This window comes from Papio anubis, chromosome 6 (genome assembly GCF_008728515.1).
Source record: "Papio anubis isolate 15944 chromosome 6, Panubis1.0, whole genome shotgun sequence".
Taxonomy (NCBI): domain Eukaryota; kingdom Metazoa; phylum Chordata; class Mammalia; order Primates; family Cercopithecidae; genus Papio; species Papio anubis.
Genome location: NC_044981.1, coordinates 125,820,353 through 125,958,505, shown reverse-complemented (window position 1 = coordinate 125,958,505; position 138,153 = coordinate 125,820,353). Strand labels below are relative to the sequence as shown.

Genomic DNA, 138,153 nt, shown 5'->3' with positions numbered 1-138,153 from the left:
GCCACTGCACTCCAGCCTGGGTGACAGAGTGAGACTCTGTCTTTAAAAAAAAAAAAGAGAGAGATTCTTATCTTCAGGGAAGAGAGAGCATCTGACTCCTTTTCTTATTTAGATGCTTTTTATTTCTTTCTCTTGCCTGATTGCTCTGGCTAGGACCTCCAGTACTATGTGGAATATTGAGAATGGGTGTCCTTGTCTTGTTCCTGTTCTTAAGGGGAATGTCTTTAGCTTTTGCCTATTCAGTATGTGTTAGCTGTGGGTTTGTCATAAATGGTTCTTATTATTTTGAGGTATGTTCCTTTGATGCCTAGTTTGTTGAGGGTTTTTATCATGAAGGGATGTTGGATTTTATCAAAAGCTTTTCCCATACCTATTGAGATATTCATCTAGTTTTTGTTTTTAAGTCTGTTTATGTGGTGAGTCACATTTATTGATTTGCATATGTTGAACCAACCTTGGATCCTAGGAATGAAGCCTATTTGATCAGGGTGAATTAACTTTTCGATGTGTGGCTAGATTCTGTTTGCTGGTATTTTGTTGAGGATTTTTGTGCATGTGTTTATCTGAACTGAATTATTGATAACATCTAGAGGACAAAAAAGATGATATACCCTACAAGTAAGATTGAACTACAGGTTAGATGGTCCATACATGGACAGCAATCCTACTTCCAGACATCTGAGTAACCCAGAAAGAAGTCTCAAACCCTAAAATTGTATTAAGGTAGTTCCCTGCATTTGAGAAACAAAATTCACTCCAGAGAAAGATGACATCATCTTGGGCCATGAATTATTTCCACAAATATAAGATCTGTAAATGTAAGCAAATATTTGAATGCATGGTAGAATGGTGGAATTGGAGCAAGACTGTGAATTGAAATTTTTGCCATCTGTTTCTGACTTTTCCCCTCTAGATTGACTCTCCATTTATATCCCCCAGAGTATCTGTCTTGGGAGACCATGAATTAAGTCAATGGGCTCCCTTCCTTTCTGTTTATCAGTTGGATTTGGTCAATGGGGAGTCCAGGCAGGGATCTGCAGGAGGAAGGAGATTGGGAGTGGGGTATTTCTCTCCTGGACTCACTCTGTATGAGTCACTACAGGCTGGCTATGTTCTTCAACAGAAGGTCATTGCTCTTCCCAAGGTGACAGCTCCTATGGGACTCACTTTCTTACAGGGTCTCATAACTGTCCCTTGCTTTGTTGTTTATTGGCGCCTAGAAATGATAAAGTTGCTAGCCCCAAGCTCATGCACAATTCCTTGAAGCCTCCTTATACCCTTCCACACCTTTGAATTAGTCTTTTTGTAAATAAACCCACTTCAAATTATCCTACCTGTTTCCTGTTGGGACTCTGATAACTACTAATGAGTGTTTAGAAATTAGAAAACTAATTTAACCTTTCTGGACCTGTTTCTTCATCCACAAAATACAATGTTGAATTAGATTCAACTGAAAATCCTTTGAAGCTCCAACGTGCTATTTTAAGTATTCAGTTAAGATTCCAGTTCTTATACTGAATTGAAATGTGTAAAGAATGAAAATACCACTGGGCAACCAAATAGTAATAAGGGAACTTTCTCTTTATAGAAATATTCCAGCTAATGCATGCAAAAGCCTGATGTCATTATAATATCACCTTTTTGTAACTCTTAATGAATTTGGATTCAGATACCAATTTTTTTTTTTTTTTTTTTTTTTGAGACAGGTTCTAGCTATATTGCCCAAGCTAGAGTGCAGTGGCTCCATCTCAGCTCACTGCAACCTCTGCCTCCTGGGCTCAAGCAATCATCCCACTTCAGCCTGGTAGCTGGGACCACAGACACGTGCTACCACACCCGGTTAATTTTTGTATTTTTGGTAGAGACAGGGTTTCACCATGTTGCCCAGGCTGGTCTAGAACTCCTGGGCTCAAGCAATCCTCCTGCCTCAGCCTCCCAAAGTGCTGGGATTACTGGCATAAGCCACTGCGCCCAGCCTACATATCAATCATTAATAGTCACTAATATCATTAAAAGAGAGATGACCAGATTATTGCGTGCCTCCTGATGAAAGAACACACTACCAACCATGAGGTAGTCATCCCAAAAACAGTGGACATGAATCTATCAAAGCCCTAGAACCCAAGGGCTGGGTTCAACAGTGAATTTCAGGAAATATTAAAGTCATAAAAACAGGGTCAAATACTCTGGAGATGCAATGAGTAAAATCTAGGCTGTGGGAAACTGTAAGACAAATGGCTCACTTTCTTGCACAAATAAATTGCAGTGGTGGAAGAGGGCAATGTTGAGATTAAAAGATTGTTAATTTGTAAAGATATAATAATGATATTGTGCTTATGTTAAAAAGGGAGGCTTCATATTTCAGAGACTACATACAGAAATACGTATAAATGAAGTAAAATGACTTCTGGGGTTGGTTTAAAAATAATATAGGCCAGGCGCTGTGGCTCACGCCTGTAATCCCAGCACTTTGGGAGGCCGAGGCGGGCAGATCACGAGGTCAGGAGATCGAGAACATCCTGGCGAACACGGTGAAATCTCGTCTTTACTAAAAATACAAAAAAATTAGCTGGGCGTGGTGGTGGGTGCCTGTAGTCCCAGCTGCTCGGGAAGCTGAGGCAGGAGAATGGCGGAGGTTGCAGTGAGCCGAGATAGCGCCACTGCACTCCAGCCTGGGCGACAGAGCGAGACTCTGTTTCAAATAATAATAATAATAATAATATGGTAGGAGGTACAGGAATGCGTGAGAATACAGATGAAAGAAGATTGACCCGAACTAATGATTTTTTATAATGGGTACATGGAGGAGGTTCATTATACTAGTCTTTCTACTCTTGTATGTGTCTGAAATATTTCATAATAAAAAATTTAAATTAAATAAAATCATGGAAACAGAAAGAATGTAAGACAACATTTTCATATGAAAAATGTTTTACCATTCTGACCACAAAAGAACATTTGTATAGTCTCATGCAAATCATCTTTTTATTTCATTTTTTATTTTTGAGATGGAGTCTCACTCTTTTGCCCAGGCTGGAGTGCAGTGGCACAATCTCAGCTCCTCAGCTCACTGCAATCTCCACGTCCCGATACAAGCAATTCTCCTGCTTCAGCCTCCTGAGTTGCTGGGATTACAGGTGTGTGCCACCACACCCGGCTAATTTTTGTGTTTTAGTAGAGACAGGATTTCACAATCTTGGTCAGGCTGATCTCAAACTCCTGACCTCAGGTGATCCACCTGCGTCGGTCTCCCAAGGTATTGGGATTACAGGTGTGAGCCACTGCACCCAGCCTAATTAATATCTATTTTAATGTGGTGAGTGTTCCTATTGAGAGCCTAAACAGTTTTTACTTTGAAAATTAAGCTATGCCTGGGCATATGTAGAAGACTCAGGGAAGAGTCCACCAGGAGAATCAGTTCATGGTTAATAGAGAAGCCTTATGAAGGTCAATAACCCCAAGGGAAGAAACAGCAATGGTAAATCATTATGAGAGTGGCCTGCAGATGGAAGTACAACAGGGTAGGAGCGACTCAGTTTGCCCTGCAGTACTGCTTGGACAAGAGAGGCCCCTCCCTTGGGCCCTATGTTTTAGAGGGCCCGGCCATGTCCCTTTCTCAGAGAATCAGAGGTATGAACCCACAGAAAAATCTCCCTCTTCTAATTTGCCCTCTGGAGACCCCAGACCCCAGGATTATCTGCTCAAGCATTATCAAGCCCATTTTCAGAGCCTGTTTGTGAGGGCTATAGATGGAGTTTGGCTGCTGAGGCTGGGATGTCTCCAAAAATGTCTATAAGATCTTGTAGAGCTAAAGATGGCAAGAAAGGTCACTCTGTCCATGCTACCGCACTTGGGTGTGGAACTCCAAGAAGTTCAATTGTAAATTCAAAATTCACCTTCCTAGCCTTTATGCAAGTATATTTGTCAAGGACAAATGTATTTATTTAATAGTATATTAGCCTGATTAATGACTTTTAGGTAGGGCATGGTGGCTTACAACTCTAATCCTCACACATTGGGAGCCTGAGGCAAGAGGATCACTTGAAGCCAGATTCGAGACCAGCCTGGAAAGCATAGCCAGACCCCATCTCTTAAGAAAAAAAAAACAAACAAAAAAAACAGCATGGCGGCACATGCCTGTAATCTGGTCTACTCAGGAGGCTGAGGTGGGGGAAGCTTGCAGTAAGCTATGATGGTGTCACTGTATTCCAGACTGGGTGATAGAGCAACACCGAGTTTCAAAGAAAAAAAAAATTTTTTTTTGTATCAAAGTCCTAGCTAGTGCAATAAGGCAAGAAAGAGTAATAAAATGAATAAATATTGGAACTAAAAGAGTAAAACTGCCTTGGAGAATGGCGTGAACCCAGGAGGCGGAGCTTGCAGTGAGTCGAGATGGCACCACTGCACTCCAGCCTGGGTGACAAAGCGAGACTCCGTCTCAAAAAAGAAAAGTAAAACTGCCTTTATTTGTAGACACGATTGTGTATGTATAACATCTTTAAAAATCACCAAAAATAAAAAATACTAGGACTAATAAGAAGTCCCAATTTAGATATCCCAAATGTGATCTAAAAGTTTAACACAATGTCAAGCAAAATTTGTGCAGGCTTATTTTTGTAGAAATTGATAAGCTACATCTAAAATATACTTTTAAAGGATCTGAATACATATATAAACATATGAAAAGCAAAGGGACTTGTGTAGCTAAACAATTTTGAAAGGAGGTCTTATACTGCTTGTTATAAAGCTCTGGTAACCTGACAACATGAAAAGAATGAGTAAGAATAGAGTCCATAAATAGGCACACAGATATGTTCAATTTGTTTTCAATAAGGATATCTTGGTAATTCAATGGGGATAGGGCAGTCTTTTCAAAAACAGTGTCTGAATAACCAAATACCCACAAAAAAAGAAAAATGAACCTCAATCCTTACTCATGCTACACACAAAAATAACTAAAAATGGATCATGGGCCTAGATTTAAAGCAAATGCTGCAAACCTAATAGAACAAAATAATGGAGAAAACTTTTGTGAACTTGGGCTAGGCAAAGGTGTCTTAGATATGACCTAAAATAATCAAAATAAATTATAAATATATAATTTATATATGAATCTTATATAAATATGTATAAATATATAAAAATGTTATACATTGGACTTAATCAAAATTAAAATATATGCAGTTCCTAGACATTGTATAAAAATGAACAGGCTTGGTTGGCCAGCTGCAGTAGCTCGCACCTGTAATCCCAGCCCTTTGGTATGGTGCCCAGCCCTTTGCTATGTTTTCCTCTAGAACTTTCCTGGTTTTAAGTTTTACATTTAGGACTATGATAATTTTGAATTAATTTTGTATAATGTGAGAGGTATGGATCAAAGTTCATATTTTTGCACATAAATAGATGATTGTTTTTGCATATGGATATCTATAGTAACCAGATATCCATATACAAACAGACTATCCTTTCTCTACTGAATTGCTTTTGAAATTTTCTTCAAAGTCAGCCATCCATATACATGTACTATATATCTATTTCTGGACTCCACTCTGTTTCATGTCTCTATTTATCTCTCAAGTAGCTGGGTATTGATGCCAATACCACACTGTGTTTATTACTACAGCTTTACAGTCTTAAAATAAGTAATGTTTGTCCTCCAACTGTATTTCTATTTTTCACAGTTGTTTCCGCTATTCTAGGTCCTTTCCATTTCAATATGAATTTTAGAATCAGATTTTTGATTGGAATTATGTCAAACATATAGTTCAAATTTAGGAGAACTGGCATCTTAACAATATTGGATATTTCCATTTATTTTCCTTCCTTCCTTCCTTCCTTTCTCCCCTTCCTTTCTTCCTTCCTTCCTTCCTTTCTTCCTTCCTTCCTTCCTTTTTTTTCTCAGTGTTGCCCTTGCAGTGGCACACTCTCAGCTCACTGAAACCTCTCCCTTCCAGGTTCAAGCAATTCTCGTTTCTCAGCCTCCCAAGTAGCTGGGAATACAGGCACGTACTACCAAACCTGGCTAAATGTTTGTACTTTTAGTAAAGATAGTGTTTCACCATGTTGACCAGGCTGGTCCTGAACTCCTGACCTCAAGTGATGTGCCTGCCTCGGCCTCCCAAAAAAAAAAAATGGCAGAAAACCTCTGCAACTTTGAATTAGGCAAAGATTTCAAAAGCATGATCCATAACAGAGCGAATTGATAAACTGGATGTCATTATAATTAAAAACTTCTGCTCTTTGGAAAACCATATTAAGAGAATGAAGAAACAAACCACAAACTGGAAGAAAATATTTGCAAATCACCTATCTGACAAAAGACTTGTAAGAATATATAATTTGCAATGCTCAACAATAAGAAAACAAAAAATCCAGTAAATGATGAGCAAAAGGTTTTAACAGATATTTAACCAGTGACAAATAAGCACAGGAAAACATGCTCAGTATCTGTAGTCATTAAGGAAACTCATACTAAAAATCACAATGAAATACCACAACTGACCATATCACGTGTTAGTGAGGATATGGAGGAACTGAAAGTCTCTTCCCCTGCTGATGGGAATGTAAAATGGTAGAACTCTTTGGAAATAGTTTGACAGTTCCTTTAAAACTCGAACACACATCTCCATTGTGACTCACCATATCATTTTGGTGTATTTAGCCAAGACAAATGAAATAATATAGTCATAAAAAGATTTGCATATTAATATTTATCAAAGCTTTGTTATAGGCAAAACCTGTAAACAACCCAAAGGTCCACCATTAGGTGACTGAATGGACAAATCGTGGTATACACGTACAACAAAAAGGAGTACACAATAAGAATGGACTGCAGATACACATAAAAACAAGCTGAAAACAAGGTGAAAGAAAGTTTGTTTTGTTTTTTTTTTTTTTTGAGTCAGGGTCTCAGTCTGTTGACCAGGCTGGAGTGCAGTGACCCCATCACAGCTCACTGTACCCTGGACCTCCTAGACTCAAGGAATCCTCCTGCCTCAGCCTTTCATTGTAGCTGGGACCATAGTCATGGGCCACCATGCCTGGTAACTAACCTTTTGATTTTTTGTAGAGACAGGGTCTCACTTTTTTTCCTCGGTTGGTCTTGAGCACCTCGAGTCAAGCAATTCTCTCACCTGGGCCTCCCAAAGCCATGGGATTACAGGTGTGAACCACTGTGATAGGCCCGTAAAATTCTTTAAAAATGCTAATTAATTTATAATGAAGCAGATTAGTAGTTACTTGGGGAAGGAGAAGGGGAGCACAGGAAGGAGATATGACAAAGGGGCATGAAGAAACTTTTGAGGATAATAGATTTGTTCATTATCTTGATTGGTGCCATATAAATATATACAATTATTATGTGTCAATTAAAAATAATAATAGGCAGGGACAGTGGCTCAGACCTGTAATCCCAGCACTTTGGGAGGCCAAGGCGGGCAGATGGCTGGAGACCAGAAGTTCAAGACCAGCCTGGGCAACATAGTGAAACTCTGTCTCTGCAAAAAATACAAAGATTAGCTGGGCATGATCGGACCTGCCTGTAGTCCCAGCTACTGGGAAGGCTGAGGTGAGAGAATTACTGAAGCCTGGGAGGCAGAGGTTGCAGTGAGCCAAGATGGCACCACTGTACTTGACAGAGCGAGGCTCCATCTCAAAAAAACAAAAAAGAAAAAAGAAAAATTGAGGTGAAGTCTTGCCATGTTGCCCAGGCTGGAGTGCAATGGCACGATCACGGCTCACTGCAGCCTTGGCCCCCAGGGCTCAAGGGATTCTTCCACCTCAGCCTCTGGAGTAGCTGAGACCACAGGCATGCGCCACTACACCCAGTTAATAGAGAAAAGCTCTTGCTATGTTGTCCAGGCTGGTCTTGAACTCCTGGGCTCAAATGGTCCTCCTGCCAGGATCTCACTAAATGCTGGGATTACAGGCCTCAGCCACCAAGCCTGGCCTATTGGGTGTTTTAGTGGTAATAATTGTATTGTGGATATATTTTTAAGGAGTCCTTATATTTTAGAGATATTTGATGAAATTTTTATAGATGAAATGATATGATGTCTGGGATATGCTTCAAAATAAAACAGGAAAGTAGTAGAATATATGGAAATACAGATGAAATAGGATTGGCCACAAATTGATCATTGTTTTACTTGATTATGAGTTTATGAGGGTTTATCATAGTAATCTCTCTACTTTTGCATACATTTTTCCACTATAAAAACAAACAAAAATTATCTGGAAATATTTGAAAGAACATTTAAATGACAGAGAGTTTTGCTATAAACATCTATGAGAAAAATGAATGCTACAATATATTATTATTATTATTTTGAGACAGAGTCTCACTCTCTTGCCCAGGCTAAAGGGCAGTAGTGCAATCTTGGCTCGCTGCAACCTCTGCCTCCCGAGTTCGTGATTCTTGTGCTCAGCCTCCTGAGTAGCTGGAATTATAGGCGTGGGCCATCACACCCAGCTAATTCTTGAATTTTCTGTAGAGAGGGGGTTTCACCATGTTGGCCAGGCTGGTCTTGAATTCCTGGCCTCAAGTGATCTGCCTGCCTCAGCCTCACAAAGTGCTGGGATTACAGGGGTGAGCCACCACACCCGGCTCCTAAAATATATTAATTCATAGCAACCTTAAGTTATAAATTCAATCCATATCAAACCCAATCAACTTAAAACTCAACACTTTTGATGAGTAGATCCTAAATGTTATATGAAACTAAATGATTGAGACTAGCCAGGATAATATTTAAAGAGTAAAGAGGGAAAGATTCGATGTAGACATAAATCAAGACATTTTACAAAGGTAAATATGGTTTTATAACATCGGAATGATACTAATGCAGAGACAGAGATATGGCCCAATGGGACAGACCCAGAAATGACCCCGTGCACATAAGGGAGCACATATGTGTATCAACATGAGTAAATATATAAAAAAAAAAAAAACTCTGAGAGAGAAAAATAGTACATTGCAAAAGGACAAGTGTCCATTTTAAAAACAAACCAAATAATACTGTGTATTATTTATGGGTAGATATATGTGCAGTAAAAGGCAGAAAAACATGGACAAAAAGGATTCATCATTATTCTAGGAAATGTATTTACTCCTAGAAATGAAAAGAATAAAATATAGGGAAGGAGGATCAAGTATGTTCTTTTTTCTGAAATGCCCTTGTATCAGAAAATCTCTTATTTTTTTGAAACAGAGTCTCACTCTGTTGCCCAGGCTGGAGTGCAGTGGCACGATCTTGGATTACAATTTGGATTACAATTCAAGATGAGATTTGGGTGGGGGCACAGAGCCAAACCTGTATCAAGAAAGGGTTTCACTATGTTGCCCAGTTCAACTTCCTGGCCTTAAGTGATCCTCCCACCTCAACCTCTCAAAGTGCTGGGATTATAAGCATGAGCCACTGTACCTGGCCCATTTGACTTTAAATAAGGAGGATTACCCTCTATAATGTAGATGGGCCTCATCTGATCAGTTGAAGGCCTTAAAGCAAAGATTGAAGTTTCCCAAATAAGACTCAAGACTGTAACATAGAAATCCTGACTGAGTTTCTAGCCTACCCTACATATTTCAGACTTGCCAACCTCCACAATCCCATGAGCCAACCTTAATATAAACCTCTTTCTCTCTGTATCCCTGACTGATATAATCACTTATATAAAAAAAAAAAGTGTCAAATGCTAAACACTGCAGTTTTACTCAGTATCAAAGTGGTCTATAGATTCAGAAAATGTTCTACTTTCCTAACTCTTGCTAAAACCAACTCACAAAATATACATGTGCCTATACACTTCCAGCACAATAAATTCCATTTGAAATCACACACATTTCTTTAAAAAAAGCATATTTACATAAATATTAAGGAAGGAGACCACTACTACTCCTGCTGCCCTCCTCCCCCCACCTTGCCTAATTCACAAGACAGGAGTAAGAGAGAAAGAAACAAAAGTAAGATAAATAGCCAGACAACCTTGGCACGATCACCTGGCCCTAGGAGTTAAACAAAGTAATAATAATAACATCAACCCCTGGCCTAAACTACTTGTGTTATCTGTAAATTCCAGACACTGTATGAAAAAAGCATTGTAAAACTTTCTGTTCTGTTAGCTGATGCATGTAGCCCCCAGTCACGTTTCCCATGCTTGCTTGATTTATCACGATCCTTTCACGTGGACCCCTTAAAGTTGTAAGCCTTTAAAAAGGCCAAGTATTTCTTTCTCCGGGAGCTCGGCTCTTAAGACGCGAGTCTGCCGACGCTCCCGGCCGAATAAAAAAACTCTTCCTTCTTTAATCCGGTGTCTGAGGAGTTTTGTCTGCGGCTCGTCCTGCTACAATATGACTATTTAATTTTAGTGCACAATTCCAAATTTGTTTATGCAGTCAAATATACTTGGCCAGGTGCAGTGGCTCATGCTTGTAATCTCAACACTTTGGGAGGCTGAGGTGGGAGGATCACTTCAGCCCAGGAGTTCGAGACCAGCCTGGGCAACATGGCAAAACCCTGTCTCTACCAATAACAATAATAATAATAATAATACAAAATGCTAGCCAGGTGTGGTGGCACATGCTTGTAGTCCCAGAGACTCAGGAGGTTGAGGTGGGAGGATCACTTGAGCCCAAGAGATGGAGTTTGCAGTGAGCTGAGATGGCACCACTGCACTCCAGCCTGGGCAACAGAGCGAGACTCTGTCTTAAAACAAATAAAAATGAAAAAACAAACAAACAAGTCATTCGATGCCTCAATTACCAGTTTTATATTCTGTAGTAACTGTACTTATCATTATTGAGAAAATCTATAATAAAACTATATTCCTTTAAAATTAAGGTAAAATTAAATCTCCCTGATTCATTGTAGAATGTTATCCCTTTAGATATTTAAAATTGTTTAATATAAAAATACCCAAATTTAGAATTTTTTTTAAAAGAAACTAATATTCATAAATCATTCTTTTACTTAGAAAAGGGTGAGGAGTAGTTGGTTCAATCCCCATCTTGGTAAAACCAGAGACTTTGCTGTTAGATATGATTTAAAACTGCCATTTTTTCCCTTTCTTTCTTTGAAGTTTCTTGCTTATTTTCTATCTTTGAAGTCCTTTTGAAGTTTTTATTCTTCTCTTGTAGCCTGTTATATTTCATTTTTTCTGAGCTTACAACTAATTTCAGGACAAAATACATTGTTTTAAAAAGTTTAATTTATACTACTTCTAGCTTTATATGAATGCATTTATAGTTACCCTTTCTGGATTAAAAATAATTTCAGGTGAACTATTCAACTTCCAGTTCCTTGTATATCGTGCATTTTACCAATCAAAGTTTCCTAATTTCAGTTTCATCATCTTTGGAATATACAAATCTCATTATTGTGCCCTGAGTTCTCTGAATGCCATTTCCAATTCAAGAGGCTTCTAATATGTTTTTGTGATTCACAGTGCTCCCAGCTCCTTTTGGAAAGAACAGAAACTTTTAGCTGTAAAACAGATTACCTTATACTCTAAACCAAAGTCTTAACATTTATGAATATTTAAAATTTAGCATCTACTTCCTGCCTTCTGATTCACTGGGATTCTTTCTTTCAAATGTAGCCAATTCCTTTACCCTTGTAGTATAGGCTTATTTTGATTTGCTATTTCTGAAATCCTATGGTTTAGACAATGAGGAGGTGGATTTTAATACATCTCAACTCTCCTGGAGAGGTGACTTTAGTCCATTTAAGACAGATGGGACAACCTCCACTGTAGTACAGCATTTTTATAAGGTACATACTCTGGTAATCCTAAAACTATCATTTTTGGAGTATTCTCTCAGGCTGGCTTCTCATCAAAGTACAAGATAATTAGGGCCAGGCGTGGTGGCTCGCACATGTAATCCTAGCACTTTGGGAGGCCAAGGCAGGTAGATCACATGAGGCCAGGAGTTTGAGACCAGCCTGGCCAATAAGGCAAAAACCCATCTCTATTAAAAATATAAAAATTAGCCGGCTGTGGTGGCATGTGCCTGTAATCCCAGCTACTCAGGAGGCTGAGTCAGGAGAATCGCTTGAACCTGGGAGGCAGAGGTTGCAGTGAGCTGCAATCGTGCCACCGCACTCCAGCCTGGGTGACAGAGAAAGACTGTGTCTCAAACAAAAGCAACAACAACAAAGTAGAAGATAATTAGAAAAGTCCCAGGGACTAACTCTGACTAATGTGGGTTGGGTCCAGTGCAGTCCTGGAACAACATGGTATCTAGATAGGGGTGTTAGGAGAGGCTCAGTCCTAAGCAGAGGCCTATGTCGTGAAGGTTAGGTGGAGCAGATGTTAGCTTCCAGAGAAGTAAGGGGTGCTGGGCAGACTGACTCAATAACCTCTGCCAAGATTTATAATCACTCCTGTGGTCTGAAAGGAAGGACCTACTGTAACCTGCTTTTGCATGAATTCCATAGCATTATTCCCATCAGCTTTTCCTGAATCCTCAGCCTTTGTGACACTAGTAATCCTTTGTAAATACTATAAGCCAAAAATAAAACTCTAAGCCCTTGCCAACAATCATCTGAATGGACCCCTCCTCTAGGCAAGGGCATTCCAAAGTTAGCCTGGAAAAGAGGCTCAGGCCATGATGGGAATGGGGAGCTGGACACACCTCATTATACACTCCTCCCTTTTGGAATTACTGATAGAACAGACTCTTTAAATCTGGTAAGAAATATTTACATACTGCTTTGGATCCTGAATAATTTTTTTATAAAATTTTTAAAAAGGGAAATATTTCCAGGCTTCATCTGCATGATAAAGCCTTGGTCTCCACAACCCCTTATTAGTAACCCAGATGTTCCTTTCTATTGATAATGACTTTTTCAACCAATCACTAATCAGAAAGTCTTTAAATCTACCTATGACCTGGAAGCCATCCCCTCTCTGAGTTGTCACACCTTTCTGGACCAAACCAATGTAAATCTTACGTGTTTTAATTGATGTCTCATGTCTCCCTCAAAAGTATAAAACCAAGCTGTACCCCAACCACCTTGGGGACATGTCATCAGGACTTTCTGAGAATGTGTCACAGGCACATCCTTAACCTTGGCAAAATAAACTTTCTAAATTGATGGAGACCTGTCTGAGATACAGTACTCAAGGTTACTCAAGGTCGTAGTCACATATGAAAGACTATGTTTTTGCCAGTAGTCCTGCTACCCAGCATGAAGAAGCTTAGATAAAGAATAGTTGGTGGTAATAACTGGAAAATAAAAGCATTTCGTGTTTCTTCCCCTAATGAATTGAGGCATCTTTATCACAATATTTATGGTCATTTATCACCAAATGCAGAAATTACAGTTTGCTATGATCTTGCTGACTGCATCACTTCCACGTGTATGTGTATCTCTGCTGAATAGAGTTGCTCATACTTTGAACCAAAGCACGTGGTTTCAATAAAGAAGAACCCTGAAAATAACGCACTTCATGTTGTGATGATCATTTTCATTCTTCCTGCTGATTATGAATTTGTGAAAAAAGAGAAACTCTGGAATGTGTTTTCCCCTGTTACAAATTTTCTCTTTTGTGCCCTTTAAAGATACATCTTTGCTGTACTGCTAGAGTAGAGAAAAGGTTTTCATAATTCTTTTTCCTTTTTAGGAAGTAAGTTGGTGTTTTCTTGAAATCCTGGGCTCGAGCGAGCCTCCCACCTCGGCCTCCTGAAGTGCTGGTATTACATGCCTGAGCCACTATGCCTGGCCAGTGTTTTGTATTTACATAAACATTTATAAAGGTTTGCAAAGGAAACATTTCATTATTTTTTTTCCAAAAGCTTATTGGATACCCTAAATCCATATTAGTGTTTACTTTGGCACTCTCTCATTCAGCAACCATTTCTCTGCTCGTTTATTATTCCTCCCATGTATCTGTTAAATTTGGATTAGTTTAATGGGAATATAATGTGAATTCTCCCAGAAATAAGACACTTAACAACCATCATTAATAAACATTAGATTCACATTTATTAGTGGCCCTCACTCATTCTAAGTTATACAGAAGAAAGCATGAATGAACTAGCTGAAAAGAAACCTATTGCATTAAGCAATATATCTCCAATGGCATTTTACTTTTGTATTTCATAATATTATTTATCAAATTTTATTAAATGTTTATGTAGTTTTAATCAATAATGCTATTCATACTACTAATAATAACAAATTAATGATAACTCAGTCTAGAAAAATATAATCCTTAAAGCCATATGGTTATAGAAAATTTATTTATTATTATTATTTTTTGAGACAAAGTCTCGCTCTGTCATCCAGGCTGGAGTGCAGTGGCACGATCTTGGCTCACTACAAACTTCGCATCCCGGGTTCAAGCCATTCTTCTGCCTCAGCCTCCCAAGTAGCTGGACTACAGGAGCCTGCCACCATGCCCAGCTAATTTGTATATTTTTAGTAGAGGTGGGGTTTCACCAAATTGGCCAGGCTGGTCTCAACTTCCTGACCAGAGATGATCCGCCTGCCTCAGCCTCCCAACGTGCTGGGATCACAGGCATCAGCCACCACGCCTGGCCCCAGGAAATTGTTTAAAAATTAAAATTTCAGGCTGGGCACGGTGGTTCATGCCTGTAATCCTAACATTTTGGGAGGCCAAAGCAGGAGGATCACCTGAGTCCAGGAATTAAAGACCAGCCTGGGGAACATAGTGAGACCCTCTCTCTGTGTGAAAAATAAAAAAAATTTGCCAGGCATGATGGCTGGTGCCTGTAGTTCCAGCTACTCAGGAGGCTGAGGTGGAAGGATCACTTGAGCCTGGGAGGTTGAGGCTGCAGTGAGCTATGATTGCACCACTCTACTCCAGCCTGGGTCACAAAGTAAGACCCTGTCTCCAAATTAAATTAAACTAAAATGTCCGTTTATGTTCATAATTTTCTAATGTGATATATATGATAAAGAGATCAATAAAATGATTTCAAGCATAAATGAATATTACACTAGAGCAAATTCTACAAGAGAATAGTAGAATGGAATTATAAGTTCAAGAAGAAAAGAAACGACAAATTTTTCTGACAGTTAAAAATGACCTTGTTCGAATGTTTTTAAAAAATTGATAGTAGTGGATAGCAGGCTTTATAAGATGGCCCCCAGTGATCCTTGCCCTCAGGTATAATATTTATGCCCCTGTGTAATCTCATCCCCATGAGACTGGGCTTGACCTAAAGACTTGCTTATAATAAAGCGAATACAGCAAATGTGATGGGATGAGGCTTCTGAGATTAGGTTACCAAAGCCCTGTGATTTCTATGTTGCTCTCCTCTTTTGCTCTCTCTTTCTCTTTTCTGTGCTCTGAAGAAAGCCAGTTGCCGTATTATGAACTACCCTATGGAGAGCCTCATGTGACACAGAACTGAGGGAGGTCACTAGCCATTAGCCAGCAAGAAACTTAGGCCCTTTGCCCTATGGTCCATAAGAAACTGAATCCTGCCAACAGTTATGTTAGGAAGCTTGAGAGTAGATCCTCCCCGAGTCAAGTCTTCAGATCACCCCGCAGTCCTGGCTGACCCCCTGATTGCAGTCTTGTGAGAGACTTTTATCTGCCCCAGAGAAACTGTGAGATAATAAATGGTTGTTTTCAGCTGTGAAGCTTAAGGACAATTTGTTACACAGTAATAGATAACTAATATAATAATGATGAGTACCAAAAGCCTATTGTTTTTAGAATCCATATGATACATTTAAGGGTGATCAAATATTTTTACTTTTAAAGTGACATTAATTTTCAATAAACTTGAAATTATGTCATTTGCAGCTATTTAAACTTATGAGAAAACATTTTAGAGGGCAACTTAAAACATAGATGTGTTTCATCATGATTATCAATTCTTTTAGGAAGTATATGAGCCAAAACATTAGGAAAGTACTAACAGCATTGAGAAATCATTATTTCTTGGTGATAGTAAAAGAGGTTAAGAGAGAGAATCAAGAGTGAAATGGGGCCAGGCACAGTGGCTCACATCTGTAATCCCAGAACTTTAGGAGATCAAGGCAGGCAGATTGTTTGAGGTCAGGAGTTTGAGACCAGCTTGGCCAACATGGTGAAACTCCATCTCTACTAAAAATACAAAAATTAGCTGGGCATGGTGGCACATGCCTGTGATCTCAGCTACTCAGGAGGCTGAGGCAGGAGAATCACTTGAACTTGTGGGATGGAGGTTGCAGTGAGCCAAGATCATGCCACTGCAATCCAGCCTGGGTGACAGAGTGAGACTCCATCTCAAAAAAAAAAAAAAAAAAAAGAGTGAAATGGGAACTAGACGGTTTAATTTCCTGCCATGAAGAAGTAACTTTAATACTTGATCCAAGTTAGAATGCACACAACTCAAATAATAGCCTCTGCCAATTAAGGGCTTACAGTTACACATGATACCTGCCCCATTTAATCCTTACAACAACCCTTTGAGGGAGATGTTATCAGGATAGGGATTTGAAAGAGCCAATATATCACACCTCATGTTGTTTTGTTGAGTTGAGCCTGCAGAAGAGGCACCTGTCTATCCAGCCATGTGGGGAGTCAAGGAGCTGTCAGTACATGCGCAGCATCACCTAAAATATTAATCCTATCCAAGAGCTGAAAGTAGATAAATAGATGTTACACGCTTTCCATCACACAAGCTAAAAAGCATAAGGCCTGGGTTCAATCCCAGGTCTCTGACTCTAAACACCATGCTCTTAATTGCTGTCTTTCCAGAAAAAGAAGGAAAGACTAAATGCATTTTCTACTATGATCAGATTATACCAATCGCTCATATATTTTTCTCTCCTTTTACATAGAAGTGCAGTAAATGTATGTCCTAAACCAATACTCTACTTAAGATTCCAATTTGATTGTAGTAAAATATACATACCATACAATTTACCATTTTAACCATTTTTAAGCAGACACTTCAGTGATGTTGAGTACACGCACATTGTTATACAATCACCGCCATCTATTTCCAGAACTTCATCTTCCTAAACTGAAACTCCATGTCTATCACCCAATAACTCTCCATTCCCCACTTCCCCTTGCCCCTGATAACCACCATTCTATTTTGTCTGTATCAATTTGACTACTCTATGTACCTCATATAAATGGAATCATATGATATTTGTCCTTTTGTGCCTGGTTTATTTCACTTAGCATAATGTCTTCAAAGTTCATCCATGTAAGAATATCCCTCCTCTTTAGGGAAGAATAATATTCCATTGTATGCAAATGCTACATTCTCTTTATGTATTCACTTATTGTCTTAGTTGGTTCAGGCTTCTATAACAAGCTGTCATAAACTTGGTACCTTATAAACAACAGAAATATATTTATCACTGTTTTAGAGGCTGGAAAATCCACAATCAAGCCATCAGCAGCAGGTTTGATGTCTGGTGAGGTCCTACTTTCTGGTTCATAGATGTTCACTTCCTGCTGTGTCCTCACGTGGTGGAAGGGGTAAGAGGTCTCTCTCTGCAGCCTCTTTTACAAAGGCAATCATCTCATTCATGACCTAATTGCTTCTCAAATGCCCCACGTCTTAAGACATCACATTGGTGATTAAATTTCAACATATGAATTTTGGGGGGACAGAAACTTTCAGACCATAGCATCTGCCAGTGGACACTTGGGTTGCTTTTACCTTTTGGCTATTATGAGTAATACTGCTGCAAACAGGAGTGTACAAATATCTGTTTGAATTCCTGCGTTTCTTTTAGATATATACCCAAGAGTGGAATTGCAAGATTATATGGTAATTCTATGTTTAATTTTTTAGGCAATTGCTATCCTATCTTCCATATCAGCTGCACCATTTTACATTACCACAGATTCTAAAATTTTTAACAAGAAAGTATAACTAAAATAATAAGTGATGAATGATATAAAATGAGCAATGTAGACAATTAGCCCATAATTGTAGCCTCTCAGAGCTTTAAGTTGTCTCTAAAGTGCATCAGTCCAAGTACCCATCATATATTTGAAGATAGTGCTTAAAGTTCTCGGATGATGATTACATTAATCCTCTGGCAAACGTTGATTAAAGGCTTACTAGTTACCCAGCACAATGCTGTGCAGAGCTAAAAGGAACAATGAAATTATCCATCCTTTCTTGGAATTATTTCACATAACTACCACATGCAGCCTTAAATATAACAAGTTGCCGATTTACCTAGGATAATGATTCACCTGGGTGGAAAGACCACGTATTTCAATTATTTTACTTCCGGTCTCTCTCCATGGGAAAGATAAACTAGCTTTAAAAATGATGTGGGTTGGTAAATATTTGCAGTTAAGTATGAGGTCACCATAGCAGTTAGAAAACAAAACAATCTAAATATAATTGTAGATCCTTATAGAAACCTGACATCGAGCCATGTCCACCTACACTATTAGGCCTTCCACAGAGTTAGAAAGTCTTCCACAGAGTTGGACAAGTTTAGAAATTACACAACTCTGAGGTGTAGTGAATGTTTATAAAAAACCAGTTTCTGTCTCAGTTGGGAAATACCAAGTACTCCTAAACGATGACAAAAACAGGTGGTAGACAACAAAGAGAGTTGTTTTTTAGTGTGTGTTTTTGTTTTTGTTTTTGTTTTTTTTGAGATGGAGTCTCACTCTGTCGCCCAGGCTGAAGTGCAGTGGTGTGATCTCAGTTCATGGCAACCTCTGCCTCTAGGGTTCAAGTGATTCTCCTGCCTCAGCCTCCTCCAGAGTAGCTGGGATTACAGGTGCCCACCACCATGCCTGGCTAATTTTTGTATTTTTAGTAGAGACAGGGTTTCACCATGTTGGCCAGGCTGGTCTCAAACTCCATACCTCAAGTGTTCTGCCCGCCTCCGCCTCCCAAAGTGTTGGGATTACAGGCATGAGCCACCATGCCTGGCCCTTCTAGGCAATTGTTAACTCCAATTCTATCCATATCCCTAGCAAACTTGGACTCCACTTGGTAAAGTATAGGTGGAGGAAGCGGTGTGGAGCAAGGGCAGGGAACAAGGAGAATCTAAGGAGCATTTCATGTTCCTTTTCCTTAATTTTCCAGTTCAGCTCAAGTTGTCAAACATGTACCTCCAGCACATGAGGTACTGGAGACACAAACAAATTACACTTGGACATTACTTCAAGATGCTCAAAATCTAGCTTAAGAGTATGGTTTATTTTTTACATGTTTAGTTGTTTGTATTTTAGAAAGCTTCACAGGTGGGATGAAATATTTTACAATGCTATAATCATGTATGGTTAGGTAAGGAGCAGATAACAGCTCAGTTTGTGTGTGTGTGTATGTCCAAGGTCACTGTAAATAGTTTACCCCTTTACCCCAGCTGGAACCAGCCTGTGTCCCTCCCAGAGAGACCACACTACTTTTAGCTTAGATTGGATAACTCTTCACATACAACGCTTTGCCAAGGTCCCAGCTGCTTCATGTTTGCTTAGTTTGATATTTTATTAACGCCTATTTAGCATTTCAATAAACTCCAGAATGTTTCCAGGTTACTTTTCATAGTATTACAAAAAACAGTGATCATTTAGGCACTGTATTAGGCTGGATTTACTCAACATTTCCCGAATGCTTAAATACCAGGTCCTTGGGATACACCAGCGAACGTAACAAGCAAAAATTTCTGCCCTCATGCAGCATACATTCCAGTGACTACATATGATAAAAATCCAAAATAATTGAGGCCACGCTGGTCTGGATCCTCAAGTGATCCACCTGCCTCGGCCTCCTAGCGTGCTTGGATTACAGGTGTGAGCCACCGCACCCAGCCTGCTAGTCTTTTGACTGGCCTCCCCATCTCCAAACTCCATCCTCCATATTAGTGTTGCAGGACTTTTTAAAATAAAACCTTGGTCATTTAATTTCTCACATTAGAAACCTTCCACTCTTTTTCACTGTTTACAGTAGAAATCCAATTCTCTTAGTATGGTATATAAGATTCTTCATGATCTAGCCCCAGTACAACACTCTTTTCACCGTATATTCTTTTGACTTAAGTCCACCCAATATTCTTTTCACCGTATCCCTTCCATCTGGCCAGGCTGAGTCCTGGCAGCCATGATCCCCTATGGATCATGCTGGTTGAGATCTCCTGGGTTGCTCATGTTATTCCTGCTCCTACAGATATCTCCATCTTCTTGTCTACTTAAAGAAAACCTACTCATCTGTGTGCAATCACCATAAAGACTATCTCTCTTCTGCAGCCTTTCCTGCAATTCCCATACCTCTGGCACTGACAATCACCTTTTAAAAATACCCCACCTATATTTCTCCTAGCCTCTACAGTATTTTGATTACACTTAACTAATTACATGACTTCTCTTTTAGTCTTCTTCTCTAGTCTCTTGAGGCCATGGACCATATCCTATTATTCTGAATCCCAAATGCCTAATACTGTGCTTGGTATATGGTTAAGGTGATCATATGACTTGGTTTGTGCCTGTTGACCCGGCTTAATAATTAGACCCTCTTTACTCCAAAAGTATCTTGGTTTGGCAGATAAGTTATATTTGGTCATTCTCCACATAGTACATGCCTGGCAATGAAAGAATAATGAGTGAGCACCAGAATCTGAGCACTTATTACCATACAATATATACATATGTAGTAATACTTTTTTTAAAAAGTTGTTTATGACGATGTGCTGCTTTTTTTCTTAGCTTCATTAGAACTGGCCAGCTCCTCTTTCTCACTTGCCAAGTATGGAGAGTTGGTTTGGAGTCGGTGTCTCATCTTTTCCAGTTATAGTGTGAAAGTAGCCCACCAGCCCACGCTGTTATTCCTAAAGACCGCACTGACTTCACGGACTTAAGTTATCATTGCTTCCAGTTTCCTTGGGCAAGCAGCACGCAATTTTGGACGCGCTGCGTGGTTTCAGAGTCGGCTGTAACTTGTCTCACTTTGTAATCATCAGGAAAAGTTCCTGATGCCAGTCTTCCAAACGCTCAATGAAATTAATAAAAAACAGCACCGCAGCAGAGGCTGAGATGCAACGACAAAAGTTGTCGTAATTATTAATAATACCTAACCCTGGATTACTCCCCTGAAAGATCTGTATCTTTGCAGCAGGCGCAATTCAGTTTGGTTTCACCCAAAACAAAAATGGTCTCCGTCGGAGTCCATTTCCTGTGCGGACCAATCAGAATATCGAATACAGGGCACGGGGCCCGCACTTCCGCCCGGTCTTCCTGGTCTCTCTAATCGCGCCAGTGCGCCTCCGACTCGGAACGACTTCCGCGGCAGGGGCGGCGAGGGCCGGGGGCGGCGGGCGGGATGAGTGCGGTGTGCGGCGGACCGGCGCGGACGCTGCGGGTGCCGGGACGCCACGGCTACGCCGCCGAGTTCTCCCCGTACCTGCCGGGCCGCCTGGCCTGCGCCACCGCGCAGCACTACGGCATCGCGGGTGAGGCGGGGCCGCGCAGCCGGGGCGGGGGCGCGCAGCCGGGGCTGGGGGGCGGAGGCGGAGGCGGGGGCCAGCCGGGCTCTAGCTCCTCGCGCTCGAGGGAAAGCCCCTCTGAGCGCAGACGGTTCCGCGGGTCCGCGCCAGGGGGCAGAAGAGGCGCTGGTCGGCGCCTCTCACTTTGCGGAGCGCGAGGAGTTGGTCTGAAGCGGGAGTCGATCCTCTTCAGTTGTGTGTAAGTGCATATAGGTGTAGCCTGGTAGCCCGTGTCCTTGTTCTTTGAGACCGGCTGCCTCTGCCACCTGTCACACGCCCAGGCACACGTCCCCGTGCGGAGAGCCGGGGTAGCCTGCGCGGTACCTCGGAGCGGTCCGCTCCACACAGCTGTACGGGAAAGACGGTCTGAGCCAGAACCGCCCCAGGGCTCGCGAGTTGGCCCACATTTCCCAGTCTGCATTCGAGCACTGAGCCACGACCTGCGGGCTGGCCGTCCTAAGAAGGATGCTCCTGAATGGACGCCTGGAGTCCAACCGGTGACACCATGAAATATATTAAGTTCAGTTCTCACCTGTAGTTGTCTCACGAGGAATGCATACTTTAGCAAGTAGCTGTTACAGACTACAGTTAATTGTCTCCAGCGGGGCGCATTGGCTCAGCCTGTAGTTACAGCTGCTCGGGAGGCTGAGGCAGGAGGACCGCTTGAGCCCGGGATGTTGAGGCTACAGTGAACTGAGATCACATCGCTGTGCCCCAGCTCAGTGAGCTGAGATCACATCACTCCACTCCAGCCTGGGTGACAGACTGCGACACCGTCTTAAAAGAAAAAAGGCCAGGCGCGGTGAGGTGGCTCACGTCTGTAATCCCAGCACTTTGGGAGGCCGAGGCAGGCGGATCACCTGAGTTCAGGAGTTCCAGACCAGCTCGACCAACATGGAGAAACCCCGCCTCTACTAAAAATACAACATTAGCTAGGCGTGGTGGCGCATGCGTGTAATCCCAGCTACTCGGGAGGCTGAGGCCAGAGAATAGTTTGAACCCAGGAGGTGGAGGTTGCGGTGAGCCGAGATCGCGTCTTTGCACTACAGCCTGGGCAACAAGAGCAAAACTGTCTCTCAAAAAAAAAAGAAAAAAGAAAAAAAAGTTAATCATCCCTCTCCGTGGACTAGATGAAAAGGCATGGGTTCATTCTCGCTTTTGCCTTAATTCATGTCCTAGCTATTATAGGCACTGAAGGGAGATGCAACAACTCATTTTATAATGTCAGTGGTCTGTTGTATTTTTTGTTTTGTCCTACAGCAGAAAAAAAATGTTACTTCTAAAACTCAGAGAAATACTTGATTTATTTTCTTTATTAGCTCTTAGTGCTTGGCACATTCAGATTTACATGGCCCACCAGTTGGATTGAAGACTCATGAGTCTATAATGGTAGTAGTTTCCTTTTTTTCTTTTTCTTTTTAGAGACAGGGTCACACTCTGTTGCCTAGGTTCAGTAGAGTGGTGCAGTCACGGCTCACTGTAGCCTCAACCTCCTGGGCTCAAATGATCCTCCTGTCTCAACCTCCCCAGTAGCTGGGACCACAGGCACGTACCACCACACCTGGCTAATTTTTGATTTTTTATTTTTGTAGAGACGGTATCACTGTGTTGCCCAGGCTTCTTCTGAACTGGGTGCAAGCGATCCTCCTGCCTTGGACTTCCAAAGTGCTAGGATTACAGGCGTGAGCCACTGTGACTGGCCTGTAAATACTACTTAAAATCTTATGCAAAAACTCTTTAAAAGGAATTGGTATTTAAAAAAACATTCAGTCATGTTTAAATAGAAGAGATATTCCCCCTTGGTCTCTATGAAAGTAAATATAACTTTTAAAATACAATGGCCCTTTGGTAAAATAATCTTTGACGGGTAACATATTAATACTGTTTTCAGCAGTGTATTACCACCAGTTATGTGGTAAATCCCACCAGGTATCTCCGCATTCATATTTTGCTTTAAAATCCTGTGTTAGATGTATTTTAGATTTACTGGTGAGGAGTGCAGTCCCTGGGGTCTGTAAGCCAGAGGTTTCTCATCTGTCAGTAGGGATGATAACACCAACTTGGAAGGTTTGTGTCTCTGGTGCCTTGTCTGGCTACAGAGTAGGCCCTTAAGTATTTCACCCCTTTGTTAGGCCCATGTCTGGATTCCAATCTTAGGTGCAATGGGAAGTTGAATATTTAGTAACTGAAGTACAATATGGAAAAACAGAAATAGAGAACACATTTGGTATTCATGTCCCAAAAACTTTGGGGAGAAATTGATCACCTGACTGTTTGGTATTTAAGGTCCGAAAAACTCTGGGGAGAAATTTATGGTATTAAAATCAGGTACCAATTACTTGATAACTCCCTGACTTTTGATGTTACCCTGGCAGGTTCAAAGGGATGACCTTGATTTTTTTTCTCTTTAGGCTGTGGAACCCTACTAATACTGGATCCAGATGAGTCTGGGCTAAGGCTTTTTAGAAGGTAAGGGGGCTGAAATTATTAAAGGTATTTACTGTTGCTATTAAAGCCTTAATAGAGTTAGGTTTTGACTCTTTGGTTAATGTTTTAATATACAATATAAAAGGAACCTTGGCGTTTGCATAGGATGAAGCTTATTTTTAGCTGGTTGTGGTGGTGCACACCCATAGTCCCAGCTATTCCCAAGTCTGAGGTAGAAGGATCACTTGAGGCCAGGAGTTCAAGACCAGCCTCGTGGGCATAGGGTCCCCCACTATGTTAGGGGCACCCCGTCTCTAAAAGAAATTTAGAAATTTTTTTTTTTTTTTTTTTTTGAGATGGAGTCTCGCTCTGTTGCCCAGGCTGGAGTGCATTGGCCGGATCTCAGCTCACTGCAAGCTCCGCCTCCCGGGTTCACGCCATTCTCCGGCCTCAGCCTCCCGAGTAGCTGGGACTACAGGCGCCCGCCACCTCGCCCGGCTAGTTTTTTTTTGTATTTCTTAATAGAGACGGGGTTTCACCCTGTTAGCCAGGATGGTCTCGATCTCCTGACCTCGTGATCCGCCCGTCTCGGCCTCCCAAAGTGCTGGGATTACAGGCTTGAGCCACCGCGCCCGGCCTAGAAATTTTTTTTTATGCACAGTCTGGCTCTGTCACCCAGGCTAGAGTACAGTGGCGCAATCTTGGCTTATTGCAGTCTTTCAGCCTCCTGGGTTCAAGTGATTCTCCTGCCTCAGCCTCCCGAGTAGCTGGGATTATAGGTGCCCGCCACCATGCCCAGCTAATTTTTGTATTTTTTAGTAGAGACAGGGTTTCAGCATTTTGGCCAGGCTAGTCTTGAACTCCTGACCTCCGGTGATCTGCCTGCCTTGGTCTCCCAAAGAGCTGGTGTTATGTGTATGAGCCACTGGGCCCGGCCTAAAAATTTTTTTTTAAAGATTAGCTATGCCGTGGTGGGGCACACCTGTCGTCCCAGCTACTTGGGAGGCTGAGGTGGGAGGATTGCTTGAGTCCAGTTCAGGGCTGCAGTGAGCTGTGATTGGGCCACTACACTCCAGCCTGGGTGACAGAACAAGACTTTTTCTCTTAAATAAGAAACAAAACAAATCTGAAGCCTGTCTCTTAGTGTCCACTCGTAAATTATAAAACTTAAACATAAAAAAATATGGAGTAGTATATTGTGTAGCATTACATTTTCGGACTGTTACGTTCCACTGGACTGTTTTTTTAACCTTTCTGAATCTGTTACCATATTTGTCAAGTACCTGCTCTCTTAACTCCCATAGTTGTGAAGATTACATGAGATATACGTGTTAAAATATGTGATAAATTGTAAGAAAAAAACCATAATTATAATTGTTATTTTTTGTTGTTGTTGTGTAGCTGCCTATGTAAGTGTTGTGTTTTTTTGTTTTTTCCTAGCGTAGCTTTGACTGGAATGATGGTTTGTTTGATGTGACCTGGAGTGAGAACAATGAACATGTCCTCATCACCTGTAGTGGCGATGGCTCGCTGCAGCTCTGGGACACTGCCAAAGCTGCGGGGCCACTGCAAGTCTATAAAGAACACACTCAGGAGGTAGGAGGGGAATCGTTCCGAGCTGATTATTTTTCTTTCTTCGACTTTGGTTGAAATCCATTTGGGGATGTACACATGGAGAAATATCTTCAGGGGACAAGTTTAAACTTTAGCATTTCGTATACATATTAGATGTCACTTATTATTTGATTATTCAAACATAAAGTACCTTTGGCCTAAGGAGCTGGGAAAGAAAAGAAAAGGTCAGTCTTCTCATTAGGCAGAAGAAACGCCTCCAGCAGTGTACTCTGGCACCATTTCCTCCTGAGAGGCCCATCACTTTCTTTGTGCTCTAAGAATGTGCTTGCCACACGGTGCCTTAAGGTAGAGGTAGGTGGACTTTTCACAGAGACGTCATAAGATTGCCTTTGGGGCTTCAGTGAGATTCTCGAGGTGTTTCAGAGTATATTGGAGCAAGAGCATAAAATACTGAGTATAAGGCAGAACTTACTGAAGGGATTTTATATCTAAATCTAGTTCATGTGTCTAGAATTTGTGTGTGTGTATGTATAGCATAGAAAATAGTTTGGGCTTCAGTTGTACTAACATACATGTATATTTTCAGTGAACATAATAATGAAGACATCCTCTTTTTGTGTTTTTACCTTAAATGTTTTAAGATTTTCCTTAAGGTAGCAGTACATCCTTCGAATAAAAACTTGCTAATCTACTTTCAAATTTTTGTCCACCACAGTGCCTGGCCCGAGAACGCCCTCAATAAATGCTTATTAGATGCAGGAATATCAGTCTTTTGTGGTAAAGATTAGTTATGTGAGGGATCCAGATGTTTTATAGCTATAGCTATTGACAATCAAGATTTCTAAGATTGTTACTGAAATAATGAAAAATTTTAGTTTCTATTTTAATTGTGATAGCTATTTGAATAAATGTAGTTGTAAATTATCATGTTTTCAGGGAATTACTGAGTACTAAGACAATTTTGGTAAAGGAGAAGTTTTAGTTTCAGGATGATCAGTGCACGAATCTCTACAGAGCAGTATGTCCAAAATTCAGATACTTTTGTGGAACCTATGTGAATTTTGTGTGTGTGTGTGTGTGTGTGTATGTGTGTCAGGGCCTCACTCTGTTGCCCAGGCTAGTGCAATCTTGGCTTACTGCAACCTCCACCTTCTGGACTCAAGCCATTCTCATGTCTTAGCCACCCGAGTAGCTGGGATTACAGATGTGCACCACCATTCTCTGCTAATTTTTGTATTTTTAGTAGAGACAGGTTTCACCATGTTGGCTAGGCTGGTCTTGAGCTCCTGGGCTAACGTGATCCACCTGCCTTGGCCTCCCAAAGTGCTGGGATTATAGGCGTGAGCCACCGTGCCCAGTCAATTTGTGTGTGTGTGTGTGTGTATGTGTGTGGGTTTTTTTTTTTTTTGTAGAGATGGAGTTTCGCTACGTTGCCCAGGCTAGTTTTTGTGATTTTTGACATTTTTTATTCTTTTATCATTTGTATTATAATTAATTTAATGTTTTTCTTTTCCTTCTTTCTTTTTTAAAAAATACTTTTCTTTTTAGAAGTTTTTTTTTCTTTTTCTTAAATCTTTGGTGCCTTTTATTACCTATATAAATTGAAGGGTGATAACTAACATCATAAAATAATATTGCTACGTAAGTTAAATTCAGTATATTGACTTAATGTTTTTCTTTCAATCAACTAAAGTTGTTGCTTCATTTATCCTACAACAGTAATATTCATGAAACAATGGGGTTGATGGCTACTTTAGTATGTACATTTATTTGTTTTTAATGTATATTAAGATAAATAAGTAATGAATAAAATAAATGTATGTACCAGTTAAAATCATCTCTTGTGCAGCTACTTTCTGGGAAATACAGTTCTAGGATGTCCTGGATGGATGGTCACTCAGTCTTCATCTCAGTGAAAGTAAATTTCACTTTCTCTTGAGATAACTTATTTGATTTTTAGGTTGTTCTGATGATTAAGAAACTGCTTCTTGTAAGCCCAAATCTACCTTCTATAGCAACCAACTGCTGCTCTTAGTGCCTTTCTCTGAAGTGGTAAGACCGAGTCCAGCCCCTTTTGTCCAGGAAACCTCTTGAAAATAGCCACTGTGCTCTCTTCCAGACTGTACACTTGTCATTTCATTGCCCTGTCCTCAGATGACATGATCTTTACATCTTTCATCCTCCTGGTAGCCTCCTTTGATAATCCTTTGAAACAGTGCCTTAGAAAGGGGCACTGTTTTTCAGTGCCCCTTTCAATATATATCTAATTTATTCCAGAAATGTGATGAAGGGCTAAGCTTTATAAGATTTTACCACCATAGTCTTGAGCCCCTAGTTCTAATAATATTACCTAAAGTGGCTATACATTGTTCTCAGCCATGTCTTAGTGTTAGGTTACTTTGAGTCTACTAGTAACACACTTACCTCTTTTATTATTTGAACTGCTGTTAAACCAGTTTTACATCATTCTATAATTTTGCAACTGATCTATTGAACCGAAGATACACTTCTGTTTTTTAACTTTTTAAATTTGTTTTGTATGCTACTATTCTAGTTAGCCTTTGTTTTCTTTTCAAATGCAATTTTTGGTAAACGTTTGTATCAGGATGCCTTGAATGTTAGTGTAATAGAAAACAAGTGGCTTCAACAGTCAGAGTTTACTGTTTCACATATTTTGCTTGGTTATGTGAAAAATAAATGAAGATAACCTTTTTAGGTATTTGTTACAGCAGCACCCCTAATTATTGGCACCAATTTCTGCCTCAGTCTACTCAGGCTGCTGTAACAAAGTATTATAGACTGGGTGCCTTATAAAGAACAGAAATTTATTTCTTACTGTTCTGGAGGTTGGAAGTCCAAGGTCAGGGTGCCCACATGGTTGGGTTCTGATGAGAGTCCTTTTTCAGGTCAAAGACTACTACTATCTTTTCATTGTATCTGCAGGTGATGGAAAGCGGATGAGAGAGGTTTTGGAAATCCCTTTTATAAGGGCACTAATCCCATTCATGAGGGCTCTACATTCATGACTTAATTACCCCCCAGAGGCCGTACCTCCTAATACCATTACATTGTAGGGGGTTAAGATTTCAACTTGTGAGTTTTGTGGGGACATATTCAGTCCATTGCACATGCAAAATACTCAAAAATACTTAAAAGGATTTGAGCTCAAATGAGAGTTTTAAGGAGCTTGTAAATATTTGTTGAATAAATTAATAAATGAGGCTGAGTGCGGTAGTCATGCCTGTAATCCTAATACTTTGGAAGGTCGAGGTTGGCAGATTGCTTAAGGCCAGGAGTTTGAGACCAGCCTGGCCAACATGGTGAAACCCCACCTCTACTAAGAATACAAAAATTAGCTGGGTGTAGTAGTGCACACCTGTAGTCCCAGCTATTTGGTGACTGAGGCATGAGAATCACTTGAGCCTGGGAGGTGGTGGTTGCAGTGAGCTGAGATTGTGCCACTGTACTCCATCCTGGACAACAGAGTGAGACTCTGTCTTAAAAAAAAATTTATTAAAAAAAGTTGATAAATGAATGAACATAGCCAATTTCTGTTTGTTTGTTTGTTTGTTTTTCCACCAGTGTGTTCAGGGAAACTATGTTGTGAAATGGAACAGCAACTAATGGCTCATTTTCTTCTATGGAAGAGATTATATAATAAAGATGTATGGCATGGTTTTAGTCAATCTGGGATTCAAATCCCAGCTTTGTAAGTTACCTGTTATGAGACCTTGCATATGTCACATGTTTTTCCTAAACTTGAGTGTTTTTATTTGCAAACTAAGTTTATTAGTAGTCTGTATCACAGGGTTGCTGTGAGTGCTTGAACTAGAACCAGCATTGAATAAATATGAGCTAGTATTATTATTTGCTCTTATTTTAATAGGGTTTGAAAAATACAAAACAAGTTAGAACTTTTCCAGTTACCCATTTTATCACTTGATGGCTGTGTGTCCAACAGTCAATGTTCAAGTTGTCAGATGAAGCAAAAAAGAGAAATCCAAGATTTAGATGTATTTTAGGCTTTGAGGAATGAAGGTCTTGGTGAAATGAAAAGAAAGAAAAACGTGGACATTATCTGTGTGAATGGTTGCTAAACTTAGCATCGAAGTAGGAATCAAATTGTTCTGTGTATTGTTTAACTGGTGTCTACAGAGGTCATTGTGTCTTTTGAGTCCCATAAAATGCCTTTGGCTTTGCTTATTCTAATGCTGCTGAATATATAATAAAAAATTTAAAAAATTCAGTGAGAATAGAAAAATAAGAGTGAATCGACAATTTTATTTCACTGCTTTCTGACTTAAAACACTGTGCTACTGAGAGTGAGTTAAAGTGACTTTAAAGATGACATAAATCAATGTAATATATTAATTTCTAATTTTCAAACTAATGAGTTTGCTTATCACAGTTTAAAAAAGTTAAAATTTGTTTTCATTGTCAAATAGCAAGGTTTATCAATTTGCTGAATTTTTATAACATATTTGATCCATTGAGGTTTTTGAGCATTGCTTATAAAAACTTATTTTTGACCTAAGTATGCAACTATTAGTATTCTGTTATGGAGGAAATGTATTTGCTTATACATTTTAAGAGTTAAAATCTTGTTTATTTTAAAAAATGAATCAATTATTTGCTTTTTGATAATGATAGAAGTTGAGAAGTCAATAATGATAGGTACTGTATTAGTCTGTTTTCACATTGTTATAAAGAAATACCTGAGAGTGGGTAATTTATAAAGCAAAGAGGTTTGATTGACTCTCAGTTCTGCATGAATGGGAAGGCCTCAGGAAAGTTAACATTATGGCAGAAGGTGAAGGGGAAGCAGATGACCTTCTTCACGAGGCAGCAGGAGAGAGAGAGAGAGAGAGAGAAAGTAGGGGAAACTGCCACTTTTAAAACCGTCAGATCTTTTGAGAACTCCTCACTATCACAAGAACAGCGTGGGGGAAACTGCTCCCGTGATCTGATCACTTCCTACCAGGTTCCTCCCTTGACACATGGGGATTACAATTCAAGATGAGATTTGGGTCGGGATACAGAGCCAAACTATCATTCCACTCCTGGCCCCTCCCAAAGCTCATGTCCTTTTCACATTTCAAAACCAATCATGACTTTCCAACAGTCCCCCAAAGTCTTAACTTATTCCAGCATTAACCCAAAAGTCCAAGTCCAAAGTCTCATCTGACACAAGGCAAGTCCCTTTTGTCTATGAGCCTATACAATAAAAAACAAGTTAGTTACTTCTAAGATACAGTGGGGCTATAGGCATTGGCTAAATGTTTCAAATGGGAGAAGTTGGCCAAAACAAAGGGGCCATAGGCCCCATGCAAGTCTGAAACCCAGCAGGGCAGTTATTAAATCTTAAAGCTTTGAAATGATCTCCTTTGACTCCATATCTCACATCCAAGGGGTGGGCTCCCATGGCCTTGGGCAGCTCTACCCTTGTGGCTCTGAAGGGTGCAGTCCTCATGGCTGCTTTCACTGGCTGGCATTGAGTGCCTGTGGCTTTTCCAGGTGTACAATACAAGCTGTCAGTGAATCTACCTTTCTGGGGCCTGGGGGACAGTGGCTGTCTCCTCACAGCTCCAGTAGGCAGTGCCCCAGTAGGGACTCTGTGTGGGGGCTTCAACCCCACATTTTCCTTCTATACTGCCCTAGCAGAGGTTCTCCATGAGGGCTCCACCCCTGCAGCAGACTTCTGCCTGGACATTCAGGTGTTTCCATACATCCTCTGAAATCTAGGTAGAGGTTAAACTCTTATCTTCTAAACTCTTGTCTTCTGTGCGCCCACAGACCCAACACCACATAGAAGCTGCCAAGGTTTAGGGCTTGCACTCTCAGAAACAATGGCTCTAGCTGTACCTTGGTTCTTTTTAGCCATGACTGGAGCTAAAGCAGCTGGATACAGGACAGCATATCTTGAGGCTGCACAGAGCAGCAGGGCCACTGAGGCCCACAAAACCGTTTTTCCCTCCTATGCCACTAGGCCTGTGATGGGAGGGGCTGCTGCAAAGATCTCTGACATGCCCTGGAGACGTTTTCCCCATTGTTTTGGCTATTAACACTGGGCTCGTTGTTACTTATGCAAATTTCTGCAGCAGGTTTGAATTTTCCCCCAGGAAATAGGTTTTTCTTTTCTACCTCATGGTTAGGCGGCAAATTTTCTAAACTTTCATGCTCTGCTTCACTTTTAAATATAAGTTCCAAATTCAAATAATCTCTTCATGAATCCATGTGACTGTACACTTTTAGAAACAACCGGGTCACTTCTTGAATGCTTTGGTGCTTAGAAATCTCTTTTGCCAGACACCCTAAATCATCTTTCTCAAGTTCAAACTTCCACAGATCTCTAGGGCAGGGGCAAAATGCCACCAGTCTCTTTGCTAAAGCATAGCATGAATGACCTTTACCGCAGTTCTCATTAAGTTCCTGACCTCTATTTGAGACCGTCTCAGCCTGAACTTCATTTTTTATATCACTATTAGCATTTTGTTCAGAACCATTCAAGAAGTCTTTGAGAAGTTCCAAACTTTCCCACATCTTCCTGTCTTCTGAGCCCTCAGACTGTTCCAACCTCTGCCCATTACCCAGTTCCAAAGTTGCTTTTACATTTTCAGATTATCTTTATAGCAGTACCTCACTATCCTGGTACCAATTCTCTGTATTAGTCCTTTTTCACACTGCTATAAAGAAATACCTGAGACTGGGTAGTTTATAAAGGAAAGAGGCTTAATTGACTCATGGTTCTGCATGGCTGGGGAGGCCTTAGGAAACTTACAATCATGGTGGAAAGTGAAGAGGAAGCAGACGCCTTCTTCAGAAGGCGACAGGAGAGAGAGAGCAGGGGAAACTGCCACTTTTAAAAGCATCAGATCTCATGAAAACTCACTATCACTAGAACAGCATGGGGGAAACTGCACCCATGATCCAATCACCTCCCACCAGATCCCTCCCTCAACACATGGGAATTACAATTCAAGATGAGATGAGATTTGGGTGGGGACACAAAACCAAACCATATCAGGTGCCAATAAAAAATATTAATGCAGAATGACAACCAGTCCTGCATTTAAAATCAGTGTGTTTTCTTCAGAAATGCGTTTATGTTTAAAACTACACAACAGATTTATCAACTGAAGGCATTTTTTTCTTTCTTTGCATCCTGTTTCTTTTTAAAAAATTGAGGAAATAGTTGGACTTGATATATTTCCTTTTGCATATTTAGTCATGCCCAGCCATTGATTTTGGAATAGGTTACTGCAATAAGATTTTATTAGAATTTATAATAGCCATTTAAAACTTCTCCCTGTAAAGATTGTGATTGTACAGAAAAATAGTTTCTAGTTAAATGTCAGTTGAATCAGTTCTCCCTTTTTGGATTTTACTGCCATTAGGATGTGATATGTCATCACCTTTCAATTCTCATGTTTTAAAAGCATTTACCTTCTTTTGACTTTGTTTTATATTTTAAAGTTTAGACTTGTATTAAAAAAGGGAGACCTGTCTCTACTTGTAGCACATATTATGTGCCAGGCATGTGTCAGTCATTGAAGATGCAGGTATAAATAAGACTCATGTGCTGTTCTCTGGTTGTAATTCTGGGACATGTAAACAAACCGTTTAGGGTTCCATGTAAATTAAAAAGTAAAACAAAAAAAACATTCAGTACAAGATGATAGATGTTGAAAAGAGGTATCTAGAAGGTACATAGAGAGGAGAACTAGGGACTTCCACAGATGAGGTGCTATTTGACCTGAGTCTTGGGCAGTTAGTAGTTTTTAGTAGTTTGCTAGGCAGCCCTAAGGGAAAGGGATATTTCTTTTTTTGTTTTGTTTTTATCTTGAGATGGAGTCTCACTCTGTTGCCCAGGCAGAGTGCAGTGGCACAATCTCAGCTCACTGCAACCTCTGACTCCTGAGGCAAGCAATCCTCTGGCCTCCTGAGCTCGAGCAGTCCTCCTGCCTCAGCCTCCTGAGTAGCTGGGACTATAGGTGCGTGCCACCACGCCTGGCTAATTTTTGAATTTTTTGTAGAGATGGAGCCCAGGTTGGTCTCAAACTCCTGGGCTCAAGCAATTCACTTGCCTTGGCTCCCCAAAGTCCTGAGATTATAGGCATGAGCCACACACCTAACCGAAAAGGACATTTCTGATGGAGAAGAGCCTCTACAAAAGTTAAGATTTGTGGAAGAGCGAGGCATATCCACACAACCACATGTCCTTTGATGTGCCTGGAGCATAGAGTGTGTGTGCTAGGAGATGGTGTAACGGAGGTGGGTAAGGATCATATCCTGATGGGCCTTGAATACCTGTATCGTGGGGGTTGGACTTTATGCTTTTAAAATTCAGGAGAAAGATGAATTGTGTAGATTTTGGGCCACACACTGTGGGCAGAAAACAGGACGTACATGGATAGGTAAGTATTGTCCATTTTCTACTTCATCCACTTCTTCAAGTATTAGTTGTCAGGTAGGATTAGACTATAATTCAGACATCTGGAATTTTAATACTTAACATAAAAAAGGTATGCAAAGGCTTGTCTTAACTCTGTAGTTTATTTTATTTATTTATTTATTTATTTATTTATTTATTTATTTTTTGAGATGGAGTTTCACTCTTGTTGCCCAGGCTGGAGGGCAATGACGCGATCTCGGCCCACTGCGACCTCTGCCTCCCGGGTTCAGGTGATTCTCCTGCCTCACTCTCCCAAGTATCTGGGCTAACAGGCATGTGCCACCACACCCTACTAATTTTGTATTTTTAGTAGAGATGGGGTTTCACCATGTTGGTCAGGCTGGTCTTGAACTCCTGACCTCAGGTGTTCTGCCTACCTCAGCCTCCCAAAGTGCTGGGATTACAGGCTTGAGCTTGTGCCCAGCCTTAGGTCTGTGGTTCTTAAACTTTGCAACAGATTAGCATTGCTTTGGGACCTTTTAAAAATTTTTGTTTGTTTGTTTTTCTTTTTTTTTGAGATAAAGTCTTGCTCTCTTGCCCAGGCTGGAGTGCAGTGGCATGTTCTCAGCTCACTGCAACCTCCACCTCCTGGGTTCAAGCAGTTCTACTGCCTCAGCCTCTTGAGTAGCTTAGATTATAGGCGTGTGCCACCATGCCTGGCTAATTTTTGTATTTTTAGTAGAGATGGGATTTCACCATGTTAGCCAGGCTGGTCTCAAACTCCTGACCTCGTGATCCGCCTGCCTCATCCTCCCAGAGTGCTGGGATTACAGGCGTGGGCCACTGCGTCCAGCCAGAAGCTTTAAAATATCTTCATGCCCAGGTCACAGTGTCTGGGACTGGAGCCAGATATCAGTATTATTTAAAGATTCCCAGATGATTTCAATGTGCAGCATTGTTTGGAAGCCACTGCCTTGACTTGATAAGCGTTCAATTCTAATGACCTTGATATGTGTGTTATCTAATAATTTGGGGATTGCAATATTCAAAATGTAGATTTAAAAAATCTTTAATAAAAGGAGCTATTTGGTTTACCTTGCAAAATCATTATTCCCAACCCGTTATCTAACCTCAAAGTTTTCTAAAATTTTTTTGAAGAAGAGAAAATGATAGTTTTAAATAGATGGAAACTATAATAGAATATGTTCAGATAGAGAAAGACTTTCAAGCATGACTACTGCTACTGTATCTGTAGTCTCTCTCATACACACAGTGTAGGTGTCAACACTATGCATGTCTCTGAAGTGAGTTAATGAGTGAACTGTAGATAGAAATTAAAATCCCCATCTCTGATTTTAGAATCTATTCAAAAACATATGTAGGAGAATTATGCAATTTATATGAAACTAGAAATTATGTTTGGTTTTGCTGCAAGCTAATATGAAATGAAATTATTGGCAGAGCTATGTAAATGTATGTAAAATTTATGTTTTACATAAAGAGAGGAATAGAAGCACATATATATTTAACTGTACCAGTTATATGTTATAAATATATATATATTGTGTATATACGTTTCAAAAAGAAATAACGGAAAAATAATTCAAAAACTAATAAAAATGGTTACCTTGAAAGGGGGTAAGGTAGAAATCAGGGAAAAGGGGACCAGAATGGAAATAAGATTTCTTCACATATAACTTGTATTATAGTTTTGACCTTGGAACCATTGAAATATTTTATGTAATTAAGAATCCCAATGTATTAATAAGTTGGAAAGAAAAAGCAATTGCTAAAAATTGAAAACAAGCACATTAAAGGTCCATCAAATTGGTGCCATAACTAGGTATTGGAAATAATTATTTCAAATGACTTTAAAAACCCAGTATTGTGATTAGACATTCCTAATAAGATCAGTCTGATAAACAAAAATAATTAGGCCTGGGCATGGTGGTTCATGCTTGTAATCCCAGCACTTTGGGAGATCAAGGCGAGTGGGTCACTTGAGGCCAGGAGTTCCAGACCAGCCTGGCGAACATGGTGAAACCCCATCTCTACTAAAAATACAAAAATTAGCTGGGTGTGGTGGTGCACACCTGTAATCTCAGCTACTTGGGAGGCTGAGGCAGGAGAATTGCTTGAACCCGGGAGGCAGAGGTTGCAGTGAGTGAAATTGTGCCACTACACTCCAGCCTGGGCAACAGAGTGAGACTCTTGTCACAAGAAACAAAAACAAAGAATTGGAAAGAAATTTGAAACTACATTAAAAAAATTTAACATTGCTACTTTGAAACTATTGTAGGATAAGGCATACCAGTAATTATGTCATTAGAAACTGAAAGTTTTAGCCAGGCACAGTGGCTCACGCCTGTAATCCCAGCACTTTGGGAGGCCGAGGTGGGCGGATCACAAGGTCAGGAGATCGAGACCATCCTGGCTAACATGGTGAAACCCCGTCTCTACTAAAAATACAAAAAAAAAATTAGCCGGGTGTGGTGGTGGGCACCTGTAGTTCAGCTACTCGGGAGGCTGAGGCAGGAGAATGGCATGAACCCAGGAGGCGGAGCTTGCAGTGAGCCGAGATGTCACCACTGCCCTTCAGCCTGGGCGACAGATTGAGACTCTGTCTCAAAAGAAAAAGAAACTGAAAGTTTTAAAGTGAGAGAAAAGCGTTACGAGAATAAAGAAGTAGAAACGATCTTAAAGTTGAATGGGAAATCGTCATGTAAGCTTGTGATTTATTTTTCTCTGTCTGAAAAAAGTACATATTTCTTAGTTTTTTGCACAATAAAGATTTAGAAGCAGTGACAACTGAGTAGCAGTGAATATTCTTAGTGCCCTGAGTATGGCCTCTAAATACTGTTTGCCACTGACAGGAATAGTGTCTTTGGAGAAGTCGTTTATTCCAGGGCTGGGCAGGAATGCAAGACATCTTGTGTCAGAAAGCAGGAAAGCTGTGAAAGGTTGCTGGAGACATATCAAAGGTTTAGAAGGTACAACTTGAAGGGATTCTCATTGGCCAAAGATGAGACTATTGGAACAACCAAAAGAATGAAAGCAATGAATTTAAACACACACACACACACACACACACACACGTATGTGTGTATTTTCAGTCCTTATATGGAGATAGACTTGTGATTAGGAAAAATGTAGTCACCATTGAAGATTATTAGGACAACCAGCTCATTATTCTGAAAATTGATAAACAAAAGTAAAGAATCAAGGCATTTATCTTCCCTTTCTTTTATGACTTTTATTGTGGTATTATAAAATAGTTGATAAGAAAAGTTCTTTATAACAGGATTCTAGCTAATAAATGCAGAAGGAATAGCAGAAATTAGAAAATCACTATTTAGTAGCCCCTAATGAAATAATGACTCTAGGCAGGGATCACTGTGGATACTAAAACCATTAGTTTAAGATTGAAACATTCTCTGAACAATCTTAGGATCACTAAAAGTGGGTCAACCAGAAATTATATGCCTCCTAATATAATTGGAAGCTAAAAAAAAAAAAATGAACTAATCTGATTAAGCCTCCAGATCTAACTTCTAATTTAAAGGAAATTGGAAGGGTAGAGAAAAAAGTTAATTACCACCATGAGGAAACATTTGGGATAATCCAGAAGGCAAGACATTCTATGAGACCAATAACTTGGTTTCTTTCAACAAATAAATGTTATGGGATGTGGGGCAGGAAGATCAAGGTGTGGGGAGGAAGACTGTCCTAACTTAGAAGAGGCTTAAGAGACATAACGGCTAAGTGTAAAATGTGGGTCTTGTTTGGATACTGACTCAAATAAGCTGACTGTGAAAGAAACATTTTTGGGGACAGTCAGGGGAATATGAATAAGGACTGAGTGTTAAATTATATTAAGTAGCCATTGTTAATCTTGTTGGGGTGAAATTGACCTGTGCTTATGTAAAAAACAAACTGGCCTTACCTACTGAAGTATTTAGGAGTAAAAGGTCTGATGTTAAAATACCCCAGTAGTCAGCCATTCAGTCAATAATGGGACAGATGAAACAGGATGGGCAACATGTTGATCATTATGGAAGGTGCGTAATGGGTGCCTGGGGGTTTATTATACTCTTCTCTCTACTTTTATGCATGTTTTAAAAAGTCCATAATGAAAAAAAGTTGAAAATTTAAGTTTCAGAGCTGGAGGTGGTGGCTCATGCATGTAATTCCAGCACTTTGGAAGGCCTAGGCAGGAGGATTACCTGAGCCCAGGATTCAGAGACCAGCCTGGGAAACATGGTAAAACCCTGTCTCTACAAAAAATTAAAAAATGAGCTGGTGTTGTGGTGTGCACCTGTGGTCCCAGCTACTCGGGAGGCTGAGGTGGGAAGATCAATTGAACCCAGAAGGTGGAGGCTGCAGTGAGCTGCGCTCATGGCACTGCACTGCAGCCTGGGTAACAGAGTGAGACCCTGTCTCAAAAGAGAAAACTAAAGTTTCACCTTAAAAGAAATATATAGCCCTTTCTAATCACTCAGGAATTAAAAGTCAGTGACCCTTTCCTTTGTATTGATACAGATAAGAATAAAAATTCTGGACATAGTTTTTTATTTGACAACTTTTAATTAAATAGACCAACTTAAAAAGGGCAGTACTTTACAGTAGATTAAAGATGAGCTCTTTGGGAATTGGTTTTAGTAATAAAATTTGTCCTCTCAAACTGTGGTTTTGATGAGGTTCAGATTCCATAAAGCAGCACAAAACATTGTGCAGTGGGTTTTTTTTTTTCTTTTTCCATTCTCCTGGTTAATTTTCTTCACCACTGCCAAGAGTTATTTCATCAGATAGGCCTCTAGAGGACCCTGCTCTTAAAGCATAAAGTCAGGCACTGCATATCTCTCTTCCTTTTTGTATTTAATTTGACCATTTGCCATGCCCACTATTTGAGGGGGAGTGGAGGGGGAGGTTGGGAATAAGGAAGAGATGGAAGAGGAGACTAACAGAAGATGTGCTTTCCATTCAGATTTGTTTCTCCTTTCCTTCATTCATTCCAGAAACTTTTATTAGCACTACTGTGTACAAGATACTGTACCAGGCTAGCTGGGAAGACAAACACCTTAGGCATGCCCTTGCCCTCCTGGAGTCCTTGCCTGTCTAGGGAGGCAGACTTCCGGTTATCTAATGTCTAATGTGGTAAGCGCTGTGAATGTATGCAGTGTTATGGGAAGGGAGGATTTGTCTGGGGAAGGGGCAGGGAGGGCATCCTTTGGTCTAAAGGGGAAGTTGGAATGAATTATTCAAGTGGAGAGGCCAGGGTAGTAGTGTTAGAGTCAAATGAAAGAGCACGCTTGACCAGAAAGGATAGAGCCTGTGTGCTTGGAGCTGTCAGCGTTTTGGCCATTGTGCCAAGATCAGGGGAAAGACATTGCAGATTTTAAAAATCGATGAAATATTTTATACATTATAAAATACATGTAAGATGTAAAAATGATATATTGAACACACATATTCACCATCTAGCTTAAAGAAATGAAACATTACCTATACCATTGGAGTCTGCTGCTTACCCTTTCTAGTCCTATCCTTCCTCTCTCTCCATTTTTTTTCCTCCCTTCTTCCCAGGAGTAACCACTAGCCTAAATTTTCTATTTATATATTTTTTGCTTTTCTTTCTATTTTTACAACATATGTATGCATCCCTAAGTCATGCATAGTTTTGCATGATTTTGACCTTTGGGTAATAAGAATCAACATGGATGAATCTCACGTAATGTTGAGCGAAGATGCTAAGCTGTAGGAGCTACATATAGTGTGAAACCATTGAAAGGCTTTGTACGGGGGAGTGACATTTAATTTGTATTTTCTAAAGATTACTTTTTATGCAGTGTGGATAATGGATTGGAGGTAAACAAAAGTGGATGGGGAGAACAGTTAGAAGGATGTTATAATCTAAGTGGTAACTTATGGTTGATGGTTGTAACCTCTTAAGAGAAATCATAGACACATTCTTAGCCATAGCTCTTCAGGATCTTATCCCTCCCAACTATTCAACCTTGCTGTTCCCCAAATCTGGCAAGCTTGTTCCTTGTTCAAGGTCTTTCCCTGTTCTCTGTAACCTGAGCCTTTCATCTCGGGCCTGCAGAGTTCAATGTTTAACTGCACTCAAGTCTCTGCACAGAGAGGTCTTTCCTGGCCATTTTGTTGAGAAATGACCCCCTGCTCTTGTCATTATTTTCTGTTCTCCTTACTCTGCTTTTCCTTTGTAGTTTTTTAAAAAACTGCAACTTGAAATTATACAATTATTTATAGCATGTTTTCTGCTGCTAAAATATAAGATCCATAGGGGCTGGTCTTTTCTAAACTTATAACCTCCCTTCCCCCCGTACCTAGTACATAGTGGGTGCTTAATAAACATTTGTTGAATAGATGAGTGAATTGATTGAAGTTGGGATAATGGAATTCATTCTTCCCTTTTCAGCTGTATCTCAAACATCTCTCTGGCTGTGAACTTTTTTCAGAGCTTGAGGTTAATGCCCAAACCCTGTCTTGCAGTCATCTCAAACTCAGTATATATAAAATTACATTATTTTCCTTCCTTCAGTCTTTTACTTTTGTTAATGCTGCCATCACTGACAGTCCTCAGGCGCAAAACCTTGGTGTTATCTTGCAGTGTTCACTACCCCGGACCCCTAGGGTGCTGTATATTCCCATTTATGTCTTTGGGGAAGTTTTCTGGTTACTGTTTGATCTCTGCTTTTTGCCTGTTGACATTTTAGCCAGCCCTCAGGGCCCCGCTTCAATCCTTCTCTTAGGTCTGTAGTTTGTTTTGTTTTGTTTTTGAGACAGGGTCTTACTCTGCTACCCAGACTGTAGTGCAGTGGCATGATCACGGCTCAGTGCTGTCTTGACCTTGACCTTGTGGGCTCAAGCCATCCTCCCACCTCAGCCTCCTGGGTAGCTGGGACTACTGTTACGTGTCCCCACACCTGGCTAATTTTTAAAATTTTTTTATAGAGACAGGGTCTCGCCATATTGTCCAGGCTGGTCTCGAACTTGTGGCCTCAAGCAATCCTCCTGCTTCGGCCTCCCAAAGTGCTGGGATTACAGGCATGAGCCACCATGCCTGTTGTAGTTACTTTTTATTTAATTAAAAACAAAGAAAAAACCCACACAGTCTCCTGATCTGTTAGTTCCTCTCCCATGTCCTAATATTTTGAACATAGTATTCAGTTGCCTTTCTTTTTTTTTTTTTTTTTTTTTTTTTTTTTGAGACAGGGTCTCACTCTGTCACTCAGCCTAAAGTACAGTGCCACAATCTTGGCTCACTGCAACCACCTCCCGGGAGCGATTCTCCTGGCTCAGCCTCCCGCGTGGCTGAGACTACAGGTGCATGCCATCACACCCGGCTAAGTTTTATATTTTTAGTAGGGATGGGGTTTCACCATGTTGGTCAGGGTGGTCTCGAACTCCTGGCCTTAAGTGACCCGCCTGCCTCAGCCTCCCAAAGTGCTGGGATTGCAGGCATGAGCCACCACACTCAGCCTATTTCCTTATTATCCCATTTTTAACTTCACCACCGTATGTGTCCTATCTTTAGCTCTGTTTTAGAGACCTAATGCTTGCCACTTGGTTGTGCAACAGAAGACAGCTGGCAGCAACAATGCCATCCGCATGGTTTTCTTCCTATCTTTGATGTTGATTCAGGCTGGATTCTCTTGAGCCAGTGGAGGCTCCTGCAGTTTTAGAAGGTGAGAAGTCACAAGGTCTCACCTGCTGCATCACGCTGGAGGTGCGTGGAGGCAGTGGAGTCTGAGCTGATGATGCTAGTATTTACTTAGCAATTCTCTATACCTACCTAGCAGTGATTCAGGTTGTAAAGAGAAATTTGATTGGTTAAATTATTTTAACCAATGTTTGAATGCCTATTTTACTGTGATGAACGTAGATGTACAAAATGTTTTACTCATTAGGAGTCTCCAAAATCTAGCAGGTATGTCAGTTATGTAACATTCTTTTAAGTAAATAAAATATGGTAAATGCTGAGTTAGAAGTAGGTGCAAGCTGTTGTTGAAGGCATCATATGACTCATTGACGAGGCTTATTTCATAAGGGATGTAATGGGCCACATCTTGACAGATAAATGGAAATTTACAAGTGGACAGGGGCTTTAAGATCCTTGTATAGGTAATTCATGAAAACACAATGGAATCAATGGGCCCAAATGTAGCTCCAGTAAAGGGTGATACCAGCAGGGGTAGAGCTTTAGTTCCTTGATATCATGGCTTAAGGTAGCCAAGAAGTTCTGATTCAACAGTGCCCTCAAGTAGCATGCTGTACAGATAGCCTCGCATAGCGATTAAGAGTGGGCTCTGCAATTAGGCTGCCCAGGTTCAGATTTCATCTCTGTGCCTTACTAGCTTTGGGACTCTGGACAAGTTACTTAACCTCTCTGGGCCTTGACATTGTATCTACTTCATATAAATGAAAATTAAATGAAATAAAATACATAAAGTGCTTATCAACAGGATCTGACACTCAGAGTGTTCAATAAAGGTTTGCTATTTTTATTTTTGACTGTTTACATCAGCCTAAAGCAGGGGTTGGGAAACTACATCATGTGGGCCAGGACCAAATCTGGCCTGCAGTTAGATTTACAAATAAAGTTTTATTGGAACCAAACCATGCCCATTAATTCAGTATTGACTATGGCTGCTTTGTGTGTGCTGCAAGAGCTGGGTTTAGTAGTTGTGACAGTGACCAAATAGCCTGTAAAGTCTGAAGTATTTACCATGTGGCTCTTTGTAGAAGAAATGTAACTTTTTGAAGAAACTTACCATTTACTATATGGTCCTTTGTAGGAGAAATTTAGAGGATAAAATCAAACTCTTTATCTCTCAAGATCTTCAGTGATTGCTTCCAAACCAGCCTTTTTTCTGTCCATAACTAACAGATGGCAACAGCACCTTTGGTTTTCAGTGGCCCTTCTATTCCTTTCATAGCTGCTGCTGGATTGTGCTTCCTTTAGTGTCCCAACTACTCTTCTATCTTTTGCATGAATGTGGGCAGAGGCAGGGCCAGGACTAGGGTAGGATGTGTGAGGCACTCACTCTAGGTACACAATTTAAGGGGGCCCCAAAAAACTTGATAATCAAGATAATTTGTTAATGTTTTTAAAAATTAAAATTAATGCAAAAAACCCATGATGAACAAAGTATTGATATTTTACTTTTTTATTCCTTTTTTGGAAGCTTAATATAATTTTGTTAAACTTTTTTCCAGGTTTAGTATGATAGGCAAATAAAAATTTGTAGGCCGGGCACGGTGGCTGTAATCCTAGCACTTTGGGAGGCTGAGGTGGTAGGACTGCTTGAGCCTACAAGTTTGAGACCAGCCTGGGGAACATGGTGAGACACTGTCTCTACAAAAAATAAGAAAAAAATTAGCTGAGTGTGGTGGCACGCAAGTGTGACTCCAGCTACTTAGGAAGCTGAGGTGGGAGGACCGCTTGAACCCAGGAGGTCATAGCTGCAGTGAGCCGAGATTGTGCCACTGCACTCCAGCCTGGGCGACTGCGCAAGACCCTGTTTTGGGGGGGAAAAAAAGAAATCTAAGTTGTACAGCTTAGTGTTTTGATCTAAATATATCTTGAGTAATGATTCCTACAGAGCTAATTAACATATCCATCACTTGAATAGTTACCATTTTCTTGTTCTCACGATAAGAACATTGCAGATCTACTCTCTTAGCAAATTTCAAGTATTCAGTAATACATTATTATTTATAATAGTTACCATGATGTACATTGAATCTCTAGAAATTATTCATCTTATAACTAAAAGTTTGTATCCTTTGACCAACATATCTCCATTTCCCCCACCCCCAGCCCCTGGCAAACACTATTCTACTGTATGTTTCTCTTAAGTTTGACTTTTTTAGATTCCATATATAAGTGACGGGATCAGTATTACTGATGTTTTTTTTCCTCAGCCTCCAACATGGCTCAACATAGTACTGGGCAGCAGAGAGAAAGTAACCCACATTTAAGTGGCTTAAGCCCAGATACTCATACTTCCTACATATATATGGGAGAGAGTAATAAGATTGAAAGTAACCTGCTGGCTGATCACCAATGTGATATACCAATGGCATATACGCAGGTCCTTGTCAGGACTAATTTCATAAAGTATAATTACGCACATATTTTGTTGAACTTAGTTTACAGGAGTGATCTGTGTATAATCTGTTGTATAAAATGAAGGAATGAAAACATTTCCAAAAGTTTTCAAATGGTTCATTTGAAATGGTTCACTGAGAGCAGTGAAGCATACATTAGAATAGCAGCATTGGATAACTAAAACTGTTTACCAAGAGATCTGGAAGGATCACCTGGTTCCTGCAAGCTTTTTCTAGGAAAGGCCAGATAGGGATATTAATTGAATTTTAATGCTTTCCAATAAACATTGACCCAGCAAGCTTTTTTAGATGACTAACTTTCTAATCTGCTTTGACATTTCTTCGTGGGGCTGCAAACAGTGATTTGTTGGTAGGTTTTAAAATATGTATAATTTGTTTCAGTGAAGAAGGTTTGGAAGTATACTGTAGAATTCTATGAAAGCAGAATGGAGTCTTATCTGTAAGGAATAAGTCTGGAGGAATGGACAAGATCAACTTCTCATTTCTCGGACACCTTGTTGAGATGGATAGGAATTATTTGATGTTTTGACATAGTAAATTAGTTGTTCTGCCTCTCACTGTTATATAACAAGAGATAAAATGCAACGTTGAACTTGATGGTCTTTTGCTTTCTAAATGCTTTTCATTGTTTTTAGGTGTATAGTGTTGATTGGAGCCAAACCAGAGGTGAACAGCTTGTGGTGTCTGGCTCATGGGATCAAACTGTCAAATTGGTATGATAGCATTATTGTATTCGAAAACAAATATTCCCCTCTCTAGAGCTTCTGCTAAATTTTCTTTTCTTTTCCAAACATACTTCTGTAGCTTTATGATTGGATAGCTGAATTTTCTTAAAAAAAAAAAAATTAAAACATTTATTAGAACTTAAAATGTTCTAATCTTTTGGCTGTGAACTAATAGCTCAGCATTAGTTTGGCACTTAAATACCATCCTGCTTTATATCAAAATAGGTCTTTAAAAATCCTTGAGATCTGTATATATATTGTATGTATATATATAAATGTATATAGTTTATTGGTATGTATAGTATATGTAAAAGCATAAATTTGAATTTATCCCTCTTGAGTAATTGATCTATTCATTTATTTTTAGTGGGATCCAACTGTTGGAAAGTCTCTGTGCACCTTTAGAGGCCATGAAAGTATTATTTATAGCACAATCTGGTCTCCCCACATCCCTGGTTGTTTTGCTTCGGCCTCAGGTAAGTAATTCCGTATTTACCAAAAGCCTTATTTGTAGTGAATGGTGGCCTTGTTTTTACCATTAGGTGGCGCTGTGTACCTTAGATTCAAAGAGAAAACAGGAGGCTATTACTATTCTTTTGTGCTCTTAAGACTTTACTTGTTTTTTTTAATTTTTATTTTTTATTTTTATTATTATACTTTAAGTTCTAGGGTACATGTGCACAACATGCAGATTTGTTACATATGTATACATGTGCCATGTTGGTGTGCTGCACCCATTAACTGGTCATTTACATTAGGTATATCTCCTAATGCTATCCCTCCCCGCTTTCCCCACCCCATGACAGGCCCTGGTGTGTGATGTTCCCCATCCTGTGTCCAAGTGTTCTCATTGTTCAGTTCCCACCTATGAGTGAGAACATGTGGTGTTTGGTTTTCTGTCCTTGCAATAGTTTGCTCAGAATGATGGTTTCCAGCTTTGTCCATGTCCCTACAAAGGACATGAACTCATGTTTTTTTATGGCTGCATAGTATTCCATGGTGTATATGTGCCACATTTTCTTAATCCAGTCTATCATTGATGGACATTTGGGTTGGTTCCAAGTCTTTGCTATTGTGAATAGTGCCACAATAAACATACATGTGCATGTGTCTTTATAGCAGCATGATTTATAATCCTTTGGGTATGAACCTAGTAATGGGATTGCTGGGTCAAATGGTATTTCTGGTTCTAGATCCTTGAGGAATCGCCACACTGTCTTCCACAATGGTTGAACTAGTTCACAGTCCCACCAACAGAGTAAAAGTGTTCCTATTTCTCCACATCCTCTCTAGCACCTGTTGTGTCCTGACTTGTTAATGATCACCATTCTAACTGGTGTGAGATGGTATCTCATTGTGGTTTCAATTTGCATTTTTCTGATAGCCAGTGATGGTGAGCATTTTTTCATGTGTCTGTTGGCTGCATAAATATCTTCTTTTGAGAAGTGTCTGTTCTTATCCTTCACCCACTTTTTGATGCGGTTGTTTGATTTTTTCTTGTAAATTTAAGTTCTTTGTAGATTCTGGATATTAGCTCGTTGTCAGATGGGTAGACTGCAAAAATTTTCTCCCATTCCGTAGGTTGCCTGTTCACTGTGATGGTAGTTTCTTTTGCTGTGCAGAAGCTCTTTAGTTTAATTAGATCCCATTTGTCAATTTTGGCTTTTGTTGCCATTGCTTTTGCTGTTTTAGTCATGAAGTCCTTGCCCATGCCTATGTCCTGAATGGTATTGCATAGGTTTTCTTCTAGGGTTTTGATGGTTTTAAGTCTAACATTTAAGTCTTTAATCCATCTTGAATTAATTTTTGTATAAGGTGTAAGGAAGGGATCCAGTTTCAGCTTTCTACATATGGCTAGCCAATTTTCCCAGCACCATTTATTAAATAGGGAATCCTTTCCCTATTTCTTGTTTTTGTCAGGTTTGTCAAAGATCAGATGGTTGTAGGTGTGTGGTATTATTTCTGAGGGCCCCGTTCTGTTCTATTGGTCTATATCTCTGTTTTGGTACCAGTACCATGCTGTTTTGGTTACTGTACCCTTGTAGTATAGTTTGAAGTCAGGTAGCATGATGCTTCCAGCTTTGCTCTTTTGGCTTGGGACTGTCTTGGCAATGTGGGCTCTTTTTTGATTCCATATGAACTTTAAAGTAGTTTTTTCCAATTCATTGGTAGCTTGATGGGGATGGCATCAAATCTCTAAATTACCTTGGGCAGTATGGCCATTTTCACAATATTGATTCTTCCTATCCATGAGCATAGAATGTTCTTCCATTTGTTTATGTCCTCTTTTATTTCACTGAGCAGTGGTTTGTAATTCTCCTTGAAGAGGTCCTTCACATCCCTTGTAAGTTGGATTCCTAGGTATTTTATTCTCTTTGAAGCTATTGTGAATGGGAGTTCGTTCATGATTTGGCTCTCTGTTTGTCTGTTATTGGTGTGTAGGAATGCTTGTGATTTTTGCACATTGATTTTGTATCCTGAGACTTTGCTGAAGTTGCTTATCAGCTTAAGGAGATTTTGGGCTGAGACGATGGGATTTTCTAAATATACAATCATGTCACCTGCAAACAGGGACAATTTGACTTCCTCTTTTCCTAATTGAATACCCTTGATTTCTTTCTCCTGCCTGATTGCCCTGGCCAGAACTTCCAACACTATGTTGAATAGGAGTGGTGAGAGAGGGCATCCCTGTCTTGTGCTAGTTTTCAAAGGGAATGCTTCCAGGTTTTGCCCATTCAGTATGATATTGGCTGTGGGTTTTTCATAAATAGCTCTCATTATTTTGAGATACATCCCATCAATACCGAATTTATTGAGAGTTTTTCAGCATGAAGCGCTGTTGAATTTTGTCAAAGGACTTTTCTGCATCTATTGAGATAATCGTGTGGTTTTTGTCTTTGGTTCTGTTTTTATGCTGGATTACATTTATTGATTTGCATATGTTGAACCAGCCTTGCATCCCGGGGATGAAGCCCACTTGATGGTGGATAAGCTTTTTGATTTGCTGCTGGATTTGGTTTGCCGGTATTTTACTGAAGATTTTTGCATCGATGTTCATCAGGGATATTGGTCTAAAATTCTCTTTTTTTGTTGTGTCTCTGCCAGGCTTTGGTATCAGGATGATGCTGGCCTCATAAAATGAGTTAGGGAGGATTCCCTCTTTTTCTATTGATTGGAATAGTTTCAGAAGGAATGGTACCAGCTCCACTTTGTACCTCTGGTAGAATTCGACTGGTCCTGGACTTTTTTTGGTTGGTAGGCTATTATTGGCCTCAATTTCAGAGCCTGGTATTCGTCTATTCAGGGATTCAGCTTCTTCCTGGTTTAGTCTTGTGAGGGTGTATGTGTCCAGGAATTTATCCGTTTCTTCTGGATTTTCTAGTTTATTTGCATAGAGGTGTTTATAGTATTCTCTGATGGTAGTTTGTATTTCTGTGGGATTGGTGGTGATATCCCCTTTATCATTTTTATTGCATCTATTTGATTCTTTGCTCTTTTCTTCTTTATTAGTCTTGCTAGCAGTTTATCAATTTTGTTGATCTTTTCAAAAAACCAGCTCCTGGATTCACTGATTTTTTGAAGGGTTTTTTGTGTCTCTATCTCCTTCAGTTCTGCTCTGATCTTAATTATTTCTTGCCTTCTGCTAGCTTTTGAATGTGTTTGCTCTTGCTTCTCTGGTTCTTTTCATGTTAGGGGGTCAATATTAGATCTTTCCTGCTTTCTCTTGTGGGCATTTAGTGCTATAAATTTCCCTCTACACACTGCTTTAAATGTGTCCCAGAGATTCTGGTATGTTGTATCTTTGTTCTCATTGGTTTCAAAGAACATCTTTATTTCCGCCTTCATTTCGTTATGTATCCAGTAGTCATTCAGGAGCAGGTTGTTCAGTTTCCATGAGGTTGAGTGGTTTTGAGTGAGTTTCTTAATCCTGAGTTTAGTTTCATTGCACTATGGTCCGGGAGACAGTTTGTTATAATTTCTGTTCTTTTACATTTGCTTAGGAGTGCTTTACTTCCAACTATGTGGTCAGTTTTGGAATAAGTGTGATGTGGTGCTGAGAAGAATGTATATTCTGTGGATTTGGGGTGGAGAGTTCTGTAGATGTCTATTAGGTCTGCTTGATGCAGAGCTGAGTTCAATTCCTGGATACCCTTGTTAACTTTCTGTCTCGTTGATCTGTCTAATGTTGACAGTGGGGTGTTAAAGTCTCCCATTATTATTGTATGGGAGTCTAAGTCTCTTTGTAGGTGTCTAAGGACTTGTTTCATGAATCTGGGTTCTCATATATTGGGTGCATATATATTTAGGATAGTTAGCTCTTCTTGGTCCCTTTACTATTATGTAATGGCCTTCTTTGTCTCTTCTGATCTTTGTTGGTGTAAAGTCTGTTTTATCAGAGACTAGGATTGCAACCCCTGCTTTTTTTTATTTTCCGTTTGTTTGATAGATCTTCTATCCCTTTATTTTGAGCCTATGTGTGTCTCTGCACGTGAGATGAGTCTCCTGAATATAGTACACTGATGGGTCTTGACTCTTTATCCAATTTGCCAGTCTGTGTCTTTTAATTGGAGCATTTAGCCTATTTACATTTAAGGTTAATATTGTTATGTGTGAATTTGATCCTGTGATTATGATGTTAGCTGGTTATTTTGCTTGTTAATTGATGCAGTTTCTTCCTAGCATCGATGGTCTTTACAATTTGGCATGTTTTTGCAGTAGCTGGTACCAGTTGTTCCTTTCCATGTTTAGGACTTTACTTCTTTATCAGCCTCTTGACAAGAATTAGCTGTGGTTCAGATTACTTTTCGATGATTCCAGCTCCTAAAGAATAATTCCTAGATTTCTGGCAAGGACAAATTCATGGATGGTAATGTTATAACTGAGATATGATACATGTTTGAAAGAGAAGGTCTTGAGTTTTGTTTTAGAACACTGTTTCAGAACCTGTGAGACATGCGTCTGCTTGTCAATGAGCAGGTTGAGCTTGGAGCTGAGGACTCTGGCTTTGTGAATAAAAATTGTATCATTGGCTTAGAATTGGTAACTGAAGCCATTGCAATAAATCAGAACACCTAGGAAAGACTAAGTCAAAGAAACCTTGGAATAGAGCACAAGTTGGCAAACTGCTGCCCTCAGATCAAAACTGATGGTTTTTATAAATAGTTTCATTGGGATACAACTATGCCCATTTATTAACATATTGTCTGTGGTTGCTTTCACACTGTAGTGATGGAGTTGAGTAGTTGTGAGAGAAACTGAAAGGTCCTCAAAGCCAAAAATATTTACCGCCTGTGGCCCTTTACAGAAAATGTTTGCTGACCTCTGGTATAAATCCTCAAGGAGAGAGAAAGAAGCGGAAACTCTTTTGTGCAGTTGGCTGTTTAGTAGAGAACAGAAGACATTAGCTGGAAGAGGAGGTGGTGCTCCTAATAGTGTCTCCTCTTTCAGTTATGCAGCATCCAAAGATAGGCAATAGGTAGGATAATTGTTCCTTTCTTGCTAATAAACTGTATCAGTGCCCTGAGTTGTTGAATTATGTTGATTGGCTTTCTTAGGAGATATAATATCACACACTTTTTTCTCGTTATTTCATTATTTTTAATTTTAAAAGTGAAAAATTACCAAACCATCCTAAATTGTGAAAGTACTATTAGGTTGAAAACACTCAGAAATGGAAACCTTCAGGTAAATTATATACAGACAAGTATATCCATTTAGAGTATGCAATTTTCTTTTTACAGGGAGCATGATTAAGGTGAAAGATTATGTAATTTTTTGAGATCCTAATAATGAATACTAGTAATGCCTATGTGTAGTGGCATAGTTAATAGAAGAAAAAATATTTTTGTTCTCTGATAAAAATTAACAGTTTTCTAGAATGATGAGCAGTACACACTGTCAACTTATAAGGTTATAAACTATTATTTTTTGAATTTTTAAGCTAAGTCATAGCTTTTTTTGTCCATAATCTGAGTTAAATCTTTTCTAAGATTTAATTTAAATTTTTTTCTAAGACTTCATATGAAGTCATTTGGAATGGGACCGGTAATATATTTTTTCTTCTCATGTTGCCTTTTCCAAGCCTGAATTCCTTCTTTGGTCTTTTATCTTTCTGTAACATAGTTAACCATAAGGCTGAGTGTGTATTAAGTCAGTGGTAGCAATATTAATACATTTAATTTGAATCAGTAAACGCTTTCACTTACATATATAACTTGAGTTAATTATCTTTTATGTTTTTATTATTATTATTGAGATAGAGTCTAGCTCTGTTGCCTAGGCTGGAGTACAGGGGTGCAATCTCGGCTCACTGCAACCTCCGCATCCCGGATTCAAGCAATTCTCCTGCCTCAGCCTTCTGAGTAACTGGTACTACAGGTGTGCGCCATCACACCCAGTTAATTTTTGTATTTTTAATAGAGACGGGGTTTCACTGTGTTGGCCAGGCTGGTTTCAAACTCCTGACCTCAGGTGATCCACCCACTTCGGCCTCCCAAAGTGTTAGGATTACAGGTGTGAGCTACTGTGCCTGGCCTATGGCTTTGCTTTGGAATAAATGGTAATGAGTTTTGTGCTTATAGTGAATTGGATCTGTAAGTTGACCACAGTTCAGTTTACTGGTTTGTAATTTTACCACTGGTGAAAGGTTCTACCACAGAGAGTATTAGTCCAAGTCGAATTAAAGTTCTTGTAAGGATATGAATTAGATTGACATTAGCATTATTTTCTTAGGTGAGGGATGCCTTTTAGCATTATATCCTACAGTTTCAAAGGAGTCATTTCAAACTCTAGATTGAATTAGTGGTGTAGAATAGATCCACCTCAAAAATGAACTGAGGCCAGGCATGGTGGCTCACATCTGTAATCCCAGCACTTTGGAAGGCTGAGGCGGATGGATCACTTGACAACAGGAGATCGAGACCAGCCTGGCCAATGAACATGGTGATACCTGTCTCTACAAAAATACAAAAATTAGCCGGGCATGGTGGCACACACCTGTAATCTCAGCTACTTGGGAGGCTGAGGCAGGAGAATCACTTGAACATGGGAAGTGGAGATTGCATTGAGCCTAGATAGAGCCACCACACTCCAGCCTGGGCAACAGAGCAAGACTGTCTCAAAGAAAAAAAAAAAGAACTGAAACATGCTTCTCTTCTAGTGAAACAGTGAAGACCTGTCTGCGGGGAGCTCTAATTGGCAACATACACAGTAAACTAAAATTAATAATGAGAATATAATTTTGTATAGTTGGAAAAGTATTCATAAATACAATTCCTTGAACAATTGGTAGGTCTTAAAAAAATTCCTTACCTTTTTATTTTATGTAATCTTGTTGATATTTTTTATTATTGAAGGTTCTTTTTCTTTTTCTTTTTTTTTTTTTTGTTTGAGACAGAGGCTCTGTCGCCCAGGCTGGAGTGCAGTGGTGCAATATCAGCTCACTGCAACTTCTGCCTCCCTCCTTCAAGCGATTCTCCTGCCTCAGCCTCCCGAGTAGCTGGGATTACAGATGCGCGCCACGATTCCTGGCTAATTTTTGTATTTTTAGTAGAGATGGGGGTTTGCCTTGTTGGCCAGGCCTGGTCTCGAACTCCTGAGCTCAGGTGATCCGCCCGCCTCGGCCTCCCAAGGTGCTAGGATGACAGGCGCGAGCCACTGTGCCCGGGCTATTTAAGGTTCTAAAATTGCCTTGATTTGGGCAATTTTTTGTTGTTTTTTGTTTGTTTATTTGTTTTCAGTTTGTTTTCTCTGACAGGATACATGACTATGACAAACATCGAGTTTGCCTGAGTTTTAAAAAGGATATTTCCTTTGCCCCACTGGAATGACCAGTAATTACATACATCCAGTTGGCAGAGTAAAAAGAGGGTATTGATTTGTTTTTAATCATTGTTCTCTTTATGCGTATGACCAAATATAAATCTGATAGTGACAAAATCACAAACTAATGCAGCTGCATTTTTTAGACATCAGTCAGAATTATGTGTATTAGCCATTAGTCATTTGCGCTGAGTCACACACACCTCTTCCTTTTACATTGGTCTTTGTGTAGCATGGAATACATAGCATTGACTCTGGATAGTGCTGTAGAATCTGCGGTGTATGAGACTGAATAACAGAAGATTAATTGTTTGTAGAGCGTTAGTATAATCACAACACTTAACTTTTCAAACTATCTGAATAGTGTAAGTGGGTAGTAGAAAAGCGATCTTTTATCAGCAGAATGACTGCTTCTGTAGAAGAGAAGACACCTGTTTAATTACATTACCTTCATGTGTTATGTTAGAAATTAATATAAATCTTGGTCGTATCAGCCAGGACTTCCTTGGTTGAAAGTAGAAAAAAAAAAATTCTCACCCAAAGTACTTTAAGGAAGAAGATAACTTATTTGCTCACATAAGTGAAATGTTCTGAATTAAATCTGGCTTTATAGTCATGGTTGGATGTAGGGCTCTGTCTTCTGTTGTGTTGGTTTTAGAATCAGGGTATCAGGCACCACATGATGGCAAGATGGCAGTAGCTCCAACCCCTAGTACATCCTTTCTGGTTTCTGTCCAGTAGGAAAAACTGAAAGATTCCTTCTCAGACATCCAGGCAGTTTCATTTTCTGTCATGGGCTCTGATGAGTCCTTGTGGGTGTACCTGAACTAATCAGTGTGTGTGGCTGAGGGGGATATAATGTGTTGATTGGCTTAGGCCTGGTTAGTCCCTGCAGTTGGGAATGGAAAATGAGAGAGAGTGCTACCCAAACAACATGGACTGAGGATGAAAAGAGTGAATCTAGATTAGGTGAAAGTAGGTGGATGGAGTCTAAGGGGCCAGTATTCACTAAATTGGCTGCACATCTAAGGCTTCGGATAAATCAGAGGGGATTTGATGAAAATCAAGTCCTAGACCTGTAAGCTCTAAAATATGTTCTTTAAAAACTTTCCTTGTGAAATGGATACAATAAAGCTGTTTTCTGCCCATTTTTATGACTTGGGGAACTCATTGGAAGGTTGATTTATCAAACATTTGCTATTTTCCTGAAATAATCCTTTGTGATGATTTACAAATATTAGTCTACTTAGTACTTTTTAAAAGATTCAAAGTTCTTCTTCCACTCGGCAAAAATATTGGAAGGAGTTGAGGTATAGTAAAAAGTCAAGGCAAATTCTGAAACTCTCATTGTGCCTTAGCCATTTCAGAGACAAGAACATTTACTTACTGAGCTATGTTCCATGTGTTTGTAAGCAAATGCAGTGCTTAGGTCTTCTTTTCTTCGCTTGTTTTCATACATTTCCTGTAACACTTGTGTATTCTTTTACATAGCCAAATGCCTTACATAGCCAAATATGAAAATATTTTTGATTGTTATTATATAAGATATGGTAGTAACCATCTTATTCAAATTTTTAAAACATATCTGAGTTCATTTTGATTATTGAGAAGGACGTTGCCCATGAGTCAGTCAGATATTTATCAAATGTCCATCATTTACTGGAGATTCAGTGAGGAAGACAACAGATGGAGTTCCTGCCCTCCTAGAGCATATCGTCCAGTAGGAAAGAGGAATGCTAAGACAAAATCTAGAAGCAGCTAATGATGAAGACTGTGAAGTTCTTTAAGGAGAGGTAATATAGCACAGTGGTCAGGAATAAGAATTCTGGAGCTGGACTGCTTCAGATCAAGTTCTACTTTCCTGCTGTTAGGAGAATTTCTTTGGTCATACCATTTAACCTGTCTCCTCATTCCTTATTTCTAAAATTAGGGTGATAATGGTATCCATATCATGGAGTGTTGAGGAGGAGTAAGTGGCTAATGTGTATAAAGGGCTTAGTTAGAACAGTGACTGGCAGAGTAAAAGCTCTGTGAGCATTACCTCTTTTTTTTTTTTTTTTTTTTTTTTTTTTGAGACAGGATTTGGCTCTGTTGCCCAGGCTGGAGTGCAGTGGTGCCATCTCAGCTCACTGAAACTGCCTCCCGGGCTCAAACAATCCTCCGACCTCAGCCTACTAGCTGAGACCACAGGCATGCGCCACCACCTAATTTTTGTATTTTTGGTAGAGACAGGGTTTCACAGCGTTGCCCAGGCTGGTCTAGAACTCCTGGACTCAAGCAATCCTCCCGCCTCAGCCTCCCAAAGTGCTGAGATTACAGTTATTATTAACACGTATGCCTGGAATTCTGTGGAAGTGTATAAATGGATTCCTGAGCTTGTCAGAGTTGACTGGTCAGATTACTTCCCTCAAGAAACAGTCTAAGCTACTACTTTATGAACAAGTAAGAGGAAATGGGAAGTGGGAGGCAAAAGCTGGAATGTGGAGAGAACAGAGCATTTTTGAGGACCATCAGAATGGCCCTTGCAGTGTATGTGTGCTGTAACAATCGACAGTTAGTGCTTATCTGAGAGCTAAAACTCGTAAAGCTCTAGAGTGACTTGCTCTAGGTAGACTCTGGAATGCATGGTTGTATAGTAACATACTAGTCCAGTGATTCTAGAATCTGGCTAATCATCAGAACCATTGGGAGAGCATTAAAAAACAGCAGCAGAATTCTGGACTTCATCTTAAGTCTTGCCGAATAAAAAGACAGAATACCTCTGGGAGGTATATTTTTAAATCCCAGCTGAATCTAGTGAGCAGTCCAATTTGGGAAGCACTGTACTAGTCTATGGAATAGCTCTGCTTGAGATGCCAAATTGACAGCTTAGTTCTATTTGAGGTAATGGGAATTGCATGTCTGTTTTCCCATTGTGGAATATACTCAACTCTTTTTTAAAAAGCCTACATAATGGTTTCAGTGCTGAATTCAGAGAAGTGGTTTCTTTAGTTTGAGAACTGCTTGGTTTTTTTCTCAGTTTTGCTAGTGAATTTATCTTTATTAATTCTCTTGCTTTGTCTTCTTGCTTACAGACAAGTGCTTGTTATAAAACATAACATAATCTTTGCATAAAGGAATCCCAATTGCAAAGTTTGTAGTATGGAACCCATAGTTGTAAAATACTTGTTTTTCATGGTGGAAGCTTACGTGATAGGCAGTCAAGATTTATTTTTATGTCTAATCCTGTTGCACACATATAGTTAAGTGTATCTTTCAACTGATTACAACTTATATTTTAAGATTATATATGAGAACATAGCATTTAGTTTACTCCAAGAATTTAATCACCTTCAAGGTTGTATAGTTTTGCAAATCTGGAATCAAATTTGTTATCATTAGCTAAGCTAAGACAGGCCAAAATGGGGGAAGTTTTTAGAGAACTACTAATAGATCTAGATTTACCTTCCATAGCAGAGTTCCCTAAAGACATTGCATTTTGCCTATTTCATGATAGTTGTGTTAGTACAGAATTCATATTTCTAAATTATATGAGATAGAAGGGAAGAATATTTGAGCTCTTTTTATGAAGAGGATTGATATGAAGTAAATTATCTTTGGAATCATGAAAACTAAATTGTTGCTGTCACAGACTCCATCTAGTTGCGTAAGTCATAACCATGCCTGAATGTGTGGGATCAGTAGTTAAAGCAAACCTCATTCTACTGTAAGAAAAAGTCATATTACAGCCGAGAGGCACAGGGCATTTTCGTTAAGTTATATTATATTGGCCCCAAAGTACCTTATTGCTACTCAGTTCACCTCCCAGTTTTAGACTCTATGTTTACACTCATTCTCCTTATGCAACTTCCTCTTACCTGCTGCAATTTGAAATTAGACATAGTAACAGCCAGCACTTCCTCGTCCGTATTGTATATTTAAATTCACTGGTTCTGGCCAGGCACAGTGGCTCACGTCTGTAATCCCAGCACTTTGGGAGGCCACAGTGGGCGGATCACTTGAGGTCAGGAGTTTGAGATCAGCCTGACATGGTGAGACCCCATCTCTACTAAAAGCTCAACAAAATTAGCCGGGCTGGTGGCAGGTGCCTGTAATCCCAGCTACTGGGAGGCTGAGGCAGGAGAATTGCTTGAACCCTGGAGGAGGAGGTTGCAGTGAGCCACTGCACTCCAGCCTGGGCAGCAGAGTGAGACTCTGTCTTAGAAAAAAAAAAAAATTCACTGGTTCTGTCAGTGGCAGGTCTGCAGTTGATGAGAAGCTGGCAATTCAGGTGAGTCTATGGCACCATCACAGGGCCCTGATAAATGTCTGCCTGTCAATGAAAGGCCAATTATCTAGAAAATTCAATTTAAAAAACAACATAAATACAGATGTCCTGGCAGCTGAAAGAGCTGAATGAGTCATTGTACCATTTGGTCATTAGGTCTCTTTCCTACCTGGAAAACAAAATGGTGAGGACAAAGTGCCAAATGGTTACATCAGGAGTTGCCATCAAGGAAGTGGAATTCTCAGCTCCTGCCCAACAGTCTTCACATTTTTGTGCCCATTAAATTAACTGCAAGAGGGGACAGCCCAAGCCATGGCTTTTTTTTTGTTTTTGTTTTTGTCTTTTTTTTTTTTTATATTGCATGAGAGTGGTGGTGTGGAACAAAACCTCCCAACCTTTGTTACTATGTTTTTTAATCTTTTATTGGAGTATAATACACATATTGGACAGTGTATAATCTTAGTATACAATTTGGTGAATTCTCACAATGAACACATCGTTGTAACTGGCACCCAGGTAAAGAAACAGAACGTTCCCAGAGAGCCTCCTCCCATCCTTGTAGTCACTTCTCACCACCCCCCACCCCAGGTGCCCAGTGTGTGGCCTTCCATAACGTGGATTAATGTTGCCCATTTTCATACCTTTGTTACTGGTTTCTTTCATGCAACATGATGTCTTGTAAGACTCATCCATGTTATTCCTACAATAACAGTTCTTAATCTCGTAGTCCACATTCATTGTAATGTTTTGTCACTTTTAAATTTTTTTAATTTTATTTTTTGAGACAGAGTCTGGCTCTATCACCCAGGCTGGAGTCGGCGGCACAATCTCGGCTCGTTGCAGCCTCTGCCTCCTAGGCTGAAGCAGTCCTCCCACCTCAGCCTTCTGAGTAGCTGGGACTACAGGTGCATGCTACCAAGCCCGACTAATTTTTGTATTTTCTGTAGAGACAGGATTTCACGGTTGCCCAGGCTGCTCTGGGAACTCTTAAACTCAAGCGACCTGCCTGCCTTGACCTTCCAAAGTGCTAGGATTACAGGTGTGAGCCACCATGCCTGGCCTGTTTTGGTACTTTAAGTCAATTCACATACTCTTATTAAGGTGAACCCAAGCTCATTGATCTTGAGACAACGCTGTAGCTATAGTAGAATTTATAGTTTTAACCTAGTGTTAGATATAAATTCCTGAAAGTTAGTATATATTGTTTAGGCATTTCATATGTTTTAATGGAAGCCTCGTGCTTAATCTAATGGTTTTCTTTGGAGCTAGCTTCAGGAGACTGAAGCTTCAGGAGAATACCCTTTGCTCCCTTATTGTAATGAGTGATTTCCTTTGCCTACAAGTGATAGAACTGGAACTATGTTAGATCTTTGTGAAATTTGTTAAAAAGCGTACTCCAGAAAAGGAAGGGCTGCTTGAAAGGCCCAGGACACATTCTGTCTCTCATCTGGACTTTTCTCTACTTGTTGACTTGACTCTGTGGACTGGCTTTCTCTACACAGTGAGACACATGGCCACCAGTGAGTGGCTCCTGAATTTTTATATATATATGTATGTAAATTCGCTATATTTATATACACACACACACATATACACTGAAGGCTGAAGAAGGTCATGAGAGATTATGTCATCAAAGCTATATATATATATTTTTCTGTATTTTTATATATATATTTTAAAATAAAATAAAAATTAAAAATAAAAAATTATATATATTATATATTATTTATATATAGATAATTTTTATTTTTTGAGACAGAATCTCACTCCATTGCCCAGGCTGGAGTTTAGTGGCGTGATCTCAGCTCACTGCAACCTCCACCTCTGGGGTTCAAGTAATTATTGTGCCCCGGTGTCCTGAGTAGCTGGGATTACAGGCGTGTGCCACCATGCCTGGCTTATTTATTTATTTATTTATTTATTTATTTTTGTATTTTTAGTAGAGACAGGGTTTTGCCATGTTGGCCAGGCTAGTCTCAAACGCCTGGTCTCAAGTGATCCTGCCTTAGCCTCCCTAAGTGCTGAGATGACAGGCATGAGCTCCTGTGCCTGGCCATATTTTTACGTTTTTGAGACAGGGTCTTGTTCTGTCACCCAGGGTGGAGTGCAGTGGTGCGATCATGGCTCACTGCAGCCTCGACCTCCCAGACCCAAGCAGTTCTCCTACCTCAACCTCCAGAGTAGCTGGGACTACAGGTGTGCGCCACCTTGCCTGGCTAATTTTTAAATTTTTAAATTTTAAATTTAAATTTTAAATTTTTTGTAGAAATGGAATCTCACTGTGTTGCTCGGGCTGATCTCGAACTCCTGGGCTCAAGTGATCCCGTAAAGTGCTGAGATTACAGGTGTAAGCCATCATGTCCGGCCTCCTGAATTTTTTAAGTTGTAAATGCTACCATAAGAGAAGGACAGACATTATTTTTTCAGTTATAGTTCAGAAAAATCCCAAGTACCTACCTTTGACCTTTCAGCTGTAGTCAGAGCAGGGACTGAGGTACTGTAGTTGGTCTTGCCTGGACCTACCTTTGGTCAGTCAGTTGTGTTGAGGTGTAAGTCTTTATAGAATCACTTGGTGAGAAAAGGACATATGATATTCCTAGAAAAAGGGTATTTCTGGGCAGGCCAAACACTAGACATCCACGTCACCCGGCATTACACACTGAAGGCTGGAGAAAATCATGAGAGATCATTGCATCAAAGCTATTTGGCATTCTGGAAGCAAATTCTACTGACTGGTGGCTAGACCACAGACAGTGATTATAATGAGGGCCCTTGAAGTTATTTGAAGCTCTAACCCCTACCAATTCTGAACAATTTCCTTGTGGTACTTTCAAACTCATCATTTGTTTTTCACAATGAGATATGTTGTCACTAGTGGGTCCTGAATTTTGTAACTTGTCAATTCTGCCATAGAAGAGGGACTGACATTATTTTTCAGTTGTGGTTCAGAAAAATCCCAAGTACCCCCATTTGGCCTGTCATCTGTAGTCTGAACAAGGAATGAGGTGCTGTGGACAGAGGTACCATCCTTAGCTAGGTCCAAAAATGTTTGTTACTCTCGTCTATCAAAGTGGTTTTCAACCTTTTTTTAATGTAGTAAGACAATATTTTTAAATGAAAAAAGGAAAAAAAAAATCCTGCATACAAAGCAGTAGTAGTACGTATTTGTGGATCCATAAAAATGTAATAGAAGTATTACCAAAACGCAGACTAAAGGGCTGTGGACCACATTCATGACTGTTGTGGTCTCTGGGCAGGGAGATGGGAAGTGGTATTGAAAATATAACAGATTTTTCTCCAATTTAAAGAAAAAGTAACATAGGGCTGGATGAGTGGCTCACACCTGTAATCCCAGCACTTTGTGAAGCTGAGGCAGGTGAATCGCTTGAGCTCAGGAGCTGGAGACCAGCCTGGCCAACATGGCAAAACCAAAAATAGAAAAATTAGTGGGGCATGGTGGTGTACGCTTGTAGTCCCAGCTACTCGGGAGGCTGAGGTGGGAGGATTGCTTGAGTCTGGGAGGTGGAGGTTGCAGTGAGCCGAGATTGCACTGCTGCACTCCAGCCTGGAAATTAAAAGAATTAAAATAATTCCTCCAGAATTAGCCAACATTGATTGTATGGCATTTGTCCTCCAGCAACACAAGGAGGCAGCAGTGTAGCGTAGTTGTAAAGCTGTAAAGTACACATGCTGGGGACCCAGACTCCCTGAGTTCTGGGTCCAGGTCCTGGTTCTGTTGCTTACTATCCTGGGTAAGTTATTTCATCTCTATATGCTGCATTTGTATAGTACTATATTCCTCATTTGTATAGTACTATATAATTACTTTTTATATCTCCAAATTCCTGCTTTATGTAGTTGTGATGTTTTTAGAAAAAATATGTATAAAATGCTTAGAACAGTATGTGGCACATTGGAAGCACTCAATAAGTATTAACTATTATTCATGTTGTTATTACTGGGGGGACAGAAATAACTTGTAATCATGGGTATTTTTTCTCATTTAAAAAAAACACATATTGAGAGCTTACTACACATCTGGCACTGTACTCACGCTACTACCTTGTCTCATTTCAGCCTTACAAGGCAGTTATTTTATTGTAGGTAGCAAACTGAAGATCAGCAAAGTAACTTGATTAAGGATCAGTGAGCACCAAATGATTGAGCTGGATTAGAACCAAGCTTGGGAACTCCAAACGCCCCGTTCTTAACCTCTGCATTTCATTACTGCCAACACATTTCTTATCTTTCTTAAGCAACTTCCAAAGAAGCCAGGAAAAAATTGCCTAGGATAGCTAAATTTAGCTTAACAGTATATGATTTAGAATTGGGAATATAGGAAAATACATGTAGATAAGTAAAAGATACTTTAAAAATTTAGCACTTTTATATACCGTATTTGGCAGTGTCTACTATGTGTTAGAGACCATGCCAGGTGCTTTACAGAAACTTGGTGAAATTCTTAGACAGTGCTGCATGTTGGGCATTCTGTGTCTCCTTTAGAAATGAATCCGTCTCAGAGATATTACATATCCTATGCAGGGACCTAGAACCACAAAATGGCATTCATGATCCCAACTGCATGCTTTTCATTACATGGAACTGGGTTTTTTCCCATCGTCAGTTGTTTGTATTTTACTTTTGAGGTAGCTGTATATATTCTGGATTTTATTGATCTTGTCATCTTTTGTTTCCTATAGTTTAGAAAAATTGGAGGCAAGCAACATGTAAAACATTTAATCAGGTGACTGTGCAGTTAGGTAATGCAAACTATTTTTGTAATAATGCAAAGTGTAATCTGTACATGTTTTTTGCTTGTTGGCCAGGCATGGTGGCTCACACCTGTAATCTCAGCACTTTGGGAGGTTGAGGCGGGAGGATTCCTGAGGTCAGAAATTCAAGACCAGCCTGGCCAACATGGTGAAACCCTGTCTCTCTCACTTTTTTTTTTTTTTTTTTTTGAGACAGAATTTCACTCTTGTTGTCTGGGTTGGAGTGCAGTGGCACAATCTCGGTTCACTGCAACCTCTGCCTCCTAGGTTCAAGTGATTCTTCTGCCTTAGCTTCCCGAGTAGTTGGGATTACAGGCGTCTGCCACCATGCCCAGCTAATTTTTCATATTTTTAGTAGAGACGGGGTTTCGTCATGTTGGCCAGGCTAGTCTCAGACTCCTGATCCGCCCACCTTGGCCTCCCGAAGTGTAGGGATTACAGGTGTGAGCCACCGCACCTGAGTGAAACTCCATCTCTACTAAAAATACAAAAATTAGCTGGGCGTGGTGGCACACATCTGTAATCCCAGCTACTTGGGGGGCTGAGGCGTGAGAATTGCTTGAACCCAGGAGGTGGAGGTTGCAGTGAGCTGAGATCGTGCCACTGCACTCCAGCCTGGGCAAGAGAGCCAGACTCTGTCTCAAAAAAATATTAAAATAAATAGGCCACGCGCTATGGCCCACGCCTGTAATCCTAGCACTTTGGGAGGCTGAGGTAGGCCAATCACGAGGTCAGGCGATCGAGATCATCCTGGCCAACATGGTGAAACCCTGTTTCTACTAAAAATACAAAAATTAGCTGGGCGTGGTGGTGCGCACCTGTAGTCCTGGCTACTCGGGAGGCTGAGGCAGGAGAATCACTTGAACCCAGGAGGCGGAGGTTACAGTGAGCCAATATCGTGCCACTGTACTCCAGCCTGGTGACAGCGAGACCACATCTCAAAATAAATAAATAAATAAAATTTTTTTAGCTTTTTTTTTTTTTTTTTTGAGGAGAAAAGTACACCTATAGCTGGCCCATTAACATATAGCGTACTTGACAATGAAAAGTAAAAAATTCTCCATTTTGGCTTGGTAGACTTTGCCTGCCTTTAGCAGTAAAATTGTTACTCTATTGTTGGTTTCTAGTACAATATGCTGGTACAGAGTGATCACTTTATTTCCTAACACAAGAATTTTCAGGGCCTTTCCTGCCTCAAAGAAAAAAGCAGCAGGTGTGTGATTAGTCAATATTGTGTTTATCTCTGTGAGATTCAAATTTTCCTCCTAAAAGCATTATCACAGTGCAACGTCACTTTTGTATTCCTTCATTTGAATAGTTCCTATACATTATTATGGTTTAAAAAAATAAGTCTAAAGGTGGCAATACCCTAACACTGAAAGCAGTGTATTTTTGCTTGACTTGTTATTATGAACACATTATGTCACTGCGCATTCAAGTGGTGTGATGGGAAATGATCAAGTCTTCCTTTTTACCAGGTGATCAGACTCTGAGAATATGGGATGTGAAGGCAGCAGGAGTCAGAATCGTGATTCCCGCACATCAGGCAGAAATCTTGAGTTGTGACTGGTGTAAATACAGTGAGGTACAGTGTATGGCTCTATCCTAAGCTGCTGTCCTTCCTAATGTTAAAATGTTCTAAATTTTATTTATCTTTGTTTATGTGGACTTTGGTGGTGTTCCTGGACCATTAAGTTAAATTCTGTCCCTTTCCTTTCTAATTAATGATTGTGACTGACCTGCATTAGCATTAATTGGATGTAAGTGCTCATAAAACGGGCAAAATAAGAAACAGAAATTTTCAAAGTTCAACAGTGCAGCCTTACTTGTTTGTTTTGGGAAGCTGCCTTACCAATTTATATAATGTTTTTCTTTATTGCTCTTAACCCTGCAATTTTGTATCATCTTTTGCTCTTATTTCTTTTTCACTTTGCTAGTCAGGCTGTTGAACTATTTGTAATTTGATTTTTAATTTGACAGTCCATCAGTTTTTAAATTTTTCTGTTTCATCTTCCTTTTTAAGCCTAACCAATTTTCATGCCTCTGTAAGATAAGTGTCCATGTGTAACTTTTTTAAAGCTTCAGTTAACCACATGAACATAGGAATCAGAGATAGAAATGGATTAAATATGTGTTAATATACTACAGTCATGCACTGCATAACAACATTTCAGCCAATGACAGATTGCATATATGACAGGGCCCTTAAGACATAATGGAGCTGAAAAATTCCTATTGCCCCCGAAGACCTTCCAGCAGGACAAGATGTGGAAGTAGAAGACAGTGATATTTATAATCCTGACTCAGTGTAGCCCTAAACTAATGCGTGTGTGTCTCAGTTTTGTAAAAAAAAAAAAAAAATTGAAATAGAAAAAAAGCTTATAAAATAAGGATATAAAGAAAGAAAATATTTTTGTTTAACTCTACAATGTGCTTGTGTTTTAAGTTTTGTTATTATGAAGAATCAAAAAGTAAAAAAAGCCAGGCGTGGTGGCGGGCGCCTGTAGTCCCAGCTACTCGGGAGGCTGAGGCAGGGGAATCGCCTGAACTGGGAGGCAGAGATTGCAGTGAGCCAAGATCACACCACTGTACTCCAGCCTGATGACAGAGCAAGACTCCATCTCAAAACAACAACAACAACAACAACAAATTAAAAAAAAAATAGAAAATTTATGAAGCAAAAAATTACAGTAAGCTAAGGTTAATTTATTATTGAAGAAAGGAAATTAAAAAAATAAATTTAGTGTAATGTTCTAGGCCTTCCCATTCACTCACTACTCACTCACTCACTGACTCACCCAGAGTAATTTCCAGTTTTGTAAGCTCCATTCATGGTAAGTACCCTACTACCATTTTTTATCTTCCATAATATATTTTTACTATACCTTTTCTGTGTTTAGATACAGAAATCCTTACCATTGTATTACAGTAGCCTACAATATTCAGTACAGTAATATGATGGACAGGCTTGTAGCCTAGGAGCAATGGGCTGTTTCATCTAGCCTGGGTGTATAGTATACTGTACCACCTAGGTTTGTGTAAGTACATTCCGTGATGTTCACGCGAAGATGAAATTGCCTAATGCCACATTTCTCAGAGCATATCCCCATCATTAAGTGATGCATGACTGTGTTTATGTCCCTGAAGTAGTCTGTTGACCGTGACAAATAAATAAAATATATGCTTTGTTTTTTCCCAGTTTTAAATTAATTAAAGCTAAAAGAACATTGTACTGACAGAGTTCTTTAAATAAAAATAAGTAAAATAAGTTATTAATAAGTACATATGCAATGATACTAATCTAAACATTTCAATGCTGATGACTACAGTTTCAAAGTCATAAATGAATTTTTCATATTGGAAAATTAATTATGGCCTGTATGTTAGATGTTTGGGAATTCTAAACAAAGATGCTGATAGACATTTGAGAGTGGTTTACAAAATTTATTTTCTAATAACTGAAACTTTTCTTCAAATTAGCTTACACTAAAACCCAACATAGTCAGACAATGTTTGCTTGGTGCGAAAGTAATTGCAGTTTTTGCTATTACTTTCAATGCAAAAACCGCAACTACTTTTGCACCAACTTAAATCCTTTGCTGTTCTGGGTTATGTGGGGTGGACTGAGTGTGGACCCAGCACTTGACCTATTCAGCTAGGACCTCTGGGTTCACTTGGGGCTCTAGATAGCAGAATTTGTAAAGCCAGAATAGATAAGAGACTCACCACTATTTGATTACATTCTTGGATATGATTAGATATTGTATTAAGAATTGTGGTCCAAGAGAGTTGGAAACAATGATTAATTTAGATTTAGAGAACATGGAAAAATTTAATTCATAGCCTTTGCTTTTTCAGATGTACCTAAATGAACAGACCTCTTGCCTTTTAATGCCTGGAAAAACCTCAGAGTATGTTGAAACCCTTTTTGTTTGTTTGTTTTTTAGAGACGAGGTCTCACTGTTGCCCCGGCTGGTCTCAGACTCCTAGGATCAAGTGATCCACCGGCCTCGGCCTCCCAAAGTGCTGGGATTATAGGAGTGAACCACCGCACCCAGTCTTGAAAACCTTTTTTAAATTTTTATTTTTTTTTTAGAGGCAGAATCTTGCTCTGTCATCCATGCTGATGTACAGTGGGGTGATCACAGCACACTGTAGCCTCTAACTCTTGGGCTCACACAGTCCTCCTGCCTCACTCAGCCTCTCAAGTAGCTAAAATTACAGGTGTGTGTTACCATGCCTGGCTAATTTTTTTAAATTTTTTGGGTAGACAGGGTGTTGCTTTATTGCCCATGCTGGTCTCAAGTTCCTGGCCTCAAGTAATCCTCTCACCTTTGCCTCCCAAGGTGCTGGGATTCCAGGGAAAACCATTTGAAGAGAAAGCTGGGCTCATTTGTCAGATAAAAATTTTAATCCCCTGTGTACTTACTGCCACTTGTAAAGGTGGATTAGAAAATCCACAATGCTATTTGGAACTGTGCCTTTTCCAGCTGTGTGTAGTGTTCCATAGTGTACGTAAAGCATATTGAGTTCTTTTTCTCACAAGTCATATTAATTTTTTGCTATTAATGTCTATGTTGACTCCTCTCTGTACTTGTTATACAAGTTCTCAAAAATGGCGCCTGGGTTCATATTAAATAATTATCAGAAAGTAGATGTTGTTTCTAGTAGGAAAGCCTGCATACTGTTTAATTGCAAAGATGTCACAGTTTATGTTTCTCTGAATTGTTTTTAGAATTTGCTGGTGACAGGTGCGGTTGACTGTAGTTTGAGAGGCTGGGACTTAAGGAATGTACGACAACCAGTGTTTGAACTTCTTGGTCATACCTATGCTATTAGGAGGGTGAAAGTAAGTTTTCATCTTTTCTTTTATATGTAGAATAAAATTACATAAATATAATCAATGAAGCATATATTAAGAAGTGTTCTGGGTTTAGGGATTGGAGTTACTAATTCTTTTTTATATGTGTTTTTGTTACCTAGTTAATTAATATTGAAAGCTAAAATTAGTTAAGAATATTTGAATAATTATTGAATGAATTTGGGCAATGTAGACATTCAATACTTAACGTTAAATAAAAATCTTTTTCTCATTCTTTCACCCCCAATCTGTTATTTCCTTTAATATTATTTTTTTAACTATAGTAATTCACTTTTAGTATTATGTTCTTTATAAGGTTCTAATCAGTGAGAGTCTCTTTGTTGAAACAGGTGTAAAGAGATGGTTAATTCTTTTTCCTAACATGATAACATACATGACTGTTCACAGATGTTTGGGATATAGAAAGTTTTCTACTCTGAACAACAGAGGATGAGGTAAATTTTTAATGATGGTCCCAGTAAATTTCTCTGGGTTATAAGATGACTTAGGTTAGTTTCCTGGCTTTCATTTAGGCAGTTTCTGCTAAATGACTGTGGAAAGCTTCTTATTAAGTGACATCTCCCAATTTCATCCTTTTTTTTTTTTACGTTAAGGGTAAAAAAGTACCTTATTGATTATTTTAATAAGATAATTACGATATTCCTACTATTTTAAAAATTCTAAATTTGTTTTTCTTTTTTTTGAGATGCAGTCTTGCCCTGTCACCCAGGCTGGAGTGTAGTGGCACGATCTCGGCTCACTGCAACCTCTGCCTCCTGGGTTCAAGCAATTCTCCTGCCTCAGCCTCCTGAGTAGTTGGGACTACAGGTGTGCGCCACCATGCCCCACTAATTTTTTTGTATTTTTAGTAGAGACGGGGTTTCACAGTGTTGTCCAGGCTGGTTTCGAACTCCTGACCTCAAGTGATCCACCTGCTTTAGCCTTCCAAAGTGCTGGGATTACAGGCTGAGTCACCATGCCTGGCCAAAAATTCTAAATTTTTAGTTAAGTTAATATTTTAAGTTTCGCTGGCTGCAATGCAACATAGGAGACACAGTGCTGTTTTATTTTTTAATAAAAATTTGTTCTATGTGGACAAGTTTTAGCAGTTGAAAAATATGCTCTATGTATATTTCAGAGTGATTCTGAGAATGAAATAAGGTAATGTAGTGAAAGTACTTTGCAAACTAAGTGCTGGTCAAATGTAGTTACATATGTGTATTTAACTATTTAAAGTGCTGGTAAGACAAACACTGAAGAAAGGTAATTGCAAAGGTCAACTTATTAAGTACATTTTTACTCATCTAGAAGACGTTACTTGTCTTTAAACTTGCTTTTCATCCTTGATATCATTTTCCATTAGCTGTAATATACAAATAACATAAAAATATCTTAAAGGTGTTTTTATTTAACATTTAAATGTTTATTTTGATAACTTGTGATTATAGCAATCATATATTTGTAAAATTGGTAAATGATATAATTATATATTTGTACTATTATATAATTAAATCCCTTATATTTGTAAGAATCATTTTTGTTTGTTTGTAACAGTTTTTGGTTTTTTTGAGCCAGAGTCTCTCTGTCGCCCAGGCTGGCGTGCAGTGGCATGGTCTCAGCTCACTGCAGCCTCCACCGCCTGGGTTCAAGCAATTCACCTGCTTCAGCTTCCCGAATAACTGAGATTACAGGCATATGCCACCATGCCTGACTAATTTTTGTATTTTTAGTAGAGACAGGGTTTCTATTAAACCATGTTGGCCAGGCTGGTCTTGAACTCCTGACCTGAGGTTATCTGCCCTCCTCAGCCTCCCAAAGTGCTGGGATTACAGGTGGGAGCCACCGCACCTTGCCTATAAGAATCATTTTTGGATAGCCAGTATGAAATTGTATTTAATTTTTCCAGAATAGCAACATTTTGGGAATATTTTGTTCTAAGTAAGTTCTAAAAAGCTTGAGGGATAATTTTCTTTGGAGAATATAAAAATATTTTTCCCGAAGATGGATACTTAAAAGGCCAGAAGATTTTGGCCTCAAATTAAAGCATATATGCTTTGGAAAAGCATAATTTTAAGTGACAGCTCTGACTCAACTTAAATTTATTATAATGTTTATGGAATGATCTTAGAAAGCAGTATTATTATCACAGCTGACTTCAAAAAGGGTTTTTTTCTTTTCTTTTTTTTTTTTTAGTTTTCGCCGTTTCATGCTTCTGTGCTGGCCTCTTGCTCGTATGATTTTACTGTAAGGTACAGTGGTTTTTAATACATTTCCTTTTGAAATACCAGATAACATTTGCATCTTTGCAACTTTTATAAAATATAATGTGATTACTCTTACTAACATGAAAATAATCTGAGATGGGTACATTTAAATATTTACTAGGATTAATATTATATTTTTCCTGTTTTCATGATCCAGTCACATATATGAGTAAATTTTTTCTCTTCAAGTATTAGCCTGGCTATTCTGTTTAAAAGCCCTCTTTTCTAATAGATGTTCCTATGGTAACACTTTCCTACACTATGGATCGCATAGCCAATATCTTCGAAATTTAGATTTAGAAATTTGGAAATTTTTTTTCTTCAGGTCTAATTATATGAGTCTTAAGGAAGATTGCTTAGGTGAAAAAAAAAATGAACATGAATGTATGATTTTTTGTGAATGTAGATATATGAACATATATGTATATATATGTGCATGGGTATCTAGATAAGAGTGTGTGTGGGTGTGTGTGTCTCTATTTATACTTCTAGTTACAGTGCCACACCACACAGGATTTCTTTTCTCTTTCCAGATTTGTAACTCTTGACTTCCATTTTATTCACAATATATTTTCTTATGTGTTAAACCCTGTAATGCTTAGAAAGTAGTTTCAGAATTGCAAAGCCATACCTTTGAAAAAAAGAATCTTACTGATTAGAGCTCAGCACTTGCTTAGAGTTTTTTTGTCTTTAGTTCAAATACTATATTCAGAAGTTACTTAGGTTAATTCTCCTCTTCTCTGTTAGAGTGTAGTTATGTTATTCACTTGAAACATGGTTTGATTCCTTTGTTTCTGTTTGTATTCAATTTTAGGGTTTTCCTCTCGTCCTTGTTGATTTTGTCTAGGCAAAACATTGACATGGTTTCAAAAGTCAAGATGTACATAAAGATATATTCAGAAAGGTGTCATTTCCCCCCTTCTATTTCCTCAGCCTTTCTGTTTTATTCTGTTCCATACTCTATAGGTAACTAGTCTCACTCATATACATAGATATATATTTTCTCATTTCCCCCTTTCTTACACAAAGAGTGGGGTACTTTGGATACATACTCCTTTAAATTTTGCATTTTTCACTTAAAATATATCCTGGAAATCTTTCTATATCAAAGAGATCATTCTCATTCTGCATAATACACCATTGTGTGGATGCACTGTAATTTATTTGCCTGCTCTCCTATCTATGGAGATTTAGCTTGTTTTCAATGTTTTGTAAATAAACAGTGCCACAGTGAATGATAGCTTTGTGTTACTGGAGAATTAATGTCCAGTATTCCTAGAAGTGGGATTGCTGAGTTAAAAGGTAAACACATGTAGTTTTGTTAGATGTTACTGAATTCCCATCCATAAGGAATATGCCAATTTTGATACTCAGCAGCAATGTTTGAGAGTACCTGTTTCTCTGCCATCTAAAGATCATTGATTCATTAGGGTTTTCCAGGTGTATGATCATATCACCTGCAAGTAAAGGTGGTTCTACACCTTCATTTCCAATTCTGATGCCTCTAATTGATTTTTCTTAAAATTGCCTCCACAAATACCACTAACACAGTGCTAAATAGTTTACAGAGAATGTCTGATTCATGATACAAGTGCAAATGCCTTTAGTGTTTCTCTATTAAAAATAAGATTCTGACTGTAATGCAAATTATATATGTTTATTTGTTTGTCATACTAAGAAAGTATGCATGAATTCCTATTTTCTTGAGTTTTTTTTTTTTTTTAATCAGAAATGGATCTTAAGTTTTGTTGAAGGCTTTTTTTGCCCAGCATTTATGGAGATAATCATGATTTTTCTTCTTAGAGATGTGGCTATGATGTACTATATTAATGGATTGAACCAACCTTGCATTCCTAGAGTAAGTCTCTCATGCTCTTTGTGTATCATTTTCTCACCATGATGTTGAATTGTGTTTGCTAATATTTTATTTAAAGCTTCTGCATCAGTAATCAAAGGTGATATTAGTTGCCGTTTTCTTTCTTTTTTCCTTTTGTTTATGTGTCTGTATTTTACTTGCTTCATAAAAAAGAACTAAGAAATTTTCCTTTGTTTCCAAAGCTCTGGAACAACTTGTACGGCATTGAGACTGTTTGGTCTTTGAATCCTTGGTAGGATTGCTCTGCGAAACTAGTGAAGCATGGTGCTTTTTGTGGAGTACTTTCTTGATAACTTCATTTCTTTTATGGAAATGAGTCTGTTTAAACTTTGTGTCTCTAATGGGATCAAGTTTGGAAATTGTCCCTTGCTTGTAGGTTTTCAAATTTATTTATAGACGTGTCTGTAAAGTGGGTGGACACAGTGGCTCGTGCCTGTATCCCCAGCACTTTGGGACGCCGAGATGGGCAGATCACCTGAGATTAAGTGTTCATGACCCATCTGGCCAACGTAGTGAAACCCAGTTTGTACTAAAAATAGAAAAATTAGCCAGGCGTGATGGCAGGTGCCTGTAATCCCAGCTACTTGGGAGACTGAGGCAGAATTGCTTGAACCCATGAGGCGGAGATTGCAGTGAGCTGAAATCGTGCCACTGCACTCCAGCCTGGGTGACAGAGTGAGACTTTGCCTAAAAAAAAAAAAGTCTGTGAAGGAATGTTGTAGGATTTCTTCTCTTTTGTTGGTTGTTTTACTATTGTTATTTCTGATTTTGTATCTTTATGAGTTCTTTGACTATCTAGTGGTATGTTTATTTTGTTATTTTTCTTCAGCAGGCAGAATTTTAATTTATTAATTAGAACCACTTTTTTCAGCCAGGTGCAGTGGCTCATGCCTGTAATCCCAGCACTTTGGGAGGCTGAGGTGGGTGGACCACCTCAGGTCAGGAGTTCAAGACCAGCCTGACCAACATGGTGAAACCCCATCTCTACTAAAAATACAAAATTAATTGGGCATGGTGGTGCATGCCTATAATCCCTGCTACTGGGGAGGCTGAGGCAGGAGAATTGCTTGAATCCAGGTAGCAGAGGTTGCAGTGAGCCAAGATTGTGCCATTGCACTCTAGCCTGGGCAACAAGAGCAAAACTCCATCTCAAAAAAAAAAAAAAAAAAACACAACTGCTTTTTAAAATTAATCACTGCTTTTATTTTTATTATTTCCTTTTTGGTACTTTCTTTTTGTTGTTCTTTTTTTCAGCTTCTTGAGGTGGGAATTTATTTGTATTCTTTCATTTTGTTAATAAAGTGTTTAAGGCTATAAATTTTTTTCTGGTTGTTATTCAAACTATAGCCCATAGATTCTGATATATAATGTTTTCATTATCATTTAAAAATTTTTGTAAGTTCTGTTTTACTTGCCTTTTCTTCCAAGAGTTGTATAATAGTAAATTACTTAGTTTCCATATGAAAATGCCTTTTAACTTAAAAAAATTTGTTAATAATTTCTAGTTTTATTGCATTAAAATCAGAGAATACTATTTTAGTCATTCAGTTTTATGGAACATATTGACATTTGGGGGAAGTGGAACCTAATAAATGATCAGTTTTTGTTAATGTTTCATTTGCAGTTGAGAATAATGTATATTCTCCATTTTCAGGCTGTTAAGTTCAGTATGTAATCATAAGCTTACAAATTGATTATGTTGTTTGGCTTTCTGTATCCTTTCTTATTATTGGTCCACTTAGTCTGAGAATGGTATGTTACTGAGAGTGGTGTGTTAAAATCTCCTATCATTAGCAGGCTTCTACATCTCCCTGCATCTTTTGTAGTTTTAACTTTATAGAAACAGATGCTGTGTTTCTGGTGTGTAGATATTATAATGTATATGGCGAATTGAGACTTTTAGCATTAAAGAATATCCTTCTTTGTCACAGTTAATGCTTTTTGTTTCAGTTATGCCTTGTCTGATATCAGAATCCTTGCCCTCGCTTTCATATTGTGTTTACTTTCCAGATATACTTTCCCCCATACCTTTATTTTGTTTTTGTTTTATCATATTTTCAATTCTTTAAATTTTTTTTTAAATTATACTTTAAGTTCTGGGATATATGTGCAGAATGTGCAGATTTGTTACATAGGTATATACATGCTATGGTGGTTTGCTGCACCCATCAACCAGTCATCTACATTAGGTATTTCTCCTAATGTTATCCCTCCTCTAGTCCCCCACCCCCTGAAAGGCCCCGATGTGTGATATTCCTCTCCCTGTGTCCATGTAATCTCATTGTTCAACTCCCACTTATGAGTGAGAACATGCAGTGTTTGGTTTTCTGTTCCTGTGTTAGTTTGCTGAGAATGATGGTCTACAGCTTCATCCGTGCCCCTGCAAAGGACATGAACTCTATTGATAATTTTTTATGGCTGTATAGTATTCCATGGTGTATATGTGCCACATTTTCTTTATCCAGTGTATCATTGATGGGCATTTGGGTTGGTTCCAAGTCTTTGCTATTGTGAACAGTGCTGCAATAAACATACGTGTCTTTATTGTATGTGTCTTTATTGTAGAATGATTTATAATCCTTTGGGTATATACCCAGTAATGGGATTGCTGGTTCTAGATCAAATGGTATTTCTGGTTCTAGATCCTTGAGGAATCACCACACTGTCTCCCACAATGGTTGAACTAATTTATACTCCCACAAACAGTGTAAAAGCCTTCGTATTTCTCCACATTCTCTCTAGCATCTGTTATTTCCTGACTTTTTAGTGATCACCATTCTAACTGTTGTGAGGTGGTATCTCATTGTGGTTTTGATTTGCATTTCTCTAATGACCAGTGATGATGAGCTTTTTTTCATATGTTTGTTGACCACATTAATATCTTCTTTTGAGAAGTGTCTGTTCATATCCTTCACCCACTTTTTGATGGGGTTGTTTTTTCTTGTAAATTTGTTTGAGTTCCTTGTCGACTCTGGATATTAGCCCTTTGTGAGATGGATAGATTGCAAAAATTTTCTCACATTCTGTAGGTTGCCTGTTCACTCTGATGATAGTTTGTTTTGCTGTACAGAAGCTCTTTAGTTTAATTAGATCCCGTTTGTCAATTTTGGCTTTTGTTGCCATTGGTTTTGGTGTTTTAGTCATGAAGTCTTTGCCCAGGCCTATGTCCTGAATGGTATTGCCTAGGTTTTCTTCTAGGGTTTTTATGGTTTTGGGTTTTACATTTAAGTCTTTAATCCATCTTGAGTTAATTTTTGTATAAGGTATAAGGAAGTGGTCCAGTTTCAGTTTTCTGCATATGGCTAGCTGGTTTACCCAACACCATTTATTAAATAGGGAAACCTTCCCCCATTGCTTGTTTTCGTTGGGTTTGTCAAAGATCAGATGGTTGTAGGTGTGTGGCGTTATTTCTGAGGCCCCTGTTCTGTTCCCTTGGTCTATATATCTGTTTTGGCCCCAGTACCATGCTGTTTTGGTTACTGTAGCCTTGTAGGATAGTATGAAGTCAGGTAGCATGATGCCTCCAGCTTTGTAGGATTGTCTTGGCTATATGGGCTCTTTTTTTGTTCCATATGAAATTTAAAGTAGTATTTTTTTTTCTAATTCTGTGAAGAAAGTCAGTGGTAGTTTGATGAGGATAGCATTGAATCTGTACATTACTTCGGGCAGTATGGCTGTTTTCACAATATTGATTCTTCCTATCCATGAGCATGGAATGTTTTTCCATTTGTTTGTGTCCTCTCTGACTTCCTTGAGCAGTGGTTTGTGGTTCTCCTTGAAGAGGTCCTTCACATCCCTTGTAAGTTGTATTCCTGGCCTAGGTATTTTATTCCCTTTGTAGCATTTGTGAATGGGAATTCACGTGTCATTTGGCTCTCTGTTTGTCTGTTATTGGTGTATAGGAATGCTTGTGATTTTTGCACATTGATTTTGTATTCTGAGACTTTGCTGAAGTTGCTTATCAGCTTAAGGAGACTTGGGACTGAGACAATGGGGTTTTTCTAAATATACAAACATGTTATGTGCAAACACAGATGATTTGACTTCCTCTCTTCCTATATGAATAGCATTTATTCCTTTCTCTTGCCTGATTGCCCTGGCCAGAACTTCCAACACTGTGTTGAATAGGAGAGGTGAGAGAGGGCATCCTTGTCTTGTGCCGATTTTCAAAGGGAATGCTTCCAGCTCTTGCCCATTCAGTATGATATTGGCTGTGGGTTTGTCATGAGTAGCTCTTATTATTTTGAGATACGTTCCTTCAATATGTAGTTTATTGAGAGTTTTTAGCATGAAGGGTGTTGAATTTTATTAAAAGCCGGTTGTGCATTTATTGAGATAATCATGGGGTTTTTGTCATTGGTTCTATTTATGTGATGGGTTACGTTTATTGATTTGTGTATGTTGAACCCCCATACCTTTATTTTTAAACAATTTTGTTGAACCATTTTGTTCTAGGTATGTCTTTGTATAGAGCATATATTAGGATCTTGCTTAGTGAACAAATAGTCTTTTTATTAGAATATGTAAGTTTAACTCTTTCATATTTCTTGATAAAAATATTTAGCATCGAATGTGTCATATGTTATGATTATTATTTGTATTTTATTTGCTATGTTTCTGTGTGTGATGTGTTTTTCTGTTGTTTTGTTTTTTTTCTTTGACTTAAGATTTTTTTTGACATTTAGGTAAGTTTTTATGTGTTTGTTTTAGTGGTTGCCTTTGGTGTTACAACTTTTTAAATGTCTTCAAAAGTTTTCTTAAAAAAAACCATTTATTGCCTTGTAAGTTTTTCATTATATTTTTGTGAAATCCCTCCTATTTCTTATATAATAACCAGTGAACTTGTTCTACTTTCCCTTTTTATTTTTCCCTTTTCCATCAAATTTTGTTTCATTTATGCTTTGTTAGAACATGCAACATGTAACATATAGCACGTAGCATATAATATATTTTTACTTGGTTTCTACCTTTGTTTTAGTCTTAAATGTATAATTAAATATATTAAATACTCATTATCAATTTTTTTTTTGCCTGAGTTTCCCCCATTATCTGATGCAGTTTATCTGGAGGAAATGCCGTAGATTTCTCAAGAGGGACTGATGGGCATAGAATTCTCATGAACTCTCGTATGTTTAAAACTATTTTTCTGTAGTTTTCCTACTTGGAGGATAGTTTAGCTGAATATAAACCCCTTGATTTACATTTCTTTCTTTGAGGTTTTTGAAAATGCTACTATGTTTTTACCTTGTTTTCCATGTCGTTTTTGAGAATTCTGATGCCAGTCTAATTTTCTTGTAGTTGTAAGTTGTTTGGCACACTCCCCGCCCCCCCCCCCCCCCCCCCCCCCCACCCCTTCCCTCCTCCTCAAGACCCCTGGGCGGAAAAAGAACCCTTGTTGCATTTTAGTTTTTCTTGTTGCAGGCTCAGTGAGCTCTTTAAGTGTATAGATTGGGGTCCTCTTTTATTCCCAGAAAGTTTTTTGGATTATAATTTTAAATAATAGTTCTACTTAATTGTTTAATTTTCTATGGAACTCCCATTATGTATAAAAAGACTCTCCTTTACCTGTGTTCTGTATCAGATACTTTCTCTCTGATAATTTTTCCTTCTTTCTTTCTTTATCTCATTTTCATTTTCTTGGTCGTTTTCCTGTTGTCTTCAATGCCCTTGTTATGCTTTTGTGTGAATCTGTTCTTCTTGGGCCCCAATGTAATTCTATGTTTATTTGTGAAATGATTGTGCCTTTTTTCTTGTATTTCTTTCTTGAGTTCATTCAGGTCTGTTTCAGTTCTTTCTGTTTTTGTCCACTTCTTTTCTTTGTTTTTGAGTTCCTAATCAAGGGTTTTGTTGGTTTTTTTTCTTCCATGTCCCCAAGTGCTTGCTTGAAGATACTTGATTCAGTTTAGGATATGTTACGGTTTTCTACTTCGCTTTTTTTTTTTTTTTTTTTTTTTTTTTTGAGGGAAGTTTTTGTCAGATTAATTGTTGGAATTCTTGTAACCATTTATATGTGTATGTGTGTTTTTAAAAATAAATAAAGAATGTTTTTGTCTCTTTATATCTGTGGACAGGGTTGATGGTTTGAGGTTGGCCCCTTTCCTGCCTTTTAATTTCCTTTCCCCCCTAAACTGCCAGCTTTCCAAGATCACCTCCCTGTATCCAGTGTACTTTAAAATCTGTAATCTAATCTTTATTATGCCTTTTTCCAGTATTTTCACTCATAGGATGCACTTTCTCTTTCTCATGATGGTTTTATGTCAGCAGTAGACCTAATCCTAGCTCCTGCCCTCTCTGTACCATTCAGTGTTCCCCAAACTGCCCTTGCCATTCACACAGGCTTGCAGCTGGAACAGGGAGGCAAGCTCATAAGGATTCTGTTTTGATTTTTCTTCTTACAGTTAATTTGAAGTTTGGATGTGTGGAAGACCTGAGGTTTGTGTAGTTTTATTTGTTCTCTTTGTCGTTCTGTATTGGTTTTTGAAGAATACAGTAACAGTTTTGGATTTACACAGCCTCATTGCCTAGACTACCCAAATCTCCTCTCTCCTCACTTCTGAGTCCGTATTAGATATGGCCCAGTCTATATAACTTTGTTTGTATAAAATGTACTTCCAATAGAATAAATTACAAAGCCTTGAGATGCATTTCATGCCTTAACTTGGTTTTCTTGATTCATTCAATACAAGCAGGCAGACAACTGGGAAGCATAATCACATGGAGGCTCCCAGCTTTCAAAAGTGTACTATAACCAGGCTTTTGTTTGTTTGTTTTTAGTATTCTATATACAATAATAAGTAGTGATTATAGATTTTTCAACTTGGGAACCAACTAATGGCAACACAACAGAAAGGAAGAAACTGGAACTGTGGAGCTAGATCACTGACTGGAAGTGAAGGCTGTGCATGTAGATTTGGACACCATTTACTTACTGATAGTTCAGTCCGTAAGAATGAATAAGCCAAAGGGAGATAAATGTACAGAAAGAACAAAAAATTCCTTCCTTCAGGAGGGAATTCATGTTGGAAAGCAGGAAGGAGCAGCCCACCAGGAACAGGAGGAAACCTTAGAGCATGCAATAGTCACAGAAGCTGTGGGAGGAGGGGCTTTCAACCAGGTGTGAATGGCCAGTAATGTCAGATCCACCAGATGGGTTAAGCAGGATGAAGAGAGAACTTGGAATCTTCTCTTACATATTGTCACTCATGGGTTCAAAAAGATTTCCACATACAGGATCTTGGAATTCGAACATCTTTCTGGGAAGAAAGCATAAACTGAGATGAGACATTAATCTTTGGGTGATCTCATATTTGGTATTCTTAACAGTTTTAATTGGGACATCTTAAATCCATTTGGTGCTTTGTTTCTGATTAAAGAGAAAAATCTAATGACTTCTGAGATTTTCTTCTCAGAATTGTCATTATGATCTTAATCGTACTGACTGACCACTCCCTGTTTTATGTATTTAAGTTCCCCTAAACACCCTGTGGGAAAATGCCTTACTTTTGTAGATGTAAGTTTGTCTCAGGAATGTTCGTTAAGACTGGATGTGAACTGCATTTCTGAAAATCTTGGGAGTATCAAACCATGCTCAGAATCCTTACTTTTCTCTCCACTGTTAAGTGCTGAGTCTCTGAGCATGGACGAGGGAGGGGGAATAGGTATTTAGTGCCCCTGGTGAGGGAGGTGGCTTAGGTCATGGTCCTGAGACCAGATCAAAGGTGTTGTAGCTATGTTTGTAAGCACTTGGGAAAATTGAGATTTATGGTTCAATAATAGGATATCTTTAACGTAAGTTAAACATAAAGTTTAAAAGATATTTGAAAGCAATGATCCTGTATAACTTAGAGTCCAGGTTTCTTTTATTAATATGTAATATGGCAACTAGTGACATCTGTGCTCACAAGCTCACAGGGTGATTACAAAAATTGTATGAGAAGACATTCTTAAAAATACTGTGATAATTCTTAATTGCTTTTCCCTCTCTTCTTCTTTTTTTTTTTTTTTGAGACAGTCTCGCTGTCACCCAGGCTGCAGTGTACTTGTGCGATCTTGGCTCATTGTAACCTCCACCTCCAAGGTTCAAGTGATTCTCCCACCTTAGCCTCCTGACTATCTAGGACTACAGGCACACACCACCACCCCCAGCTAATCTTTGTATGTTTAGTAGAGACGTGGTTTTACCATATTGGTCAGGCTGGTCTCGAACTGACCTCAAGCGATCTGCCCACCACAGCCTCCCAAAGTGCTGGGATTATAGGCGTGAGCCGCCACTCCTGGCCCTTTGCCTCTCTTCTAAAGCCATCTTCCCAACCCTATTCCCTGCACATTCAGCAAAAGATCTTACCTTTAAAATAATAATAATAATTGTGGGACTCAAGCACAAATTATCTTAATTTCTAGGCCTGCGGATTTTCTCTAAATCTGTACTTCTTCATTCCTCCTGTTATTTAGAACCCTTAGACATGCATGCTGTTGATCCCTCATACTTGTTTTCTTCAGGACTTTACGCCGTGAAGCGACCTCTTCTCCCCCCATATCTCTCTATATCTTTAGTGTCCAAATCTCTGGTGACTTTTTCCTCAGCCTGTAACATTTTGCTTCATCCTGCATTTGACTTTAACTCCTCTCTTACATCTCTCTTTTTTTCTTAGCCAAGCTTTTAGTGTCCCCATAAGCTTCCATTCACCAGGGCCATTTTAAGGTCTTCACTGTCCCAGGGTACTCTATGTTGGAGGTCTTACCCTGGATCACTTGAACCTATACAATGGATCCGCATCACTGATTAAATAAGGTTAATTATTTTGAAAAGATTTGTGGCTTTTGCTTTTGAAGTGATTTGCATTGAGTAACTCACTTATGATTGATTATGATTTTTTGGCAATCATTACGCTTGCTAAGGAATTCATGTGAAGTAAAAAAAAAAAAACAACCCTAACCTAGAAATTGTTTCCAAGTGGAATGAAATGTTTCTGAGTGCCAGGTTTATCAATTAGTAATGTTAATTTATTAATTTTAAATTTAATTATTTTAAAAGTTTAATTTAAATGTTCAGCTCTCAGGCATTTTGTAGACCTTTGAAAGTTTATAGGCATAGGCACTTACAGTTCTTCCTAATGGCACAACTGGCTTCAGTCCCTACTTCTTTACTGAAATTGCTCTGGCAAAAACCACTGGCGACCTCTGTAAAACCAAATCTAGTCCACTCGTCAGCATTTGTCATGCTGAACCTTTTTCTGTTTTACACTGTCGATCATACCTTCCCTTCTGGAAACTCCTTATCCTAGGGATTCCATGTTCTTTTTTGTTTATTTGTTTTACTCTCCTCTGACCCTTCCTTCTTAGGGTTCATGATAGAATCTCCTTCCCTTCCCCTTAAACTTGGTCATCTCCCTTTGGTTTAGAACTTTTTTGTACATGCCCATTCTAAATGATAATTCTAGCCCCTTCTTCCAGGTCTGGCCTTTCTTGAGAGCCTTAGGCCTGCATATTCTGCTGTATCTGAACACAGGCACCTGAGTGTCCAAACAGGAATCTCACACTGAACTCCTTCTTTGCTTGTTTATCTGTGTTATTTATCTCAGTTAATGGGAACCTTATCCCTATTCAAACAAGCCAGAAACCTGGCATTCTCCTTTTTCTTGAAAAATTGGTGAACATTTTCCAACTATGAAGTGGAGCATTGCTTCACAGGCAGTATATAAAAGCAACATCATCTTTTTAGAATTATAATTTTAATTTTAACATATATTGTAGCTACTAAATTACTGTTTCAGCTCCATACTGAATGTAACTGGAGGCTAGTGATTGTGTATTCCAATATAAGATTATCGAAGACTTTCTTGTAACAAGAAAAATAAATAGAAAAGGAAGCCAAAATCATTTGAAAACCCTTCACTTTTGACTATATTACATGTATGTATATTTGTAATTTTCAACACATGTCAAGAATAAGACTTTAATCGTTCTAATGCCTATGTGAGTCTAGTCTCATTATTTGAATGCGGTGACTACTGATTGGAAAGGTCAGAAAAGGTGCGTTTTTGGTGGATTTTTACTCCACGTGATATGAGTTAAATTTATCCTCTGAAGAATTTTAAATCTGATTGGATTGATGATATTTTTAGTGTCAGAAAACCATTTTAACATGAAGAAAAAGATTTCAGATATAAGACCAGCAATAACCTGTTTAATTTTTAGCACTGATAACTATACAGATACTACCTTTAGATTCTCTGGATGGCTAATATTTGTAACACAAGCTTTTTATTTTATTTTATTTATTTATTTGCAGTTGCAAGATTTAATAGAGTGAAAACAGCTCCCATAAAATGGGAGGGGACCCAAAGCGGGTAGCCGTTGCTGGCTCGAATGCCTGGGTTTATATCCCAATCATTGTCCCTCCCCCTGTGCTCTCAAGTGATAGATGACTGGCTATTTCTTTACCTCCCGTTTTTACCTAGTTAGCATTTTAGTGAGCTCTTTTTACTACCCGATTGGTGGGGTGTGAGCTAAGTTGCAAGCCCCGTGTTTGAAAGTGGATATGGTCACCTTCCCAGCTAGGCTTAGGGATTCTTAGTCGGCCTAGGAAATCCAGCTAGTCCTGTCTCTCAGTCCCCACTCTCAACAGGAAAACCCAAGTGCTGTTGGGGAGGTTGGCTGACGACTGCTCTAACTGCTTCCTGCTGAATTGGGGCATAGTAAGGGTCGTGCAGTTGAGATTTCCTTGGGAGGGGTTTCTTCGATGTCATTAACATTGGAGCATGGGCTAGCAGGCCGGTCCAAGGGTCCTCAGTAGATCTTAGTCATGGACTGCATCTGGGGCTCCGTTTGAAGAAACATTTATAGTTTTACATCTTTGATTCTGGAAGAGACAAACCTAACAAGGAGGTTAAAGATACAGGGATTGAAATGTATGGCCTGCAGTGCAGGGGATTATTTCTTTGGCACATTCACAGGCCCTGGCTATCTGCTTGATAGTTTTGAAAAGGCCTGGTCCAGTAAATAATGATTTGGCCATCTGATAGGTGCTATCAATACCCAAGTGAAAGGTCTGGTGAAGGGATTTAAGTAATTTCCATTGGTTAGCTGCAGGCAAAAGTATTTTCCCTTCTTGCGTGGCTAGCCACCCTGAGGGGAGGAAACTATGTCCTCGTGAGGTTCCCCTTTCTATTTCTCTTGCTGAGTACTGGGGCTTGGTTTCCCAGAGGGGATTACCCCATACTAGGGGTCCTTCTATAAGCATTTATAATGGAGGGTCCTGCCTTGCGGCTCTTTTGGCTTCAATAGCCGCTTGGCAGTTCCCTTCTATTTCCCTTTCCTTTCCTTTCTGATGACCCCGGCAGTGTAAGACTGCCACCTCTTTAGGTTTCTGTACAGCTAATAATAATCTCCTAATGGCTTACTGATGTTTGGTAAGTGTTCCCTCAGAAGTTAGGAATTGCCTTTCTCTCCATATTGCTGTATGGGCATGGAGGACTAGGTAAGCCTACTTAGAGTCTGTATATATATATACCCTTTTTCTTCTCCTAATTCTAGTGCCCGAGTGAGGGCTGATAGTTCTGCCAGCTGAACGCTAGTTCCTGGAGCGAGCGGGTTACTTTCAAGTATTCCATTATCACTGACCACTGCATACCCCACTTTTCAAAGTCCTTTTTCTACAAAGGAACTTCCATCGTATACAAGTTGAGGTAGGCGTCAGTCAAGGGAACCTCTATAAGGTCCCTTTGAGTGGCGTAGGTTTGATCAATCATCTGTTGACAGTTATATTCTATCTTTTCTTCATTGTCTGGAAGAAACATGGCTGGGTTAAGAGTTGCTGAAGTATGCAGTCACAGCACTGGCCCTTCATTTAATAGAGCCTGATATTTAAGCAAACGGTTGTCTGACAGCCACAAGTCTCCTTTAGCAGTGAATATGCCGTTTACATCATGAGATGTCCACACAGTAATATCTCTTCCCTGTATCATTTTAACTGCTTCAGATACTAAGACTGCTACTGCACCACTACCCGTAAACAATGAGGCCAACCCTTTGCCACTACATCAGTTTCCTTACTCAGGTATGCCACGGGTTGCAAGCTGGTCCCTCGGACCCGTGTAAGGACTCCTAGAGCTATTCCTGTTTTTTTTCTGTGACGTATAAAGAAAAGTCTTGCCCAGTTGGTAAGCTTAACACTGGGGCTTGGGTTAGGGCCTTCTTTAGGGTCTGGAAAGCTGCTTCTGCTTCAGAAGAGCTAATATACACAAATGCTGGCACATAGTAAGTACTATGTAAGTGTTTGCTACGTTTGTCATTATTAAGGCTAGAATGGGTGGTGACGGAAGGCTGTCTCATTGGGCTTGAGGCCATTTCAGCTTTAGTCTTCAAGGGTGAGGTAATAATTTTTATTTTACAGCAGCAAGAGGAAGCAGTCCCATCTAGCCTTTTGTTGTCCTCTGCTCCTGGGAGGTGAAAGAGAAGTACAAATTGGGCGTAGGAAGTTATCTAGAATCAGCTCTGTCCCTCCACATCCCTGTTCTTTGGAGATATTTAGGAACGTTCTATAGATTAGACATCTATTACGTAGTGGGGTGAGCATGTAGACCTTTGAGTGAGTCATACTTGAAGTGATAAGCTGACTCCTCTATTTACTAGCTGTGAAATATGGGAAATGAACTGTGATCTACCTTGCTGGGATGTTCAGAGGATTAAATGAAGTAGTATCTGTAAATACTCTGGCACATAGTAAGAGCTCAAAAAAATAGCAGATGTTTTAAATGAGAATACTAGTAGTAATAATGTTTCCCATTTTAAAATGTAAGTACTTTAGGGAGAGTTAAGATATTAATCATTCATATGTTACCTAGCATTACATTAATAACATAATTATATTGCTTACAGTCACTAAGGAGCTTTGTGAATAGGAATTTTCATTGCACTGTGAAGGTGAAGTAGGAGAGTGAACCTAGTGAATATGGTGCAGCGTGAACCAGGATAATGGTTACACCATACAAAGTTGAATATGTTTGGGCATTTGATTCAAATCTGTTCCCAGAGGGGCTAAGCGCAGTGACTTATGCCTGTATTCCCAGCACTTGGGGAGGCCAAGGTGGGAAAATTTCTTGAGCCCAGGAGTTTGAGACCAGCCTGGATGACATGATGAGACCCTACCTCTACAAAATTAAAACATTAGCCACGTATGGTGGCACACACCTGTGATCTCAGCTACTTAGGATGCTGAGGCAGGAGGATCTCTTGAGCCCAGCAGATGGAAGCTGCAGTGAGCCATGTTTGCCATTGTACTCCTGCCTGGGCAACAGAGTGAGACCCTATCTTGAAAAAAACAAACAAAAACAAACAAACAAAACCTGTTACCAGGTGACCACTTCTACTTCATTTCAACCTATTTAGAAATTTTCCCCTAAATTGTTATGTATTACCCACACACATTTGTTGAAAAAATTATTTCATAAGGAGGCAGCATGATGTAATAGAGAAAGAGATACAGCTTAAAATCCTGAATTTGCCATTACTAGCTATGTTATAATTTAATTATATATTACTTAATATATAATTAATGTAATTTGGTTATATTTGATCTCTTATAAAGTGACTTAACCTCCCTAAGCCTTTGTTTCCTCAGTCATAAGATGTACTGTTATGATATTTAAATATCAATATATGCAAGGCTGTTCCCATAGTACCTGGCCCATATCTGGCACTCAGAATTTTATTTTTTATTCCCATATATATTCTTCAGACTTTATTCTTGTTGTCATGTCACTGTAAATATGTTCTTATATTTCTGATCAAAATTGCTGAAAACCAGCAAAATGACAAAGACAAGTTATGATGTCTGCAGTTTATTTTTAAATGGTTCAGCAAAAATATTCCTTCATATGCATATGTGTAGAGAGAGAAAGATAAAACAAATGTGGCAAAATTTTAACAGTTAGTAAACTAGGCAAAGGACATATGGGTGTTCATTTTATTCTTTGAGGTTTACTGTGGGTTGGTAATTTTCAAAATAAAAACACTTGAGAAAAAAGCAAGCTGTATTTACTCATGCAAAATAAGAGCCTGAGATACCTTCTAGTTAATGTTATTATTTAATGATATCAGTTTAATTGTAGAATAAGATAACTAGCTTTATTATATTGTGTTAAGTGAGAAAATGATTTTTAATTGGACTGTAGTAAATTTAAAATCTTAAAGTAGAGGATGCAGAAATACCTTTTATCTTTGTCACAGCTACTCTCATGGGATTTGCCCTTATCTAGTAAGTGTCTTAACTTTGGTGTGGCTGATGGGCTTTTTTGATCCTTATGTTTATTAGCACAGAGATTTCCACAGGCAGATACTTCTCTTTCTTCCCCTTCCCCTTAAAAAAAGGTCAGCCAAAGTAAATAGATAGTATAGTTGAATATGTACTCTGCCTCACAAACCTTTCATTTCAACTTTACCTAGTCCCCCTTACCAACAAAAAAAGGTCAGTCAGAGTAAACAGATAAGAAATGTGGCTGAATATGAGCTGCCATGCAGCTTCAGATGATCATTTTACCTCATCTTTTAAGATAGTTGTTTTTAATTCCTCTACTGTTGTTCATCAAACCACAAGAAATCATGTGGCTAATGATATGATACTGATTGTTAACATTAGCAGGAACTACAGTTAAATTCTTAGGATGATCAGAGATTTTTAAAATGTTCTGTGCCTTCAGATATCTTGGCTAGAAATGTCTTTGTAACCCTATCGCCGTTTCTCACTTTGTGAGACAGGTTCACCACACCTCACCAATGACTTTAGAAAAGCATCTTAATAGTTGTCTTTGGTTTCCTTTTAAGAACGGGAATATTTGCATTCCCCGATGTGTGTAATCCTTGCAAGGATATTTTAGTACTGAATTTATTCTGTGTTAATAAAGCACATTGCCTGACAGGGTAGGACTTCTCTGTTTTATTGTTTTGTCCCTGACTCCTGGGATGTGGATATACTAAGTACATGTTTATACATGTAAGTGAATTTGAATTAAATGAAAAATTGTGATATCCTTTGGTCACTCTGACTGTAGAAGCTCAAACACTTGTATTTTAATATGGTTTCCGCGTTAAATATTTCTGAAGCAGTCATTAATAAAACAATTTAAGGTGAAAAGTCCTGTTGGAATGCAAAATCTTTTCCAAGGAGAAAACTTGCTGTTCAATTGTAGTTAAGTCAGCACTAACTAACTAATAGAATGTTAGTATTTAGCACATTTGGAACCATCGTATTTCCTGATTGTTAACTAAAGTGACAGATAAACATTTTTATTTTTTTCTTCAAATCAATTGTAATATGCAATATACTGATAAATCTCTAAGCTTCCTATACCTTTGGGTTAAGATACATATTTGGATATATGAAGCAATAACTCCCAAGTTTGCTGATATGTTAGTTTTTTAATATGTCCCAAAAGAGTTTTTCCATTTGACTTATTTAAATTAGAAGATGCTTGTGTTAATTACTATCATACTGGAAAGATCTTTTCATGAAGTGAAGTATACTTTTGTAAGTTAAGTACCAGATGAAAATGAAAATAATTTCCTATAAAATGAAACAACATACATTAATTGGAAAGAAACTTGTAAGACTTTTGATTTTAAATAGCTTGCCTTATAACTGCAGAGCATTTTCAGAATTATTTGTTACTAACATTTTTCTTTAAGAATCAAACCAGATCCATGTCTAATTCATAACCGAATGCAAGCACATGAATAAATAGATAAATCTAAAAGGAGCGAGGAATGTTAAGCCTTAGCTTAATGCAGTGTAAGTCACTGCTTTGAACTTTGAATTCTGCTGATTAGTTCCTACAGAAAATTTATGGACTTTGTCAGTTAATTTGCATCATACTTTTTAAAAAATCCTATTGTGCGGTTTCAGTAAGGCAACTGAGTAGATTTTGTTGCATGTATTTGTATTTTTAAATGTAGATATTTTTTTTTCTCATTTTTCAGAGTAGGAAGTCAAAAGATAATATCTGAAAATGACAAAATAAATGAGCTCCATGAGCATATTATTTAGAAATAGAGAGTAAAATATCAGAAGAAGCAACTAAAAGAATTTAGAGTGATTGCCTCTGAGGTGAAAGATTGAGAAAGTACAGCAGGAAGCTGCTGTTTTCTGTTATAAACCTTGTAGAATTAGTTGACTCTAATCTGTGCAATTACAGTTTTTAAGAAAAGGATAATTGAGCAGAAAACCTGTCTTTCCCTCTCTCCATTATTTGCACACATAGTAAGCCTATTTACTTAGACCAACTGGGTACTGCCAGTCAGCTGGTAGTAGTTTACACAGTTCCCAGAGAGCACAAGGATGAATAATGCACCCTTTGAGGCCTGTCCGGAAACCCTAGAGTGTGGCAACACTAAATATTCTAAGATGGAATTCTTAGAGATTGGACTTAATGGAACGAACCATATGGAGAATAAAAAACTGTAATTATTCATCTATTTTCATCCTAAATAAAATTCAGCAGAGTCCCTTATCTTTCTCGACTGTATTTACAGTATGTGTGTCTGTGCACACATGTGTAAAACAGACACCATCGTTAGATAGCTTAAATGTAAACAGGGAAATATTTCTCAGACGGTGGGGTCCCTCAGAGCCCAAAGGCAGGAGCACTGTGCGCAGTGCGGCCTGTGGAAGGCACTGAAACTGTACAGCTGACTTTGTCATTCCTCCTCGTCCTGCAAGCTGGTTTTTTTTCTTTTTTTTTCCTCAAGCTTGCATGTCCATTTACAAGAAAAGGAACAGAGTTATTTGGTCTGCTCTGTCTCTGTTTTTTTCTCTCTTTGTCGGTGTCTGTCTTCTCCCCCTCCACACCCCCATCACTGTGTCCACCGTCTGCTGAGGAGAGAGTTGTTAAATAAAGGAGATCGTCGTAAGCAATGCGGACATTCCATTACATGACGGCCTGAGTGGGTTTATTCATAAATGCTTAGCTGCAGAGATGAGGACATTAAGTTTTTCATGGTAATGTTGCTAATAAATGACCAAAGCATAGGCAGCTGCTGTAGGCTTAATGATTGTCAACATTTAGGTATGGGGTGAAGTTCTAAAGCAACGCTGTGTGGTCACATTATCCATCGGTGAAATGCTCTTTTGCTCTAGGTGGCCACATTTTGGTGCTGCTAGTTACTCTTCAGATATACACAGACTATTCTTATTCCTAAGATAGTGATACTATTTCATGAGTAGAGTTCTTCCAGTTTTCTTTCTTTTTTAGTCAAGTATTTATTTGAAACTGTATTGCAAAAGTCATTTCATGATTCTTTGATTTGTACCAGTAAGCAATACACAAACCACAGAGGAGTTTTGACTCTTTTCCTTTATCTCCTCTTACTGAGATGTGGCATTCTTCAGAAAGTCATCCTGCATCCCTGTGGATCTCTGCCATAAATACTCTCAGAGCAGGCCTTCCATCAGCCTGATGATTTTCATTAATTTGTCCAAGTACCCTAGGCTTTGTGGTATGTGGTTCCCAGGCTTAATGTTTATTGTGATGAAGTAAAGTCTGCTCCTCTAAAATATTGATCTGATTAGAGTTTTAGATGAAATATTGTGATGGACTCATTTTGAGAGGGAAGCTTAAGTCTGGAATTTTATCATATGTAACCTTCAAAGTTTGTAAATGTGGGGTTTCTGGATATTAGTGATTGAGCATTCCGAGAGACATCTTTGAAAATTGTTCAGTAATTTTTCGCAATTGATCATGTATTCTTCATTTAGCAGGTAGTTAGGTTTTTTTTCTGTTTTAAACTTTATTTTTGTTATTATTAGTACAAGTTCCAAAACCAAAAAACAATTTTTAATCAAACCATGCAAATAAATGAATGTTATCATTAATAATTTTTTTTTTTTTTTTTTTTTGAGACAGAGTCTCACTCTGTTGCTAGGCTGGAGTGCGGTGGCACAATCTCAGCTCACTGCAACCTCCGCCTCCCGGGTTCAAGTGATTCTCCTGCCTCAACCTCCCGAGTAGCTGGGACTACATGCATACGCCACCACCCCCAGCTAATTTTTGTATTTTTAGTAGAGACCTGGGTTTCACCATGCTGGGCTGTGGGATGCTTGTCTCTCGATCTCTTTGACCTCGCGGATCCACCCCACCAGCCTCAGCAAGTTGAAGAGGCGTGGAGCCACTGGCACCAGCCCCACAACATTTTTCAGTGATTGAATAGCTTAACTCTATAAAACTGTTTTGCTAGCCAACAACTTTTTTGAGACAGAGTCTCACTCTGTTGCTAAGGCTCACTGCAGGTCACAGTTCTCTGCAGCCTCTACCTCCTGGGTTCAAATGATCCTCCTGCCTCAGCCTCCCAAGTAGCTGGGACTGTAGGCATCCACCACCATCCATGCCTGGCTAATTTTTGTATTTTTGGTAGACAGGGTTTTGTCATGTTGCTCAGGCTGGGCTTGAACTCCTGACCTCAAGTGATCCACCTGCCTTGCCCTCCCAAAGTATTGGGATTACAGACATGAGCTACCATGCCCGACCACTTCTGTTGTTTAATCCCTTCCAAAAGTGATACAGATCATAAAGAAATAGGCCTGTGAGTCCATATGTTCTTTAGGGGGTTCACTGCAAAAGAATGGAAATCTGATTGGTTACAGAAAGAGAGGTGAGTGATACATAAGTTAGAAAGAGACAGCACAGTAGACTAGAGGATGCAGTACGTGCATGTAAGAAATATTAGAAGAGAGAAAATAAAATTCCTGAAGTCCTTGCCATGGTAGTTCAGATGTATTCTGGCTCATAATTTCCTTAGGGTTTTGATTGTAAGTGGCTGACTAATGGGCTCTTGGCATGCATGGGCTTTGGCTTATGAAATTCTTTCTGTTGTTTGAAGAGTTTGGGGAATACTTGACTTGGTCCAGGCCTATTTGAACTTTCAGGGTGTTAATCAAAACTGCCTGAAGAATTCTAGATCCTGCCCACCTATATTTAAAATTTTCTGGCATGACCTAGGCCTAGAGAAAAAAATGTATGGTGCCATCTTTTTTAGTAGAAAAAGTACTAGACATGATGTCAGGAGGGTCTGTGTTTTGGGGCTGCCATTTATTAGCTGTATAACCATGGATTGCTTAATTTCCTGGACCATATTGTCTTCACCTTTGAAATGAGAATAATTATACCCATTGTATATTTATTTGCTCATTCATTCATTCATGAGTGTCCATACATTCTTTGGTTGACCGTGTGTCAGACATTTTTATACATGCAAGAGATACAAAGAAGAATAGGACACTGTCCCTGAATTCAAGGAGTTTATTGCCTATTAAAGGAGGAGAGATTTGTATTAAGAAATAAATAAATGCATGGAAGTATTATGAGTATTATGAATGAAGCAAGAAACATGAGAATCTTTTTTTATGTCTTCTGTTCCATTAATCACCAGGTTGTATTAATTCTTCTGCCTAAATAAATCTCCAGTCCATCAGCTTTTCTTCATCATCACGGTCAGTACCTTAAGTCCAAGCTGCTATGATCTCTTTTTGGACCACTGATCTTCCCCTACCCACTCAAGCCCTCAAGTCCATTCTTCTCACTGTGGCCAGAGACACCTTTGAAGGCAAAGCTGACCATAGACAAGATGTTAACAGTAGGAGAACCTGGCTGTTGAGGTGTATGGGACCCCTCCTTTACTATCTTCACAAGTTATCTGTAAATTTAGAACTTTTCTAAATGAAAAATGTTTATTAAAATGCTTTAAAATAAACTGACCACACAAATTTAAGTTGCTGCTTAAAATCCTTCAGTGGTTTTTTTTTCTTTGTTTTCTGAAAGAGAAAATCCCAAATTCTTCGAACGACCTACAAGACCTGTTTGACCTGGCCCTGTTTATGTCCTGGAACATTCTTCCCTTTCCCTGTGCCAGCTTCATGGGCCTGCCTGGTCACACACTGTCAGGCTCCTTGCAGACAAGGGACAAGCTGCTCTTCTGTTCTCTCCCAGGCTAACTCCTCAACCTTCAGATTTGCAGTTCAGATGTCACTTCCTCAGGACATCCTCTTAAGTCGTCCTGCATTGTCTTTTTGGGGCACTTGTCAGTTGTCATTACATTTGTGTTTTGGTGATTTTTAAAAACATGTCAGTTGATCTCACTGAACTATGAGCTGCACAGGAGGGCTGAGGCCATGTCTGTCTTGCATATGGTGCTTACCACCTACCTGGCACATGGAAGGACTAAATTTTTGAATGAATGAGTAACTAAATGAGGTGAAAGTAAGTGTAGTTACATTTTTGCTACTTGCTCTAGAGACTACTGTGCCCAAGTACTGCAAATGGAGGGGAGTATAATAGTGCAATTTGCTTAAAATTATAAAAACACAACAAAAATTAACGTACATGAAAGGCATTGAAAAATAGCCAGAACATTGTCCCTTTCTCATAGTAAGGAAAGACTTACAAGTAATTTGTGACTAACTCATAAGTTGAGTACAGAAAAGGAAAAGAAAGAACTTTAAAAAAATATTTTAAACCTTCTGCTGAATTCATCTGTTGGCTAAATTTCAAGTGTTAGTATAGAGATTTCAAATTACATTTGGTTAAAGTAGAAAGTAAGTAATTTTAGCTTAATCGTTGAAATGATTTTGACATTTTATTTAATACAGACTATGAGGAGCCATGCATAGTGGTACCCACCTGTAGTCCCAGCTGTTTGGGAGGCTGGGGTAGGGAGATTGCTTGAGGCCAGGAGTTTGAGGCTGCCAGGGACCTATGATTTCACTGTCTCCAAAAAAAGTAATAATAGGTTGGGAGCGGTGGCTCACGCCTCTAATCCCAGCACTTTGGGATCCCGAGGCGGGCAGGAGTTCGAGACCAGCCTGACCAACATAGTGAAACCCCGTCTCTACTAAAAATACAAAAATTAGCTGAGCGTAGTGGCATGCGCCTGTAATCTCAGCTACTCAGGAGGCGAAGGCAGGAGAATCACTTGAACCCAGGAGGCGGAGGTTGCAGTGAGCTGAGATCGCGCCGCTGCACTCCAGCCTGGGCGCCAGAGCGAGACTCCATCTCAAAAAAATAAAAGTGATAATAAAATGTTTAAAGAAGAGAGATGTAATATAGTGCTGTATACTTAAATTGTTCAAGAATTGTGGAACCAAAAAGCAAAAAATAACTCAACCAAGACATTATGACATAACGATTTAAATGAAAAATGTTCCTACAGTTCTGTAATATTTTTAATCATTGAAGACTTATTCAGTATATTTACTTCCCATGAGGGAGATTAAATAGTCAATGATTTCATCAGCAAAGAGACAAAAAGGCACCAAGTAGTATATGTGCTGGATCAAAACAAACATTTCACTTCAGAATAATGTGCCTTATTTGACCACTTAATGATATATTATAGTATGACTTCTCCCAGCAAAAAGGAGCCCATTTTACTTACGCGATATATGCATGAAGGCCCTTGGATATATAGCACTTATGGGGTGCTTGAATCCAGAAGAAGGTTGCAAGGAGAGACCATGCCCACTCCCTTAATTGCAAACTTGAGAAAACTTGGAGAAACACCCGCTTTCTTCCTGTTAGCTCCTCCTCCTTTCAACTCACTCTTTCCAGGTGAAACTTGAATAGAGATACATAGAAAAACTCTGGAAGTATACTCATGAAACTGTTAACAGTGGTTGCTAATTAGAGAGTGAGAATGGGGAAAGAAATACATATATTTATTTTGTTATTAAAAAACCATTAGCAATTGAATAATAAATTATAGTGTATTTACATACCGTTTAGCATTTGGTTTTCTCAACTTAGTTTGTATAATTTACCGTATTTAACAATATTTTTGATATTTCACTACTGAAAATTATTGTTAAATTTTGCATATTAATATTGATTGAAAAAATGTTCCTGACTCCTGATCCCCCTGAGGTGAAGAAATCTGAAGCTTAGGTTGTCTCTGTTTAGCAAATCCTCTCAAGGCAAAAGCTGGCTTCCTTGTTCCATTTACTGCTCGGGGTTCCAGTCTTTACTTGGTTTTTACTGTTTACTTTACTTGGTTTTTACACTATTAGTGTTCTTCACTAATGCTTTAATGAAGTTTTAATGGTGGTGGTTTGTTTTTATGTTTCCTCCAGGGTTTTTAGTTGTTTTTAAAATGTTGATCTAGAAACCAGGTCAGCCATTCTGTTGGAAATGAACCTCTCTTAGTTTTTGTACCATAATGTATACACTTGGTGTGTTGCATAATTTCTACCAGAGCTGTGAAATGGTATAATGAAGTGTCTTTATGCCATTCAGTAGACTAACCCTCCCTTCACCAAAGAAGAGTTTCAGCATGTATTTTCTTTGATGAATTCTTTGCAAGATGCAGATAAATACTGGATCGTTTTTCCCAGGTTAAAATTATGTCTGTGATTCTGTGGTGTAGAACTCTGTGAGGCTTTGACTACCCATTAGCTGTATATTAGAGCAAATTCAGATGGACTTTTGAATAGAATCACAGTTCTCCTGAAAGTGTGACTTCCCTCATCACACTTTCAGACTGAAGATGGATAGCTGCACCCAGGTGTCTTTGTGAGGCATCTTAATTTTCATAAGGCCCACCTTATCTTATCTCAGTGCAGCTTTGTCCTAAGCTGGCTCAAAACAACAGAAACTGCACTCCAGGAATTTATCAGGAGAGTATAAAATTCTCGTTGCTTTGTATTATCCTTATGTTCTAGAAGAAACCAATTTTTATGGTTTACATAAAGAATATTTAGTCTATCCATTCTGCTGAAATAAAATCTAAATTTCAAATGAAGTCAGAGAGTTAAATACCTGGATGACATCAAATTGACTTTCCCTTAGACTCATTCTTTTAAACTGCCCTTTAGGGTGATGCCATTCACTCATAAGCAGCAGCTGGCAAAGCATCTGTATGTTTCCTCACAGATGCTGAGGATGTTCTTATTACATAAATGTTGGGTTTCTTGTCACTGAACTCCCAAGGGAGAATTTCCTTCTGAGCTTTCCAGGAACAATTTGGTTGTGGACACCAAGCATTTGGGTCTTGATTGTCTCCCTTTTTTCTTTGGCTGCTAGAAAGCTTAGCATCTTGAGATCCTTCCCTGTCAAGGACATAGAACTTCATGGAATGTACCAATCTCATTGCAGATGCCATCTTACTTCCCTACCCTTAATTTTCCTTTAACTCATTTTTTGCCATATTAAATGCCTATTTTTAAATCATTTTGAGTATTTTTTGGAACATGGTAGCCACATGCAAAATCATTTGATTATTGTTTCAAATAATGCAAATCAGTGAATAACCATGTTTTAGAAATGAAATTACAAAATTATATGTTTACTTTTGCTTCTCTAAACATTATCGAGATCCAGAAAATTAGATTTTGATATAATTCACTGTCTCTAGAATTCAAAGAAACAAATATGCAGAGACAGTGGAGACCACTATTAGGATTTCTGAGAATGTGTACAGCTTGTTCCCTCATTTGGTTGAACAGACAGATTTTCAAAAGTAAAGTCACTCTCCCCAAATATTTTGTAGATTTCAGTAATCTGATAAATGAGCTATTTACTCATTGTTTCTTTGGTACCCACACAGTGGATTATCCATAGCAACAACCCTTTTCAAAGCTTAATAGGGCCAACTCTGTATTTATTAGGGAAATAATACCACCAGGTTAAACAAACTATGGCTCTTGGTTCTGTGAATTTACTCTCTTTCAACGGGATCTGTTAAACCTTCAGTGTGCCATGTTGTAGATCATTAGAGAAGCTGAATTAGGATATGACTATATGATCCTGAAAGTGCCATTTTTATAGTGTGTTTAGAGTCAAATAAAAAAGATGATGAGCAAATAAAGCATTCGAAATAAAGTACTATGTTACGTATTGAAAACAGGGCCAAATTCTTGTCTGCACAGTACAAATGAGAGCTTGATTATGGTAAATATTACCACTTTCAGTCTATGGAGGTTAAGTAGAATACATAATATTGGCTCAGGAAAATACATTTCTGTTTTTCTTGATTCTAGGAATTATATTGATGTGGAATCTGTAAGAAGGGCTATGCCTCAAAAAAGAAAAAAGATAATTTCAGAATTACAGAGATTTTCATAAGAGAACAGATTTTTTTCAAAGAATTCTAATTGCTATTGAAATTTAAATTAAGCCTAAGATCTTTCATGTCACTTGTTGAGAAATGAAGTCGTATTTAAAATCACAATTTGTTAGCGTTCATTTAATTCAGTATCCTTATTTTACAGCCATGAATGCTTTTAGAAATTGCTACAAAAGCATACTGACTATCATCTCATGTCCTTGTGCAATATAAAAACATATTTTAAATTAAAACTTGTTAAGCTTCTGTCCTACCAGGTATACTAATGGGAGTAGAATAATCTTTTATAAGGGTAGATTGATGAATAATTAGGTTTTTTTTCTATATAATAGAATGGAGTACACTTTTTTTTTCTTATAGGATTTTTTATGTGGGGCTTAATAGTGGGGTTCTGTATTTATGAATTGGTTGAGCCTGTTTGGATAAAATCTTGGCTATGTCAAATATCTATTTTTTCTTAATATAAGTTTTTTGGTAGTTTTAGCATTTAAATTCTTCCCTTTTGTTTATCTTCATAGATTCTGGAACTTTTCAAAGCCTGACTTTCTCCTTGAAACAGTGGAGCATCATACAGAGTTTACTTGTGGTTTAGACTTCAGTCTTCAGAGCCCCACTCAGGTAACAGATGCAATCTCATGATATTCTCTTCTGCCCAAGTTCACAGCGAACTCTGTGTGGCATGCGTTGCTTGTATGAATAATGTTGTTGCCATTTTAGCTATATAAGTTTGTGTGTTTGAGCATTAAACTACTAGGGAATAAGAGGTATCAAGAAAGTTCCCATACCTTTCTCCTCTTGAAAGATTGATTTCTGTGAGAGAAAAAGGAACCTTCCCAGGAGGTATTATCCTAACATTTTGAAGACTTTCTCTAGGCCTCTCCCAACAGAAAAGTGACAAGAGAAAGATGGAATACGGCAAGATTGTTGCCATAGGTTGGCAGGAGTCAGGAGCATGTGGTCCTGACTCAGCCGTCCCACTAGGCAGTTGAGACCATGGGCAGGCAGGTCACTACCCTCTCAGGACTGTCGCCCTTGTCTCCACACCACATGTCGAACGGGAGCCTTCAGATGGAGAACAAGTAGAGGAGAATGTCTACTATTTAAGTTAATAAACAATATATTTCTCCCTTTTTGTTCTCTTGAGGACTTGAGAGTAGACACTTTGCACTTTAAATATCCCTCAGGTTTTTTTTTTTAAAAAAAGCTTTTTCATTTTAGAAATTGTAAAGTCAAGTCAGAAACACTACAGTATGTTGAGTGATAAGGCCCTTTAAATACAGACTATGTTAAAGAACCAGCATATCAGTGAAACATACCATTTGAAATTCCCAGAGCATGGCCTGTGGAATTAGTGCCTTTTAAGCGATAACTTTCTTAAGTTAAACAAAAAGAAAATCCCACTTCACATTAATGTGTTCTGAAATTTAAATAAATATATAAGTTTTTCTTTTGGGTGCGGTATATTCTCACACTGTCGTTCCAGGCTGGAGGCAGGTGTAATCTTTTTTTTTTTTTTTTTGAGACGGAGTCTCAGCCTGGCCTCAGGTTGGAGTGCAGTGGCCGATTCTCCTCTGCTTCACTGCAAGCTCCGCCTCCCGCCTCCATTTCATTCTCCTGCCTCAGCCTTCCGAGTAGCTGGGACTACAGGCGCCCGCCACCGCGCCCGGCTAGTTTTTTGTATTTTTTAGTAGAGACGGGGTTTCACCATGTTAGCCAGGATGGTCTCGATCTCCTGACCTCGTGATCCGCCCGTCTCGGCCTCCCAAAGTGCTGGGATTACAGGCTTGAGCCACCGCGCCCGGCCCTACAATCTTGGCTCACTGCAACCTCGACCTCCCAGGTTCAAACAATTATCCCACCTCAGCCTCCTGAGTATCTGAAATTAAAGGCATGCACCACCACACCCAACTAATTTTTAACTCCAGCCCAGGCTGGAGCACAGTGGTACAATCTTGGCTCACTGCAACCTTCGCCTCCTGGGTTCAAGTGATTCTCCTGCCTCAGCCTCCCCAGTAGCTGGGATTACAGGCATATGTCACTGTACCCAGCTAACTTTTTATATTTTTAGTAGAGATGGGGTTTCGCCATGTTGACCATGACCAGGCTGGTCTCAAACTGCTAACCTCAAGTGATCCACCTGCTTTGGCCTCCCAAAGTGCTAGGATTACAGGCATGAACCACTGTGCCTGGCCTAATCTTTGTATTTTTAGTAGAGATGGGGTTTCACCATGTTAGCCAGGCTGGTCTCAAACTCCTGACCTCAAGTGATTCACCCTCCTCAGCCTCTCAAAGTGCTGGGATTACAGGCATGAGCTCTCGGCCTGTGAGTTTTTCATTTTAGGAATTAAAGATGTAATTCTGAGTTTAAAAGATTTTCATTCGGTATTAGAAAGTTCCCATTAACATTAGAAATAATCATTTAAAATGACTTAATGTCATATAAGAAGAGAAAAACCTGAAATAATGATGAGTGAAATGGCATTATTTTCAGCATAAATATAATGTGTTTCAGATGAACTAGTCCTTTTCTGATACATTTATTATGGATGGTTTTTAGTAAAATGATTGTACCTGTTTTCTGTTTTAGTCTTAAAAAGTTATAGTGTACATACTGAAACATGGCACCCCCAAACAAAGGATCCTAAGTAAATATTCATTAAATCCTCATCCTTACGTATTTCTATTACCTGTCCTCTGTGAGCCCAGACTGGAACCTGTGGCAGCAGCTGCAGCGCCCTTTTCCTCAGCTGTGGTGCTTCCTGGCCTGGGTCTGAAGAATACCAAATGTTTTCTAAATCCTCCACACATAGTAGACCTACCTTATTAAAAGCAACTTTGTGATGAGAGGACTTAATCAGAGGACATACATCCCTAAGTAATAGATTTTATTCAAATTAAGATGGTGATCTCATCCAGTATTTTATTTTTTTAATATATCTAACATTAATACATTTTAAATACAAACATTTGAGTTGTGTATATTATTAATTTATATATATTTAAATGATAATTTGTATTATTTTAATTATTTTTATATACAGAAAACTCAACAGTGTACATTTAATCCAGTTTAGTGGTAGGTTCTTTAGCTTTTGCCTTTTCCAGCTTGGCAGTGTGAGCCACAGACTTGGGACCAAGGACATTGACCCCCCGGTGACGGCAAATCTCATCATATCTGTCATTGCAATTGGTCCTGATAGCTTCCACCATCCTAACCGAAGCCCTTTTGTCTTCCGAGTTAATCTGTGTGAAGGTGACGGTGGTGCGGGTCATCCTGTGGACCAGTCTTGCCCTTTCCTTGACAGCGCAGTCAGGGACCCCCATTTTATGAGACAGGGCAGGCAGGAAGACAGTCAGCTCAATGGGATCCACGTCATGTGCAGTCACCACCAGCTAAGCCGCCTTCTTCTCCACTAAGGTGGTGACGGTGTTAACCCCAGCTTGAAGGACAGGTGGTCTCTTAGTGGGGACTTTGCACTTTGCAGCAGCTTTGCCAGCAGCTTTCTTCTCAGCCTGAGCCGAGTCTCTGCTTCTTCTCTTGCTTAGTCTCTGGTCTGTATTGTGGGCCAGCTTATGTCGTTAAGCAGCTGTTTGGTGGTCCCAGGGCCTGGGTGAACTGGTTCATCACAGGAGGCACTTCTAGGCTCCTGCAGAGGGTAGCTCTTTGCTGCTGCAGCCTGACATAGTGGGGCCATTTCACAAAACGGGTGAGGTCCCTTTTGGGCTGGATGTCCTGTCCAGTGTTAGAATTCTTAGGCCTTTTCTCAAACAGGGGATTCATCACTTTCTTGGCCTGTTGCTTCAAGACAGCAGGGACTGGGGCCACCGTCTTGCCCTTGGTCTTCTTTCAGCATCTTGGGCGACTGGAGGAGAGAGATAATTTGTATTTTTGCAGGCCACATCAAACTCCTTTCTAGGGGAGATATGAATCAAGTTCTACGTGTATCTCCAGATTTTTCCTTTCACTTATTTTGTCTGTTATAACGAACAACTCCCAGGACTTAGTGGCCTAAAACAACAATTTTATTTGCGCACAATTCTGTGAGTCAGCAATTTGGACCAGGCTTACCCTAGCAGTTCTTCTTTTGGTCTTTCCTGTGGCCACCCATGTGGTTCCAGCCATCTGGTGGCTTAACTAGGGCTGGGTAGTCTTAGGCCTTGTTCAGTGTGTCTGGTGGGTAGTGCTGGTTGTCTTCCAGGCCGTGTGTCTCTAGGTGTGCCCAGGTCTCTGCATTTAACAGTTGTGTGTTTCCAAGAGGGCAAGAGCAAAAGCCGTAAGTCATCTTGAGAACTGGACTTGGAAGCCACACAGCATTCCCTCTGTTGCAAAGCAAGTTGCGAGGCCAGCCCAGATTCAAAGAGTGGGAAATAGACTCTACCGCTTGATGGGAGGGCCTGTGAAGAATTGATAGTCACTTAAAATCTGCCACACTAACCTTTGTTGGTATAGTAGGTGGTTTAAGTTTTGTTTGTTTGTTTGTTTGTTTTGAGACGAAGTTTTGCTCTTGTTGCCCAAGCTGGAGTGCAATGGCACGATCTCCGCTCACTGCCACCTCCACCTCCTGGGTTCAAGCAGTTATCCTGCGTCAGCCTCCTGACTAGCTGGGATTACAGGCATGTGCCACCATGCCCAGCTAATTTTGTATTTTTAGTAGAGATAGGGTTTCGCCATGTTGACCAGGCTGGTCACAACCTCCTGACCTCAGGTGATCCGCCCACCTCGGCCTCCCAAAGTGCTGGGATTACAGGTGTGAGCCACTGTGCCCAGCCAAGTTATTTTTAACATACTATATTTATCCTTTAGTCTCATAATGTGTCAGATTTACAGATTGTAAGTTAATTTTGCTCTTTGATCATATTTTATTCCCTTAGAAAGTATCTTTCTGTCACCTCTTAGTATCTTTCCATCTGCTTTCATATACCTATTGTCTCTTGTGATCTTAGCAGCTGTAGGACCTTGCTAATGTTACTTTAAGGCTCTGTGTTTTCATATATTCTCAGTCTTAAAAGAGATTTATCTGAGTTCTTCTGTGTATAATTCTGTTTCTTTTTAGCTTCTCCTTTCTTAGAGATCTGAGAAATGAGGTCAAGGGCATTCTTACATTACACCACCTTTCTTCTTAACAGAATGTAAGATCTTGTCTTTAAAAGTTTAAAACTTGACAAGTAAGTGTCTGGGGTCATTCTTTAAGGATAATTGCTGAGAAATGCTCTACGCCCTCTTTTGTTAAGCAGGCTGAAGGCATCGTTTTCTTTGATTTTTTTTTTTTTTCTAATCATGATTTGTACAGTTCTAACATTTTATCCTTTCTTTCTTATCCTTATTATTTCTAAATTGGATACTCTTTTTCTTTTTGTAAGTTTATTATTCTAGACCTATAATATACCTATTTATATAATTGGAATTTCTGTATTATCTTTAGAATTCCTGACTTTGTGCTCTGCAGTATCAATTCTGCTCTTCCGAATGCTCAGTGATGTTTAGTTTAGTATTTATAAGCTGGATACATGTTTACATGTCTTTATACATTCTTTTTGGGGCATATTTATTATTTTAATCTCTTTTAAAGTAAACGTTATCACTTTCAGATATCACTGCAGTATGTTTAATAAGCTTTAATGTTTTCCTCATGACAAAATTTTGGAAATTACATTTAGAAGAAAGAGAAAAGAGTACCTATAGTCTCCCCACTTAAGAAAGAATTTCTGTTATACCATATTATTATGTTTCTTTTAAAAGTCTGTTTTACCATATTATTATGTTTCTTACAATTAATTAAATGTAAATTTGTATTTTAAAATGCACATATTTTTAAGTGTACAGCTCAATTAGTTTTCCAGAAGTGACTACCCCTGTATAACCACTATCCACATTGAGATATGGAACATGGCTCGCATTCCAGAAGCCTCTTCCCAAATCTGAACCCCTCCTTCCCAGTGGTAGCTACCCTTCCAGTCTCTGTGTGTGTATTTTTCAAGTTTTTCAAAGTTTGGTTATACTACATATACAAGTTTACCTTCTGGGACTCCCAAAATGCTTGGTAAACAATCTTTTCTTTCTTTCTCTTTTTTTTTCATAGAGACAGGATCTTGCTATGTTGCCCTGTTTGGTCTAGAACTCCTGAACTCAAGCAGTTCTCCTTCCTCGGCCTCCAACGGACTGGCATTATAGGCATGAGCCACCATGCCCCACCTAACATAATCTTTAATTAGTGAATATCTGAATCTGTCCATGTTAGGAATATGTAGCTCCTATATAATGAGTTTTCTTTAAAATATTAATAGAGTAGAAGTAGTTTTGTATATTTTTGTTTTGTTTCAGTGTAAGATGATTAGATTTGGTTCTGGTTTAAACTAGTTCTTTAGATGTATTTTTATTTTTAATTATTATTATTATTTGAGACAGGGTCTCACTATGTCACCCAGGCTGGAATGCAGTGGTACGTCATGGCTCACTGTAGCCTTAACTTCCTGGGCGCAAACGATCCTCCCACCTCAAGCCTCCACCCCCACCCTACCCTACTGAGTAGCTAGGACTACAGGTGTGCACCACTTTTTTATTTTTTTACTTTTTTGTAGAGATGAGGTCTCACTGTGTTGCCCAGGCTGGTCTGGATCTCCTGGGCTCAAGTGATCCTCCCATCTCAGCCTCCCAGAGTACTGGGATTACAGGTATGAGCCACTGTGCCTGGTTAGGTATCATTTAAAAATTCAGCTCTTGTTTTGGTTCAAATCTCTATTTCCATAATCTTTGATATCAGGTTTAATGGTTGACAATAGATAAAAGTATTTAATAATTCTCTAATGAGTTTGAAAAATTGGATATTAGAAGATGGCAAGCATTATTGGTAGTTAGGATATTTGTGTCCTGTTCATCTTTTATGTCAGGTGATATTTTCTGCGTCTGTCACAGACTAGCTTTAGAGTTAAAAAGAACAAGTGCCAGAAACAGTCGGTGTCCTCAGGCATTAGTCTCTGCTGTTTCCTCATTGATGCTTTCATAATTGTGTAATTTTTTAGCTTACAATGATATAACAAGTCCTCGTCGTTTTCCCCAAGCCATAAAACATTTCCCAGGTCCAGCTCTGTAGGATATCAGTGTGCTCCTTAGATGGATGGTATTTGGCTGTGTCTGCTGCCCTCTGCACTGAATGGACACCTTGATATGGTTTGGCTGTGTCCCCATCCAAATCTCACCTTGAATTGTAACTCCCACAATTCCCACATGTCATGGAAGGAACCCAGGGGGAGGTGATTGAATTATGGGGGCAGGTCTTTCCTGCACTGTTCTCATGATAGTGAATGAGTCTCATGAGATCTGATGGTTCTATAAGGGGGAGTTGCCCTACACAAGCCTTTTTTTTTTTTTTTTCACTGCTGCCATCCATGTAAGACGTGACATGCTCCTCCTTGTCTTCTGCCATGATTGTGAGGCCTCCCCAGCCATGTGGAACTGTAAGTCCATAAAACCTCTTTTTCTTCCCATTCTCAGGTATGTCTTTATCAGCAGCGTGAAAATGGACTAATACATACCCCTTGCAATTATAGCATCCCATTACTGTTGACATCTGCCTCTGAGCTTCCATTTCTGAATCACTCACTTTCCTATTCAATTTCCTTTCTCTTGATTATGAAGCGTTGCTTCTAAAAACCCACCAAACATACTGACTAGGCACACTTCAAATAGCTTTTTTAAAAAACTTCATTTGGGCTCTTGGTCCTACTCAACTTACCTTTGAAGTCTTTCTGATTTTACCTTTGAAGTCTTTTTGATTTTTTTAGCCCATCTCCACTGTATCTTTCCTCAACCTTTTTCAGTGTCAGTATCTGGACATTTGACCTTATGTTCTACTTACTGTTAAAAGAAAGTTCCCAGGAATGAGCATCTTCTTCCGTGTCTGTCACCCCAAAATGTTTGCATGTTATCTCTGTTTTTTTCCCCATCCTTCCAGTGGTTTCTAATTTTCTCACTGGTTCCCTCATCCACACCTTTGCTTCTTCCCTTACCCACTGTTTTTAGATCTTCAATCGGTTCTTCTGTTTTCAAAGCTCTATGGGGCTTACCCCACTGTCCTGTCTCACTATCAGTAAGTTCTATTTCTCTTCTATTATTAAATATCTAGAATTAGTAGATTGACCTCTTGCTTTTAGTTTCTCAGAATCTACACTCTCTTTTAAACCTGTCTTCCTTTCATCGTTCAATTGAAGTTAAGCCCAAAAAGATCACCAGTAAACTCCTGAAAACCAAATTAGCCTTTTTTCCGACTTTTTTCTTATTTAGCCATTGAAAAAAATCTTCCTGTCCTATTTTTTCAGTGCTACCATGCTGACCTCTTCTTCCTTACCTCTTTGCTAAATATCTTCATCACCATCCTTCCAAAAGTAGATGTTCTCCAATATTCAATCTTAGCCCTTTTACTTTGGTGCAACTTCTCCTTGAAGCTGTCATATAATTCTATGCTAGGATACTTGCCCTGTGTATCCAGCAGACTTTACTGTGAGATCTGAGTAGATGTCATGCTTTTCCTTCAGTATTCCTAACCTGGTCAATTGATTGCATTTTGGGGCCATATGAGAGATCTGGGAAGTCATCCTAGTTTTCCTGTCTCTTCACACTTCCTAAATTCAACTTGGTATCGAGTTTATGAGTTATTTCTCACCAATATCTCTGAAATCCAGACAATGCCTTTCTACCTCCAGTGCCTTAGATGAGCACTTATTTCTACCTTTACCATGGATTACTGCAACAATCTCAAAGCTAGTCTCTGAGCTGTTTCCATTATCCCATTGATTCTCCATGTTGCCTCTAGAGAGAGGTTTCCATAATGCAAATCTGATTTTGTTAGTGCTTGACCTGAAACACATTAAAGATAGGAGCAAGATGAGAACTGCCACCATCACCACTGTAAATTAACATGGTTCTAAAAATTGTGTGGCCAGTTAGAAATAGGAGAAAACAAAATAGAATATAAATTTTTTAAAGGTAGAACATTTTATTGTCATTTGTAATTCATATGATTGTCAAATTGAATATTAAATATATCAACTTTAAACCTATTAAAAATAATGAGAGTCCAATAAGAAAGCCAGTTAAAATAAATCTATAACATTGAATACCCTACAGATATAACAATTACCAGTTAGAAAATAAAATGGGAAAAATCACTTTTACATGGCAACAACTGTGTGTGTGTGTGCGTGCATGTGTGTGTGTGTATGGGTGTAGGATTCCTAAAGAATAAAAATTTAAAATATACAGGACTCTAGGTTAAGAAGATTATGTAACTTTGCTAGGAGACCTTTGAAAAAAGACTGGAATAAATGGACAGACATATCATGTTCCTGCAACAGAATACATTTTTCCTATTGCTGTCCCTTTTTTAAGGCATTTGTCATCCAATACAGATGCTACTATATTTGCCTCCTAACCTGTCTTTCTCTTTTTAGAATTCATGGTTACTCACTCCTGTGATGCTTTTAAACTACTCTGACCATTAACCTCCTGCCATACTATTAAATACTAGTTTTAATTTGCAAATTAATCCAGTTAAATTGTCATTTTTATCACTGTCATCTTTGCTCAGAAACCTTCAAGAGGAAGCCCATTCATGCCCTTCAGTGTAGAGTCTGAACTTTTAATCTTGCTTTCAGGATTCAATATAATCTGTTTTCCTTTTTAATTTTAGTTCTCACCATCCTATGTAATCCTCTATTGCAGAACAATTACATTTTGTTATTCGTCATATCCCTGTTTTTTACCCCTGTTTCTCTTGCTCTCCTCCGCCTCTGCCTATGGAAATTATTTCTGCCTTTTTGACTCCAGAATTAAATTCTTCTCTTCCTTCTCTCCTCCTCTTCTTTTCTTCTCTGCTTCAGCAAATATTTTGTGTCAGCTAAATATCTTGAGTGCCTGGAGACACACAGAGGATTAATGTCAACTACCTAATACGTATGTGCTAAATAGCTATTGAGTGAATTAATGAAAAGGATTTTTTTAGTTTATTGATCAACTCTTTCCTTGCTTTTGCATGAACTCCATAATGATTATCATAATAAACCATGTTCTCTCCTGTAGTCACTTTCTATTGTAAGCTGGTTGAGTAAGTAAAACATGTTTCTTCCTTTAGTCCCAAGTTTAATATACTGCAATATAATGTCTTGGCTGCTTTTTCAAAATGTAGAGTTAACTGTGATTTTTTTTTCATTCTGTCTGTGTCTTTCTGCCTGTTTCTATTATTCATTTTTGCTAAAGAGGCCATGTGTCATAAAGATAATTACAGTAGATTGAACAAGTTTCCCAAGGGCAAAAGCAATTGTCCACGAAATTGAGAAAAAAAGGGTATAATGATAAATAGGAAATGGAAAACTTCTTAATAAAGTAAAGCTCCTAATGAGTCAGTTGGAATTCTTATTAACAATCACATTAAATCATTTGAGATAAGTTACCTTATCAGTTGCATGTGTAAACATTTTAATAAAGTGGAGGGAATTGATACAATTGAGGGATATAAATTCATTTTCTAAATTTTACATGTATTTAAAGGGTCATATTTCCATTTTAATGTTTTCTTCTCTAAAATCCACATTTATGGGACCATTATTATCGAAGATGTTCTATAATACATGTGATTTGATCCACCACTGGTAAATTTTTATTATAGTCTCCTTAGTGAATGCATGTTTCTTTACTATTTTTGGATTTATGTAGCATTTAGTCTGGTATTTTGCACATAGGAAATACTGAAATACTGGTTTAATACAGTTGTTCTCTGGCATTCCATGCATGAAGATGTCTTAATGTATATGCCATACATACCAATAGGCTTTATTGACATAAAATAAATTTCTGTTCAGTTTTTCAAGCTTTATTATATGTTTCGAAGAAACTGACATATTAGTTCAAAGCAAGTATTTCATATTTCTGATTAGTGTGCTTGTTCTTTTAACAGAAATGCCTATTTTGCTGTATTAAAGTGAAAATGAAATAATTAAAAATAGAACTTATATGGCATCTTACCCTATTGGTTTAGTTTTTTTTTTTTTACTACCCTAGTAGATAGCATCTTTTAAAATAATAACGAAGATTGATTCTCTTTCAAATTTTACATTAAGTAAAAAAATATAACATTTTGACAAACCATGTTTTCCCATAATGTCAGTAATTTTAATTCTGACTTTTGATGAAAAGATTAGCATGTTGATCTTAGCTTAAAGGAAATTCAGAAGGGCATAGGGATGAAATGTACCACAGTGGGGGCTTGTGAGTAAAGGAATACATTTTCCACTTGCATATCCTTGGACAGAAGCAGTAGAGCCTGGAGGCCCCTGCCCTTGAGTGTCCACATGCACACTCATACTGTAAGGGAAGAGCGTCAAACAAGAGATGCCCCAGCCTTCAAAAAACCCTAGATGGGATTCAGAAAAAAACTGCCTCTCGAAAGACTGAGTTTCATCAGAGGAGTTATAATGCAATTATAACTTTTAAATTGCCTGAAAACTAAAACTTTCAGTTCTTTACTTACCCTGATGTATCCCACTGCCTAAAACAGTTTCCTTTTTTCCATTGTGCCACTGTCCCAAAAACAGCAGCAAATGCTGTCTGGCCGGCTCCTCCTTTAAGCCTCAGCTTGGATATTACTTCCACCTGAAAGCAGGCACTTCCCTCACATTGGATGATAATGGCCCCTTGCCTACTTTTATGAGACCCCGTAATTCCTCTATCATTGTACATACTACTCTACAGTATAGGTCTCTCTTTGCTTACCTGTCTCTCCATTACAATCAAGATCTATGGAGCCAGAGACCAGGACCCTTGTATTTATTGTCATAACCTGTACATACTTCTGACACAGAGGAGGTTCTTAATAAGTTCTCGTTGAAAAAATGGATGAATAGATAAATATACATAAATTATCTTTTAGATAGCTTTGTAATGCTGAGGAATATTTAACAAACAGTTCTTAGGACACAAAGGAAAGCTCCCTGTGAAACTTTTCTAAATATTCCTGAAATTAAAAGCAAACAAACAAAATATATATCCTCCAAATCCCATAAAACTTGTTGTTTTTACCCGTATCTCTGAACTCACACCTAATTGGATGCTTTTTATTATGTGAGAGGCTCTCTCTACTCAACAAAATCTTGTAGAAAACTATGGCTCATACATGGATTCATTTAGTCAACAAGCATCTATCAAAGGTTTACTGTATATAGAAAACAAGGAATATAGATTTACAGATTTAATCAAGATACAATCCCTGACTCTAAAGAAAAAAATTATCTTGAGGTTTAGTTTTTATAAACATACATGAATGTTACTAGAAAACAGATACTATATTACTCAGCATGCTTTTGCTTCCTTGTTCATTGTTATAAAGCATAAGCCTAAGTTATTTTGCCAGTATTACGATGTGCTCAGCTCTGATGCCTGAAATCTTTTGCTCCATTTGTTCCCTTTAGAACAGATTTTGTTATTTGGAGTTGACTTTTTTTTTTAAATCTTTATTTGGCTTTCTGTGGTTTAATCTATAAACCATATCAGCCCATTTAGAACTCAGCAGGATACAAATCTCAAGGAAAGTAAATAAAAATATTGTGATTAACCATAGTTTAAATGATTAATAAAATTTTCTCATGCCTTTCAATAGAAATTCTGGATACTGGCTTATGTAGAGTAGGACCAGGAAGCTACATAAACTTTTGATTTAGGGATGCTTCAGGGAGGACTTTGGTTTTTGTTTAAAGATAGTTCAATCATGTTTCCTCTTAGTCCTCCTCCCAATTCTGTCTCCTCCTATTTCATATTAACCTATCAGATTTGAAACTTAAACTTTAAATAAAAATGTAAAAATATGGCACAAGGTGTTTTCCGTTGTGTTAGTGGCATATTCTTATTCTTTCTCCTCAGGAAAGGAAGAGAATTATTCCTTAAGAATATTTGAATCCTGCCAAGTTTTGAATTTCTTTTAATCAACAACAGAAAATTCCTGCACAAGTCCCCCATCTTAGTTCACATGACAGAAACCCAGTTAAAAAATTGATACATGTTACACTGTTTCTCAGCGGTCCTCAGTCCTAGCTGAGTGTTGGAAAGGGCCACAGACGATTACAATGCCCAGCTGAAGAATTCTCTGGATTCATGTTTGGGGTCAGGATACTTTTATATCCTCTCATGAGCTGGTAAATTGATACCTGAAGAAAATTATGGATTCTCTCTCCCTTGCCACCAGAATGTAAATATACACAAAATGTTGTATGTATGGACTTTCTGAAGCCTATCTGTGGACCTTGGCTTCAAGACCCCAGCCTGTGTCAGCCCAAAGTGGAGCTAGTGATGCTGATCCCAGGACCCCACTTTGAAGCCTGAGGCTAGGGAGATGGGGACCAGTCTATGTGACCTCCAGGTGATTCTAATGCACACTAAAGCTTGAGAACCACCGTCTTCTAGAAGTGCCTCCAGTAAACTATAGTTTAATGTCTGCCTTTGGCCTACAGGAGGGTTGAGATGTTGTTTTTACTGCCTTGTGAAGAAAGATGTATTTTTTATAAAGCCACTCTTTTGGCACTGAATAATTTTTGTAATGGAGGCATGTTATGTATTTCTCTTATAGTCAAGTACTAGGAAAAACTTTTATATCCTCTGATGAGCTGGTAAATTGATCATATCAGTATATCTTATATTATTGTTTGCGTTTAATTTCATGCCCAATTTTAGCAACTATTCTCAGCCTCTTTTTAAAATATAATTATGTATCCGTTTTCCCCATTTAATAATGTTTGTTCTGTTAATGAAGTGATTTTTCTGTTACTCACTATGTATGTCCTATAAGAAAGCAAGAGTTACGATGTTTCATTGAAATAATGGTTACCCCCTTGACACAGTAAACTGAATCCTTGTGTGTGGCCATGTTAAAGGATAATTTTCAAAATGGTGACATGACTCTCATAGTATGAACATGTGTCAAAGATTTTATTTAACTAATTTATGTAACTCATGTAAGATTTGACAGCTAACTTAAAGGAATCATTGAGTGCTGAAATGAATTTACTAATAGGTGCAGAACTGGACAGTATCCACAGGGCAATAAGACTTAAGATTTGGAGTCATCTCTTGCAGGGGGTAAGCGGGGGCATCAGTTGCATCTCTACAGGACAGGATTCCCTTGCAACTTTTATGAATGGGAATCGTTTGCATTGCTATCTGTTTTCTATAATTTACAGAGTTCTAAAGTAGTCAGAAAGTGAAACGCACAGAGCTCTGGAGAAACAGGTAACCCATACGGTCCCTAAGACAATGCCAGCCTCCCACTGAAAGGATACTTAGTCATCTTTTTTTCTGATTTCAATCATTCACAGTTTTTCTCATAGCAAGATAATGGGCAAATAAGTGGGGTTCTCATATATGGGACTGAAACTGAGAAAGATAATCTTGGGTAAGTAGAAAAGGAGATTCCTATCATCATCTTTCTCATTCTGTATCCTGAGTCTGGCTTTGAAGGAGTCTTCATGGCCAGGCATGCATTTCTGGGGATGGAACGGGAAGCTTTTGTTATGAGGAAGCAGGTTGGGAGCCAGGAAAGATGCCTCTTTGTTTGACAAGCTAAAGAACGAGTGTATCTCATCCTATAAAGCAGATTATTTATTTTCATGCCATTTTACTTGTTTTTTCTGTTTGTTAACACTTTTTTTTTTTTTAGCAAAGTCTTTTTTTAATATGTGTCTTTTTGTTAGCCCTTATTTTTAGTACAGTCTTTTTAAAATGTCTCTTAGGCTGACCACAGATAGGTACCATGGGGCATTAAGAAAGAACCCTGTGTTTACTTTCAGTTCTAGAATTAGAGGGGAAGTAGTGCTACCAGAAGCCATTGCAGTGGTGGTGATAATTAATAAGAGGTTCCCTGGGGACCACATGGCACAATAGTTTTTCTTACCAGGAAGTTCCTACATGGCAACCTTGGAGAATCTGGAGCCTCTTTGTTTGTTAGTAAAGTGCTTTTTTCTTACCTTATTATTATTTTCTTTATTGTTAGTTTGCTTAAATTTGTAGAACCAGATAGGGTTTAATTAACAAATAGAGAAATACTGTTTTCATCAATTTGAATTAATCTATTCCTAATTCTATATCATTGCAGTTTTACATCTATCTTAATCCAATTAAGTATAGATTTATGAACATTTGCTGAATCAGTGGCCTTAATATTTGGTAGTTATTATAAGTCCTGAGTAAATAAGAAGCTGGATTGAAGAGTGCTGAATAAGGTTTCAGAAACATAATTTATAGATACCTTGCACTAGAAACCTAAGTCTTATTTATCTGATTCTTTTCTCTCCAGCAGTGGATGTTTAACTTGTGGAAAGGCCCAGCACGTGAAAAAAAATAAGCATAGATGAGACGGTTAATTTAACATAATGATCTTTGTGTCCTCTGGTATAAAAACTGAAAACTGCAAGATTAGGCAAATAATGGTTTTCAGTGTGCCTTTTCTACGAGGCACTGTTTTTAGTGGATACATTCAACAAGTTTAGGTTCTGGTTGTAGCTCTGCTACTCTAGTGTGAACATGAGGACAGAGTTAATCTCTGAAATTTTAATCGATAAGATTAATTTGTTGAGCTAATATTCATTGAGTTATGTTCTAAGAAGACATGGTCCATGCCCTGAAAGAGCTGAAGACAACTCTTTGTCTTCAGTCAGTAAAATAAGTACAATCAAGTATTATGGGTACAATGAAGTATTATGAGTACACCTCATAGAGGAGGTGATGCCTAAACTGATTTTTTTAAAGAAGAGACATCTCTGGCAGAGCAAGGCAAAGGGGACAGAGGAGCAGACATAAAGGGAGGGAGAAGAGGAGTTATTAAAGGGAAGGGATCAGTAAAGGAACAAGAGCATCAAGAGGCATAAGCAGCATGCTTGGATTTGAGGTGTGATCCTGGTGCAATGAGAAATGAAGTGGGAACAACCAGATTTTGAAGAGTGTGGTTTTAAAATGTAAACATTTGACTAAAAAGTCTATAACGCTCTCTGTAACTTGGATTGTGATCTCAGAATATTGCTAGTGAATGATAAGGAGCTAATATTACTCTGATAAGTTTGAATGGTTCTTGTATTCAAAGTTAGTGATAGCCAAGAAATTACATTAGTCAAAACGAGGGTTCTCTTGTGTAATTTTCAACCTTTGTAATAACCATGAAAGGCTGGGAAATGGAGTACAAATACTTTTGGTCAAAAGTACTCTCTTCCTACTTCATCTTTCATTTTACTGCCTACCTTGTTTCTTTTCTTCTTTTTTTTTATTGTGGAAATTTTTGAAAACATACAAAGTAACAGAATCGGATAATGAACTTCATTACTTAGCTTGAGCAACTATCAACATTCTTATTTATTCCTGTACTCTCACCCATCGTTTAGTTATTATCGCTAACATTATTTTTACTATTTTTAGGTATAATTAACATATATTGAAATTTACAAATCTTAGATATACATTTTTGACAAATAGATGTGCCTGTGAAATTCACATCATCCCAGTTATTTGATCTTTCCCCCAGTTTCCTTTTTACCCCTTTCCAATCTCCCCTATCCCCACCCTTCCCTCCAGGTGAGAAGAGTAACATTGTTCTGATTTTTTGTTTGTTTGTTTATTTACCTTAGATGAGTTTTGCCTGTCTTAGAATTTTACAAGGAACTCTTCTGTATGTCCTCACTTGTTTCTGGCCTCTTACCTGTGAGCTTCATCCATGGTACTGAGCCTGTTAGCAGTTCTTCCCTTTGTTTTGCTGAGCACATTCTGTTGTATGAATTTACTACAATTTGTTATCGATTCTTTTGTTAGTGAGTATTTTGGTTGTTTTCCTTTTTTTTTTTTTTTCCTCTAAGACAGTGTCTCACTCTGTCGCCCAGGCTGGAGTGCAGTGGCACAATCTCAGCTCACTGCAGCCTCTGCCAGTTTCAAGCAATTCTCCCATCTTAGCATCCCTAGTAGCTGGGATTACAGGCATGCACCACCATACCCAGCTCATTTTATGTATTTTTAGTAGAGGCGGGATTTCACCATGCTGCCCAGGCTGGTCTCGAACTCCTGACCTCAGGTGATCCACCTGCCTCAGCCTCCCAAAATGCTGGGATTACAGGTATTAACCGCTGCGCCCAGCCTTGTTTTCGATTTTTTGCTATTGTGAATGAAGTTGCTGTGAACATTCCTGTATACATTGTTTTGCAAATATATGTTTTCATTTTTCTTGGACAAATATCTGGGAGTGGAATTACTGGGTCAAAAGATAGGTATGCGTTTAACTTGGTAAGAAATGGCCAAATTGTTTTCCGAAATGGTGGTACCATGTACATCCCTACCAGCCATCTATGCAATCATAGCTGTTCCATATCCCTGCTGACATTTGGTGTTGTCAATCTTTAATTTTAGCCATAATGTGAGTATATGGTGGTATCTCATTGTTACTTTTATTTGCATTTCCCTAATCCCTAATGATGTTGAGCACTTTTTTATGTGCGTACTTTTGCCCGTCATTTTTAATTAGATTGTCTTTTATTATTGAGTTGTATTTGTTCTTTATTTATTCTGGATACAAGTTATTTGTCAGGTGTATATTTTATTAATCTTTTATTTAACTGTGTTTTGCCTGTTCATTTTCTTAACAGTGTCTTTTGATGAGCGAAAGTTTTATTTTTGATTGAGAGTAACTTACCAAATTTTTGTGATTATTACTTTTTGTATCCCTAAGAAATCTTTACTTACCTCTGTATTGAGAATATATTTTCCTATTTTTTTTCCTAAAAGTGTTATACTGTTTGCTTTTATATTTAGGTCTGTGGTCCATCTCAAATTCATTTTTATGTGCAAAGTTGGGGTCAGGATTCACTTTTTTCCCTATGGATATTCAGTTGTTCTACCACCATTTATTGAAAAGACTTTTCCTTTTGTCTTTAATTGTTTTGGTACCTTTGTTGAAAGCCATTTGTCCTAGTGTGGGGCCTATTCCTGAACTCTGTTCTCTTCCTTTGGTCTACTTGTCTTTATCCTAATCCTGCACAGTCTTGATTACAGTAGTTTCATGCTGAGTCTGTAAGTCAGCTAGAGTAAGTAGTGCAGCTTTGTTGTTTCGTTTCAAGATTCTTTTGGCTAAGTCCTGGCATTTCCACATAAATTTTAAAAATTGCCTCATCCATTTCTATTAAAAAAATGAGTATATAGAAATACAATTCATTTTCATGTATTAATTTTATACCTGGAGACATTGCTACACTAAGTTTTTAATGCATAGTTCCTGAACACCCTGGACTTTCTTCCCTTCATGTTTTCCTGTGGCTTTGTAGATGTGAATGTCCTTGTCTTTTGTGTCTGCCTCCTACAGAGGTCCGGTGGGAATGCCATGGCATTGTGAAGTTGTCTTACACTGTCCCAGCTAGAATCATATAGTCCCCTTAAGAGTCTCTGTTAGTGCACCTTCCACAGTCAGTCTTGAATGAGCCATTTTTTGAAGGCAAGAGCTTTACTTTATCTTCCTCTCTATCCCCACAATATTGAGCACAGCATCTTGTTCACAGTCTGGAATGTATCTTTTCAACATTTTTCTCAGATGGTAGGGAATTATGTAGTTGTTGGGTGGAGTGAAGGTGGGGGACATTCTTATAGGAAACCTCAATCAAATGGAATATACCAATTGGAATATACTCAATCAATTGGAATCAATTGGAATACCCTGAGGTATATCCTAAAAAGGGAATATAGACTTTTTATCAAAAACTTAGCCCTATGTTTTTCCTGTTCAAAAATATGTTTACTAGTGGATGATTTACGACACTCTAAATGACTTGGGTTTTTGCTGCCAATTTTGAATTTTCGTACATCTAAATACATTTCTTCTTACTTCATTTTTGTTTTCTAGGTGGCTGACTGTTCTTGGGATGAAACAATAAAGATCTATGACCCTGCTTGTCTTACTATTCCTGCTTGAGATACACTACTCTGGTCAGAAACAGAGGATGTTGGCTGAAGAACTGCCTAACAGCAAATAAATTAACTATGGAAAACATAGACATTATGCTTTTATATGCTATTCAGATTTCAAATCTTTCCAGTTTATCAGTTTTGAGGGAGCTGATAAAGGCTTTGGCTCACTCATTAAGCCTGATACATAAGCCATATTTCTTAAAATTCTAAGAAATAATTAATATTATGGTGTATCTTATAATATCTATTAAAATGTAGTCTCTGGGTCATAAAATGGATTAAAATATGGGATCTCAGTAGGTTATACTTGTATAGATAGTGATATATTTCATTTTTAATTTGTCATTTTTGATGTAAAATACAATCACTTTTGTGATAAATAAACTATATCTGTTGATCATTTATCATTTTATGACTTCCCCAAAAAGACTGCTCTTTCTAATACATTGTATATGTGAATACAGTATTATATGTAATATAGATATATCTGTGGTTCAGTAACAGGACACTAGAATATATTTATTCTTTTATTTAGTAGCTGTTTATTGAACATCTACTCAGTGCTTGACACATAGACTGAGTGAGATTCTCTCAGGGACTGGTGCCATGTTTTTAAGAACATGGAATGCTATGAGCTAAGAGCTTACTTTTTTTTTTTTTTTAGCATTTATTCACATATTTTTAGATATTATACTTATGACTCTATAATTTTGTCTTCCTACTTCTCTAATATCAAAAATTTTTTAAACTGTCAATTGAACACAAAGTTTTAGGTCCTACTAAGGCTTCTAGCTATTGCCCTTGAAACCAGGCCTAAGTACTGCTATTAAGCTCCTTGCCACCTCCCTAAGGTTTCTTGAAAAGCTCTAGGTGCAGATGAACTGAAAAAAAAAAAAAAAAAAAAAAAAGTACGTTAAAGGGGAAAAAATCAAACTACTTTGCATAACACTTATATTTCCTATATAATATTAAGATACACTGTAAGTGGTAAAGATTATAATTCTTAAGTTCTTTTTAAAGAACAAAATGTGCTCATAATAACCAGAGCAAAAATAAACTAAAATATATATATTGCCTTTATAAATTTGCTTGTTTACTTCTTGCAGAAAAAATTTAAGACAGCTTAAGATATAAAAGCAAAACAGCATAAATTAAGAAGTGGAACCAAAGAGAGAAAGTGGAGCCAGGAGTGGGGCTTCAGTATACATACCTCAAAGTCCTGGAAAGTTACTACTGACTGGGCCAAAGATTTACCGCTAAGGTTTCTAGCCTCATAAATGGGAAATCTGATCAGCTACACAGTTCAGTGCCTGTAGCCTAGAGGGCAGACTCTGTCCTTGTGCCAGGCTTGGCCCTAGCACCCTGCCTGGCTCAGGCAACAGAAGGGGCTCAGCAACTGTTAGTTAAATGAATGAGTTAGTTAAATGAATGAATGGTCTCAGGGAAAATACAGCTCTTTTTGGTTCTTTTTTTCTTTTTTCTTTTTTTTATTTTTTCTGTTCTTTGAGAATGGAGCCTCACTATGTTGCCCAAATCTGGTCTTGAACTCCTAGGCTCAAGCCATCCTTCCACTTCAGACTCCCAAGTACCTGGGACTACAGGCACGTGGCACGGTGCTCAGCTTTTTTTTGGTTCTTAGATCAGCAATACAGATTGCTTTTGAGAGGTTCGATAAAGAGGACACCGCTTAACCTCCTAAGTATACTGCAGTGAACATGGTGCTTAGCCACATCCTTAGAGTTGTCACACTGATGAGTTTGACAGCGTTTTTTCTTGCTGCTTGCCTCTATATGAACTAACGGCATTATACTAAGGTGTGGTCAGTAAAAGTGGGTTTACAATGGGTGTTCTCTGTATCAGCAGAATTTGAGATAGACCCTTAAAAGTATCCAACCCAAAGTAGTCAGACATGGTGGCATGTGCCTACTGTAGTCCCAGATACTCGGGAGGCTAAGGCAGGAGGATCACTTGATCCTGGGAAGTTGAGGCTGCAGTGACCCAGGCTAAGGCATTCTGGCCTAGGTGACAGAGCAAGACCTTGTCTCAAAAATATCTAACCCAGATAATATTTACAATGAAATTATTTCCTTTCCTTCTAGAATGCAAGAGGTTTTATTAATAAAATGTTCTATCATGTATCTTTTGAAACAAAAACTTATAATTTAAAAACTAACCTCTCCCTTGATTTATTTTTTCCCTGTACTCCAGGAATGTTAGAGATGTTTAGAACACTAGCTTCATAATATATAACTCAGGTTCTTGGGAGTCTATCATTGTGAGAGTGGGTGAATGCTTATCCAGTTGGTTCCCTGGAACTAGAATTGGAAAACTCTAAGGATTCTCTCCTGAAAGACAATGTGCAAGATTTTTGAATCCTTGGTAGATCACAAGTTAAGCAGCTTTTGGACTTTAGAGGATGACCAGTCATTCTTTCTGGGTTGGGAAATCAGCATTTGTCTCCTGGCTGCTGAGCTTTTAGCTTTCATCTTGCGGGCCTCCCCACAAGCTCCTCCTGTACCTGTAGTGACAGAACAGCACTAAAGAGTGGATAAAGGAAAAGGGAACTCAGTTACTGATTTGTGGTCAGGGCACCATGTGAGATGCTTTATATATGTTATCACTTTTAATCTCTATAACATCCCTGCAAGGTAGCCCTCCTTGTTTTCAGGACAAGGAAGCAAGTGTTCTCAGGAGTCATAATAGCCAAAAAATAATGAAATGAATTTGAAATCTGGAATGATTGAATCTAAACCCATGGTCCTGCCACATAGCCTCCTTTTCTTAAGAATAACAGAAATTGGCACACTGAGAAATAGTTGTAAGATGTAGAACTCTCTGGTGAGTAGATCCTGATTATTCCTTAAAGAATTGACAGAATTGAGTTTCCAAGTCTCAAGAGCTAAGCTGAGCCTTAGTCTGGAGTGACCCTACCAAGGTCCATCACGCCCAGGGAGATCCAGGCTGAGTCAGCTATCCTTTCTGCCTTTGGCACTTCTTAACTGTGTATCTTAGCAATAATTTGGCTCTTCCAAAAATGAACTCGAATTTCTTACTTAAAAGGCTTCTCCTTGTATTTGCTGATCCACTTAAATGCTTTTTAGTTTCATGTTAATACTGAATACTCCCAAATCTGTACACCTACCTTCCCCACCTGGGTTTCCCACAAGCCTTTGCACTCATTTTGTTCCAACCAAACTCACTTGCCTGCTAACCCAGCTTTTCCTCCTGCACATGCTTTTTCATTTGTTGACAAAAGTCAAGGTGTTATAAAAGATCCATTTGGGTCAAGCTAAAGACCTAAACACCATCCTTGGTCCTTCCCTTATTCCCACTTCTCCATATATATCGAATGAGATCCTTTTTACCCCCTAAACACTGCTCCCTTCTATCTCTTCCCCTCAATCCAACCACCATTGCTCCAGTTCAAGCCATCATTAGCTTTTCTCTGGACAATTGCAGCAGCTTCCTAAATGGTGTGTCTGTTTCCAGTTCTGTGTCCTCAGAGCCCTCCTCCTCAACACAGCTGCCGGAGATGGATCTCAAATGCAATCTGATTACATCAATTTCAGTATAAAACCTTTCTCTGCTTATAGGATTACCTATAGGAAAAAATTCAAGCTTACTAACCAAGCAGCCAGGGTCCTCCAGGGATAGCCCTTGCCTCTGTCTACAGCACCGCTTCTCTTCACACTCAACCAGTGTGCTCACAAATTCCTCATGTAAGTGATGCAGGTTTTCGGCTGGTCCATGTGCCTGGACTACCCTGCTCTTGGCTCGGTAAATTCTTACCCATCATGTAAAAGTCACATTAGGCTGGGCACGGTGGCTCATGCCTGTAATCCTAGCAGTTTGGGAGGCCAAGGTAGGCGGATCACCTGAGGCCAGGAGTTTGAGACCAGCCTGGCCAACATGGCGAAACCCCGTCTCTACTAAAACTACAAAACATTAGCCAGGCATGGTAGTGAGTGTCTGTAATCTCAGCTACTTGGGAGGCTGAGGCAGGAGAATTGCTTTAACCCAGGTGGCAGAGGCTGCAGTGAGCCAAGATTGCACCATTGCATTCCAACCTGGGTAACAAGAGCGAAACTCCATCTAAAAAAATAATAATAATTAAAAATAAATAAAAGTCGCATTAAATAAAGAGTAAGATTGACAACATACAAAAATTAAAATTGCAAAACACATCACTAGCAAAGCTAAAAGAGGACCTAATGAAAGGATATACTGGCAACATACACAGAATGAATGGTTAATAGCCAAACTTCACAAAGAGCTCTTAAAAATCACTAAGAAGTCTGGGCATGGTGGCTCACACCTGTGATCCCAGCACTTTGGGAGGCTGAGGCAGGTGGATCGCCTGAAATTAGGAGACCGAGACCAGCCTGGCCAACATGGTGAAACGCTATCTCTATTAAAAATATAAAAAATTAGCTGAGTGTGGTGGCACATTCCTGTAGTCCCAGCTACTCAGGAGGCCTAGACAGGAGAATCACTTGAACCCTGGAGGCGGAGGTTGCAGTGAGCGGAGATCAAAACATTGCACTCCAGCCTGGGCAACAAGAGCGAAACTCTGTCTCAAAAAAAAAAAAAAAAAAAAAGTAAGAAGATACCAAACAAAAGTTGGACAAGGATATCAATAAATAGTTCACAGATGCAACCTCCACCTCCCAGTTTCAGTGATTCTGCTGCCTCAGCCTCCAGAGCAGTTGAGATTACAGGCATGCGCCACCATACCTGGCTAATTTTTGTATTTTTAGTAGAGACAGCGTTTCACCATGTTGACCAGGCTGGTCTTGAACTCCTGACCTCAAGTGATCCACCTGCCTCAGCCTCCTAAAGTGCTGGGATTACAGGTGTGAGCCACCGTACCCGGCCAAAATTTTAAATTACCCTTTGACCCAGCAATTTCACCTCTAGGATTCCCTCTCTCCCCCTTTCCCAAAATACCTGTAGAAGTATGGCTATGTCCAAGGGTATTCATTACATCATTTGCTAAAACCCAAATGCCTGCCTACAGAAAGGGTATACTGTAGAACAGTTATTGAAAATAATAAGTCATTTGAAAAAATATGCTATTTCTATGTAAAAAATCACTCCAAAACTTAGTAGTTTTAAACAACACACATTTATCATCTCACAGTTTCTATAGGTCGGGAATCCAGAAACAACTGAGTTGTTTGAGCTCAGGTTTTCTCATGACACCACAGTTATTTCCATGGTTATCAGACCTCAGTTACTCAACCACGTTGGGACTCTCCATAGGCAGAATGTCCCTACAATGTGGCATTCGGCTTCCCCAGACTTAATGATACAAGAAAAAGGACATACAAGATGGAAGCATCAGTGTTTTATAAACTAAAGTCAGGAGTGACCTCCATCACTTCTGCCAGGTTCTGTTAGCTGCACAGACCAACCCTGGTACAGTGTGGGAGGAGTTAACATAGGGTGTGAATGTGGGGAAGCAGGTATCACTGGGGACTATCTAGAAGGTTAATTCCCATAATACGCGCTTTCTAAAGTAGGAAATTATAGACAAATATATATGATATCCTGGTTTTGTTATTTTTTTAAAGGGGGAGTTTGTGTGTGTATAAACATACATACAAAAAGGCTGAAAGGTTCCACACTGAACACAGCAAGCTCTATGTTGTAGGTTGGGGATGGTGAACACTGAAGAGAGCGTGTTTACTTCTTTATAAATTTGTTTTTCTCTTATGTACCACAATGAGCATGTGTTACTTTTACAATTAAAAATAATGAAATAAGCTTTCAAAGAGACTGTATTTCCTTCTCCAGGAAGCCTTCTCTGCTACTGCTATCAAGCTGATGTACTTGCCCTCCTGGCGCTCCCGTTTTCTGCCACACAATCCCACTGTTGCTAAGGACGAAGGCGGTGTGTTCATCTTTGAGTCCTCTGTGGCTAACAGAGTACCTAGGCACAAAATACTTGTAGTATATGTTTGTTGAATGAATGGATAAACTAAAGGATTTATTTAATGCCATTAATATTTATTGAGTAGCTCCAAAGATGATGTGCTTGAGTCTAGACCCTTGGTACCCTGATACCAATAGATCTACATTTTTGTTCATCTAGATCATTCAACCTTGCTAAACATGGTATTCTTAGTTTTTCACAATTTTTAAAAGGAGCTCATCTAGTATCTGGTTTTGTGGGAGATGGGGGTTAAGGGGTTTTTTTTCTTTCCAAAAGAATTATATGCAACAAAGTGGAGAAAATGTGCGATTTTATGCCACTGTAGGTTTCAAATATTAAGCTAAATTGTCTTGCCTAAATGAGAAGAGTAAGATAGCTGAATCAGCCCCAAATCTTTTACCTAATGTTAGTATCACAAATGGATGCAATTATAATTGCGGGCAGAAATGAATCATTCCAAAAGTAGGTCTGTGCAGCCAATTCTTTATATTAATAATATGCACTTGGGATGGCTTAAAGCAGCCACACTTTCATTGAAATAGTCTCTAGAAGCAGAAATCTGTTATTTGCCGATGTCTATAAGTTAATTTTCAGAGTTTTTAATCAATATATTTTTGAATATACAGTTATACCACACACATACACATAATGTGAACTGGTGCTTCAGACTTCATTATTTCCTAAATAACATTAACTCTAGAAAAAGAGTCACTTAAACAGCCAATAGTATGTAACCACAAGTTTTAGCAACAAAAACCAAGAGCTCCCCAGAGAACCGGAAGCACGTGTTTCAGTATAATGCTTTCCAGCTATTCCTGGAAAGTTGGCACCCTGGGCCATTCACAAACATTTTTTTGAGTGCCCACCTGTGGGGGGCAGGGAGGTGGCCCTCCTAGGCGCCGGGCACCTGAGCTGATGGACTGGTTGACACCGAGCTCTCTAGAGCTCACCAAAGTGAGCATCCAAAGCCCAAAATGCTGGCCCAAATGAAGGACTGCCGTGATGCTGCTGATCCCTGCTGTAATTTTTTTTTTCTTCCCCTGTTGCAGTAAATCACGACTTCAACACCTTGGCTGAAGTGTGCTGCATTCAGCACAGAGATGGAAGTAAGAGGCAGAAAACAGAAGAACCGCGAGAGAAATGGATCCTGTCTATTAAGGCAACGTGATGCAGCGTTAAAAGGTTAGGAGGTTGCGATCCCCGGGGCTAAGAGAAATAAACTGCTGGCGGTGAACGAAAGGGGTGCTGGAGCGCAGCGATCTCGAACCTTTCCCTTACAGCCAAATCCTGGCCAATGCTACAAATTTCAAATCGCCTTAAAACTAAACTGCCTGGCGCTTAACGGTTCCATCGGCTGGGAGAAACCCTTGGCTGCTGCTGATTTAACTACAGGTCCGCGCGAGTTACTTTCCAGGGAACTGAATTCAGAAGAAAGAGTCACCGAAGCCCTACTCCCATCCCAAAATTAGAATTAGAATTCCCTTTTTCTTAGTCATAGTCCTGCGGTGCAAAGGTGTGAACCCTGGCCCAGGGAGGTGGTGACTCCCCCGCCCTCTGCCTCCCGGTTATCCTGCTTCCGAAAGCAACCCACGACGGTCCCGCAGGGTGAGGGTTCCCTGGAATCAGTTCCCTGGGATCCGGCGAATGCTACGCGGAGTCTCCCTACAGGGTGAGGGGCCCCGGGTTCCCGCCCCCTCCCCTTCTACTCCCCCATTCTGCGAGCGCAGCCAGCCTTCTCCCACGCTTCGGGAAGCGTCGCCCCCGAGCTTCTCGGTTCCTGGTGGTGGCTACTTGCGGTTGTGACTTCGTTTGTGCGCGCTTGCTTATTTACATCTTTGCCTCAATTCTAATGTGTGTCCCCGCCACCAGGCTCCGCTGCTGTACGAGACCACTGAACCCCCTGAAAGCTTCCCCGGAGCCGCGCGCATAATCCCGGGACCCTCTCTGGAAGGCGCGCCGAGAGCGGTGCGCGTGGCCTGGCACCGGAAGGAGCCAGCTTCCGGGCACCGAGGCACCCCCGGACAGCGCCCCGGGCCGCGGGTTCCTCCGCTGATACCAGGGCGTCGGCGCCGGGATCGGGAGCTTCGGGAGCCCGCCGGTACCGACGGTTTTCACTTCCCTGGCGGGCAGCTGGACGAGGTCCCGCCGCTGCACCGGGAGGGACCGTGGGTAGAAAAAGCCGCTGCAGCGCCGGGGCGATGGGGCTGGGGGCACCGTCACTTGTTGCGACCAATAAACGGCGCTCGATCCTGATGCGCTGTTTCTAAAATCTTTAGCTGTGTCCCGATCCCTCCAACCCAAGCCGCTCGGCTGGGAGGAAGGGGCAAGCGAGAGCCGCTGGCGCTGTGGGAGGAGAGGGGCGCCGCGCCCCAAGAGCCCCCGTCCCGCTCTGCGGCAGCCGCCCCGGGGCGCCCAGCCGCCCGCTTCCCTCAGCAGAGCGTCTTCCCTGACGGTGAAACCGCGCGGGACACAACCCACCGCGGCTCATCACCCACTTACAAATAGCTGTCGCTAGGATTCCCGCCACTCCTCTCAGACCGGCCCCCCCGCCACCTCTGCCACTTTTCGGAGTCCCCCGCCCTCGTCACTGCCTCCCCGGAGCTGCGGGGCAGTCGGACGCAGAGCTGCCGAACCGCGAGAACGCCTGACCAGAGCTGCCCTCTGCAGCCGAGCCGGCGCCCCCTGCCCTTCACCGCCGCGCTGGGCGGGCGCCCCCGCCGCCCTCACTCCGCTCCTCCCGGCTCCTCGCGCGCAGGTCGCGGAGCTCCGCCACCGCTGGGTGCAGCGAGGCCGGCGCGATGCGGCAGCTGTGCCGGGGACGAGTGCTGGGCATCTCGGTGGCCATCGCGCACGGGGTCTTCTCGGGCTCCCTCAACATCTTGCTCAAGTTCCTCATCAGCCGCTACCAGTTCTCCTTCCTGACCCTGGTGCAGTGCCTGACCAGCTCCACGGCGGCGCTGAGCCTGGAGCTGCTGCGGCGCCTCGGGCTCATAGCCGTGCCCCCTTTCGGTCTGAGCCTGGCGCGCTCCTTCGCGGGGGTCGCAGTGCTCTCCACGTTGCAGTCCAGCCTCACGCTCTGGTCCCTGCGCGGCCTCAGCCTGCCCATGTACGTGGTCTTCAAGCGCTGCCTGCCCCTGGTCACCATGCTCATCGGCGTCCTGGTGCTCAAGAACGGCGCGCCCTCGCCAGGGGTGCTGGCGGCCGTGCTCATCACCACCTGCGGCGCCGCCCTGGCAGGTGAGCGGGCCCCGCGGCGACCCCCAGCCGACCCCACCCACCCCTCTCCGTCGGGCAGAGACCGCGGGGATCACTGAGTGCAACGACCTCACTTCCAGATAGGGAGACTGAGGCAGAGAGGGACGGAGAGCTTTGAAAGTGGTCGCTCAGCTCGCAAAAGGGACTTCCGAGACCCAGCGAGCTCCCCAGCTCTCCGGTTTCCTCCCGCAAGTGCCCTTGCCCCCTAATGTCCTGGCTTCCGACCCTCGACCCTGCTTCACCTGGCATCGCTCTTCCTGCTGCCCCCTCCCTTGGTCTTCCCCTGTCACCCCATTCTCTGGGAGAGGTGGGAGGGCCGCCTGAGCCTGGGAGCTGGAGTTCTCCAAGCCAGGACCAAGCCGGAAGGAGGGGGCCGTGAACTTCCTTGGGTCACCAGGGGCTGGAATGGAGGTGGGGGATGGGGGCGAAGCTTAGGCTCCCGGGGCTACTGCGGGGTGTCTCGTGCCGCGCGGGGGACTGCGGGCGTGAGGCAGACGACCCAGGTGCTGAGCGAGACGAGAACCGGGGCAGGGGGAAGCTTCACTGGGGGCCAGGACAGGCGTTCTCCCCTGCTCCTGGCCCCTCTGGGTTACAGGCCACTGGCTGGGGCTCCCTCTCCCATTGGTGCCCCACGGGGCAGGGGCTGCGGAGTGCAGGTACCACGCGCCGGAGTGACCTCGGTGCCAGCTCGGGGAAGCCACAGCACCTGCCCCGAGGGCATCTGCGCTCTCCGGGGCCTTTGTCGTGGACAGGGGAAGATGAGGTGACCCGGGGATATGGCGGGAAGGCGCTCTGAGCACTGACTGAGTTTGGCTGTCGCATTTGACACGGGTGGCCGAGGGACGGCGGGCGTCTGTCACTCAGGAATCGGTGGGCAGAGCTGGGGCGCGAACCCAGTCTCCCTTCCTATCCGACGCGTTTTCCCGGTGGGTCCACGCCCACGCCAACCTGCTGTCTTCTCTCTTTTACCTTCCTGCCCGGGCTCGGCCGTCCTCCTTGTGCGCCGCAGGAGCCGGCGACCTGACGGGCGACCCCATCGGGTACGTTACGGGAGTGCTGGCGGTGCTGGTGCACGCCGCCTACCTGGTGCTCATCCAGAAGGCCAGCGCTGACACAGAGCACGGGCCCCTCACCGCGCAGTACGTCATCGCGGTCTCCGCCACTCCGCTGCTGGTCATCTGCTCCTTCGCCAGCACCGACTCCATCCACGCCTGGACCTTCCCTGGCTGGAAGGACCCAGCTATGGTCTGCATCTTCGTGGCCTGCATCCTGATCGGCTGCGCCATGAACTTCACCACGCTGCACTGCACCTACATCAACTCGGCCGTGACCACCAGCTTCGTGGGCGTGGTAAAGAGCATCGCCACCATCACGGTGGGCATGGTGGCCTTCAGCGACGTGGAACCCACCTCTCTGTTCATTGCCGGCGTGGTGGTGAACACCCTGGGCTCCATCATTTACTGTGTGGCCAAGTTCATGGAGACCAGAAAGCAAAGCAAGTACGAGGACCTGGAGGCCCAACCCAGGGGAGAGGAGGCGCAGCTAAGTGGAGACCAGCTACCATTCGTGATGGAGGAGCTGCCTGGGGAGGGAGGAAATGGCCCGTCAGAAGGTGGGGAGGCAGCAGATGGCCCCAATCAGCAGAGCAAGCAAGAGGTCAGGGGCAGCCCCCGAGGAGTCCCGCTGGTGGCTGGGAGCTCTGAAGAAGGGAGCAGGAGGTCGTTAAAAGATGCTTACCTCGAGGTGTGGAGGTTGGTTAGGGGAACCAGGTATATGAAGAAGGATTATTTGATAGAAAATGAGGAGTTACCCAGTCCTTGAGAAGGAGATGCATGTATGTACCTATGTGCGTACACTTATTTTATATGTTAGAAATGACACGTTTTAATGAGAGGCCTCCCCATTTTATTCTTTGAGGAGTGGGAAAGGGAAGAAAAGAAAGAAACTGAAAGGTACTGACACAGAGCGACAAAATTAGCACCTGTGTGAATTATTTAGTGTGACTTCACCTGAGGCATCACAGAGACAAAAGAATGTGAAGGTACTTAACAAAGTAAGGCAATGGTTTCTGCTTCAGACTCCTGGCACATTTAATTTTTGTCATTATAACCATAACTAAATATCTGCATGTACCAAGAGTCCCCAAGCCACCCCCTCCAAAGATGGAGTGTAGAAATGATGAGAGCACTTAATAAGTTCAAAGATGACATTCAGGGATGCATTTTTGATGATAGAACTACAGTTTTTATCGCCAGCTGGGCAAAGAGTATATTGCTGAAATGATATATAAATATACTGAATTGATGTTTACTGATTATAGTCATCTGAAATACCATATTTACTCTGATTCTACTCACTTGTTTTTTAAAAATAGGTGTCCTATTATTGTGTTATATATTGATAGAAACTGTTAAAGCTATTTTGAAAATATGAGTTCTTAGCTTTAATCATGAAGTCTAAAGTTTGCTTTTAGTAATTATTTTAAAAGTTGTTCCGTTCATTGCTTTATAATATTTATTATTGAACGCCAAACCTGTTTTTTTTTTTTTTTTTTTTTTTTTTTACTGTGTCCAATATTCTTTCAAGCAAATGCAATGGCTGGAATATAATTCAGAATTAACTGAAACCCAGCCAGAAGAGGGACCACCTGTAAAGCAAGTCCTTTCAAGTTGTGCTGCACATCCCAAACCATGTTACAAAAAGAGCAACTGCTATATTCACATTATGATATTTTTCTATCTTAAATTTATCAAAATAAAGTATGAGTCTAATATTAAAAGATACATTGTTAGAAATTTATTTTAGACACCTGTTCTATTGTTGCTGTACAGTTGTTTGTGTTTGCCTCCAATGTGTGGTCATAGTATCTGGTGTGTAGGGGCCGCACCACTGGAAACTTCCTAAATTAACAAAGCTGTTTGGTTTGAAATAACAACAAAAACAGAAACACATCTTCCAGTGAAGGAAGCTGTTAATGGCCTGGTGCGGCAGCTCATGCCTCTAATCCCAGCACTTTGGGAGGCCAAGGCAAGCAAATGGCTTCAGCTCAGGAGTTCAAGCCAAGCCTGGGCAACATGGCAAAACCCCATCTCTGCAAAAAATATCAAAAATTAGCAAAGCGTTGTGGTGTGCACCTGTAGTCCCAGCTACTCAGGAGGCTGTGATAGGAGGATCACCTCAGCCGGGGAAGTCGAGGCTGCAGTGAGTTCTGATTATGTCACTACACTATAGCCTGGGCAACAGGGTGAGGCCCTGTCTCAAAAACAAACAAACAGGATGTGGTGGTGTGTGCCTGTAGTCCCAGCTACTCAGGAGGCTGAGGCAGGAGAATCGCTTGAACCTGGGAGGTGGAAGTTGCAGTGAGCTGAGATCGTGCCATTGCTCTACAGCCTGGTAACAGGGCGAGACTCCGCCTCAAAAACAAACAGACAAACAAACAGAAAATGATAAAACACTCCATCGCACTGAGGTACGAAAGCCATCCACACCAGACTTCAGTTAACATGGAGTCTGAGAAGTAATAAATGGTCATGTCCACCAAGCAGGAAGCCTTCTGTGAGCTCCAGGCAGGAGACATACTTTGAGAGTGAGGGGGGTACTCAGATCTGCCAGCATGTTGCTGAGATTCTCAGATAGTAGCATCTTATATTTTTCTTTCTTTTCTAAAAATCAAAGCAAAGCAAAAAACAGAAGCAAAAATGAGGTTTCAGCTCCATCAGTTTGGCTCCACAAGCAGCTGAGCAAGTGTAATTGTGGTTTGTGATTGGCCCTGGTTTGCTGGTTTCCACAGGCAATTGACTGTTTCCAGAGGTGCCTCCACAAGCCATTTAAGATGTAGGAAACCTCACATACTGCAGTTAGAAATGGTTTGCCAGGGTTATGATGACTTCTTCAAAAATAAGCATTAATTTTAATGCTAACATGCCAAAGGGCAACATCGCGTTGCAACTCTATAAAGCTGAGAATTAATGAAAAGCAGCAAAGTTGGATGAAGCATATATTTCTTGTGGCTATCACTGCCACATAAGTGGATAGAATGATTGTTTTTCACTGAAAAAAAAAAAGAAATCTCCTTTGGTTAAAAATGTGAGTTTGTATTTATAGCAAAAGGATTAACTCTTTACTGCCAATGAACTTATAGAGACACTGTATTTGACTTCTTGTTTCTAGAGAAACAGAACCCATAAGAGAGTGAGATTTTAAGTAAGTGGTAATTGTGGGGCAGTCTGAAGTCTGTAGGCCATGCTGGCAGGTGAGAGACTCAGGCAGGGTTTCTATGTTGCAATCTTGAGGCAGAATTGATGTTGCTACTTCTGGAAACCTCGCTCTTTGGTCTGTAGGCCTTCAACTAATTGGAAGACACATCTTAGAAATGTCTTTGCAGCAACATCTAGACTGCTATTTGACCAAACAGCTGGGTACCACAGCCTAGCCAAGGTGACGTATAAAAGTAATCCTTCCTCCACTGTCGGTAGCACTGGAGGCAATCCGAGACTCTGGTCTACCCTGACCTTCGGGCTCTAGTAAGACCTTGCATCAAGCAGGCAGGGGGCTTCTGAGGAGCTCCAGAATATCCGTATGGGTGGGACTCCACTGGAAGTCACTCACCATTGTTGCTAGACTGACCCAGTCTTTTTCAGTCTACCCCATTCTGACAACTTGGATTTTCCCTTGTTTCTGAGATTACACCCCCACCTAATACCCAACTGAGCCTTCGCTTCGACAACCCGTTCCTATATCAATTCTTCATGGTTGAGGCCCAGCCCCATGCTCACCTGTCACTGCCCAACTAGAATCTGTCTCTAAAACACAACGTGATGTCAGACAGACCTTCTCAATACCAGGCCTGTTGCTGACCCCCTCCCTCTATATGCTGTCTAGTCTTATTTTATTTTATTGAGACAAGGTCTTGCTTTGTCACCCAGGTTGGAGTGCAGTGGTGCAATCATAGTTCACTACAGCCTCAAACTCCTGGGCTCAAGTGATCCTCCCACCTCAGCCTCCCAAGTAGCTGGGACTATAGCTGCATGCCATCATGCCTGGCCAATTAAAAAAAATTTTTTTTGTAGAAATGAAGGTCTCACTGTGTTACCCAGGCTGATCTCGAACTCCTGGTCTCAAGCAATCCTCTCACCTCAGCCTCCTAAAGCATTAGAATTACAGGCATGAACCACTCTGCCTGGGCCTAGCTTTCTATTATTGAGGAATAGATCAATCAGAAACCCTGGGGAAAGGCTGGGCACAGTGGCTGACACTTGTAATCCCAGCACTTTGGGAGGCTGAGGTGGGCAAATCACTTAAGCCCAGGAGTTCAAGACCAGCCTGAGCAATATGGCGAAACCCTGCCTCTACAAAAAAATTCGCCAGGCGTGGTGGTGTGTGCTCATCGTACCATCTACCTGGGAGGCTGAGGTGCGGGCATCACCTGAGCCCAGGAAGGTTGAGGCTGCAGTGAGCCGTGATCATGCCACTGCACTATAGCCTGGGTGACATAGAAAGACCTTATCTCAAAAATAAATAAATAGGCCAGGCGTGGTGGCTCACGCCTGTAATCTCAGCACTTTGGGAGGATGAGACGGGCGGATCACGAGGTCAGGAGATCGAGACCATCCTGGCTAACACGGTGAAACCCCGTCTACTAAAAATACAAAAAATTAGCTGGGCATTGTGGCGGGCGCCTGTAGTCCCAGCTACTCCGGAGGCTGAGGCAGGAGAATGGCTTGAACCCAGGAGGCAGAGCTTTCAGTGAGCCGAGATCGTGCCACTGCACTCCAGCCTGGGCGACACAGCGAGACTCCATCTCAAAAAATAAATAGATAAATAAATAAATAAATAATAAAGAAACAATGGGGCAATGACTGCCAGAACTGTGTAGGTGAGAGGGTGCATGCATGTTACCGGGTTTGCTGAGCAGGACTGAGCACTGACCTGAATGAACTCTTGTAAGACCAGCAGTCCTACAAAAGCAATCACTCATTGTCAGAGGACACCGTGATCTAAGCGACTAATAGCAATACTTCACGAAGACAAAAGTGGGTGAAACTCTTAAGTCTTTAACTGACTGAAGACCCTTTTGCATTTCAGTTTGGGAACTTTCTATTAACCTATGTTCAGGCTCACTGATTCTCTCTTTGGCTGTGTTCAGTCTTTGGATGAGCCCATCAAAGGTATTCTTCATTTTTGTCACAGTGTCATTGTTAACTTCTAGCATTTCCTTTTGAGTTGTAGTTTTTCTTCTCTCTGTTTACATTACCCATCTGCTCTTGGATGTGTCCGCTTTTCCCATGAGAGCCCTTACCATATTCATCACAGTTATTTTAAATTCCCCATGTGATAATTCCAGAACCTGTGTTATATCTGACACTTGCTTTGTCTCTTCAGATGTGTTTTTTCCTCACCTATTTAGCATGCCTTATAATTTTTTTTATTGGAAGTTACATGCTGTATTAGAAAATATAAACTGAGGCAAACAGGCCTCTAGTGTGAAGTTTCATGCTAATCTGGCTAGAAGTCAGGTTCTATTGAATGTTTGCTGTGACTGTAGGTGCCAGAGGCTGCAAACTTCCTCTAGTGTCCTTGTTTTTGTCTCCCTGTTGTCTTTGGGCTTCCCTGAGACGTCTTCCTTCCTTAGAGCCAGGCACATTGCCACTCTTTCAGCTGGAATCCACTGCGGGTGTGGTGGTAAGGTGTGGGGGAGGGGAAGTGGTCTGCAATCTTATTAAACTTCAGCCTTTTAGTGGGCCTGTGTCCCTAGTCTCTGACCTTCACAAGTGTTTGCTGGCGTGTTTCCCCCTCTCCTTACATGAGACAGGAAGGCTAGAGGAGCCAAAAATGGGAGAGATGTCCTTTCCCCAGGTGGGATAAGGCTCTGGTGAGCCTTTGACCCTGGGAGTCACTAGCCTGAGTCTTAGTAATCTTTTTTTTTTTTTGAGACTGAGTCTCACTTTGTTGCCCAGGCTAGAGTGCAGTTGCGTGATCTCGGCTCACTGCAACCTCTGTCTCCCGGGTTCAAGCCATTCTCCTGCCACAGGCTCCCTACTAGCTGTTACTACAGGCGCCTGCCACCACGCCCCACTAATATTTGTATTTTTAGTAGAGACGAGGTTTCACCATTTTGGCCAGGCTGGTCTCGAACTCCTGACCTTAGGTGATCCACCTACCTCAGCCTCCCAAAGTGCTAGGATTACAGGCATGAGCCACCGCGCCCAACAGAGTCTTAGTAAAATTGACCCCGGTATTGTCATGGGGAGTGCTCTGGTAATTACAGTGATTACTCTCCCCTCCCCCATCCAGAGGGTAAGGGGCACCTTCTCAGCTCTCCACCACCTGTGGGGCTCCTGGAGGTCAGGCCCATGAAAATGTGATCCTGAGGAATTTCTCCCTCTCTTGATAGACCATATTCAGCCTCCAGAAATTTATCAAAATTGCCATTTAAGTGTTTTGACCAATGGCCCCAGTGGCCTCTGCTCCCGGTAAGGAGATCTCAGCTATAAACTTTCTGGATTTACCTCTCTTCAGGTTTAGGGGTGGCAATTTGCCCTGTGACCTCAGTTCTCTGGTCCAAGAAATGTCATTGATTTTCAGGTTTTGTTCATCTTTTTTCTTATGATAAGGATGGAAGTAGCCACTTCTAAGTTCTTTCCACATTGGAGCTGTAACCAGAAGTCCTGGGTGAAGACTTTTGAAAAGTCTGCTCAATTGCTCTAAAAACAGAAGGTGTGAAGGGAACCTAGACATTCCTAAGGAAGCTCCCAAGAGAAAACAAAAGTGCCCAAAGCTACTGGCCCTTCTTGTAACTCCCGCCCTCCCATACTGCATGTTGAGTGTTGGCCACTTCTGCATTCAGCCATGGTGACATATGCATGTGGGTAACATTCAAATCCAAGTGCATTGTAAGCAAGAGTCCATGCATATTAAGATTGGCATGCCACGACAGCTGTAATTAGTATCAATTACTCCTTCACCTTCTTGGAATGCTTCACTTCTGCACAACACAAGCCTCTTCCACTTCTGGATTTTCTTTTACCATGTTTCAACCACCTTCTCTGACACTTGTACTTTTCATGTTAATTTCCCAGTGATGACTGCTAGCCTGACTCATCTGTTGGCTTAGTCTCTAGAAACCATGTTAGATCTGTTAGATCTGCCAGGATGGACTCCATCACAGCATCTACTGAAATGGTACCCTCTCCCTGGCTATGTCCCCTCCCATTTACATACATCACAAGTACTTCTACTTCTGAAATATTTATCTCCCTGTCAGCTTTGTCCTGCTGCTAAGATAAAACAGTAGGGTTTGGAAGACAGCCTGTGAGCAGAGCAGAGTATAACAGAATACCAGGACACACAACCCATAAAATAGAATCCTAAATCCCTCCTGGGAAACCATCCCCTTCCCACTCTGAGCTCAGGTGGTTCATATGGTGTTGACTCCATCCCTGCACCCTCAGAATGAGATTCCAGCCAATCCAAAGTATGTCCTCCACTTGGCTACCAAGGTTAGGTCAGTGACAGTCATGGGACCTGGTCAGAGCCAGTGAGGTGCAAGGATGCTTTTGGCAAGACTTAATTAGGTTGCATATTTTTTTTTTTCACTGGATTTGTACCTAGGAGAATGGAGTAGGGTGAACGAGAGGTGCTGTTGCCATCTTGCCATGAGGAAAAGATGTAATAGGAAGGAAACAACACAGAAAGGTGAGCGGGGTGCAGTGCAGGTTTCTGGGGAGACTGAGTCTTAGTGATCTTAACTGGCCCTGCTATTAAGCTTTCACCTTGAGTTTGTAATTTCTTTCTCAGATTTGCCGCCACATGTCAAAGTTCTGTTATGTTCCATTTTGGGCCGTTTTGATTAAATTCTGGATACTTTGCAACCCAAAGAGTCCCAAGTCACACAAACATAAATTAATGGCTTTCATCAAGCAGGGTGGGGTAGAGGACCAAAAGAGAAAGCATTGCTTGTTGGCTCTTGGTTCCTGATTTTCCAGGGATAAGTGAGCGAAGAAACATGCCAGCCCCTGTTGTCCCTTGCACCCAACTAGGGACTAGATAGGCCTCTTTGGTCTCTCTTGCAAAACCGTCTTGACACACCTCCATAGTCCTAAATAACCCGTGAGTTTTCCTACTCTCTTTCACTTCAATTTGCAAGTCAATGGATTCCTACGTTTATGCTTCACAAATCCACTGGAGATTGCAGGATATTATAAATTGTATACTACTATAAATAAATATAATAGTAATAAATTTGGTTAAATAACGAAAAAGCACTATTAGTATGCCCATATTTGCTAGGTTCCCATTCTAATGTTTTATATTTGTTGTACTCCTGTACTTATTCTCGCCAAATACATCTCATAAGTTACAAGGAAGATAGGCCTCAATCATTCGGTAAACTGAAGTATGAGGGGTTACAACTAACTTCATTCCTGTAAGGCAGAAGCTAGTAACTCGTGAGATCTGATTTCTGATATAACCCTGGTAGTCTGGCTCGAGTCTCGTTTCCCACTGCCACCCTAAGTGCCCGGTGAGAAGTATCTTGGGGCCCATAACGGGAAGCTGGAGGTGTGTGCTGGCAGTAGGGCCCAGCTGGCATGACAGTGATTTGCAAAGAGCCCCGTGACATTCACCTAGTCCCTAGTTATGCAGTGGACAATCGGGGAGCCAGCTTGTGCCATGATGACTGGAGAAAATCAGAACCAAAACCAAACAAACAATAATCCCTCCTTGGTCCCCACCCCACCCCTGATGAAAAGCCATTGACGATAAGCTTGTGTGACTTGGGGACTTTGGCCAGCATCAGGAGTCCCAAATGGTTTGTTAATGAACAACAACAAAATGGAAAGAGCAAAATTCCATGGAGGTCCTGATCTAGTATCACCTCCTTCTTAGTTTGTCCCTAGAAGGGGAAGAGGATACAACACTATTAGAAGCAACATGTGTGTGTGTGTGTGTGTGTGTGTGTGTGTGTGTGTGGTTTTCTGTTTGTGAGAGCTTAGGAACCAAGAAAGCAGTTGAAGAACCATGTAAAGCAGAGTAGAGAAAGGTCTCAATTGTTATTATAACAAAGTAGCCCCAAGCTATCCAAACTTTTGGGTCAATATCTCCTTTAATATTCAAATAATATAACGTATTCCTTCACCTTATATAACCTTGGAAAGCACAGACCTGCACTAGTATTTCAAAGGAGTCGTTGAGCACCGCTGCCCTATCTTAGCAGCATAGCTCAGTGCTGCTGGTTACTTCCTGCTCCAGGCTGCTGTGTGATGATCACTTTTTTTTAAAAAAACAGCTTCACTGAGGCTGGGCATGGTGGCTCCCACCTGTAATCCTAGCACTTTGGGAGGCTGAGATGGGAGGATCATTTGAGCCCAGGAGTTTGAGACCAGCCTGGGCAACATAATGAGACCTTGTCTCTATTTTTTAAAAATTAAAAAAAAGAAAAACCAAACCCTCATTGAAATATAATTTAGATACCATAAAATTTACCTGATTTAAGTGTAAAACTAGTGATCTTTAGTATATTTACAGAGTTGTGCAACCATCACTACCGTCTAATTTTAGAACATTTCCTTCACCTCAAAAAATAAAAAACCCTATACCCATTGGAAGTCACTACCCATTTCTTCCCAATCCTTCAGCCCCCAGCAGTTACTATCTACTTTCTGTCTCCATGGATCTGCCTGTATGGACTGATCATTTCTTGGTATCCTAAATTGTTTTTTCAGCCTGCTTTTCTTAACCTACTCCTGCACTCCTGTTTTCACCCAAAGCACTGCAGAACAAAGCTGGCACTGGGATGCAGTTGACAAGATTTACTGAACTCTCGATGCCATCTACTATAAGGGCATCTCAATGTAGAAAAGGAAAACGTGAAAGCTAATGTCAGAAGTCCCTGCTTGGAGTTTCTCGGTCCTCCCTCTGTGGGCCCTGCCTGCTGCTATGTGGCTGGGTCCTCTGTAAATCAGAACAGATTCTTTTTTCATAATTACTCTTACTCTAGACTCAAGGACCCCAGTTCTTCATTTTCTCAAGAATAAACCAGAAAGGCTAAAACAGTGTTCTCTAAAACTAAAGAACAGACGCTCTCCAATATAATTCTTCACCACTTCCCAGAATGTGGAAAAGTCATTGCTACTAAAACATCATCCCTTTTCCGTCTGACTATGCAAAACTCATATGCTGAGTGGAGACTTATCCTGGAAAATGTTACAACCAATACAAAGTTGGTTGTCTGCCCATTTGTCCTCCTACCCTCCTACCCTCCACCCACCAATTCTTCCTTGCACTCAGAACTCCAGATTCATTCAGGTACAAGCAGCAATGGGAAGCGGAAGGGAAGGAGCATGGACAACATCCGTATCACTTGTTTAAAACTGCTTGTTGATGAAAAGTTTTGGAAATAGATAGTAGTGATGGTTGTACAGCATTGTGTATGTAATTACTGCCACTGAATTGTACACTTAAAAATGGTTCAAATAACAAAATTTGTGTTACATATATTTTACCACAGTTAAAAATATTAATAATGTAATACTAAAATCTGTTGACTTGTACATTTTAAATGGATGAATTGTATGGTATGGGAATTATATCTTAATAAAGCCACTCTAAAAAAAAAAAAAAAGATACCTGCTTGTCGTTTCCTTCCTTCCTTTCCAGTCCCACAGCCCAACGGTGGCTGTGGCACTGGCCCAGCCATGACAATGCTCCAGCGGACATCAGAGCATAGACAGAAAGAAACTGGGGCCCTGAATCATCCTTTGAGAAAGGCTTTCTACCATTCTACCCCCATCCCTGCTTTCAAACTATTAGGAGAGAAAATACACTTTTGTCTGTTGAGCTTTTATATGTAGGGTTCTTTTTAGTTCAACTGTGTGGCCCGTATTCTAACTAATCCACTGTCACCTCACCTCTCATGAGAAAGACAAACAGACAGTAATTGAGGGCTTCTACCTGCCCTATTTCTTCTTCTTCCTCCCTCATCCTGACCAGCCCTCAGCTAGTAACAAGTCATGCCCCAGATTCCACACTCCCAGTACCCTCTACGTTAGTTTGCTTTTAATTTACTGAACTGTGGAAGGCACAGTACTGTATATAAGGGTAAGCTGCTATCGTTTAATGTTTTCATTGATTTTATTAATAGTTGATAGTTTTGATGAGTACAATATCCTACATTATAACTCAAATAAGAATTAGTTCATGGAGTGGCCTGAATGCAGTGGTGTTTACAACTAATTAATGACAACCAGTTACAGATTTCTTTGCTCCTTCTCCATTCCCACTGCTTTTCACTTGACTAGCCTAAAAAAAGAGAAAAAAAAGGATGAGTTTATGGTTTATGCCAACGGAGAGTCAATTGAATATAATAGATATGTTCAAAAAAGGCATCGAAGGCATGTGTATTTGTCATCTATTCCTTTTATCTCATCATAGAAAAGATTTGAGACCATGAAAGCAAAAGGATAGAAACCATCATTTTTTCAAACCCCTCCTTTAATGTAAACTAATTTGGTAGACCTTCAGAGCTTCCAAGAATGTAACAATGGATTAACCTCTGTGATACGTTCTGAAAAAATCCATAAAATAAACTTGCTGCCACAGAAAGAACAATTACTTATTAGAAAAAGCATGCCATTGGTTTTATCCCTCCATGAGATATTATTCCAAATGTGTTGGATCCATTCCTGCCTCTGAATCAACTCTCTCTTTTGGTGTGATGGAAAAAAGTTTAATTTCAATCATTTGATGCCAAAAAGCCTAGTTGGAAAAAATGTAAAAAACCATTCAACTTAATGTTTTGGGGACTTGATGCAGAGCATCAAATTTCAAGATATCTGGGCAGTAGACCAAATTTGTTGATTTTTGTTTGGCTACTCGGCTTCATGTAGACTGTGTCTGTGTGTGTCTCTCCCACTCTGTGTGTGTGTGTGTGTGTGTGTGTTTCCTTGTATCAAAGGCCTCTTAATGAATGTGGGGTGCTGTTGGTCTTGGGGCTGGCTTTTCATACAATTACGGTGTGACTAGAACGCTAATCTATTGTATAATTTAATAGAACACGACCAGTTGTGAATCTCTGCTGTATAGCATCCCTGCCTTGGATTAGTGAGAGTTAACACAGGTCATGACTGGAATTCAAAAGCCCTGCCTGTATGTAGAGTGCATCCACTCTGATTGCCGGCTCTCCAGAGGGCCACCAAGCCTTTTCGTCAATAACTGCTACACTCGTAAAGCAGTCCATAATAAGCAACCCAGTTCAAATGGCTAGTTTCTGTTTTTCCTGAAGGAGTAGCATTCAATTTTCAGATGAATTGAGTAGGAAAATAGAGAAAAGTCTTACATTTTGCAATTCACCTAGTGGCTGTCTTCCAAAATCTGCAATATATTTTATAAACGTTATTACTGACTTGGTAAGCGGCCATTTCTGTAGGCACTTACTGTCATTGCAATGGTATAAAGGGAAATTCACTTTGCTTAATATTGCCTAAGCCTTCCAGAGCACTGCTGTAATCATAGGATAGCACTGCCTTTTTCATTTGATGAATGACTTTGAGTAAATACTGTCCTCTTTAATTCCACACCCATGTGGAGAGATGATTGTAGAAAGGGAGGCAGAGGCCTGACAGTACACCTCACAAAGGCAGGCATTCTGGCTATTTTATCTGCTCCAGTACTCCCTGGTGCCCAACACCGTGCCTGGAATTTGGTCCAGCACTCAATAAATATTGGTTGACTGCCTGCCGAAAGAAATCAAAGTCATGAAATCAAAGCCTAACTTTAGTTTTCTCATTCAATTGGCAACTACAGCTCCTTTGAAGATGGCTTGATAGATAAGTCTGATTTGCCTATAGTGCCATTCTTAGAAAAGCAAATGCTATAAATTAGTTCTGCTGGGTAAGAAATGGGCTGGGTATAGTCTGCATAAAAGGTGGAGGAGGCCCGGGTGCAGCCGCTCACGTCTGTAATCCCAGCAGTTTGGGAGGCCGAGGCAAGTGGATCTCCTGAGATCAGGAGTTCAAGACCAGTCTGGCCAACATGGTGAACCCTCGTATCTACTAAAAATACAAAAAACTAGCTGGGCGTGTGGCGGACACCTGTAATTCCAGCTACTCGGGAGGCTGAGGAAGGAGAATCGCTTGAACCCCAGAGACAGAGGTTGCAGTGAGCCAAGATTGTGCCATTGCACTCCAGCCTGGGCGACAAGGGGGAAACTCTGTCTCAAAACAAACAAACAAAATGCAGAGGAGCAGGAAGGCTTGGCACATGTGTTTGGACGTTCACTCAGTCCGAAGTGCTCTCACCAGCACCCCTGGCGCCCAGGAGCTCCCTACAGGCAAGTTTTAAGAGGCTTGCCCTGGCTCAATCCAATAAAAATGTTCATAAAGAAACTTTTTTTTTTTTTTTTGGCTAGGATGCCTGTCTTGAAAAATAATACAGAACATTGTTAACAATTCAGACAGGGAAGGTAGAAATAGGTCAGACAAAAAATGAAGGGTGAAGCTGTCCTGGCCTTTCTTTAATCTTTTGAACAGTGTTTGAAATAGCTTTTGGCAGATGAAATTTGTTCTGTATTTTGGAGTTAATATCTGTGCCAGGATTTCTGTCACTCCTCTGGGGGTGGTAATCAATATAACTAACAAATAGGAAATGATTAGACTGAACCCACTGGAGGCCAGCAGTCTCCCTAACAGGGCCCCACAGCAGAAGACATCCTGGGAAACTGGTCAACCACATCCGAGTTTGGAGGAATGTGGGTCTTAACAGAGCCGTCAGCGGGCACTAAGTTAGCGCTGCACTATCTTAACAGAATTAGCAATATCCAAAGAGAAAAAATAAAAAGATAAGAAAAAACAGATGGCAAGAAAGTGAATCAAATGAGTGTGGGAAGAAGACCTAGAAAAGGGTGAATGAGGAGAAAGCAAGGGGGTATGAAGGATAGCACAAGAGTTTGCTGGGAGTCAGTAACTCCGATGATGTCTAAGATGCTTTCAGGGGCACCAGTGTCATAAAGTGTGCATTCCAGTGCCAACACAATCTAAGTCACGCCCAAGATAACCTCAGATTATAAAACAACGAGAAAGAAAAAAATATGTGGTTGCTGACTCAAACGCAAAGGAGCCCAGGCTGCTCTGCTGCCAGTTCCCTCTGTCGCACAGGCTGGAGTGCAATGGCGTGATCTTGGCTCACTGCAACCTCTGCATCCCAGGTTCAAGCAATTCTTCTGCCCCAGCCTCGTGAGTAGCTGGGATTACAGGTGTGCACCACCACGTCCAGCTAATTTTTGTATTTTTAGTAGAGATGAGGGTTCACCATATTGGCCAGACTGGGCTTGAACTCC

At 39.9% G+C, this 138,153-nt stretch overlaps 2 protein-coding genes and 1 non-coding gene across 5 annotated transcripts; 2 read left to right on the top strand and 1 right to left on the bottom strand.

Moving 5' to 3' along the window:
- The first annotated feature begins 20,786 nt into the window (after window positions 1-20,786).
- PEX7 (peroxisomal biogenesis factor 7) lies at window positions 20,787-114,044 on the top strand. 3 transcript variants are annotated; one of them, XR_001902133.3, is made up of 11 exons: window positions 20,787-21,392; window positions 23,837-23,894; window positions 25,298-25,448; window positions 44,610-44,687; window positions 45,067-45,175; window positions 63,038-63,144; window positions 66,295-66,408; window positions 68,614-68,669; window positions 70,488-70,542; window positions 95,181-95,280; window positions 113,568-114,044. XR_001902133.3 is itself a non-coding variant. In XM_003898124.5 (10 exons), exons 1-10 carry the CDS (start codon window positions 21,263-21,265, stop codon window positions 113,634-113,636), a joined length of 972 nt encoding a protein of 323 aa, XP_003898173.1. In that variant the 5' UTR covers window positions 20,828-21,262; the 3' UTR covers window positions 113,637-114,044. The 3 variants fall into 3 exon arrangements, 2 of the variants coding, with proteins under 2 accessions (XP_009204275.1, XP_003898173.1); XM_003898124.5 differs by lacking the exon at window positions 70,488-70,542 and having other exon boundaries at window positions 20,828-21,392; XM_009206011.4 differs by lacking the exons at window positions 70,488-70,542; window positions 95,181-95,280 and having other exon boundaries at window positions 20,788-21,392.
- On the bottom strand, window positions 52,438-52,571 carry LOC116275579. The gene has a single exon (XR_004184696.1). It is a non-coding gene; the product is annotated as a small nucleolar RNA SNORA27 (small nucleolar RNA).
- Window positions 114,045-121,682: 7,638 nt separating the features above from the next.
- SLC35D3 (solute carrier family 35 member D3) lies at window positions 121,683-125,601 on the top strand. Its single transcript, XM_003898123.5, has 2 exons — window positions 121,683-122,804; window positions 123,832-125,601. Exons 1-2 carry the CDS (start codon window positions 122,366-122,368, stop codon window positions 124,641-124,643), a joined length of 1,251 nt encoding a protein of 416 aa, XP_003898172.1. The 5' UTR covers window positions 121,683-122,365; the 3' UTR covers window positions 124,644-125,601.
- Window positions 125,602-138,153: the final 12,552 nt, after the last annotated feature.

Bases quoted from the DNA above. Each gene is read 5' to 3' on its own strand.
- PEX7 (XM_003898124.5), top strand. From the start codon at position 21,263: ATGAGTGCGGTGTGCGGCGGACCGGCGCGGACGCTGCGGGTGCCGGGA. The intron at 23,895-25,297 runs GTAAGGGGGCTG...TTCCTAGCGTAG, and splicing joins GGGCTAAGGCTTTTTAGAAG to CTTTGACTGGAATGATGGTT. The intron at 95,281-113,567 runs GTAACAGATGCA...TTTGTTTTCTAG, and splicing joins GTCTTCAGAGCCCCACTCAG to GTGGCTGACTGTTCTTGGGA.
- SLC35D3 (XM_003898123.5), top strand. From the start codon at position 122,366: ATGCGGCAGCTGTGCCGGGGACGAGTGCTGGGCATCTCGGTGGCCATC. The intron at 122,805-123,831 runs GTGAGCGGGCCC...TGTGCGCCGCAG, and splicing joins CTGCGGCGCCGCCCTGGCAG to GAGCCGGCGACCTGACGGGC.